This window comes from Trifolium pratense, linkage group LG3 (genome assembly GCF_020283565.1).
Source record: "Trifolium pratense cultivar HEN17-A07 linkage group LG3, ARS_RC_1.1, whole genome shotgun sequence".
In the NCBI taxonomy this organism is placed as follows: Eukaryota; Viridiplantae; Streptophyta; class Magnoliopsida; order Fabales; family Fabaceae; genus Trifolium; species Trifolium pratense.
Genome location: NC_060061.1, coordinates 5,565,020 through 5,692,983, shown reverse-complemented (window position 1 = coordinate 5,692,983; position 127,964 = coordinate 5,565,020). Strand labels below are relative to the sequence as shown.

Genomic DNA, 127,964 nt, shown 5'->3' with positions numbered 1-127,964 from the left:
GAGAGCGGTGATTTTGTTTACATCTGTGGAATCTAAGGTTTGAGAGTAAAGTTAAATAGGCCAGGTAAAGAGGCAAATAAAATTCCTTTTGCTAAAATTCTACCTGAAAATATATTTAGAACCTTTCTTTATTATTGGATACAAATACATATAATATTTATGTGACTATATAGAACAAGAATATTGACAATGAGTACCATTGTGTAGCTTTATAAAAAATTTGAAGTGGCTCTAGTTGCTTGAAGATTAATTTTGATTCGATTACCTACTACAATAAACATCTTACTCTTCTAATTTTAAAACATAAAGGTTAGAGAACAAAGGAGTCGAGTTTAATTATTTCTATACTATATATATAAGGAAAATGCTAAACAATACCCCCGGGGCACCGTTTAAGGAACCAAATATAGTAATATCATATTGAAGTTTGTGCAGTCAACGCCTCGAAAGTCTAAAAAGTGTTATTTTCAATTTTAAAATTTCATTTTTTGGTTTCCTTAACCATTGCCCCGGGGGCACCGGTTAGCATGACCCTATATATAAAAAGATGATACATGAGTTTTGATGTAAACTATTCATAATACAAACAATATCCTTGATTTTTTTAGTAGCAACAAAAATCTTTTATTAACAAACTCACTATAATTTAAGGTATGTCTTTTTTTTAAGAACAAATTTTTTTTATTAACAAACTGACCATAATATAAGACATTTTTTTTTACATAAGTTAGACACAGGTAGGCACGGAACGCACTTGCCTGACCCACTAGTAAAAATAACTAAAATTCAAACCATAAAAAAAAACTAAAAGTGATTGATTGACATTGCGTTTTTTATTTTATTTTTAATACTCCCTCCGGTCCTTTTTATAAGAAACACTTTGGAATTTTTATTTGGTCCTTTTTATAAGAAACACTTTGACACAATTCCATTTGTACCCTTATTAAATACAATCAAATAATTCATTATAATGTTAGTGCATTAATTAGAGAGACCTATTTCCCATACTAGTCAAATGTTAGTTTTGGAATATAACATAAAATGTTAGAATCATTAATGAGAAAATTTACCTTCCTTGATCTGTGTGATTTTGTCAAAATGTTTCTTATAATAAGGACCGGAGGGAGTAATTGACATCGCGACTTCAACAAAATTAAAACTCGAAATCTCAAATATTTGATCATCATTATAGAATGTGTTTGATTACGCAACATTCAAGCCATGGAGATTCACGTCTTTTACTTTCAAAATCATATTAATTAGGGCGAATTAAATCATATATAAAAAAATTGATTTGCGTGTTTCACATATTTACTGACCATTAATATTAGCCCACTAAATTAGGATCGAAATTTCATATTTAAAATATGATAAAAATATATAAAAATATTTTTTAAAAAATAAAATAATGATAGTAACCTATAATATACTTTTTGTGTTAATATCTCTAAACAAATGGAGGCTAGCTCCAAACTCTTTTCCGAAATGGAATCTCAACTCGATGGATTGATTGCAATTAATAGTCCCTACACTCAATGTAATTGGATAGAGACCAATTGTGTTCATACGGTGACTTTGACAAGTACAAAATTTAAATTCTCTATAGTCAACTTTTTGATCAATGGATTGGAACTTGGAAGATTGTTCATGGCCGCTACTATTTAGTTACCATTAGATAACTCTAGGGACTACGCACCGTTCTACCAAGGATATTGAATTGGAACTTGAGTGTATGCTCCTATTTAATATTTCATGTTCAATTATATCTAATATTAATTTGGATGGACTAATATTACTTAATAAAAAAAAACTAATATGGAGGTTGAAAAAGTATAATTTTTTTGCCAAACAGTAGTATAGTAGTTAAAAATTTAAATAAATAAATACAAAATTTTGAATTTAAATTTAGACTATGCATATATAATACTATCTTCGATATTTTTAGTGTCCAACTCACTTGTGAAGTTATTCTTGAGCCCAATGTGAATGATCCTTACGCTGACCCTCATGACGATGTACAATGCTTTAGGCCAAGCCATAAGGCCTTATTCCACGAAGCCATTACCACTTCAAATTCCATTTGGTTCATATATGCCTAGCTAAATCGTAACACGTCCAAACTATATGATTTCGACATTGCTTATAAAAAAAATAATAATATGATTTCGACATTTATGAACATTGTTTGTAACGGTCTTCTCATCAATGTCCAACGTTTCCTTGCTAGCGCCTATATAAACAACATTATGAAAAATGTAATCTATTGTCTTAGAATTGAGTGTTTGACCTAACTCATCCTTACAAAACCGGTTTGTAAGGTGATGATTGTCACTTGCTTATAAACACTTATCAATGTCGTCTCACAACCGATGTGAGACTTCTTAACATATTGAAAAGTTTGCAAGGTCATGATGGGGATTTAGCTCCTTAAGAAAATTGGAAACCATATTTAGGATTCAACATTCATTATTCTTCCTTTTACCTATTACAGTATAAGAAGCAGCAAGAAAACAAGTTTGGATGATGATTAATTACAAGCAAGCTCCACTCAAAGAAAGCTGTTCTTATCTACTTCCATTTTTTAGGTTTGCGATTTGAACAAGGTAACAAACATACTCAGCTTGGAGACAAGCTCCACTCCATAAATAAAAGGAATAATTGGGTTCCCACGATGTGGATAAGACACCTAAACATGAAATAAGTCAAGACAGCACTACTACACTCACTATAAGTCATTTTCACAAATAAAAGTAGATCGAGTTAAAATTCAAAATTTAGAGAATTGAAATTACTTACCTTACACCTAACAATAATACTCAAAGTATTAAGTGTCGTGCGTGACAAGCACCGCAGGGACATAAGTACAAACTTCGCTATATCTTCAACATTTAGTGTGCGGTGTGCCTCTAAAAATAGGCGGTATTATAGGGGGAAAAAAACTTAATATAAATGAATGATATCAAATTTTGTCTATAAATATCGGTAATCAACTAAACTATAGTAAGTTTAAAAATATTTACCGATTGTTACTTAGTTCAGTGGTGATTGACGCCGAACTTAGTAGGGATGATCACGGTTCTATTGCCTGTAATAGCAATCGAGAGGAGGCTGGAACACATGATATCAGAACTGACTCTCGAACCAGATTAGGCGTCCAGTTGACTGATGGGTGACAAAAAAAAATTGAAAGAAGGTTACAAATGAAAGTGGATAATGGGAAGATAAAAATAGTATTTAGTGAAAGGAATAATTTCCTAAGCTTGTTTTCTATGTTGCTATCATATGTCTAAGGAAGAAGAATGTTGAAGTATTCTTTCTCATAATTATTATAAAAAGAAAATAAAAAACACAAAAATAAATGAAGCTTTTAATTGTACTTTTGAATATTTTTATAAATATGTTCTCAGTGGTGTTTGTAGTTCGGTTTCAATTGATTTTGAGGCAAAAACTCGTCCGATTTAAAGATAAAATTATTTGCAGTTTGGTTTAATTTTTTATATCTAAATTATAAGGTAATTTTGTTTATGAAATATTATTATAATAAAGATACGGTACAATAATATGTTGATGTAAAATAAAACATATAATATACTATAAATTAATATTTTAGAATAATAATTATTGATTATATTTGAAAAATATGGACACTACAAGAAAACATCAATTTACCATCGGATTCAATTAATATTTATTGGCGGTTAAAGCCTCCTGTAAATTTCTGGCGGCCTAAGCCTCCAATAAGTGGAACAAACCGTCAAAAACTTAAAAAATAATAATTAAGGGGCCGTCTCTAAACTTAGTGGCGGCTTAAGCCGCCAGTAATATTGAAAAAAGCATTCTTTGATTTAATCACGGCAAAAGCCGCCAGTAAAAGTGTGTGAGCAATATTAATTTTTGAGGGCTGCTATTTATAGCGAGAAACAATCTCACGAAGTGTTCACGAATTATTTTAAGCCCTTGGATCCTCCATATTTATTACAATACATGGGTGGTCAATATAAAGAGATGGAGCAGGGTATAGTAAAAATAGCTTCGTGATTAATTCGTGATACACTTTTGTCGCTATGACTATCATTTCCCTTAATTTTTTATGCTCTGCCTAACATATACACATACACGTTTATCTCTCATTTATTTGTGCAATGTTACTCAGCATGTGCAGCAGAACACCTCTCACTCTCTCTCTCTCTCTCTCTGCAATGTTACTTAGTGCAGCAGAACAAGGGAGAAAGAAAAAAAAGAAGCAAAAATGGGTTTTCGTTCTTGAACCAAAACTTCTATCATCAATTTCTTCTTGCCATCAATCTTGCCAGTTTTTATGCTTCTTCTTGCTTCTTTCTTTTGATACCATGTGATGAGTTGATTTGGAAAGAAATTGTGGATGGTAAATCTTGAAGAGTGTAAGAAGTTCATGGTTGGTCCAGTTGGAATCAGTGAACGAAGGTGGTGGAGTTTGGATCTGGAAGTTAGAATTAAAGGTGGTGGGTGTTATTGTTATATTGTTGTGTAGAATAATTTGGAACTGAAAGTTTTAAAGTTCATAGTTATCTCTTCATTTCCATTTTCCACCAACAATGGTGTGGAAATTGCAAACGTCTAAGCCTCTCTCATCAAATAATAATAATAGTAATAATAATTACTGGCGGTTTTGGGCAGATAAAGAGCATATTTTTATTTTACAGCAGAAAGAGGAACAAATAATGGATCATGCTAACATGTGCCCTTGAGCACATGTTAAAGTTACTTTAAATAGTAATTTTGTCTTGAAAAAATAAATCTTTGACTTCTAAAATTATAAAAAATAAAAATACATAAGTTTCAATATAAATTTTCTTCAACTAGTACACTAACAAATGCCTTAGGGCACATGTTAGCTTTTCTCAAAAATAATTATCAACAATGAATTGGTTCAAGTGGAAAGAGTCTTGGTCTTCTTAAGCATGTGGTTAGAGGTCCGACTCGAGCTTCAACCCCTTACATATATAATGTAATGTCCTACCAACTGAGTTAAGCTCATGGAACATTTATATATGTTATGTTTTCTCATGTGAAATGAAATAAATTATTTATTGTAAAACCGATCAAACAAAAGTTAAAAAAGCCACTAGAGATAAACAGATGAAATAATAGAGAGTAAAAAAGTCAATAGAGAGGGGCTCGGTAGATTGACCATTCCACGATTTGATTTTTAATTGATTCTGTGTTGCTTTAACAAGATTTGATTTGTCAGAGGCCGATAGAGATGATTCATTTTGTCGGGTCTATTTCAATATTCGTATCATTCCTTGATTTCAGATAATTTAGCTTAAAAAAACCAACATCACTTGCTGCTTTTTGTAGGGAGTAGTGGGCACGTGGACCGTTCTGTGTTGATAGCCGGTTCATTCGCCTTGAGTTTTCGAGACTTCTATTTTGACTTTGGATTAACTAGAAGTTGGTTTGTTTGATTGTTTAGATATTTTTCACCTCATAAAAGAAATCAATAGAGATACGGTAAAAAGATGAAATAAATTTGTCAAAAATAAAATAAAAAGTAAAAAAAGCCTCTGTTCCTTTGTAAACAAAAAAAGAAAGAAATAAAAAGTAAAACAATATGAGAAAAATATTGAAAGAATCCCGCTCACACACTATATAAACAACTAAATAAACTAAACGAATCTATATACATCACAACTAACGCGGTTGGGTCTGTCAGCGATTCTGAAGGCTGAATAATCGTTAAGCACACAAAGTGAAAGTACCCTTTTTCTTTCCATTATTATATTATATTATTATCATCAAATTTTGATTCGATCTCCCTTCTGTTCTGTGTGCCTAAATTCTTTCCATGGCAAATCCATCCAACAAAGAGATCAATCTCCTCAACGATGACGACGCCGGAGCTGCTTTCGTCCTCCAATCCAAAGGCATGCAATCTTACTCCATTAATAATTACTTCCAACTTTTTTTTTTTAATCTTTAATTAATTAATTAATTAATTGCAAATCTTACTACTTTAATGACTATGATATGAATATGATATATATAGGTGAATGGTGGCACGCTGGGTTTCACTTAACAACGGCAATAGTGGGTCCCACAATACTAACGCTACCATATGCATTCAGAGGTTTAGGATGGGGGATTGGGATGTTATGCCTAACAGTTATGGGTGTTGTAACTTTCTACTCTTATGGCCTTATGTCTAAAGTTCTTGATCATTGCGAAAGATCTGGTCGTCGCCACATCCGTTTCCGGGAACTTGCCGCCGATGTCTTAGGTAATGTCATCATTACTACTACTTTGTTGCATTGCTAGCTTGTTCTCAATCAAAAAGTTGTTAAGGCATGTTTGCTTAAATTGCTTGCAATTTGTGTTTATAAAGTTTTCTTTATTTAGGATATGCCAATTTGTGTTTTGAAAATGGATACGCCAATTTCAAACATTAATAACTAAGTACCTAATTAGAAATATTGTAAAGAATAATGCTAGCAACATACTCTTTATCAAACACACTCCAACACACACTCTTTTATTGGATGAAATTCACATGGGTCCCATAAAAAAATGTGGACCCATATAACTTTTATGGGACCCATGTGAATTTCAACCAATAAAAGAGTGTGTTGGAGTGTGTTTGTTAAAGAGTGTGTTGCTAGCACTCCTCTTATTCATTATACTTTTTCTTTTTAAAAAATAATTTCTACATTTACTTCTTTAACATACTCCCTCATGTCTTTAAGTATAAGCAAAAATCAAAACGTATTTATTCTAAATTTGAGTCAAATACATTTTGACTTTTGATTATATTTAAGATCAGATGGAGTATTCTCTGAAGTCGCATGTTAAGATTCTCTTTTAATTATAAACATACATTTTGATTAATATCACGTGCATCACTTTAAACTTATCATTGTCAACTTTGTATTTATGACAACGAGAATTAATCAAATAATTAAGGAAGTTAATTTGGTAAAATTATTAGTCCTATTTTTTTCTTCATTTGCAACTTTCTACTTAATGTGTGAAATCACCAAACAATTGTTGTGAAATCACTAGTAATTAATTGAGTAATAAGTTAACAAGGACCGGTCATGCAGAACCGCATATCTAGGTTTGTAAGCTATTATGTGAATTATCTTAATTTTGTTGGTTTCATTGATGACAGGATCTGGATGGATGTTCTATTTTGTAATCTTTATCCAAACGGCAATCAATACTGGAGTTGGCGTAGGGGCAATCTTGCTTGCTGCTGAATGCCTTCAGGTTTACTCCTCCCTCAAGTACTTTATTAGAAAGAAAATACTAACCAGTGTCTCGGGAAGTCTACACACGTTTTAATGTAGTTTTACTATGTTGGATTTCTTTAACAAGTGTCACTTCCGTAAAAATAAAATAAAAAATAGTGTCACGGAAGCATTAGTTGACATACCCTTATTAAAAATTGAGAAAAAAAAGTGTAAATGGAATTGTAAAATCGAGGCAATCCTTTGTCTTTTTCAATAATTTGACATTTATTTTATATAATGTCATTCTCAAATCAAGAGATAGTAAACAAGAAAAATACGTTTTACCAACAAAAATAAATACTTCACATGATAGTGACATGAATAAAAGGAGCCCTTTTTTTTTTTTTTTCTTTCGTAGTCACGTATTTTACTCATTCAACATAGACGGGACCCAAAATATTATTGATCTATATCATATACTATGTCAGTTTGGGTATTTACCACACAAGCTAAAAATTTATTATTCAATGGCTGACAAACTGAAAACGGGTGAGGGTTGTCGATGTGAAAGGGACAAGTTAAATTTCATTCACATTCAATATATATAACAGGTGATTTCTAAGGTAGGGAAGGAACTTTTAAAAATTGGTCCCCAAATTTAATCTATTAATGGCTCTCAAATATTGCACATTATAACCCACTTGTTAGCTTGTCCAATGTCCATGCTATCAAGATAATCAGATAATTAAATTTTTTGGTAACAATAATAAATTTAATAGCAATTTGTATAGTTTATATTTCATGAAAGAGCCGTATCAGTGTTAGATTATTATAGAAAAAGTTATACAATATAGAGTTAATTTATTAAAAAAATTCTGAAAGGGTCTATATTTGAGAACAGAGGTAGCAAACCAAACATTTGTGCTTGTAAATATCCTATAAAAAAATATTTACACATTTTTTTTTAATATTTCAATTGTTATTTTGCGCTCAAAAAATTTCAATTTGTTATTTTGGTAATTTTTTGATTTTCCTTTATCTTATACATGGAAGATCGTCTACTCCAATGTTGTACCTCATGGATCACTGAAATTGTACGAGTTCATAGCAATGGTGACAGTGGTAATGATAGTTTTGTCTCAGCTTCCCACTTTCCATTCCCTAAGACACATCAACTTGTGTTCACTTTTTCTCAGCTTGGGCTACACCTTCCTAGTAGTTGGTGCTTGTATTCATGCAGGTATGGACTGACTAGTACTGTATTAGTACAAAATTATTAACACTTAATTACATTAATATGTCTATGTTCAAATAGCATTAAAACATAATTTGGAAATGTTTCAATGATTTGATAGGGCACTGATTATTTTGCAGGTACATCGAAAAATGCCCCTCAACGGGACTATTCCTTAGAACCCAAGAAATCGTCAAGGGCCTTCAGTGCCTTTACTGCCATTTCCATAATTGCAGCAATATTTGGGAATGGAATATTACCTGAGATACAAGTAACATTATTGTGTCCTCTTTCTGATTGACAAAAATTGATGATTCTTGAACTTAGATTAACCATGTCTTTATGAATTAATTTATGTAGGCAACTCTAGCACCTCCTGCAGCTGGAAAGATGATAAAAGGCCTTACTATGTGTTATGCTGTAATTTTTGTTACATTCTACTCTGCTGCCGTTTCTGGATATTGGGTATTTGGAAACAAGGCCAATTCAAACATTTTGAAGAGTTTGTTGCCAGATGATGGACCTTCTTTGGCTCCAACTTGGGTTCTTGGACTTGCTGTCATCTTTGTTCTACTTCAGCTCTTCGCAATCGGTCTGGTAAGCTCACAAATATAGGGGGATTGAATATGTTCCTACTTAGCAAAGATTGTAAATCGCAATTTTGGTTATATTTGCAATTATAATGAAATCTTTATATTGCAGAAATGGGGCCGCAATGTCCTGTAAGTACAACTCATAATGTATGCTGCAGGGACATTTGATATGCAGGGGTGTGGGTTTGAACCCGAAATTCCCCATTTTTTTTATCACAGTGTGTGAGTGAGTTTCGCCACTAGACTCTTCAGGACCAAAAGAAAAATCCATCCACGGTTACAGTTGCTATCGGTTGCGGAGGTTTCTAAAACCTTTACATTGTGGCAGCCTTTGCAGATTGCAATTTAGAACTATGCTACTTAGCAATAAGCAATAATAATGTTAGTATCATCATATTTACAGGTTTATTCTCAAGTTGCTTATGAAATAATGGAGAAGAAATCGGCTGACGTGAAGCAAGGGATATTTTCCAAAAGAAATCTTCTTCCACGCCTAATTCTTCGGACAATTTACATGATTTTCTGTGGATTTCTGGCCGCCATGTTGCCATTTTTTGGAGACATAAACGGTGTAGTTGGTGCTGTTGGCTTCATTCCTCTGGATTTTGTTCTGCCTATGATTCTATATAATAAAACACACAAGCCTCCAAAATCATCATTGACTTATTGGATCAACCTCTCGATCATGATCGTGTTCACTGGTGCAGGAATCATGGGTGCATTCGCTTCTATTAGGAAATTGGTTCTTGATGCCAACCAATTTAAGCTGTTTGGCAGTGATGTTGTAGATTGAGAAAATGTATGCAGAAACCATGAATTGGAAGCATATAGTACAACTTATATATACGTATAGTGTTAATATGAAAAACCACACACAGTTATTTCAGTTTCTAAAATGAGAGATAAGGAATAGTCAAATACTCCTATGTTTGGTACTTTGGTTAAAGATTTGCAAGACCCTCTAAAATTTGAGCCCAAAGAATTATTTAGGTTCCTCCAAAGAAATTTTGAGCATTTATCTTATTGGTCACGTTCTTCCTTGATAGTTTTGTCAAAATCAAATGAAGTAGTTATGAAATCAAAGTTATGTGAATTTCCATGTTAAGCTGAATGTTAATCAAATAAGTAATAACATTGTTTGAGAGAATATGATGAAGAATAAAGAGTTCAGCTATTGTGTTCATTTCCTAAGGTTAGATCCAAGAATCAATTGAAATGGTTTTTTATTTGAAATTATGTGATGTATGTTTGAAATGGTTTATTCCAAAATAAAAACAAATTTTCCACTTTAATTTTTGTATCCATAATCTTTTGTCTCATTACCATAATTTAAATCATCACCTCCTAAAAACTAAAAAACAAAGACATTCACCACAATTCTCCACTTTAAATCGGTGGTGATGTCCAACATTTTCCTCATTAACCACTTTGCTACTCTCTCTAATGCTGAAATCACTCTTCAGAAAATTTGATCAAGTTCAAACAATGCTTCAAATTTGATCTAAGCATAGACCTCCAATTGCATTTCAATGCCCTTTATTCCTTTTAGGTAGCCCCACAATTTTTCAAAAAACAAAGGGTATTGAAATTCATCGACCTCCACTTCCATAAGTGCATTTTTGACCCCAAAAAAATCAATAAGTGCATTAAAGATATACAATATTACGCTCTGATAAGTCAGTTAGCGGAAATAATTATATGGTATGACTAAGCAATATCTAATTGTCTTCATGGAGAAGCACTCAATCACTTGCACAACAACAATATGGACATGCAAATAATTTATTTTTTTTGGTAATGACATGCAAATATTTTAATCTATCAATGCTGTATATTTTATTATTAGAAAAACCATCACATGGTCCATATCGACGTATAATTCCTAATTTGATTTGAAAATCAGGGGGTTAAATTAATCATGTTTTAATTAAATTAATCATGGGATTCATACTGAATTTCGTAAATGGATGATCTTAAGTACAGTATAATTTAGAGTAAATATATCTTTGCATCATTATGCCTTATTATCGTTAACAATGATATTTCTGTCAAAAAAAATCGTTAAAAATGATATTAGGACATCAAAAAATTTATATCAAATACAATGTCTTTTGATTTTTATATTATATTTTTAAAATACATACAAATCGTAGAAAAATAAAAAGTAAGGAAAAACATAAATATAAACATATGTGATAGTGTTTTAGTATTCAAATAACACACAAAAATTTAACACGAATCCTTTTTGTATACTTTGTGATAGATACTTAGGCACGACTCAATGGACCACTTTTATTACACGGCCCACCTTTTCCCATTGCTCATGCACCTTATCTATATTTTTAATTGTTGTCAACATCCTCATTTCCTTTAAAAACTATTTGTCTTGTAATTTCAATTCAATTGCTAGTTATAAGAATGTAAATGTAAATATTTTTTGTAAATATTTCTTTTCAATTCGATTACTTATCTTGATTGAAGCACAGTCTTTTATTTAAATTTTTTGTCAGATAAAAGAAGTAGCAATTTTCCTATTAAACTGCAGTTTATTTAACATATGAGATATTGTTTTGGATTGGGACTGAGGCCCAATACACAAGGAACTCGCTCGTTTAAACGTTGAACTCGGCCCATTACATTAGAGGCCCAAGGTCACACTTCATGTCTAACAGTCAGTCTTCTGTAATGGTCGACATCAGAATGATTGACATTTACTGTCAATCATGGCTTTTCAGCAGTTATTCCGACAGTCATTGATTGCGAGGACGTCGCATTGTCCTCACATTAACAGTATTGACTTCTCGCTCGGACTATATAGCCTTCTCATGTAAAAGGCTTAAATACTTTTTACTTACTCTTTAAAACATATACTTCACGCATAAACTGACTTGAGCGTAGTATATGCAGGTACAATCTCAACCCCGCTTTCACCACAACCGTACTGAAGAGAAGAACCACCGACCACGACGATTGTGATCAAATAAGAAGTATTAATTTATTTTCCAAAATTTGATTATTGAAGCTTATCTGTAGAGCAATGAATATACGTATTTAACCAGTATGGGGTTTACAGGTAGTGTAGAATCATCCATCCTAAATGCAACGCTGGCACATCAATTAAAAAAATGAAAAGCTCCCACACGGATTTAATGCTTAAATGTAGTAATAGTCAATCCCTTGAGGACGTGTGTGAAACTCTCATAAGCCAAACTACACTTTTTATATTTCTAAGTCACAAGTGCACATTATACATTACATTATATTATACTACCGCGTTATTATAATTTCCATCTTCAACTCTCTTCTTCTTCTAAAAAATAATCTCTTAGAAGCATTTTAACAAACATGTCAAAGGCAAAGTGGGATTGTGGTAGCACGCTATATGATTCATATGAACTCAACTCATTCAAACGCCAAATTGATTCTGCTATTGCTAATTCACCAAGAACACATTCCATGCCTCATTTAACCGAACGTAAAATTCATCTTCAACTTCAACCTCAACCTCAATTACACTCCTCTGACGTCGCGATCAACAACAAATCGACTTTCAAGTTCTCGCGAACGTTCCAGAAACTTCTTCGATTTGTTTTCAAATCCGGTAATAATAAATCCAACAAGATTTCTAGCAGTTCATGCAACAGCCGTAGCAATAGCTTCCGATCGTATCAGAAAGAAGAAGAACGTTTATGTGTGGTTTATGATAAGTTTGAGTCTGAGCCTGTTCTTCTTTCGACAATTCCTGAACTACCTGATTTTGAGATCGCCGGAGTTTCGCCGGATATCAGTAACTTTGTTAGGAAGACAACTTCGGAGCGGTTTACGGCCAACGCTACTATTGGTATTTCGTGTGCTTAATGCAACAGTAATTTAGATGATGATCATATTAATATTAATATATCAATAATGCTAGCGATAAGCTAGCTATAGTTAATTAGTATTAGTATTAATTAGAAGTCAAAAACTTAGCAATTACTGCTAACTAACATGTGTATAGCAAGTATTATTTCTGTTTTTATTTTATATATATATATATATATATATATATATATATATATATATATATATATATATATATATATATATATATATATATATATATAGTGTGTAATGATTCACGATCAATGTTTTAAAATATTTTAGATAGCGTTGAATTTTGGATCATATACATATCTTGCAATTTGGCTATGTGACTTGTATTAATTGTTTTCTTTTACACTAAGTCTATTACCATATTGGATATGTTTTCATCAGCATATTGAGAGAGAACACAGAGAAGAAGAATTTCTAATCTATAATATGTAATAAGCCAGACTTATTTCCCTTTCTCTCTCCTCTCCTCATTCAACCTCATTCCTCACATTTAATGTTGATATACATATATTTATAATAAAATGGAATATGCCTTATATTCTTTTTTTTTAAAAACAGTAATATTCTAATATGCCTTATTTCAAAAAGGAATGAAATATGCCTTATATTAAATTGCCTACTTAAAAAGGAAATAATTCATAATGAAATAATTCTAATTAATTAAAATATTCGATTTAAAAATAATAATAAAAATATTTCATTTATTATTATTTCAACTTCAAATATTTTATTTTTTGACTAACTTCAAATAATTTTTAAAACCAATTTTTATTTATTTATTTATTTTTGTGGATGAAATGATTTAAACAAAATGAAAAAACGTGAAAATAATATTTTATATTTTTTTAAAATGAATCATGGCTTGACCAAAAAAAAAAAAGAATCATGGAATTTTCTTTTTTGAAAAAGATGTGATAATATATGAATGTTTTTGATTGTTGATGAATCATGTAATTTATTATTTTGACTAATTGGTCATATTTGTTATTAATGATTTTAATTTCATATTAAAGACAAAATTATTCATATCTCCATTTTTCTCTATATATATATATATATATGATCTTTGTGTGAATACTACAACTCACAATTTTTCAAATCTTTTCTTTTAGTTATTTCTCTTAGTTATTTTCATTGTTATTTATTTACTTGAATTACTTGAATTTTTAATTTATTCTCTCTTTTATGAATCATATTTGTTGTCTTTATAATTTTCTTCAACTTTTTCTTCTTTATTCTATAATTTTGTTGATCATTCTCTCTTTTTCTATTTTTCAGGAATGTGATCATAAAGAAATATATGGAACACGAGAAACAAAGTTGTTTTCATGGGAGAATGCAAGAATATTGAGAACATTTTGTTATTAATAAAATAATAGTGAATTATTGACAAAATAAATAGTAATTTTTTTTATATTGTAATTATTATTATTTTATAATAAAATGGAATATGCCTTATATTCTTTTTTTTTAAACAGTAATATTCTAATATGCCTTATTTCAAAAAGGAATGAAATATGCCTTATATTAAATTGCCTACTTAAAAAGGAAATAATTCATAATGAAATAATTCTAATTAATTAAAATATTCGATTTAAAAATAATAATAAAAATATTTCATTTATTATTATTTCAACTTCAAATATTTTATTTTTTGACTAACTTCAAATAATTTTAAAAACCAATTTTTATTTATTTATTTTTGTGGATGAAATGATTTAAACAAAATGAAAAAACGTGAAAATAATATTTTATATTTTTTTAAAATGAATCATGGCTTGACCAAAAAAAAAAAAGAATCACGGAATTTTCTTTTTTGAAAAAGATGTGATAATATATGAATGTTTTTGATTGTTGATGAATCATGTAATTTATTATTTTGACTAATTGGTCATATTTGTTATTAATGATTTTAATTTCATATTAAAGACAAAATTATTCATATCTCCATTTTTCTCTCTCTATATATATATATATGATCTTTGTGTGAATACTACAACTCAAGATTTTTCAAATCTTTTCTTTTAGTTATTTCTCTTAGTTATTTTCATTTTTATTTATTTACTTGAATTTTTAATTTATTCTCTCTTTTATGAATCATATTTGTTGTCTTTATAATTTTCTTCAATTTTTTCTTCTTTATTCTATAATTTTGTTGATCATTCTCTCTTTTTCTATTTTTCAGGAATGTGATCATAAAGAAAGATATGGAACACGAGAAACAAAGTTGTTTTCATGGGAGAATGCAAGAATATTGAGAATATTTTGTTATTAATAAAATAATAGTGAATTATTGACAAAATAAATAGTAATTTTTTTTATATTGTAATTATTATTATTTTATAATAAAATGGAATATGCCTTATATTCTTTTTTTAAAACAGTAATATTATAATATGCCTTATTTCAAAAAGGAATGAAATATGCCTTATATTAAATTGCCTACTTAAAAAGGAAATAATTCATAATGAAATAATTCTAATTAATTAAAATATTCGATTTAAAAATAATAATAAAAATATTTCATTTATTATTATTTCAACTTCAAATATTTTATTTTTTGACTAACTTCAAATAATTTTTAAAACCAATTTTTATTTATTTATTTATTTTTGTGGATGAAATGATTTAAACAAAATGAAAAAACGTGAAAATAATATTTTATATTTTTTTAAAATGAATCATGGCTTGACCAAAAAAAAAAAAAGAATCATGAAATTTTCTTTTTTGAAAAAGATGTGATAATATATGAATGTTTTTGATTGTTGATGAATCATGTAATTTATTTTTTTGACTAATTGGTCATATTTGTTATTAATGATTTTAATTTCATATTAAAGACAAAATTATTCATATCTCCATTTTTTTCTCTCTATATATAGAACATTTTTCAATGATTTTTCTCTCCATTTTAAAATGATTTTAATATGATCTTTGTGTAAATACTACAACTCACAATTTTTCAAATCTTTTCTTTTAGTTATTTCTTTTAGTCATTTTCATTGTTATTTATTTACTTGAATTTTTAATTTATTCTCTCTTTTATGAATCATATTTGTTGTCTTTATAATTTTCTTCAACTTTTTCTTCTTTATTCTATAATTTTGTTGATCATTCTCTCTTCTTCTATTTTTCAGGAATGTGATCATAAAGAAAGATATGGAACACGAGAAACAACGTTGTTTTCATGGGAGAATGCAAGAATATTAAGAACATTTTGTGGGGCCTCAAATTAACTTCTTAATTTGGATGCTAATAGTGTTTATTCTTTTGCTTGATAGTGTAATAATCATATTAGTTGTCTTCATTGTTAATCATTTGTTGTAATGGGTTGAAGTACCTCTTCCTGCATCTTATTTTGATTTTGTCTATAAAAAAAAATAAAAAAAAACTAAACCACATTTGTTGTCAAATATTAATTAATAAAATTATTTATGTATACATCGATCAATTTCTGGCGTTTTTTTTCTTCTTTGGTGCCTTAAAAAAAGGTTTCCTCTTTAATATTTGATTGAAAGTTTTCTCTTTACATTCAACTACTCACTCCGTCCCATATTATAAGGAAAAAAAATTACTTTTTTATGTCCAAAATTATAAGCAAAAAAAACTAACTTTTATCATTTTCAAGATTTACTTTTATTTATTCTCATAAAATTAAATGCAAATTGCATTTAATTTACTCTCTCTCTTCTTTCATCAATAATAAATAACCAATAAAAATTCTTTTTACATCTTCCCATGAAACTTATTTCAAGAAAAACACAAAAAATCATACTTTAAATCATCATATTCCACTTTTCTTAATAAGTGTGAAATTTTTTTTTTGCTTATATTATGGGATGGAGGGAGTATGATAGAAATTTGCATTTATATTTTTTTACAAAAATTTGCATATATATCAAGTTTTTTTTGCTAAAAAAATAAGTTTATTTTTCGGTACCAAAATATTATCACATATAACAAGCTAATTATTACTGACCACCATCATCTACGCGACATTTAATAGACCGGACAAATATATTTCCCTAAATAAAAAATTCTTATAGTTTTTTTGGTACAAAAAAATCTTATACTTTTTTCAGTCAAAAAAATCTTATACTTAATACCGTAAAATAATCTTTTATAAACAAAATAAAAATTTGAAAGTCACAAGATAATGCATCATCTCCATTGATTTTGGTGTAATGAAAACCCCTTTAAATTAATTTGAATTGCTGGTAATTCTGTCGATTCAATGCACCAAAAAAATCAAAAGTTATCAATACTTAGGTATATGAACAATGGTGACTGTGTAATTGAAATCGGCGAGGAGAAGATATATTTTCAAACTTTGCTACGTTATATATTGAACAAGGAAACCAGAGAATTCAGTTTTTGAATTATTGAAATTGAAATCAATAGGATTGATCGAGTGAAAAGGATACACCGTAATTAAATAGAATTGTGTTAATTTAGAAACTATTATGAGCCTTAGATTAAATAAAATATACGGTTGAGATTTGGTGTCAAACTATTATGAGCCTTAGATTAAATAAAATATACGGTGCTTATAAAAAAAATATACGGTTGAGATTTGGTATCAAACTAAACTTTGGCACCTGCTGTCGACGAATCCTTACTCATTTTATAATATTATTGACTTTCTTCAAAAGATTATGCAAAATTAAATTGAAATAATAAAAAAATTACTTAATATTTCGGCACTAGCATTTTCGGCATTTCTGCAAGTTGAGTTAGGATTTGTGGACTGAGAGCTCATATTTTTACTCATATATATTAATACATAGACCTATTTTTTGTATTTTTTATGGGGTCTATATATGTTTTTTATTTTATTTTTTATTTATACGAGATCTATTTTTTTAATTTATACATGGACTATATTTATATTAATATATTAATACGCGGTCTATTTTTATTTTATAATTTATATCGGGCCGGTATTTTTACTCATGTATTTATATGAGTACTATATTTTTATTCAAATATTAATACATAGACCTATTATTTTAAAACTTTATACAATATACAAGGTTCTATATTTATTTTTGTTCATGCATTTATTTTAGGGAGTATATATTTAGCTTATCTAGAGATAATTCTAGGTCTCAGGATGAGAATAGATGAGTATATATAGAAAGTGACGATTCTTTAGAAATGTAGAGTGGCCTATATAGGCCTAGGAATAACAACTTGGGGCGAGATATCCTCACCACGATGTGAAGATGACCGTTCCACCTATTTAGGGACATATATCTCACATGGACTATAATTTTGGTCCTCAATCTCCTGAGGTTTGACGGAGTTCATGCTTACCCCTTCTTCCATTTAGGGAAATATCTTCACCAGACCCTCTATCCCGACGGGCCTTTCATCATTTTTAGGCGAACAACCCACTTAGGCGAGTTAGGTCTTAGGCGATGATGCCCCGATATTTTGTCCAGTACAATTTTATTTTGAGGGTATTGATGTGGAAATTAACTAATATAAGATAATTTTTTTAGGTTATTTTTGTTTCATATTTATTTTACTATAGATATTATGAGATTAATTTAACTCTTTTTTTTTGTTTGCTTAGAGACCTTCAAGAGTATATATTTTACTCATATATTAAGGACATGCGTTATTTTTCTATAATTTATATGAGGGTCTACTTTTTTATTTACTTACATGGGGTTATATTTATATTCATATATTAATACGGGGCCTATTTTTATTTTGTAATTTATGTAGATTTTTTTTGTAATTTATATGAGACTTATATTTTTACTCATATTATCAGGAGTCGGGATGACAATTTGACACATCCCCAATGGGCACCCACAAAAAAACCCACGACGGATAGGGTAAAAACCCGTATGTTGGGTACGGGTACGAGTATAGGTAATTACCCATAAAAATGAGCGGGTATTGGTGCGGGTACGGGTACCTTAGCACCCACCTCGCGCCATACCCACAAAATATTTATTTTTTTTATTTTATTTATATTATTATATAATAATATATATGTATATCAATTTTAAAAAATTATACTCTTATACATTTTTAATAAAAATGTTTATTTATAAGATTATGCAAATCCAATGTGAATATGTCAACAAATATATGAATTTTAACTTGAGGTTAGTAATGATTTTGTTTATAATTTTCTATTAAAATGATATGATTTTTTATAATTGATCAATTTATTTTTCGCAAAAATGCGGGTAACGGGTACGGGTATGGGTACTTAGGTGCCCATAGGGTATGGGCACAGGTACAAAGGTTGTTACCCATGCAGGGTTTGGGGACGAGTATATGTATTTTTTTCAAACTGCGGGTATGGGGATGAGTACTATAGTACCCTACTCATACTCTACCAATTGTCATGCCTAATCAAGAGGACATTGACATGTACAATTAAATGATATAAGTTATACATGGTTCTATATTTATTTAATATTTTGTTTCATATTTATTTTACTAATGATATTATGAGGAATTTTTTTGTAATTTATATGAGGCTTATTTTTTTTACACATATATTAATATAAGGCTTATATTTTTACTCATATAATAATACAAGGGACATTTTTTTTTTGTTAATTAATATGGGGACTACTATTCGGTTCAAACTTTAAAAAGTAAATTTTCACTTGAAGTGTTGTCTACTTAAACTTTGGTTAGTCTCTTCTACTTCAAATTCTATTGTGTAATATTTTTTGAGTTTAATGAAGATGCACTGACAGTGTAAAATTATTTTACACAATCATGTAATAAAAAAATTTCAATTTGACATGTCATATCAACAAAATGGGGTGAAGTGACGGAAAACATGGTTGTTATTGGTTGACAATATAAAATTATTTTACACCATTAGTGCATACTCATTTTTCTCATATTTTTGATGTCGTTTTCGTTTTCTTTTAAATTATGATTTTTTTTTCCAGTTTTCTTATGAACTTAAATCAAGCGAGTTTTGAAATCGGACTAAACCGGTTGGTCCGATCAGTTGAACGGTGTCTATGTCTGATCCATATCGGGTTGAAAACTGATATACTACAAAATTTTAAAATTGGAAAAATCGAAGAAAAAAATCGCCGTTTCGGTTTACGTCCCTTAGTTTTAATCTATTTCTTTTTGTCTTAATAAAATTTTAGCATAAAATTAAACAAAAAAAAAATAGCATAAAAAAAATTAATTTCAAAATAAAGAATAATAATATATAAATCACACGATAATTGTTAAATTTGTAAAAATCAATTAGGCCTTTCTAGCCCGTGCTTGGGAGTAATTACCGATAGAAAATCAAGTTTTTGGCCAATGTAAGACCTCTATAAACAACATAAAGTTTCGCAAGCATCATGTCAGACGACTCACGAATGAAGCCAGAAAAGTCTGGTAAGTAAAAATATAAATTGTATCTGATAAGACCCTCATAACTAGCTCTAATCGGGGAACCTAAACAACTACCGTCAACGTTGAGGACCACCAAGAGAAGTTTTCATTGTTCCATTTGATGAACCTGTACCAACGTGATTAGAAGAGAAAAAAGACGTGAAAATCTCGACCAAGCTCTGGATGTTGAAGGATAGCTGATTTAAGGACAAGATTCATTGTTTAAATAAATTAAATTATGATATCTCCATACACCAAACACCAGCCGAGAAGGAATTAGCTTGGGGACACATGGAGCCAACCTTGAGCCAATCATGTGCGTCAATTATAGAGAAGAAAGTTCAGTCATTGAATTCAATGTGGTGCCAAAGGTTTCTAGAGAATGTATAGTCCTGAACACAATGAAGGAAAGTCGTTTCCTGGAGGCCACATCGAGTAAAAATAGAGGAAGTGTCCAACTTCCGATGATTGAGTAAGGATAAAGCAGGAACCGAATTATGTCAGGCTAACCGTAAGAAAAATATGATATTCGCATGTAACTAATTTACTTTAAATAAAATGCAGAAAGTCAAAAGTTTAGAAATAAAAAGATGATCTTCGAATGTAACTACTCTACTTTATTTTATGTGCGCAACAAATTTGAATTGTGTTAAATTGTTTTTGTAATAAAAATAAATTTAAATGTATATTGGTCTTCATATTTTCATAAAAGTAAAATTTAGATCCCTTATTAAAAAAAAATGATTTTTTGGGCTTATTTGTTTTTTCCAAAATTTTAGTCATTATTTAATTATTGGCATTTTAATTTTTGAAGTAGCAAAATTTGTTACACATATTTTTAAAGACAAAAAAATTTGGTGACTTATTAAACATATATATATTAGTGTAATTTATCATTTTTTGTGTTAGATAATTATGAAATTTGAAATATTAAAATCTTAATTTTTATAGTCACTTTTTAACCCGTGCTTGGCACGGGTCCGGATACTAGTTTCTTAATATACAACTGTGTATTTCATCATTAAATCAATCAAATTTCAGAGAAGAAAGAATGATTAAAATACTAATTAATGGAGATGAAGGGAAAGGGAAATTAAACAATTTTTATTCTTTTTAGTCTCATTAATATTTTAGCTCATAAATATATACAATGAATGGTTAAACACTTTTTATTTTTTCTTCATTAGTATTTTGGCTTATGATAATGAATATATGGTTACCAAATTTTTAGCTTATTTTGCTCATATGCCTTGTATTAATCATTTTCCAAGATTGCATGAGATATTAGATATAAAGTTTAAAATAAAATAAGATTTATTCGTTCACCTCATTGATCCATCATCCATGTATCAGCTGATATTCACACCTCTTATGATTTTTAGTTTTTAAACAACCTTGTTAAAAAATAAGAACTTCACAAAAAGTTCTTTGCAAGCCTTAACTCAAATTAATAAACACTTTTATATAGGTTCGAACCCGAAACTTTACTGTGAGTATAGATTTTAGATGGTATTTACTATTTCACCGCGAAAATATTTAACAAAAAAAAAACAGATATTACATTCCCCTTCTTGTACGAGAGGTGTGACACTTTGACCGACCACGTGTATCCGTCGTGAACCCACTTAAATAAAATAATGTCAATTTAAGTTTTTGGATATTGAAGCATCAAAAGTGAGAAAGTCTTCACATTTTTTTTTAATTGGATATCTTTTGCATATCAAACGGATGGTATTGTGTGAGAATATTTCTCTTTCCACCCCTCGTTTTTTCATTTTTGCCCTGAATAAATATTTCGGAACGTGTTTTTCGAATTTTTTTTGCCTTGGAAAAAATCCTCGGAATTTGTTTTCCGAATTATTTTTTTAATTTGAACTAGAAAAACTTCAGAAAACGCGTTCCAAAATTTTCATACAAATGCAAAAATGAAAAAACAGAGGGTAGAAAAGAAACACGGCGGGTGGAAGAGAAAATTTCATTGCGTGGTTGTGTTAAAACCACACTAGCCCAATGAGACTAGTCTTGTTGTTGTTAATTTGGGCTGTTGTGGCCCATCCCGTTTGACAAACAGAATGAGAAATTGAGCGGTTGCAAATCTTGCATCAACACAAGAGATAAGAACACTGCAACAAATAAATTCGCAGAAGAATGGCTTATGCTATCAACTTACCCGTTCCATCACTCCGCAAATCTCCCAAATCTATCATCAATCCTTCAACGAGCTTTTTTCAACGTGATTTTCATGTAAGCAGTTTCACAACAATCAGTAAATCAAAAAGCTACAGAAAAAGAACAGTGATCGTGTGTGTGCTTCCACTGGGAGTTGATCCATGGGCACCTTCCATTGATTCACAGAGTATCGCTTCACAGTTATTCGCGTTTTCATTGTTTCCTTACATTGGTTTTTTGTACTTCATTACCAAATCCAAAACTTCTCCTAACCTCACTTTATTTGGATTCTACTTTTTGCTTGCGTTTGTTGGTGCCACAAGTTAGTTTTTCTTTTCTTTCTTAATTTCTCTTACTATATGCTTTTTAATTAATTTCTTGCTTTAAATAAAATACTAACTTTTATTATTCAATTTATTTTCAACAGTTCCAGCTGGAATTTATGGTGAGTGATGTTCATTCATTTGCTGAAAATAAAGTTCAATTAAGTTAGACATAAACAATGTTTTAAAAGTCGAACCGGTCATTAAACTGTCGGGACCTTTAAAATGATTGAAACTGGACTGTGTCGAATCATGATTCAATCGCTTGAACTGTCTGATTCGGTTTTTAAAACATTGGGCACGATCCAAATTTGGAATGATTATATTACTTATGCTTAGTTGTGTGACTTGGCAGCTAAGGTGCATTATGGAACTTCTTTGTCCAATGTGGATTGGTTACATGGTGGGGCTGAGTCTCTTCTCACTCTCACCAACTTGTTCATTGTGTTGGGTTTAAGAGAGGGCATCAGAAAAGCTGGAAATTCGGAGAAAAACACGGGATTGGATGAGGAGAAGTAAACCGGGGACGAAGGTCTGATATTTTGATCCATTGTTCTTACTATTATTGCCAGTTTTGTAGTAATTTGTTCCATTGACTCGGATGTGCCTCCAAATTTTGTGTGTGATGTATGATATTTGTCTTAAATTGCCATCCTCTGGATTTTTTGTAAATAATTTGGATATAAATTCTGTATTTCTGTAATTTATCATTAATTGGAATGAAATATTGAATTTTGGTGTGCAATTATCGGTCTGTTCTCTTTTATGCATCATGAATGAATGGATGATGCTGTTATGTGCCTTAGCTTGCTTTGGTTAATAGCTCTCATTATTATGATTGTGATTCTTGTACTAAAGATTTGAGACATATAGATTGTACCAATGCAAATTTGGAGCAACTAATTTGAAAATAATTGCTACTAAAAAGTGCTGAAATTGTATTTCCAATATTAACTACAAGGACACTTACAAAATCCTAGCTACCATTGCTGAATCTTTATTCTACAATTCCGTTGCTATCTGAAGCTGCCCTATTTTAGTATGATTTTATATTGAAACATAATTTACACTAGGACATTATGACGTTATTTGATTGTCTTACAATTCAAACATAAGCTGCCTTAGTGAAAAAATACTTCAGTAGATTTTGTTTATACTCGTGGTATTCCATATATTCTCAAGTACAGTTAGGAGAAAAAGCCTGGAGTATTGAAAGGGAAATTTGGATCGATTTCCACTGAATCGAGTGGAAAATGAAAATTGGGAATCGGAGAATTTGTGACTGATGTGTTGGTGGAAATGATCTCTGTAATGTCGGATTCTGAACGAGGATTGTTATAGAACCCATCAAACTCACTCATCTGGAAAGTTGGAGATGAGAAATAGTTTGATTCTGGTGTTACTGGAGATAATAAGTGTGTTTGGAAAAGGCCGCTCAAGAAGGAATCGTTTTCTAAGCCTGAAGGAACCCAGCTATGGTTTTCTTGTGTTGTGTATCCAAATGAAGTGGAAGGGAAGGGACTCTGTTCGTTTCCCAGATTATCCGTTTTGACAGTCAAGATGTTGCTGAAGTTTGTAAAGCTTTCTTGTGATGGGTGTGCATGTTGAATATCATTATTATTATGACTGTGTAGTTTCTCTTGTTTTTCTTGTGACTTATATGGTTCAATTGCATTCTTTCCCTGAGAACAGGTATGCTTTCCTCTATAAGTTATGTCGAATATTGTCGGATCTTCATCTGATCTCTGCACTTGCTTTGTGGCCCAGCAGTTCTGTGTGTTGCGGAAGGTGCACCTATAGTAACTTCTGCAAATGTCACAATTAGCTGTTAATGAGATGCCAACATAGAAAGGTAAGTGTAATTTTTAAATGTTTTAGGAATTATTTTCTGACCTTGGATGTTTGGCACTGAGGATATCTTTCTGACCATATTTTCTCCAGTTATAGCCATCTTCATGTGGTCCTTCAAGGCCACTTTCACAGCTAACTTTTATCTGATCCATCAATTTGGGCATAACCTTTCTGAAACCAATTTAAGAAAAAACATTGTTAGGATCTTTTCAGCATACAGTATATAACCAAGCAAACATAGTTGGTTTCTGTGGCAGAAAACTGTCACCAAGCAACTGTGTCTAATAAATTTACCTTTTCTTTGATTTGTTTTTAACCTCCCGGTGTTCTTGGATGGCCCCGTCAAAGTCCTCGCTCAGCGGACTACCATTGGTAGACGCAGGGGACTCCGGTAACGAAGTTGTTAATGGAGTTATAGTCTGCGACTTAGAAGTCGATTCATTACATCTTAGAATTCGTAGAGCCTTTTCGTAAGAAGATAATATCATCTGCACCTGCAAATCCCTTGTGTCAAGAGAATACGGTGTCCTCAACTCTTCCTTCAATCTCTTTGCTACATCCATTCCTTGAATTAGCTCATTAATGAGTGTGTTGTGCTCCCAGTTACATTCATTCTCCATTTTGTATTGTTTATCGCCTTAATAAATGATTCAGTATGTTTGTGCTGTTGGAGAGCAATACTTCTACTCTGAAAGTTCACTCTTTTTCTAGAACCAATAGTTTCTTGCTTGAAAGCTGAGTTGGAAACTGAAGAAATTTAAGAAATTGTTTGAATTGTATTGCATAGTAATATGAAGTAGATTTGAAATTTTGAATGGAAGTTATTTTGTTAGAGTGAGGCTTTAGGAGCAAATGTTATTTTGAGCTGATTTTTTTCTGCTGAATGAAGGAAATGAAAGACTTGTATTTATAGTGGATACCCTTTGGGGGATTTTAGTTGAAGTCTAAGTTTGACTGAGAAACCGAGTTTTTCAGCTAAAGACTGCATAGTGTGGTCAGTGATCAGTGACCAATAGAATGCTGACTTAGTCCACTTCACCTTAATAAGTTACTATTGGTTAATGATAGGGCCATATTCTCTCACAAGTCATCATTTTATTGAAGATTATTAATAATGTCTAGAACTATAATTAAGACAAAAGGGTCAGAGAGAGAGAATATTCAAATTTCATTCCGCGTGGACGCTTTAGTCCCTCTATAATTACTTACACAGAACTACTTAACGTGGATTATGGTTGTTGCCATCTACCCTTTTCTTTTCTTCTTTGGTTCAAACGCCTTTTATCACTCAGGTCCAGATAAAATATAAACATAGAGGGATACATTAATATACCGCGGGAGTACTATGTTATAGTTAGTACTCATAGTGGATATAAATTAAATTCTAAAATATAGAATGTTTTATTTTAAAATATATACTATAAAAATATATAATACTTTGTTCTCCATTTTATATTCTTCATGATTGAGGAAAGTTGTTCTCATGGTTTTATAATTCTAGAATGTGCAAGTATTTATATGAAGTATAAAATTGAATTCAAAAGATAATTTATAAATTAATTTGATTAATAATTATTATTTTAATTGTAATTAAATAAATTAAAAATACATTTTGATTATTAATGATTTTTTAAAAAAATAAATAAATAAAATTTGCATACAAAAATTAATACGAAGATGATATGTTATTTCTTGAGAATGAGTGTGCTAGTGTGGTATGAATGAGTTGATAATTGAAGATAATTTTAAGTGAGTTCATATTTAATATACAAACTTTGTTTTTGTTTTAGTCCCTTTAATATATATTTGGTTACCCTTGTTCCAAATATTCTTTGGCCGTTAAACTTGTCAAAATCACTTCTAGATGAGTGTTTTTTTTCTTCTTCCAGAAAAACGATATAATGAATTTTGTTTTGATAGATACTTCCACAGTGTTTTGGTTACATATGGAAAATTATGCGTTTTTCATAAACTTACTATTTTCTTAGCAATACCTTATGTCCTTTTTGTTACTTAATTACTTATAAAGTCAACATATGGAAATGGAAGCTTCCTTACTATTTTCTTCGAATAAAAGGAGCTTTGATGTTTTAGGCTACCAAACTTGGCATTCCCACCTTGGCTCTAGTACAGAGGAGACTCAGTCAAATGTGTATACAGAGTGTATTAGTAGTACTCCTTCAGTCTTTAATTATAACACACTCTTTAAAGAAAAGCTTTTTCTTTAAACATAAGCTTCATATGCATTATTAGGAGTATCTCTTATTAACACTAGTTTATCTTGAAAGATGAAAAATTAAAGTTAGACACATTAAATTGTCAAAAAAAAAAATGTTAGACTCATTGATATATAAATGGAATTTTAGGATGCAAATTTAGTACTTACTGTACTTTTTTAATTTGGCTTGAATGTACTTTTAGTTCATTTTTATAAAAAAAAAATAATAATAGTAATTTTGATAATAAAAAAAAAATACAATGTTTCTCCAAATCTTATCCTAAAAACATATAACAAAAATAAGACTAACTCCAAGTGAAAGTTATTAAATGATAATCACATAATCCACCATTTCCATCGTCCAAACTTAAACGAGCAAATCAAGTTCATAAGTATTGAAACCAGTAAAATAAAAAGGGTTTGAGTTGTCTAAAACTAATAGTATGAGATAATAGGATTCAAGCCACTAGGTTTGGTATAGTGGTGAGGGGTTTGGGACTTGGGTAGTATGTTATAGGTCATGGATTCAATTCTCACTCATTGTAAACCAAAATAAAAAAAAAAAAAAAAAAAGATAATAGGATTCGCTTAAGCAATTCGAGGCGAGTTGCACAATTGGAAGTTCTCTCATAACATTCTCATAAACACTTAATCATTGGAGTGAAAATTTGCCAATTTTGTTAAACTTCAACCTAAATAAAGTAGCATAATAAGATGTTATCAAAAAGAAAAGCAGAATGGAAGCAGAATAAAAATTAACTTAATCAACTTTTAGTAGCATAAGCAATAAAGTTTGTTCGGATATATTAGATATATTAAGTGTGAGTTAAAGTTGCACATTGATTGGAAGAGTTGAAATTAAACAACATATCTATTAGATGACTCATAAATCTAATGTCTTAAGGTGAAAGTGTGGTGTCAAAAGTGACTTGTGTGGTTGCTCTTAGATCAATATGTCGATTCAACCTAGTGAAACTTCCCTTCACGGCTAAACATTTATTTGCCTCACTTTTTTTTTTTAAAAAAAAATACATTGTTCACGTATGTGAACATAGTATACAGAGGGTAAGCTGCTATATGGAGCAACACAAGAGAAGCTCCAAGAATGCTCTAAAGAGATCAAAGTAAAATACAATATTTGCCCTAGAATCTATCTCTGAAATGAGTATAAGTGTCTTCTTTTATAGTCTAACATTCCTTGACCTAATGGGCCTTTCTTGAGTTGAGCTGTTCAGGCCCAATAAGTATGACATTGAGATCCATAATCAGCTCATCCGTACAGGGTGTGTGGAGTTAGAGCACATGTGGCTCACGTCACTTGTCCGTGCAAATCACGTGAGGGTGAAGCTCGTGATGTAGTTGGGCTAGCGTGAATATGGAGCTCATTGTGGAGATGAGCTAGTGTGAAGATGAAGCTCATGGTGGAGATGAGCTAGCGTGAAGATGGAGCTCATGGTGGAGATGAGTTGTGCATGCTAAAGGTGGAGCTCTTGGTTGAGTTGAGCTAGGCATGCTGAGGTGGAGCTCATGGTGACATGGATGGTCAAAGTATAATATAATTCATATGGTATGGTCTCCATATCAGTCATACATGATTGTAGAAATGTAATTCGAACAAGAAAATAACTGTCCAAAAATACATTTCGACACAAAAATTGTGTTTTTCTTTTAAGGATAATGCTAACTAGTTCCCAAAGACATTAGTTAAAGAAATCAAATAAAGTAATGCTACTGAAACTTGTATAGTATTTTAAAATATAAATATAAATATTTTCAATGAAATTTTTCTTTTTATTTTTTAACTAGTACTTTGGAGACACTGATTAGTATGATTTTTTTAACGTGTAATTCCAAAATGGTTGAGTGATGAGAATAGAAGCTGTTCTCATAGTAGCACCACCTGAAATGGACCAGTTAGGGACTCCTAATTAATTGACCATTACCAGTTAGGGCTCCATATATATGATTCTCATTTCTGCCAAATTATTAAAAGTTTATGAACGATATTAATTTGGTATATATTCAGTAGGCAAAAATGATAAAAAGGTGATTGACACTAAAATAAAATACCATAATATGCCATATTATTCAAACCACAAAAAAAGGAGACAGATTCCAAATTTGTTTATTGATTGAAAATGTAACATTTAATCAATCAATTCCTTACCAGTTCCTTATAAATAGGGAGCACATTCTATAAACTTCAAAGCATAAGCAGCAAGCATAAGTCATAACAAAACCAAGCAACACACCAAACACACCCTTTGTTGCAATGGCCTCTGCTCAGTGCTACAAAACTTGTGAACAAAGCTGCCAACAGCAAAACCACCACCACCATCAGCAGCAGCAACATAGCTCAATCGGACAGAAGATAACTGGCTTGTTCGGGCACCACAATGAAGGAACACAAACCAAAACTCAGTGCCATAGCCAAACAGAGGTGATTTATCAACCAGGGCATGTTGCTAAAAATCAAACTAGCCAATGCAACCAAACCAGCGCCAATCATGTGCACGCCGCTAATGGCACCACCACCACTGCCGCAAATTGCCAGGGGAAAAATAGGAGGGTTAGGGAGCACAAGAGAAACATGTTCCAGAGGATCAAGGACGGCGTATCAGGTCACAGTAGCGACAGTGGTAGTAGCAGTGATGAGTCTGACAGCGACAATGAAAATCGTCGCAACAGGAAGGCAAGTATATACATACATTATTGATGCAAAAAAAAAAAAAAATTGTCACTAATTTTCAATAATCTGAAATTTTATTGTGCTCATTTAATGGAACTTTGTTGTATTGTGTATGCAGCATTGCAATTGAGGAGAAACTGTACTGCTAATAATAAATTTGAGTTTGCTATACTCAAAGTCCAATATAATGTGTGCGGTGATCGTTGGCAAGTATGAATAAATTAGCTACATTTGAAGTATAAAATTGTAGCTAAGAAAATTAATTAAGAAAAGTATCTTAAAAATAACAATGAATGTAATTTTATATGTGAAAATAAGCCAATGTACTATGTTTGGTTATGGTGCAAGTATGAGTTTAAGACCTACTGAAAACTGATTATGGTTTGATAAGAGAATGAGCTGCATTATGGTTTGATAACTCAATAAGAGGAGGCAAAAATATGAAAATAATAAAAAGTGATTTTACCAATTGTGCTTTATTTCACAAATGCTCAAGGACTTGGTCAAATATTATTTGTTGAAAATAAATATGTGTAAGTAGCATTGAAGTTGAGAGAAATGAGAGTGTGTTTGATTTGTCAAAAGGGGTTGAATAGAAAAATTCTAGTTGTATTATATTTGATTTTAAAATTGCTATTCGAACTCGATAAATTGGAGGCATGACTGTTAAGAGTCTCACATCGAATGTGAGATAACCTAAATTTGAGTTTATAAATAGAGGTGATTTCTTATAAGTTGGTTTTGTATGGTTGAATTAGACTCGATCCAAATTTTAAGAAAGTGATTAGACAAAAACTGAATTTTTTATAACCATAAATAATTTTGTCTCAAGTATAAATTATTTAAAATATTAAAATAATTTTTTATCGACCAAAATATCTTATAAAACAAAAAGTTGTTAAATACCTTACAAATCTATTATGTATTATTTTATACGGTATACATTTTGTAAATCAAAAGTTTAAGTTTATTTTATTGAATATGAATTGAATGAATGATTTACGGTTGCCTACACCTTAAAAGAGAGTGAGTGTACTAACTAACTGAAATAAAACTGAAAGCTATAACAACACCTTAACTAACTTGGTTAGAATTAGAGAATCGGCTTTATAAAAAATATTTTTAAGGGACTTTGAGACCCCGTTAGATTGACTTATTTTTTAACTTATAAAAAATAGTTTATACAAATAAATAAATTTTTATCTTAATTTATAAATTCTCACTAACGAAAATTGTATTTTTATAAACTGTTTTTTCATAAACTATTTCAAAGTCAAAGTTGAAATGTCTTGGCACTTGTTTAGATGCTTTAAATTAACAACCGAAATTATTAGAGTATCTTTAATGGTGATACTATTTTGAGTTTCATATATTACTAATAAATATAGAGGTGGAGCCCCTCATGGGTTGGGCAGAGCCACGCTCTAATTTTTTTATTTTTTTTTATATACATGCCATTTAGCGTCTGTTTTAAACCTGCGTTAAATAGCATGTGTAGTTTGTCTTCATCCAATTTTGTTTAACTGCTTTCCAATTTGCGGGGGTTATAAACCCCCTCTATTTGGAAGTTGACATTTTAATTTTTTTATTTTTATTTTTTTACGAAAAGTTGACATTTTAATTTAGAGGGTTAACCTCCCTTTAATAGTTCTGAAAAAAAAATCTCTATTATTAATAAGTCAAATATCCTTTCTAATTTCCTTTTTGAATGATTCCTTCAAATGTTTTATTGTTTGATAATTTATAGATGTTTTTAAAATGTGTAATTTATTTTGTAGTACTAAAAAAATTATTTAAAATAGAATTTTAGTGTATAAAAATTCATGTTTCATCAATCTTTGTTAAAAAAATTTAATTTTTTTTAAAGAGATTCGTATAATACTATAAACATAAATACAAAAACTAATTAAAAAGAATCAAGTTTACACATGAATTGACATAAAATATTTTTAGATATTCAAATTAGATACACCCTCGATATGATTTTTTTTTAAGAATTTTTTTTGGGTATTCAATTTATATTTATAGCTGTCCGCCCCCATTTTTTGGGCTAGCTCCGACAATCTTTACAATGTCATGTACTCCAATACTTAGGCAACGCTTAAGCAACTCATACTAAATAAACTAATATTATGCAACTCTTAAAGAACCTCATACTTGTTGGCTTGTTCGAAAAAAAAAACCTTATACTTGAACTATTTTTTTTATACTCACTCTTGACTCATGATTGTTCCAATGAGAAAAAAATAAAAATAAAGAACGGATCATTAGTCTGTAAAACCTAGTTAAATATCCTTATCGGAGATTCTCCAGTATCCTACCTAGTACCTATACAATTACAAAGCAATAAATTTTGTCATTTTTAAACTATAAATTTAACTAGTTAAAATTACAGAGTTTATGATTGTCTTATGTGAGATAAAACTAGATATCAACAATTTTCACGATATAGTATAATTGACTGATCAGGAAGAAAGAAAAAAAAAAACTTATATTAGTACGAGTTGTTAACCAAAAGCAAAAATGGCATATTAGCTTTTATTTTCTACAAAAGCAATTTTTGGTCTACAAATTGCGTGGGAACTTATTCATGATGTCTTCATGATCGATTATGCTAATTCCATAAAATTATTGGGTTCTTTCACATAATTTATTTGCTGATACGTTCTGAAATGACGCAGAGAATAAGTTCTCTTTTTTATTTTGCTGATAAAATGATAAGATTACTTTTATTGAGGCCATATTTCGAATAGCATAATTGAATGTTATTTTATTTCTCCACTATGGGAGGAGACTATGAGCCCCAACTCACTCTTGGTGGCCCAATAAAAGGCCCTTAATATGCAATTACCCTGCAACTTCAAACAAATCAATCAGAGTGAGCAATCAACATAAACTGTTGTAATGGCTTCAACTCAATCTGTGAAACCCTCTACTGCCATCGAAGCTTGCCAACCGAAAACCCAACACAGCTCGTTCGGCCAAAAAATATCTGATATAACTAACAAGGCTTTCAAAGGACACCATGCCCGCCATGGCAGTACCCAGAATCAAGTCCAAATCTATAGCTCCCAAAGTCAGGTTGAATCAAATGGCCAAAGTGGCACCAAAACAGAAACTCGCCACTATGGTCAGACTCAGACCCAACACGACAAGAAGCACGGTATCACCAAAACTCATATCACAGTTTGTGTAGTTCAGGCAGAAATCACTGAAATCAAAGAGGATCCTACTCCTTATGGTGCAACTACAACATGCTTTGGGGCTCCTAAGAAAAACAGAGAGCTCAACAATAAGAAGGATGGGAATTTGTTCCAGAGGATTAAGAATGGAATGTCCCGCAATAATGGTGAGGGAAACAGCAGCAGCAGTGACAGCGAAAGTGACAATGATAAGAAATCTCCAAAGACAAAGGCAAAGGCAAAGGTAGATGCACTTAAATACACAAGAGATCTCAACTCTCAAGCTCATCTCCATAATTAAATTTAATGCATGCACGTTGGACTAGACCAAATTTTAAGTTATTTTATTGATAGGTCTATTGATTTCTCTGTTTTTTGTGTGTCTGCAGAATTGATGAATGGAACTAGAAGCTGCACAAGGGATGCAACTGAGCAAAGTTTGTTTAATTAAAAAACATCTTTATAAATAAGCAGTGCCTTTATACTTTGATTATGTCATTCTTGTCCCAAAAATAATTGTGGCAAATAAATGCCCATATTTTACTTGTTTGCATGTACTTTGTGATGAATAATAGATAATAGATATTGAACTTTGTTGTAACCAAAAAAAAAAAAAAATATTGAACTTTGCCTATTTTCACTGATCTGTTCCGCAGTAGGATCTTACATGACTTTGTTGTTACTAAGTATCATGAATATGTTAAACTGTGTTAAGTTAAAAAAAAAAACCGTCCCCACCAAGTAGATTTCTAATACTGTCAGTAACAAATTCATATGTCTACTCTGTTAGCAAGGAAAAAAAACTTGACCAAACCACCCAAAACATAATTAAACAGCCCACTTGCAAGAACAAGGCTTAGACTACCGCCAAGCTAGATACAAGAAAGTGTATATACAAACCTTGGTAGTGGTACACTACAGAATCCACAAAAGAAGGGAGCATCATCATCTTTCAAGAGATTTAGAAATGAAAGCGGCAATGGCCTCCACAGCAGCAACTTCGGCTTCATCCTGAGTGGAACCATTTGCTTGCAGATGCTTCTTACCAATCTTAAAAGAGTGATCACCCCCATCGACGACATGCAGCTCGTTGAGCGCTTTCATCTTCTTCCGAGTTGTCTCTAACTTCTCAAGTGGACAGAGACTATCCTTGCTTCCCTGCTCAAGACACACGTAAGACTAATGTTAGGAGAAACATCAGCATACACCAAAAACTTATGTGTGCAATAAAGAATACCATACTGATAGAAATTGAAATTAGAGTCACGGTTCACCCAAAAGTTTAACAGTGTATGAAACATGAGAGCTATGACTACAGTACAGGACTATACCATACTGCAATGACAAATTCGAAAAAGAGAGCTACCTGTACAAACATTGTAGGAACTGTTAACTGTAACAGTGTTTCATCTCTAACCGCACCATTGATTCCCTGGAACAGTAGCAACAAAATTGATGTAATTCTTAGTTATATTATTTTTAAAAAACCGACCTTCAATAGTAATGACAATCTCTGTTTTCCCAAAACACCCTAAGAAAACTAATGCACCACCCATAGTTTCTCGTGTGTAGCAAGCCAACAATTTCTCAACAGAAAACTAAAGTACCCAAGTGCAAATGATGGTGCAAGCCATGAAGAAATGAAAAGGAAAGTATTCAAAGAAGTAGCTTAGTATAGATTTTAGAGATCCACACACATGCTCCTAGGAAACTAGGATGATAACTTCATCATTTGAGTTAACAAATTATGTCTAGCATAAAGCCAAACTGACGTATGAAGTGAAATTCTAGAGAAAAGCTAGACAATACAAAAAAAAATAGAGATTAAAGAGTAAAATTTTATCATCAACAAAGGGATAAAGTCAATGTTGAAATCCAATGGGTGTGGCTCAGTTGGCAACACACACTGGGCTTGTAAATGAGAGGATCAAGGTTCGATTTTCACATAAAACACTCTTGAGAAGGGGCAACAAGCTTCATGTGTGACTAAGTTCCAAACCCAGGATTGTTTAATGGCTGATCCAAAAGGTCGAAGCAGTGAGGTACCGAGGGTGCTACTGAAAAGTGAAAACCAAAGGCCCTAATTACATTAGTTTAAGAAGAATTAAAAACAAAGTGCATGTTTGAAATCACGGTGAGTTTGACAAAATCATGGCAGAAATGTGATTTTATTGAATCTCCAAAGTGTAGTTTTTGCCAAAATCACCGTCAATCCAAACATGAATAAAATAGACTTAGAATTTTCAACAAAATCACAAATGGGGCAAGGCGTACACCAAAGAGTATAAACAAATAGTTAGAAATTTTATTCTGTACTCCCACCCCCAAAGTAAAAGAGGCTAACCAATCATTCAAATTCAATCAGTTACTTTGTAGCACAAAGATTAGCATAAAACTATCAGAAATAAGAACAAACCTTTAATGGGTAGCCCAAGCATAGTACAGCAGAAACGTTGATGTCTTCCATGTTAGCCACCATGCATCCAACTCTACAATAAATTAAAAAAAGAAATACAAGATAAATATGTCATAAATATCTTACTGCTAATAATATTTATTAGGACTTCATCATGCTAACATATATGTCCAAATCAAAATTTAAAAATAAATAAATAAATATAACAATGCACCTTGAACCCATTGATTTGCCAGCCAGTATGAGAGGATGACCAGGGTATTTAGTTGCAGTTTCCTTCACAATATTTGAATGAAACTCCACTAATTTTTCTGCCTTAGGAGGAGCCCTCTTTTTCCCACCAGACATGTCTAATGAATGGCGAAACCATTAGATTCGGTTAGGAGTTAAAACTTAAAAATATATATACATCAAAATCAAACAAATACAATCATCTCAAGGTTCACTAAACTATAAATCTATAAAGCACGGACACTACTCAAATCAGGCATATCTCGGTGGTGTCCGACACGCGTTGGTGTCTGACACCGACACTTATTATTATCAGTGTCAACATGTGTCTGATGTCCGCGTCCATGCTTCATAGGAAATCATGCTATTTTACTAAAATAAATACAAAATCTAGATAATTAAAGCAACTAAATTTTAAGTATAAGCATTGTTGAATGTTGAATCAATGAAATGAAATCAATTTAATTGAATTGGAAAGAAACTCACAAGGGTAGTCAAAAGTGACAACATCAGCAGCGTTTAGGGTTTCCTTCAACATACTCTTCCATCTATCACAAAAATAGAGTGAGATCAAACTTTCACCAACAAAAAGAAAAACCCTAAAAAAATAAGATTCAAGGCATTTTATTTATTTATTTATAAAGAAAAGGGAAAATGGGACCTTAGCATCCAATCAGAAGATGAAGGAGCACCGGCGCCGTGAGCGAAGATAACCACCGGTGACATTTGTTTTGGCAGCGGTGCTGATGCTTCAGTCTCGTTGTCTTTGCTGTGACGACGTCGCTTTGAAGCAGGTGTTGAATCCATCACTTGGTTTCGTTTTGGAAAAGGGAAAATCCCCAAAATGAAAATAACTTCCTTGCTATTGATTTTCGCGCCAAATATAAGCAAGGAGAAATTTTCATTGATGGATTTAATTGAAATGCACCGACGGTGTAAAATAATTTTACATTGTCAATTAATATCAATCATGTTTTCCGCATATTTATAGATTTAATTTTCTTAGTTAGTGTTTCAGGCATGTTAATTAGCATTTTTCATATTTATTTTATGGAGAATGTTAACTTGTGCCCTTAAGGCACATGTTAAGGAAGTAAAAATAGAAATTATTAAATGCTAATTTGTGCATTTTAACTTTTGAAGCATTAAATTTCTTGTATTATTAAATGATGAATTTCTATTTTGGTATATCTTAACATGTGCTCTAAGGGCACATGTTAACAAGACCCTTATTTTATTAATATACTGCATTTATGCTACAACCTAATATATTTTTGGTAAATAAACTATCTTTATAATATTATTCTCATTACAAATTGTTCTGAATTGCGCCAAGATCCATCTGAAACTATCTTTATAATATTATTCTTATTTATTGTTATTTTAAAAAGCAAATAGAATTCGAACTAATTTTTTTTATAAGGGTCTAAAAATTGTGTTTTTTTTTCAAACGCTAATTTAAGTTTTGTATTTTTTGTGAAGACTTGAACTTTGAGCGATGATTGAAAAGTTTGTTTGAAACTCTAAGACAAAATTATAGTAGTTTATCTTATTCATTTGTAATTTTTTCGTCCTTTTTCATTTTTCTTTCTAGTTTAGGTCATTTATCTCTTAAAAGGTGCAAAAGTTTGTCATTTTTCCATTTTATATTTAAAAATATTAATGTGTTAATGACTTAGCAGTAATATCATCATCTTTTTTTAATTATTTTGTCCACGTAATCATTTTAAAAAAAGTAAGAACCTAACAATATTCATATTTTTCCCTCTTCATCCTCAACCGAAAAAATTATACCCACACCCCTCAAATCCATAAATCAAAAATCGTAAAAATCAATTGCAGAAAAACAAATGTATAATCAACAATTTCTTCTATTCACCTTCAGAGTTCAAACAATGGATAACAAACAATTTCCTCTAATCATTTTTATCTTGACGAAAACTGGTTTCGCGAAATTCCACGAAGTGGTGGGACCCACTTCTGATTTTTTTTGTTTTTTTGCGTTTATAGAGTAGACCCACCTTTTTGGTAGTATTAAAATCAGAAGGAAAAAAATTCTATTTTTTCATATGTGAAGGTGTGATAGCAGAGGGAAAAAACTCCATTGTTTGTTGTGATTGAAACAGAGCATAAAACTACATGACTCAAAGAACACTAAGAACAAATTCAACGGAAAAATTTGCCAAGTAAATCCACTTCCATGAATTAGCACAATCACTCATCACTCATTTCTCAACAACAACCTTTGTGCAATTAGTTAATGCTATTACTATCTTAATACCTTGCATGCTGAAATTGGAATGAAATTAATTGTGATTTTGTACTTTATTGAAACAATGCACTTTTCGGACCAAGAAAGAGGAACTGCTTGACGTTGCATATTAGAACTCATTAAAGCTCGATTCGCATCATTATGCTCGATAAAAGGAATGAGGGAAGCTCCAATAGAAAAATATTGAAAGAGAAAAATACTTCGAAGATGAACTTGTTCCCAAGAGGAACAACAATGACAAAGGATCAATGGAACAAAAAAAAAGGGTGAGGGGGGCAATGAATAGAGTTAAGAGGAACAACACTGTGGGATTTGCTTGGGTAAAAGGATAAAATTCAATTGAGAGAAAACACAAGGAAAGAGACAGTACAAACCAACCAAAAATTTGACAGAGAAGGATGAAAGAAGAGAGAAGGGGGTGTTGTTGTTTTGGTAGCGGTGGATGACGAAGGAGGTAAGAGAAAAACCAAAATTAATTAATTCCATAAAATAGTGCAAGTGGGGTGTGTCAGTCTGCCAGATCATTCGTAGTTATTCGTGAGAGAAATTTCGCTATAACTAGCATTTCTCTTTTATCTTATTCCCTGGGTGGACAAAAACCGTAAGTCCAGCCCAAACTGCTAAAAATCGCTTCCAAAAACCGAAATGGGTCGGGTTCAAGTGCAAAAAACGGATTCACGGGCCCAATAAGCGGATTCACATGACTTGAGATGGGCGGGTCCAATATGGTTTTGTCAACCATGGGTAACCGACCCGGCCCGTGTTCACTACCATTTTTATTTTTTATTATTACTAATAATAACTATAACGACGTCGTACAGTAACTTTGGCCAATTCATTTTGTTTGCTCTCCCCCACTCATACTTTGTTATTTTTCCAAACCTAGCAGCAGAGTGAAAAACTCAATCGCCGCCGTCAACTCGCTCCTTCTCCTCCGTTTCTCAACTCGTCCTCTCTTGCTCCTAAATCCTAATTCAAACTTTACTCTGCAAAATCAAATCTTTCATCATTTTTTTTATTTTATTTTATTCATCTTCTTCTTCTTTCTTTGTGTTCACAAATCTTTTAAAAAAATGATGTTTTTATTTCAAGTTTTTTGTTTTTTTTTTAGCTTGATGTCTATAGATCTGTGTTGGTTGATGATATTTCATACTGATTTTTCGATTCTGGTACTCCAGATTTCATACTAATTTCATACTGAAGAACAATTTTTCTTACTGAGAATTTTTCTTACGGTTTTGGTACTAAAGTATGTTGCTCCAAAAATTTTCTTCTTCGGTATGAAATCAGTATGAAATTGTTCTTCTCCATATTTCATACTGAGCTGGATCTAATTTTTCTTCTTTCCACTCCAACTTTGTTTTGAAATTGTTGTTCTCAGTTTGAGATTTAACCCATATAAATCCTTTGTACTAGATCAGTTTTAATATTAAAGGGTGTTTCTAAGATAATTTTTCATATAATTGTATGTTGCTCCATAATTTTTTGGATTTTTTCTTTACTGAAACCGTTGGAATCCATTCGTTGAACCCGAAACCCGTTTAACCCGAACCCGTATGAACCGAACCCCCAAAATGGTTCGATATGGGCATGTATTCCTCACCCGTGGATTGTGTCGAATGAAACTTTTGGGCCCATATCGACCCAACCCGACCCGTTGTCCACCCCTAATTCCCTCTAACGTGTTTTTCTCTCTCGTTTCTAATTTCCATTCCATGTTTCTAATTTCCATGACTTCTAATTTTCATTATCTGATTTCAAATTTCCATGAATTCTCTCACTTCACAGCGCAACAACTCCACTAAATCCAAAACAGTCATATCTATTACACCAAACCTCAAATCCGAAAACAAACCTCAACTCTCAAAAATTGTGTCAAGACTTCATTGATTCGTTTCTTATGAAATATATTTCAATAAAATTAATTGAATTTGAGAATCATTAATTTCTTAATGTTCATATTGTAATTCATTATTAAAGTTAAAATTCGAAAATCTAGGGAAGAAGACGACCTTATTATAATAAAAATATTTTAAAAATTTTATAATATTACATGGCTTTGCCATTTCAGTGTTTTTTTTAACAATATATATATATATATATATAAGGGATAACATTGTGCACATTTTAAGAGATAAAAAATCTAAACAGAAAAATAAAATAAAAATTGAAGTGTTGCAAATAAATGACATAATTCTATTAAATTCTAATTATATTTGGTGCCACCCTTAATATATTAAGGTTAAATATGGCTTTTTGGCCCCTCATTTTTTTTTTAAAACGAAGTTTTGACTCCCCTATTTCAAAAATTATTTTGGTCCCCCCACACACACGCTATCACGCGCACGCGCACAATTTTATTTATTTTAGTTTTGGTTCCCTGCAACATTTTAGAGACAATTTCGCCGCTAATCACATGGTAACACTTAGGTGGACAAATTTATTATGCATGTTATTAAATAATATTTTTAAATTGATCATTCTCGTTGATCATCTTTTTCATTGTTTATTGTTCATTATCTTCATCAAGATGTTCATTTTATAAATCGATATTGTCGCGGTGATTTTTGGATATCGAGTTATTAATTAACTTCGAATCGCAATTTGATATACCACCACCGATCTTTAATTTTATCCGAGGGAAAGGGAAAAAGTTCGAAAAAACCCTATTTATTTTAGAGAACAAGGTTCGGGGGTTAGTTATACGAAGGGAAGGTACTAGCACCCTAAGTATCTATAGTACTCTATAGGAACCTCTTGTTTTTATTCTATCTACGCGCTTTATTTTAATTGCTTTTGAAAAATGTATAAGAATTAAAGTGATGTTAGAAAATGTTTAAAGAATGAAAAAGAAGAAAAATGTTTTTGTTGATTTTATTTGATTGGAGAGACAAGTCTCATGCCTACGTACCCGAGGGATCAAACCACCGTAGTTCGGGGTAAAAAGTCGATTTGTTTGTTGGTTTGTTTTTATGGTTTTTGAAAAAGGTTTTAAAGATGAAAAAGCCAAAGTGGCATAAAATGTGAGGTTGGTTAATTTTAGTTTTGGTGAAAGAAAGTCTAAATGATTAGGATTGATTGATGTTTGATTTAGAAAAGAGGCGCGCAACTTTGGTTTGAAATCCAAGTGCTTTTGTGTTGAAAATGTTTGAATGATAAAAAGTCTCTTGGTTTGAAGTCCAAGGTTTTTTGAGAAAAGGTTTAAGTGATAAAAAGTCTCTTGGTTTGAAGTCCAAGGTTTTTTAAGAAAAGGTTGTAATGAAATCACTTGGTTTAAAATCCAAGAGTTTGAAAAAAAAGAAGTTTTGATTGATTGAGTTTTATTTAGAAAAAAAGAGACGCGAACACTTGGTTTGAAGTCCAAGGTTTTTTGTGAAAAGGTTTAAGTGATAAAAAGTCTCTTGGTTTGAAGTCCAAGGTTTTTTAAGAAAAAAATGTAATGAAATCACTTGGTTTAAAATCCAAGAGTTTGAAAAAAAAGAAGTTTTGATTGATTGAGTTTTATTTAGAAAAAAAGAGACGCGAACACTTGGTTTGAAGTCCAAGGTTTTTTGTGAAAAGGTTTAAGTGATAAAAAATCTCTTGGTTTAAAGTCCAAGGTTTTTTAAGAAAAGAGTGTAATGAAATCACTTGGTTTAAAATCCAAGAGTTTGAAAAAAAAGAAGTTTTGATTGATTGAATTTGAAAAATGCAACTTTGGTTTAAAATCCAAGTGCTTTTGTATTGAAAATATTTTTGTTTTGTGTTTTGTTTTTGGAAAAGGGTTTTGAAAGAGTAAATGACTTTTTTTTGAGATTTTTGATGTTTTGGAAAAATGTTTTCTTTGATTTGATTTTTTTGAAGAGGTTTTGACCTCAATTTTGAAGGAAAAAATAAGCAAAAAGTTTTGCGCGTTGAAAAAAGAGATTTTGACCTCAAATTTTAAAAAAAAGCGCGATCAATTAATTTTATTTGAGAAAAAGAGTAGAAGATTTCTTTTTGAAAAGATTTTGATTTTTTTGAATGTTTTTGAGTTTTTTGCAATAAACTAAACTAAACGCGAGGGATTGAAGCGACGTTGGATCGCAAGCACGGCATAAAGCGTAATAAATAAAATGCATGCAATGCAATTACATTATAAATCCTAATTACATTCTAAACTTCAATAAATAAATATGAATGAATGCAACCATACATATGCAATGCAAATTTTATTTATAATTACAAATTTCCTAATCACATTCTAACAGGAGTGTAAATAGCAGGAATGGGGTGCAAAGAATGAACAGAACAATAAGGCCCAGTCCAGAATAGGCCTCTTTACCAAACAAAAAAACAAGAAAAAACGCAGGATCAATCACGACCGTCTGATGGATCAGACGGCTCTGATCTAAAAGTAAAAAGACAAGATCTAAGCCAAGTGATGAAATCAAAGGCTGAGAAGAGAAGGTGTATGGTGTGCTGCAATGGACATGCGCACACCGGATCGGGTTGGGGTATAAATACCCTCAAACCCTAAAAAAAATTCATAAAACTCTCTTCCTTCTCTTCTATTCTCTGCTAGGGTTCAACCTCTCCGATGAAGATTCATCGGTAGCCGCCGTGAGCCACCGCGTCGGAGCGATTCCGGCGGCGGCTCTGGCGGCCTAACCCCTCTAAAATCACCAAAAAAATAACCCACAGTTTCGATTCAACATCCTAAACCCAAACACCCTTTCCAAAAACCTAAATCTAAACCAAACGTCCTAGATCGGAAAAAGAAAGAAAAAAAAACAGTTCCGGCGCTTAAAAGAGAAAGAAGTTCAACCTTTTTCTTTGATCTTGTTCTGGATTCGTGACCTTGGTGGTATTTGGTCTTGATTCTGAGTTATTTTAGTTCCGGTTGGATTTGATGTTTTGATGGTTCTGGGTTTTTGATTGTTGTTGGAATGATTTAGGTTGGTTCCGTTTTGGTTTGAATGAATGATGAATGATTTGCTTCTGGATTTCGGATTTGGGTTTGATGGAGGATTTTGGTTTCGGGTTGATGATGATGTTGTTACTGTAATGATACGGTTATGGTGATGTTGTTGATACTGTGATGATATGGTTATGGTTGATGAGAACAGATTGTGTTGATGATGATATTATTCTGTATATTTTTTGATTTTTTTTGTATTTCTTTTGCTTTGATTCTGGAAAAAATTGTTGTTGTTGGTGCGGCGCTGACGATTCCTCCTTCGGGAACAGTGCAATAAATGCACTATTTAAAGGTGTCAGAAATTAGGGTTAGCTGATGAATTTTCCATTTGGACAAAAATGCCCTTTTGGGCCTGGACCAGGATAAAAACAAAAAATATTTGGACCTCTTAAGAAAAAATTGGCAAAAAAAAATGCCACAAATAAAAAAGTTAAAATAATAATATATAATAATAAAAATAATAAAAAACGAAAATAAAATAAAAATATAAACAAAAATTAAAAATAATATATATAATAATAATAATAAAAAAACGAAAATAAAAATAAAAAAAATAAGAATAAAGAAATAACAAAAATAATAATAAAAAGAAAATAAAATGAAACCACATAAATGAGGTATTTTAAAATACCTCTCTGCCGAGATTTCGTCAGAAACGAACAAAGAAAAACTCGTCTAAAAAACGTAAAAAAAAAAACAGTCGGTCAAAAAATGGGGTATGACAGATGCCCCTATTTAAGTTTCTTCCATCGGAGATGAAAAGAAAAAGATGATTTTTTGATGATGTTTTTGTTTTGATTTGACGATGGAAGAGACTTAAATACAGAGTACACCATTTTTTGACCAGATTGAACTAAAAAATGCTATGATGTAATGTTATGAATGTTATGCTTGTGAATTTTTGACCATGAGATTATCTGATTGTGGACGAAACAAGTCTGCTGGAAAATACGAGTAGTGAAGACAGAAAGCGGTAAAGTCCTGTATGCGGACAGAATTAAAGACAGAAAGCGATAAAGTCCTGTGAACGGACATAAGCAGTAAAGTCCTGTGAACGGACATAAGCAGTAAAGTCCTGTGAACGGACAGAATTAAAGACAGAAAGCGATAAAGTCCTGTGAACGGACATAAGCAGTAAAGTCCTGGATACAGACATAAGTAAATGGAAAGCAATAAAGTCCTGTGAACGGACAGAAGCAGTAAAGTCCTGGATACGGACAGAAGTAAATGAAAAGCAATAAAGTCCTGTGAGCGGACAGAAGTAAAGACAGTGTCCACCAACATTGTGGGATGGTAAGGACAAGACGAGGAAGTAAATTGTCTGCTATCATTGTGGGAGAGCAAGACATGACAAGGATATGTATTTGTCTGGATCAGACACACTTGAGGTGACTCTTTTTGGGGAAATTAACCACAAGTTTGCAGTTGATTGTTTGCAAAACCTACTACTTGGAATATGAATGACGGGGACATCTCTGGACCAGACTCACTGGGGATGACTCTTTTTATGATGTATGAAGTAAGACACATGATGGTCAATGTAGTATGTATGAATGATTTTCTGTGCATGTTGCATATGAATATGAATGTATGTATGGACATGTGAATAATTGTATGTATGAGTATGTGTGAACAATTGTATGTATGTATTAATGTATACTATGAAGTTTGTATTTGTATGATTGAACGATATTTGTACATGACTGGATGAGATAAAAGATTTGATCAGGTAAGATGAGTATTGGGCCGACGTATCCGTACAACCACTCAGTAATTTTTCGCTGGGGACAACGTTGTTACAGGTGAAATGAATCAGATCCTCGGGGTAAAACCCGGCATAATATGTCAGTCCATGATAAGAATGATTGCTTCTAGGGGTAAAGCCCATCGGTCAGAAGTTTGGTAGAAGTTGCCATTTCGTACACTGAAACTGAATATTTTCTCAAGGTCTTGTTTCAACAGTCATGCTTTTTGCTTTTTTTTTTTAAATCCCTAACTTTTGCCTGGATCGCCCTTTCGGGTTTTCAATCCACCGGGAATATATATTTTTTTGTTTTTTGCCCCTTATTTTTGCCTGGACCGCCCTTTCGGGTTTTCAATCCACCGGGACGCTCATTTTTGCCTAAGCCGCCCTTTCGGGTTTTTCAACTTAGCGAGCTTTTTTTTTTTTTTTTTTTTAGACAAAGTATTTCTTGACTGCATCGGCATTTACAGGACGAGGGAGCTCATCACCATCCATGGTTGCGAGAATCATAGCACCACCAGAAAAAGTTCTTTTGACAACATACGGGCCTTCATAATTAGGCGTCCACTTGCCCCTAGAATCTGGCTGAAAGGACAAGATCTTTTTGAGTACAAGGTCACCTTCACGAAACTCACGGGGTCGAACCTTCCTGTCAAAAGCCTGTTTCATTCTTCTTTGATACAACTGTCCATGACACAAAGCCGCCATGCGTTTCTCCTCAATTAGATTCAATTGGTCATATCTATTTTGGCACCATTCGGCCTCGGCCAACTCAGTTTCCATCAAGACTCTCATTGATGGGATCTCAACCTCTACGGGGAGTACCGCTTCCATGCCATATACTAAAGAGAAAGGAGTTGCCCCTGTCGAAGTACGAACTGAAGTACGGTATCCGTGTAAAGCAAAAGGTAACATTTCGTGCCAATCTTTGTAAGTGACCACCATCTTCTGCACGATCTTCTTGATGTTCTTATTTGCAGCTTCTACTGCACCATTCATTTGAGGCCGATAAGGAGACGAATTATGATGCTCAATCTTGAACTCGTCACACAGATCTTTCATCATTTTGTTATTCAAATTTGTCCCATTATCTGTAATAATCTTGTTAGGAACACCATAACGGCATATAATATGGTTCTTGATAAAACGTACGACCACCTGCTTGGTCACATTAGCATAAGACGCTGCCTCAACCCACTTGGTGAAGTAATCAATGGCCACTAAGATGAAACGGTGTCCATTGGAAGCTTTCGGTTCAATCCGACCAATCATATCAATACCCCACATGGAGAACGGCCACGGAGAAGAGAGAACATTTAGAGAAGTTGGTGGTAGATGCATCTTGTCCGCATAAATCTGACATTTATGGCATTTCCTGGCATGTTTATAACAATCAGACTCCATTGTCAACCAATAATAGCCGGCTCTTAACATTTTCTTGGCCATTGTGTGTCCATTAGGATGGGTTTCGAATGAACCTTCATGTACTTCATGCATCAATAAATCAGCCTCATGTTTGTCTACACACCGCAGCAGGACCATATCAAAATTTCTTTTATACAACACCTCACCATTTAGGAAGAAGCTGCTAGATAACCTCCTCAGAGTCTTTCTGTCTTTGTTAGATGCCCCAGAGGGATATTCTTGCTTCTGAAGGAACATCTTGATATCATGGAACCAAGGCTTGTTATCAACTACTTCTTCGGTTGCAAACACATATGCAGGTCTCTCAAGGCACCGAATACTAATGGTTGGTGTCTCGTTCCGGCGATTAACTCGGTACATTGAAGATAGAGTGGCTAAAGCATCGGCCATTTGATTCTCGTCACGAGGAATGTGGTGTAGCTCAACTTTATTGAAGAAAGTCAACAGCCGTCTTGCATAATCTCTATAAGGAATCAAACCAGCATGGCGAGTCTCCCATTCTCCTTTGATCTGATTAATCACAAGAGCTGAGTCTCCATAAATGTCAATGTTTTTGATCCTTAAGTCAATAGCCTCTTCAATGCCCATGATGCAAGCTTCATACTCGGCGATATTGTTAGTACATTCAAACTGTAATCTCGCTGTGAAAGGAATGTGAGCACCCTTTGGGGTAACAATGATTGCCCCAATCTTGATTTCTTTCTTCTCCTCTTCACTACCCAGATTGATCAATTCTAAAACCTCTTTGTGGGGCTGGAAAGTACTTTTCTCTTGATCTAATAACCGTCTGATCTCATCAGGAATCTCTTTGTCCTCCTCCTCTACAGCCTCGTAGACAGGGAACTCAAAGTTGGGAGAGGGCCTAGGATCATTGTGTTCAACGGGTTTATTGATGCTTAGTCCGCATATGATTTATGATTGATTTCAATAAACAAATGTGAATGCAAACTTCTGAAATTGATTAAAGCTAAGAAAAAGGTGAAATTAGTAAAAAATATGTACATATTTTGGTTTTTTGTGTTACCATTTTTCATAAGAATATAAATGAAATAAAGTGCCACGATAGGGAAAATGACAACATAAATATATATTTTTTTAAAATACTTGAAGCTTAAACAAAGCCCTTTTTTGAATTTCACTTTTGCCTGGGGCAGAGCAAAAGGATTTTTTTGAAAAAAACAAAAATAGACAAACATATTACTTAGATAAAGGAGTGATAGAAGGGACATCAACAGTGACCCAATTGCAGCAAATTCTTCCTGGAGTCACGAAACTAGGTGGCTTTTCCTCAAAATTACTCATCTTATTTCTCAACCTGAACCGAGTATTGTAGACACGAGTTGGTTTGTACCGAATACGCCGAGCCACCTTAACTGAGACGGAGAGAAAAGAAAGGACGTGAGACTCTGTTTTGAAAACTTATGTATGTAGTATGATGCATGATATATGTTATGCTAAAATATGCAAAGTTGTTTTTTTTTTTTTTTTTTCGAAGGGCTTTAAGACAATAATTTTGTAAACATTTCCTTGAAAGTATACTTCTTAGTGTTCCTTTTCTTTAGGTCCATAATCTGTAATGTTTACAAAATAACTCTCTTAGGTCCTTCGAAAAAAGATTTTCTTATGATGAAATGAATGCATGGATGCATGATTATGTTACAATGATTCAATGCACAAATGGAAGGTTGGGATACATAATGATGGAGTTTAAGGGTAAAAGCCCTCCCATATGGTAAGTACTAGGGTTTACTTGTACCTGCATCACGGGTTCTACAAAGTTCCCAAAGTCATTGACCGTCTTATGGACATTACCGAGTTACGGGACTACTCTCGTTCCGATAACATCCACGGGATAATCTCGTTTGAGTGTAGTTTCGCGTGACGACTAATCTCAAGACTACTCTTGATTTAGCCACCGCACTACGTCCTAGAAAAGGCCAAGATGGGTTAAAGGTGATTCTAAAGGTTCTCGGCTTCTCCGGACACTCACATTGAAAATAATACCATCATCATGACTTTTCATGACAACGAGTACTACCGTCATGAGGCCTCCACCAAGTGGGATCATATCACATGTGCTTCATAATCCAGACTACTCTGGACATGTCACTATGATTTCACCCCGTCCTATCTTATTGTGTCGCTCAAGCCCGGGTTAGGACTTATCTCACCACTCAGAGCAAACCCAAGTATATATACAAATATTTACAATCAAAAGAATAAAAGCGCGAAAATAGTAATTTAAAACAAGTTAGGTTCAACCCGCTTGGTTGTCCCCAGTGAAGTCGCCATTTCTGTCGCGGTGATTTTTGGATATCGAGTTATTAATTAACTTCGAATCGCAATTTGATATACCACCACCGATCTTTAATTTTATCCGAGGGAAAGGGAAAAAGTTCGAAAAAACCCTATTTATTTTAGAGAACAAGGTTCGGGGGTTAGTTATACGAAGGGAAGGTACTAGCACCCTAAGTATCTATAGTACTCTATAGGAACCTCTTGTTTTTATTCTATCTACGCGCTTTATTTTAATTGCTTTTGAAAAATGTATAAGAATTAAAGTGATGTTAGAAAATGTTTAAAGAATGAAAAAGAAGAAAAATGTTTTTGTTGATTTTATTTGATTGGAGAGACAAGTCTCATGCCTACGTACCCGAGGGATCAAACCACCGTAGTTCGGGGTAAAAAGTCGATTTGTTTGTTGGTTTGTTTTTATGGTTTTTGAAAAAGGTTTTAAAGATGAAAAAGCCAAAGTGGCATAAAATGTGAGGTTGGTTAATTTTAGTTTTGGTGAAAGAAAGTCTAAATGATTAGGATTGATTGATGTTTGATTTAGAAAAGAGGCGCGCAACTTTGGTTTGAAATCCAAGTGCTTTTGTGTTGAAAATGTTTGAATGATAAAAAGTCTCTTGGTTTGAAGTCCAAGGTTTTTTGAGAAAAGGTTTAAGTGATAAAAAGTCTCTTGGTTTGAAGTCCAAGGTTTTTTAAGAAAAGGTTGTAATGAAATCACTTGGTTTAAAATCCAAGAGTTTGAAAAAAAAGAAGTTTTGATTGATTGAGTTTTATTTAGAAAAAAAGAGACGCGAACACTTGGTTTGAAGTCCAAGGTTTTTTGTGAAAAGGTTTAAGTGATAAAAAGTCTCTTGGTTTGAAGTCCAAGGTTTTTTAAGAAAAGAATGTAATGAAATCACTTGGTTTAAAATCCAAGAGTTTGAAAAAAAAGAAGTTTTGATTGATTGAGTTTTATTTAGAAAAAAAGAGACGCGAACACTTGGTTTGAAGTCCAAGGTTTTTTGTGAAAAGGTTTAAGTGATAAAAAATCTCTTGGTTTAAAGTCCAAGGTTTTTTAAGAAAAGAGTGTAATGAAATCACTTGGTTTAAAATCCAAGAGTTTGAAAAAAAAGAAGTTTTGATTGATTGAATTTGAAAAATGCAACTTTGGTTTAAAATCCAAGTGCTTTTGTATTGAAAATATTTTTGTTTTGTGTTTTGTTTTTGGAAAAGGGTTTTGAAAGAGTAAATGACTTTTTTTTGAGATTTTTGATGTTTTGGAAAAATGTTTTCTTTGATTTGATTTTTTTGAAGAGGTTTTGACCTCAATTTTGAAGGAAAAAATAAGCAAAAAGTTTTGCGCGTTGAAAAAAGAGATTTTGACCTCAAATTTTAAAAAAAAGCGCGATCAATTAATTTTATTTGAGAAAAAGAGTAGAAGATTTCTTTTTGAAAAGATTTTGATTTTTTTGAATGTTTTTGAGTTTTTTGCAATAAACTAAACTAAACGCGAGGGATTGAAGCGACATTGGATCGCAAGCACGGCATAAAGCGTAATAAATAAAATGCATGCAATGCAATTACATTATAAATCCTAATTACATTCTAAACTTCAATAAATAAATATGAATGAATGCAACCATACATATGCAATGCAAATTTTATTTATAATTACAAATTTCCTAATCACATTCTAACAGGAGTGTAAATAGCAGGAATGGGGTGCAAAGAATGAACAGAACAATAAGGCCCAGTCCAGAATAGGCCTCTTTACCAAACAAAAAAACAAGAAAAAACGCAGGATCAATCACGACCGTCTGATGGATCAGACGGCTCTGATCTAAAAGTAAAAAGACAAGATCTAAGCCAAGTGATGAAATCAAAGGCTGAGAAGAGAAGGTGTATGGTGTGCTGCAATGGACATGCGCACACCGGATCGGGTTGGGGTATAAATACCCTCAAACCCTAAAAAAAATTCATAAAACTCTCTTCCTTCTCTTCTATTCTCTGCTAGGGTTCAACCTCTCCGATGAAGATTCATCGGTAGCCGCCGTGAGCCACCGCGTCGGAGCGATTCCGGCGGCGGCTCTGGCGGCCTAACCCCTCTAAAATCACCAAAAAAATAACCCACAGTTTCGATTCAACATCCTAAACCCAAACACCCTTTCCAAAAACCTAAATCTAAACCAAACGTCCTAGATCGGAAAAAGAAAGAAAAAAAAACAGTTCCGGCGCTTAAAAGAGAAAGAAGTTCAACCTTTTTCTTTGATCTTGTTCTGGATTCGTGACCTTGGTGGTATTTGGTCTTGATTCTGAGTTATTTTAGTTCCGGTTGGATTTGATGTTTTGATGGTTCTGGGTTTTTGATTGTTGTTGGAATGATTTAGGTTGGTTCCGTTTTGGTTTGAATGAATGATGAATGATTTGCTTCTGGATTTCGGATTTGGGTTTGATGGAGGATTTTGGTTTCGGGTTGATGATGATGTTGTTACTGTAATGATACGGTTATGGTGATGTTGTTGATACTGTGATGATATGGTTATGGTTGATGAGAACAGATTGTGTTGATGATGATATTATTCTGTATATTTTTTGATTTTTTTTGTATTTCTTTTGCTTTGATTCTGGAAAAAATTGTTGTTGTTGGTGCGGCGCTGACGATTCCTCCTTCGGGAACAGTGCAATAAATGCACTATTTAAAGGTGTCAGAAATTAGGGTTAGCTGATGAATTTTCCATTTGGACAAAAATGCCCTTTTGGGCCTGGACCAGGATAAAAACAAAAAATATTTGGACCTCTTAAGAAAAAATTGGCAAAAAAAAATGCCACAAATAAAAAAGTTAAAATAATAATATATAATAATAAAAATAATAAAAAACGAAAATAAAATAAAAATATAAACAAAAATTAAAAATAATATATATAATAATAATAATAAAAAAACGAAAATAAAAATAAAAAAAATAAGAATAAAGAAATAACAAAAATAATAATAAAAAGAAAATAAAATGAAACCACATAAATGAGGTATTTTAAAATACCTCTCTGCCGAAATTTCGTCAGAAACGAACAAAGAAAAACTCGTCTAAAAAACGTAAAAAAAAAAACAGTCGGTCAAAAAATGGGGTATGACAGATATACACAAACAAAATAAAATCTCTAAATTCTCAATATTTATGGTATATTTAAAATTTGGAGGTTCTAATTTGTTTGAGTTTATTGATTTATAGAATGAACATGTTGATGGAGATAATGAACAATAAGCAATGAAAAAGATGACCAACGAAAATGTTGAATTTAAAAATATTATTAAATGACATGTATAATAAACTTGTCCATCTAAACGTTGCCACATCATTAGTGACAAAGACATGTCAACAAAATTGACTCTAAAATAATGTGGGTGACCAAAACTGAAAAAAAAAAAAAAAAAACCAAAATTTGGAGACCAAAATACTCATTTTAAAAATAAAGGAACCAAAATTTCAATTTTTTTTTTAAATGGGAGACCACAAATACATTTAACAACTTTATCATTTTAGAGTCAATTTCACTGACGTGGTTTTGTCGCTAATTACATGGCAACACTTAGGTGGACAAATTTATTATGCATGTTATTAAATAATATTTTTAAATTGATCATTCTCGTTGATCATCTTTTTCATTGTTTATTGTTCATTATCTTCATCAAGATGTTCATTTTATAAATCGATATACACAAACAAAATAAAATCTCTAAATTCTCAATATTTATGGTATATTTAAAATTTGGAGGTTCTAATTTGTTTGAGTTTATTGATTTATAGAATGAACATGTTGATGGAGATAATGAACAATAAGCAATGAAAAAGATGACCAACGAAAATGTTGAATTTAAAAATATTATTAAATGACATATATAATAAACTTGTCCATCTAAACGTTGCCACATCATTAGTGACAAAGACATGTCAACAAAATTGACTCTAAAATAATGTGGGTGACCAAAACTGAAAAAAAAAAAAACCAAAATTTGGAGACCAAAATACTCATTTTAAAAATAAAGGAACCAAAATTTCAATTTTTTTTTTAAATGGGAGACCACAAATACATTTAACAACTTTATCATTTTAGAGTCAATTTCACTGACGTGGTTTCGTCGCTAATTACATGGCAACACTTAGGTGGACAAATTTATTATGCATGTTATTAAATAATATTTTTAAATTGATCATTCTCGTTGATCATCTTTTTCATTGTTTATTGTTCATTATCTTCATCAAGATGTTCATTTTATAAATCGATATACACAAACAAAATAAAATCTCTAAATTCTCAATATTTATGGTATATTTAAAATTTGGAGGTTCTAATTTGTTTGAGTTTATTGATTTATAGAATGAACATGTTGATGGAGATAATGAACAATAAGCAATGAAAAAGATGACCAACGAAAATGTTGAATTTAAAAATATTATTAAATGACATGTATAATAAACTTGTCCATCTAAACGTTGCCACATCATTAGTGACAAAGACATGTCAACAAAATTGACTCTAAAATAATGTGGGTGACCAAAACTGAAAAAAAAAAAAAAAAACCAAAATTTGGAGACCAAAATACTCATTTTAAAAATAAAGGAACCAAAATTTCATTTTTTTTTTTAAATGGGAGACCACAAATACATTTAACAACTTTATCATTTTAGAGTCAATTTCACTGACGTGGTTTCGTCGCTAATTACATGGCAACACTTAGGTGGACAAATTTATTATGCATGTTATTAAATAATATTTTTAAATTGATCATTCTCGTTGATCATCTTTTTCATTGTTTATTGTTCATTATCTTCATCAAGATGTTCATTTTATAAATCGATATACACAAACAAAATAAAATCTCTAAATTCTCAATATTTATGGTATATTTAAAATTTGGAGGTTCTAATTTGTTTGAGTTTATTGATTTATAGAATGAACATGTCGATGGAGATAATGAACAATAAGCAATGAAAAAGATGACCAACGAAAATGTTGAATTTAAAAATATTATGAAATGACATGTATAATAAACTTGTCCATCTAAATGTTACCACATCATTAATGACAAAGACATGTCAACAAAATTGACTCTAAAATAATGTGGGTGACCAAAACTGGAAAAAAAAAAAACCAAAATTTGGAGACCAAAATACTCATTTTAAAAATAAAGGAACCAAAATTTCATTTTTTTTTTTTAAATGGGAGACCACAAATACATTTAACAACTTTATCATTTTAGAGTCAATTTCGCTTACGTGGTTTCGTCGCTAATTACATGGCAACACTTAGGTGGACAAATTTATCATACATTTTATTAAATAATATTTTTAAATTCAACATTCTCATTTGTCATCTTTTTTATTGCTCATTGTTCATTATCTTCATCAACATCACCATTTCATAAATCGATATACCCAAACAAATTAAAATCTCAAAATTCTCAATATTTATGGTATATTGTGAATTTGGAGGTTCTAATTTGGTTGAGTTTATTGATTTATAGAATGATCATGTTGATGAAGATAATGAACAATGAGCGATAAAAAAAATGACAAACGAAAATATTGAATTTAAAAATACAAAAAATGCTAATTACCAAACTCCTCTTTGTCATTCTACCAAAAACAGGTAATTTAATTTTAAAATAAAACACACATTGATCGACGCAAATCTACCTTAACAACAAATTTAAAATATAAACCTTAACAGCTAAGAAGTTGGCAATTAAACAAAGCCATTTGATTTTTCTCTTCAAAACACAATGATCTTGAATTCAAGAACTAAGCAATTTCTTCATATTTGTCCACAATTCTCACTCCTTTTGCAGATCTGAGCACATTGGCCTGTTTCAAAGTATACCAATTTAATTAAGACAAGAAAAAAAAATCAAATAATAGACCACATATATGTGCAAATATCATATAATAAAATATCATAGGAAAAAAAAAAAACTAAACATTACTTGTTCCTCTGTGATTTCCACTATAAACCCATCAACAATAGCAAAAGAAGTTGTTTTTTTGTAGCTTCCTGCCTCAAGAGTGCTTGCTAAGAGCTCATCATGCTTTCTACTAATGTACAAATCAAGCTCATATTCTCCACTCTTAGTTCTAATTAAAAGTAACACAACATAAATATTCAAATTAATAACAAATTAAATACTAGTATCTAACATAATGTTCATTAATAAAATTAAAAAAAAATTCAAAACATTGTTACAAATAATAAAACATATAGGAGACATTAGGACATACCGATTAGAACGAAGTCGTTCATATTCTTGATCATAGTTCATAAAGACAAAGTATGATTCACTCTTTGTGCTCCCCATTGAGAATGTATATTTTTTTTTTCTTTCTTGTTAATTTGATTGAAGAAAGATATTTGCAATGAATATATCTTCTGCACCACTAGCTACCTATTTATACAAAAAATATATAATGTTCAATGACTTTTCCAAACAGCAACAATAATAGAGAATGAGAGGCCCACATTATTTTTCACTTTTTTTTTTACTACTACGTACTAACTATGGTTAGACTAATTTTTCCATATATTAGACCCTCTTTTCAATTTATCAAAATTTTAACAAAATTGCTTATATTTATGTGTCTTTTTAAAATTTTAAAGTTTTATCAATTGTTTTGTTGTTAATTATACTTACCTTATTGAAAATGAGGTCAGTAAAAAAGAAAAAGTACTATGGTTAAAATTTATTTACTAATCATTTTTTTTTATGCGTAAAAAATCAGCTTGAAAACTATGTACTCCTTTTATATAAAAACATAATGAGTAAAATATAAATGATCCAGACTCTGATTTCAGTTGTGCCTCTAAAGAGAATGGCAATATAAATTTAATACATTCACACATGGGTCATAAATTTGTACTACATGGAGAGAGTACGAGTACTAGCAAAAATTCAAATTTAAAAAACATATTTCTCTTTTTTTTTTTTTTTTTTTTTTGTCAAGTCTATATTTTTATGATCAATTATCTATTTTATTATTATTGCACTGGTAAATATAAATAATTATCTATTTTATTTTTACTGCACCGGTAAATATCAAAATCAAAATCTTTTAAGGGTAGAAATATAAGTAAAAGTTATTAATTGAATTATTTCTCGTTTTAAATATAATTAAAAAAATAAAATTGGTCAAAAAATTGTTCTATAATCTGGAAATTTTATTAACCCGTAAACAAAAAAACAAATTGTTGACTACTTTCGCTTATAAAATTTAAGATTGAAGATAATAATTAATTTAAGATATTTTTTAATTAATTATCTATTTTATTGTTATTGAACCGGTAAATATCATAATCAACTTATTCTAAGGGTAGAAACATAAATAAAAGTTATTAATTGAATTACTCTCTCGTTTTAAAAGTATAAAATAAAATAAAATTGGTCAAAAAAATGTTATATAATTCGAAACTTTTTGTTGATCCGTAAAAAATAATTTGTTGACCACTTTCGCTTATACAATTTAAGATTGGAGATAGTAATTTATTAGTAGTTTTTTACTTTAGAGCTTTTTACGCCTTTTTAACGTTGTAGTAATGCCTTGCAAAAAAATTATTTGACCGGCCTTTTTAGATTGTAATAATGACTTTCATATATAGTAAGGATTTGATTCGAATCTCTCATTTCATCCTCTCCTTGTGTAAGAAGGAGATAAAATCAACGAGAGAGATAGAAACAAATAGAAAGAAAGAGATGATATAATTTCAACCTACTTTCATATAAAAGAGAGAAAATGGCTTTCATATATAAGAGATGCTATAATTTCAAATGGCTTTCATATAAAAGAGAGATTTTTTTTTTTTTTGACAAAATATAAAAGAGAGATGACATTCATAATGGAGATTCATATTTGAGCCTAAAATAGTAAGTGTTTGATTGTTTCAAAATAGTTGGCCATAACATTGATATAGTAATAACACAAATACACAATCCTATGATTAGTTTTTCATTGCTCACTATTGGTCAATTATTTATATCTATCACTTGAGTATATATAAATTATTGACCTCATGAAAACACTGATTTCCATTTACATAGTCAAAATTAAAACAAATTTGTGGATGGCTTAGCTTGGGTTCCAAGTTCAGTAAAAAAAAACTTGAGCTTCATATAACATTTTTAAAAAAAATAGAAATTGAATAAGGGGTATAGATTTAGGCAAAAACAAACCACAATCATGTAACCCAACATGAAAATGAAGAAGGGGTATAGATTTAGGTTACATTTAAGCAAAAAAAAAAATTGAAACGTTAAAAAGAGAAAACTAACCACAGTCATGTAAACCCAAATTGATCAGATTCCTTTCTATAACCCCCAATCTTTTGTCAATAACGCAAACAATAAAAGCCCAAAGCTCCAAACAATATGAAATAAGAATTTACGCTAAAAAAATTCGGAAAACGATTTCCAAATTTTTCTACGTGTTTTGGGGTAGAAAAGAAACATGAGGTTGTGAGAGAAACTGTCAAACAATAAAATAGTAAGTGCTCTCATCCTGTTCAATTAGACAAAATACATTACCAGAAGATATTCAGGGTGAAATTGAGACGGATTCTAAGCGATTAAGGGGGGGAATTTTTCTCTTCCCACCCCACATGTTTCTTTTCTATCCTCTGGGTTTCCATTTTTGTCCTTGGATAAATATTTCGGAACGCGTTTTCTGAATTTTTTTTGCCTTGGAAGAAACTTCAGAATGTGTTTTCCGAATTTGAACTAGAAAAACTTCGAAAAACATGTTCCGAAGTTTTTATACAAGGGCAAAAATGAAAAATCATAGGGTAGAAAAGAAACACAGGAGGTGGAAAGAGAAAAAATCTTAGGAAGGAGGGGGGAAAGAGCACTTGTCCAGTAGACTTAACTTGCAAGTATGGCATTTGGCCCAGCCCTGTTTACTCCTCACTCTCTATTGGTGGACATTGCAACTAAAATCATAACAAGAGTTTTTCTTCTCGCATCTCCCGACCTTCCAATCCTACCCCTCGCAACATAGGAAAAAACATTTTGCATCCTAGAATACGAACCCAACTCGCATTATAGAATGCAAATATTATAAAATCTAATATATTTGTATCTCCGCACCCTATTTTATAAGGTTCACATTCTATAACGCGAACTGTATTCACATTCTAGTATGTGAACGGTTTTTTCCTAAGTTTTGCGCTCCTTGAATTCGCTACTTAAGTAGCGCGGAGAGTATATTTAAAATTTCCGACTAATGAGCACTTCCAGAGTGTGCGAGAGGTAAATCTCTCGTAACAAACATTTGATCTTTTGGCTTATACAACCTATGGACAGGTAAATAAATTGTCATTTGATCTTAAGAACAATCATTCCATTGATATCCCTTTCATGCCATAGCAATAATAATTATCAAACAAATATGGTGACTACTTCTCTACCCTCACATAAATTGAGGGTAGTTGCCCTATGCTGATGTGGCACCAATGAAATTCATCCACGTGTATTTAAGTCAAACATAATTAATTTCTTACCATAAATTATTTTGACTACTTTTATTTTCAATTAATTATATTTTATGTTACTAGTTTTCTTTAATTATATTTTAGACTATGTGTAAATATAATTAGAATTAATTTGATCATTGAATGCTTGTTTCTAAATGTTATATATTGATTCTAAAATACCAATGTTATTAGTAGAAAAAAAAATCAATGTTATAGATTCGAAAAAATAAATATATATCAATGTTAGTTTAAATAAAAATAATAAGAGAACAAAAACAACAAAGAAAAAAAAAACTAATATCTCTAATTTAAATATACAATTCCACTTGTACATTTATTAAATGAAATCAAATAATGCTTCAAAAAAAATCAAATCAAATAATTCATGCTATTCCGGTGTAAATACTCCCTCCGTTTCATATTACTTGTCGTTTTAGAAAAAAAAATTGTTAGCTATTTAAGTCACTCATGTAAATTCCAAATATTTAGGAGTAGTTGAAACCGTAAAAGATTATATATTTGGAAAATTAAAGTTTGTTTTTTTAAGTTTTCAAAAAAAAAATGTTTGTTTTTTAAAAAAATTGGTACATAACATATTAAATTTATTGGAAAGATAAAATGCGTGGAAAAAAACAAAATAAGCTTATTGGTGAATTAAAATAAGGGTATAATAGGAAATTAAGTGCAAAAATACACTTTCTTAAATTTTTTTCCTTCTAAAACGACAAGTAATTTGACACAGAGGGAGTATATAGTATTTATTTTTTCAATCTCTTTAAATCATTGCATAGATTAACGTTGGTCGATATGATGTCGATCTTAGAAAAAAGAGGGGAAAAAATTAGGTTAAGTAATTAGGTTTAGGTTTGCGACAATGGTCCGACCTTTCTTTTAGTTCAGATGAACTATTTATATTTTTACTTGTGATCAATAGTTAAACCCTAAACAAGTTCAAGAGTTAGTTCGTCTTCTTATAATAGTCGAACCTTTTCATTTTGATCGGATAAATTTCAGGTAGACCGCACTTGTGATCGATCAAGCTTCTGTGTGATTGTTTTGCGACAATGGTCTGACCTTTCTTTTAGTTCAGATGAACTATTTAAATTTTTACTTATGATCAATAGTTAAACCCTAAACCCTAAACAAGTTCAAGAGTTAGTTCGTCTTCCTAAAATAGTCGAACCTTTTCATTTTGATCGGATAAATTTTAGGTAGACCGCACTTGTGATCGATCAAGCTTCCGTGTGATTGTTTTCTGACAATGGTCTCTATTTCCTTGATATAGTGCAAGTTTAAGAGTATGTTACTTGATATACCTAGTCTCTATTTCCTTTTATGGAAAGGCAAAACAAATCATTTTTATTTATTACTAGATCATTCCTTACAAAACCCGTGTCTATTGCATATTGTAAGTTGTAACCCGAGTAAACTGTGAAATACCCCCTGAAATTTTAAAATTCGTCAAATACCCCCTGAAATTTGGAAATTGACAAATACCCCCCTGAAATTTTAAAAAGTCAACCAAATTGCCTTCTGGCGTGGACTCTGACTGGTAGTGCAAGGGGGCAATTTGATTGACTTTTTAAAATTTCAGGGAGTATTTGCCTATTTCCAAATTTCATAGGGTATTTGACGAATTTTAAAATTTTAAGAGGGTATTTGACGGTTTACTCATTGTAACCCATTACTTGGTGCAATTAATTCGATTCATTTGAGTTTTGAATTTTCAATAATATGGTAATAAATATTGAATTATATTCCTTATTAGTCAACAATCATAAATCAAATTCTTCTTAACTCAGTGGCCAATCAATTGGATCAATTTTCTTGATTACATTCTCCTAATTTCATTTTGTCTTCTCTAAACTATTTTGTTTTCAATTTTTTCCCGATATGGACAACCAAAGAAAACAAAAACAAAATGACGATGAAAAAATAAGTAAAAAAAAAAACAGGAAAAAATACGCTAAAAAACATAACATCTAAGAAATTGAAAATCACAAGTTTTAGAATCTTGAAGAAATCTGATAGATCGGTGGCGAAGACTGTAGTAAAGATTGACATCGGATAACACAAAAGCGGAGGAGCCGTAGAATGCTAACATGACGGTGGTGGAGGCTGCAGCAGAGATTGAAAGCATTAAGAAGAAGAAGAAGAAAGTTTTTTGACAATAAGAAGAAAGTTTTTTTTTTACGCGAAGAAGAAAGTTGTTTGAGACGTAATACAATTTGAAGAAGAAGCAAACAAATCAGAAGTAATTAGGTCCAAAATATAAATTCATAGAATATAATACATAAAATATAATTAAATGAAAATAAAAATAGTCTAAATTACTTTATGGTAAAAAATTAATTATGTTTGACTTAAATAAATGTGGATAAATTTCATTGGTGTCACATCATCATAAGGCACCTACCCTCAATTTATGCGAGGGTTAATTAGAAAAAAACCAACAAATATTGTCAATAACAACTCAAAAATAGGAAACCAGCAATAAATATTTAGGCAAAAATTTGGGCCAAACCCAACTTTTGATGCATTGGTCTTCATTTATTTACTGAGATTTTCTTTTACTAATTGAAGATGAATTTACAAGTGAACAAATTATCGCAAGTAGTAAAATAAGTCGATCAACAAGGATTGTTGTAAATCAATGAAAACTAATCGGACTAATTATTACATGTAAAAGTAAACAAAGGGGGGTTTGCATTGCAAGTTTTATATGAATCTTTCTTGAGAAATACTTTGGGATTAAAATGAAATGGAAAAGGTGATTGGACCTTTTGTTTCATCTAATTACACATATCTTGGTAATCTCTGGCATCTCAACCAATTATTCAATTGAGTTCATGATTAGATTAACAAAAATGATATGTCCAATGTCTTGGGATCACAATTCTCTTCCTTAATCATGAATTTAAAATCTCTTAAACAACTCATGATTAAGTGAAGGTTTTAGGTACTTTAATCCTTCAATCACAATTAACAAGCCCAAAATCTCTAAAGCGAATGTTAATTGCACAAATATTCCTAGATCCATGAATTCTCACTCACATGATAAAATCACTCATCAACATGCTTACACAATTAGCTAGATCATGCAAAGCATTACACAAGAAGAATAATTGTATGAAAACAACTTCATGCAAAGCATTCCACACTTTTTTTTTTTTGATAAGCAAAGCATTCCACACTTGATTCCTTGCTTCGATCCACCTTTTTTATGCTTCAACTTAGCTCTAATGAACCAATTTCGCTCCAAATTTGCCTCCTCTTCAAAACTGAGTTGAATTTGCTTATATAGTAGTAGAACAAGGGCTAAGCAGCTGCGTGGCACGCCCATATTTTCTCACGTAAAACGCAGGTGGCAGGATCATGTCATGGCCAAAAGAAGCAGCAAGTGAAATAGCCAAATGATAGCTTATTGCATCCACTTCCACAATAGCCTACATGCCACTTAAATACTATGTCTCAAAACATCAAAAATTTCACCTCTTCTTTGTGGAACAAGCTCTCTTCTACCTCATATAATATCCTCTTCTTTTAAGGGCTTAAAAACATCCTCTAAAATCTCTCGAATTATGTCACTTTTAGTATGTAATAACAAAGTTATCACAACCTCAAACTTATCTCATTCCGTGTCCTCAAGAAATATCTTGGTCTCTATGAAAACAAACCATTATCTTAACAAATTTAGCCAAGGACCTCAAACACCATAAAGTTAACATAATCACACAACACTTCAAAGATTAATTCTATCATGGTTCATATGTACATAATTGCAACTTAAGAAAACAAAGAGCTACCACGATGGATGTTTTTTATAAGCAATCTATTGGGAACTAGTGTTTAAAATTATTAAAAATTCCAACGACTTTCGATAATATTTTTTAAGAAAAAAAATCATGATTCTTCTAGTCTTTATGATTAAAACAATGATACGATTGAATAATAAATATGATTTCACATATTAGTTTGTTTTGTTTTTCGGTCTTCGTACAGTGTATTTTGTTATCCCGTCTTTGTGTAGTGTTCATTTGTTTCAAGTTGAGGGAGTATTTCCGATCTAGTCCACATACAATTAATGTCGACTTTCATTTTATCAACACTACAAATCCAGATACATGGATATATACCGGACAGGCGGACACATCAATATATATTTGCACATTCAGTTGGCCACTCAGGAGGGTAATTGAAGGAATAATATAGACATTAGGGGTGGAAATTAAAAAAAAATTACAAAGTGTAAAACAAAACTTAACTACTCTGTAGGGGTAAACACCTATACCCAGTTAAATATATCTTTGGTTCACAAGGGAATAAGAAGTATTTTAAAACTAATTTACTTTTTTACTCGTCAAATTTTATAACACTCATATTTTTGGTTTTCATCACTAGTTTAATTTGGTTCGAGTGTCAGTTATGACATCAAGTGGTTCCAGCCCCTTCCTGGTCGTAGTTGTGAGGGATCAAACTGTGGTCCTCCCTACCAAGTTCAACATCAATCACCACTGAACCAACTAACGATTTGTCACACTCGTATTTTAAAAATTAATATCTCTTTATCATGTAAATTGTTTTTACAACTTGTTATTCCACATTTGACACTCGTGTAGCTCGTAAACCCGCTCTTTCTTTTTAACGTATCACATATAGCCTTAAAAAAGTTTTTCTTTTATTTTTTACATAGCCTTAAAAAAGTTTGAGGGCTCATTCTCAATTGATTTAGAATTAATTAAAATCATTGTTATAAAAAGTTAGAATTAATTCTTTTTTGGTATAATCATAATTATTTTTGGTATAATCATAATTACTACTTACATCTTTTGTGAAGAGATTCTTTGTAAATTTATAATATACTGTTAAAGGATTTTTTTAAAATATACTTTTAAAAGATTCTTTGAAAATTTATAATATACTTTTAAAAATTACATTTATACTACTCATATATACAGTTACAAAATAAAAAGCTATAAATAAAGGGAATAAAAAAGAAAAACAAAGTGTACCCTACTGTTTAGCCAAGAAAAGACAAACAGGTAAGAACAATCATTCTTTCTAATGTAATTTCCTCCCTTCTTTTAAGCAAAGTATAATCGCACTCTTTGATTTTAGAACATTACATTCTGTTATATAGATTTCCATAAAGATTTACGAGCTTCATAATCGGTCGCAGTACAAGGGGTGTGTGAGAGCAATTTATAAGTGAGAGTAATTTTACCTTAAAAACCGGTTTTGTAAAATTGAGTTAAATTATACTCTCAATTATAAGACATAGCTATATAATGGTTTTCTTTTTTTTTTTGCATGTTTAATTCTCTTTCAACTAACATGATTGTTTTCTATGATGTAGATCGAAACCCGCACGATGTTTTTTAACTTTGATTCTGTGCTGCTACAAGTCAATCACTTGATAATAACATTTGAGTAATGTTACACCGCTCAATAACGCTTTAACAACGCTTTAACGAATACAAATTTTACAAAATTCACCATTGGATTGAAAGCTTATATCGTATAGATCATCTATGTTAAATTTTATAAAAATCTAAAATCGTTTGATATGTTTTTAAAATATATCAAGATTAACGGTATTCAATAAAAACGCATAAACCATTAATCTTTGTAACATATCAAACAATTAGAGCATATTTTAACTCAGACAATTTTTTATTTTAAAACAAATAAAAATTTGTTGATCTTGATCAAACAGTCGAGTAAGAGTCGAATGTACGAATGCAGTCATTTGTTGAGAATTGAGAGTAGTGAATCTGATTAGGGTTTTGCTAACTAGTGTCCTGAGACACCCGTGACACTAATTAAGGAATACAAATAAAACATTTTCCATCTGATTATTTCCTCATGCAGAAAGGAAGTATTAGAAAACTTAAATAGAATAAGAGTGAAGTAAAAAACCATAAAAACCAAAGAATCAAGAGTGAAGTACTAGTAGAATATGGTTGGTACGTGTCACACGCAGAAACATTAGAGCATGGGATGAGAAGCACGTGCATGGGGTTGAGGGAAATAAAGCATCACGTGGTAGGACCCAGTGTAGATTGGGAAGGTCGCACGAGCACTCACATGGAGATGTGGTAAATGGCTGTATATGATAGGGCCACGATTTTTGTGTCCCCTGAAATTTCGGCCATCAAATTACAATTGATCGCGATCAGACACTTGTCTATGTCAAACTTCGGGACCCACAGCTCTCTAACGTTGATTGCGGATAAACAAACGGCTAGGATTCACAACCATGAAACTTACTCCGTTCCAATGACTTATTTTGACCAAGTTCACTATTCATACTCTTTCGTTACAAAATAATTGTCACATTTTACTACTGCATACTTGTCAATGCACAATATTGATCATTAATATTTTTAGTTGTGTATTATCTATAACAATATATAAAGGGGATAAGGGAGTTTGGGCTGGATTTTTTTTGGTCCATTTTGCCCTTAACTTCCTTTATGGTTTTTTAATTATTCCTTAATTGTCCTTAACTTCCTCTCTTTTTTTTTTTATGGTTTTTTCATCTATATCTATTCTATACTATAATATATAAAAAGAATACATGAGTTTTGGGGTAGAATTTTCATAATATCAACATTACCCTTGCTTTTTTTTAGTAGCAACAAAAATCTTTTATTAACAAACTCACCATAACATAAGGCGTATCTTTTTTTTTTGGGTACATAAGTTAGACACAGGCAGGTGCGGAACGCGCCTGCCTGGCCCGCTAGTTAAAAATTATGAAAATTTGATTTTTTGTTAGTTCTCATCGAGACAAGTCTAAAAAGATCTCATATGCTATTTTTTTTTGCATTAGTAAAAAAAAATATGGTCAAAGTAACTTGTATGAATGTGCACAAAGTTAAATTGTGACAATAATTAAAAATTGGTCAAAGTTTCTTATAAAAATGACCAAATTTTTTGCCCTAAGTGTTCCTTATAAAAAAGACTGGAAAGAGTAGTATATAAATGTAAATATCAGCGTACAAATTTTGTTTGGTTTTTTTCAATGCGAAATTTTATAATTTTTGATATAGTAATAAATAATTAAATATATTAATGATTAAATTTTTATGTATTAAAGTGCTCGAAGTGGTTATCTAGGTAATTTATTTTAAAATGAGAAGTAATATTATGTTATGTGACATTAATTCTTTTCCTATTTTTCGCTTCTGCTTATTTGGTCGTATTTTATGTGACTATTGTACTAAACCTTGCCACATATACGTACAATAATGTTAATCAGGGACGGATCCAGGAATCTATAAAACGGGGGGCCGGAATAATTAAATAATAAATATTAAATAAATCATAATCATAATTATAATAGTACTTAAATATATTCAATAAAAAATACATTACATTGTTTATCTAAATTGTACACGATATTGCTCTATATCATAAAATTCATCAACAACTGAATCTGTATTAATTAGTTTGAAATTCATTTTCTATCTTGTTTCTCAACCTAATTTTCACAATCTTCATAGCAGAAAATAATTTCTCACTTATAGCAAACAATCAGAACCAACTTAATCGAATTTCGACTTTAATAGTGTCTAATACATATTATCAAAATATTTTAAAGTAGTAAATTGTTACAATTACTATGTTGTGGGTGCATGATTTGCGTCAATCAGTCGTTAATAATCTTTTAACACATCTCTCAAATATTAATTTATGTGTACATATATATCAGGAACAAGTATATGAAAGAAAAAAAATATGACAAGAGGGGGGGGCCTCAACCCCTACTTGCCCCCCCTTATGTCCGTCCCTGATGTTAATCGATTGTTATTTGTCAAAATGGGGAGGGATTCTCTCGTATGAGAATTCATCTAGTAAAATTTGGACCTTACAATATCATAATTAAGAAATATAAATTATTTATTTAAATGGTTATTGATCTTACATATGATTAGGGAAGGTTGATGGTCAGCAAATTGTCGTCGAGTAAGCAATCTATCGGAGAATGGGTTTGTACCTGTACGCGCTCCGATGCTTAAGTAAGTAATAACACAAGTACAAGTTTAAGCGTAAGGTTTCGAATGAGAATTAAGTATGTGACCCTCCACACTCTTCTGGAGGAGGGTATTTATAGTGCCCTAGAGGTTTGACGGATTGAATGTTTATTAGATATAATTATTAAAAAATTATAAATGAATGATATGTACACATAAGACTTAATTAAATACCTAAAATGGAATTTTTCCACCGTAAACCCACTTATTATAAATTAACATTGGTAGTAAACAAGGTTATTTTATTTTGGACAGTGGTAGTAAACAAGTTCTTTTTTTTAAAAAAAATTAAGTGCGTGGTACTAATAAACAAGTTTTTTTGTTTTTGACTTGAGTGGTACTAGTAAACAAGTTTGTTTGTGGTAAAAATTGTTTTTTTCATAAGCATATAACTTAATTGTCAAAAACATCATATTATATATAAAAAAAACTCGATCTTCAAATTCAAAACTCTTTATTTATTCATTTAAAGGGTGAATTTTTAACTTGCAAAAAATATTATTGTTTTTATGATCCGCAAACATAATTCAACCCATTAATGACCTCATTAGTTTGTTTTTTGTTTTTTTGGGTACAACGATTTGGTTTAATTTTAGTGATAAAATTATACCAGTTCAACATTCAACCTAATTAAATTATATCTAAGAGAAAAAAAAAATCACAACAGTAATATAATCCATCAACCACTAACAACCATGTATATCAGACCGCATTATTTTAATTCACCTCACTTTCTTAATATAATACGAAAGATATTACATTACATATATAATTCTTATTAAATGTCGGTATAAAATTAATTTATACGGGTCGCACATACTCTTTAATCTTTTCATCTAATATTATTGTCAGGAGTCCCACATCGAATATATCAAAGTGTTTAATGTGGTATTTAAGTCATGAACCGCTTACACACATTGGATTAGTCTTTTGTATAAGATGGATTAACGTGTTCCACCGAGTGCTGATAGATGAGTGAAACCACCAAAAAGGAAATGGCTATCATCGGGTCAGAGTCCAACCCAAAAAACTAGTCCAATAAGTGAGAGAGTCTCATGGCTTAAATACCACACCAAACACTTTGATATACTCGATGTGAGACTCCTAACAACTACAACCTGTTAGAATATATTCTAATATTTTGTGGGCTGCAATCAATTGTGAGTTTTGATTTTAATAAAAACGGGTTGATGTTGTTGTGATTCATTTGATGATGCTTAAACCCGATAATTGTGATCAGTAATAATGAGCTTGAACACTAATTCTGATTTGTGTAGAAACAAAGTGTAGGCCCAACCTCTAGTGTACATGATGAGTAGTATGACTAGGGTTGTTATCTTATAAATAGATAGACTAGGTCCCCTTTGCCATCACGTTATCACAGCCGCCACGCTGAGAGAATAAGCTTGTCTGAGGTTAGCTCATTGATAACCCCAGAAACTGTAGCATGTGATCAAGCAGAGGAAGACCTTGTCTAACATATCGATGTTTTCGATAATGGTGCGCTTCTGGTAACGATATTTTGTGATTATGATTATCAAGTCAGTGTGTTCTAATTTCATATAATACATCAATCTCTAATTGTTAATTCTTTAATCCCGCAAACACTCTAAACACCATTTTGTTTTGTTTGTTTTTTTACCGGACATAACGGCAATCTTTAGGAAAATGTCAACCATTACTATCAACACTCCGCAGACAAAAGAAAAATGATAAGTACTATAATCCAATACACACACTAAAGTACATATAAGTGCAGGAAATCCGGTGCGAAGTTTCTCAGCTTGATTGCAAAAAATAGGGAGCTTACGGTTATTAGTGGGGACATATTAGGACGTTAGGATTTTGGTTTCAGTTTTCCAGATTCAGTTTCAGTTTCATCAGTTGCATTTGTAGTTAGTAGTTACAACTAACAAGTTACCCACTTAACAGATTTATTCCAGCTTATTTCAAATTTAGTATCATCTAAAATCCTATCAAATCTTCTTTTCCATTATTAACTTATTTGTTTATCATGCATGCGTCTGCAATTTTGTTATTGTAGTTTTAATGATTAATTATGCAAGCCCACTAGTAAAGCAAAGCACTGATAAACAAAATTTTTTTGGCTCTATTTTAATTTCTTATCAATTCGGTTAGAGGATGATGATGGAAGATTCCATTTTTCATATATAAATTACTTTTCAATGCAAGCAGTTGGTACTGTAGGTCCGTATAGCAGGCCAAAATATGAATCATGTCAACATTTTGTTTATAGATTTGAATTCTTCTGGATTGATTGGTCAACACATCAAAATCGTTTCAGTAAAATTTCACAAGGAAAGTATTTTTATTTTTTTGTTACACATTCTTATATTTGAACTAATTGACTTGTGAGTTGTGACAATTGAACTCTTAACTTATTGATGAATGAAATAATATGATTTACGTTTTGTCAAAATATAAGTTGAGGTTCATTTTTCTTTTTCTAAAATCTGCATGTCGTAAACTTTCAAACAAAGCCTCGGATAATGATATACTAGTGTTCAACTTCCGAACACCCTCATCTACTTATCATATAAAATACATTCAATACAAGTGTGTGCAACCCAAGTTGAGAGAAAATAACGAAAGCGAAAAATGATATAAAAAGGAATACATTATTTTCAATTTTTCATATATGCATGGTGTGATGTCTGTATCAATATTTGTGGTTACACTGCTTATTTATATGCTACTAGATCATTCACTATATGGATGGAACGGAGTGGGAGTATTGAACTCTGGATCACTCATTATAAGACAGAAGAAAAATTAAGTTCTAGAAGAACGTTTTGAAAACCTCTCTTATATATATATATATATGTGTGTGTGTCTGTGTGTTTTGATATTTTGGATGTTGATTATTTGTATATATGTTTATAAATGATTCTTTTTTGGGTATGAAAGGGACTAAGGTCTAAGAAAATAACTAGAAACACGTAAAAAAACCAGGTACAAGTAGAGCATGTGACATACTAATAAATATAAAAAAATTTCAAAAATACTCTTCAACCTAATGTTATAACATAATATTAATTACCTATATAAATTTAATATTAATTTCCTAAACATCTCTAAGGAAAATTAGAGAGAAAAACAAATGTTATTACGTTGTTTGGAAGGTGAGGTTATAAATTAAGGATCCTTTGTCCCCATTCAAGTTCTCCAACTTCTATCATTATAGCCTAGATATGGTTATGTGATCTACTTGGGCCTTGCCTCTTTACATGATTTTAATATATCTTTAGTAGGCCCAAAGGATTTGGATATTTCTTTTAAAAAAATAAAATAAATATATATTTAAATGCAGTTTTAATTTTCTATCTAAGTTTTTTGAATTTTTTTACCTGATACAAAATTCTTTAAATTAAATCAAGTAATTTAGTTCAAATGGTTAATGATTCCATCGTAAAATAAATTGTTAGGGAAAACCTAAATTCAATTTATGACGAAAATAATTTTTTACGAGAGTTTACTTGCTTTACGGTCGAACTCCATATAACTCCTTCAGTAGGAACCGGATGGTTAATAGTACCATGAATCAACCCAATATTAAAAATATATTATTAATAAATATTCATTTATATTTCTCTATAAATACACCCTCTATAAAATATGAAATACTTTCCTTTTTTTTTCCCCCTCTAAATTCCCAAACAGATTCATAGAGTTTGTTTTAGTTTGTTAATTGTTATTTACCCACTTAGACGGTTACTCTCATCACATCTAGTTGATTTATAAAATGCAATTATGATAAACAGTTCTTTTAGTTGCACGATCCGTACGACTTAAGAACTTTTAGTTAATGTTGCATTGCATAAAGTAAAACGATACTAAGCACATAATCAATGTTGCAAGGAAATACAGTATACTTTATTTGGCTAGCTTCCACATACAAGTCCATAGTACATACATCAACCATAAGCCGATAACCATCTCATTCGTTCTATAACAAACAAATTCAACAAATTGCAAGTTAACTAACACTTGTTGGAGTTTAAATGCATTTCTTTGAAGAGTTCAATTCATATATGATGATGTTTGGCAACCAATTTACAAAATCAAATTTCACTTTGAAAATAGCTTGGAGTATTATTTGCAATTGATCTATCTACCAAGTAGTGCAAGTAGGTCTTTTCCCTCTATGATCATTATGTAAGCAAATTTGAATTGTTAAGGAGTTATAATTTGTGTATATAAGCGCCAAAATTGAAGTGAGTGTGAAGCAATTTGGGTACGTGGACGGCACCTATACATTAAAAATTAAGATGTTGCGGACATGGTGGTAGTGCAAAGTCAGGGTTAGTGCCACAATTTCCAAAAGGTGACCTAACGCACTCAATCAAGGGAGAAGAAATAAAAGCGTATCAAGACTTTAATCTTAAAATAAAATTGTAAACTGCTCTTGAGAATGCAATCCATGAGATGCATTAAAATAGTAAAGGAATTTTAGTCAAAAATAAAAAAAAAACCTAGTCAAAGAGTTGTGTGAGATATAGAAAAAAAAAACTCTCGCAACATGCCAACAATTGTATCGAGCTACATGCCCTTCTCATAAGATGTTGTAAGCTACGGGCCATAAAATGTCCGACGAAGCCAACAAGCCCTAGGCGAGGTCCCCTTTCTTCAAAGGTGGGTCTTTCAACCGCCTACTCTTTCGTGGATGTTTTAAAAATGTCCATCATATCTAGGAGCCAAATCACGACTATGATACCACTTGTTGAGAAGTCTAAGGGAGCTAGGATTACAAGAGAATGAGACACCACATCTCCATCCAAAAACTTAAGATATTAGGTTAACGAGTCACATTTCTTATAAATCCAATATTCTTATCATACATAGTCGATGTGAGAATTGAATACTCACACTTAAAACCTAACAAATACATCAAATTTCGCTGATCAATCTTTGCTTATATTTTAAGATGAAGAGAGTATTGGTTTTCATATTTTAAAATTAAAATAAAATAAAATTGTAGTACTTGAACACCAAAATGAACACCCTCTCATGGGTGGCACATTTTGAATTGCAGAACATTAGACAAAGGATACTCAAGTGTGGGAAATGTCGCTGGTGAGCGTCACACAACCGGAGCCACTCAGTCAATCCGGAAATTTGCCTCCTTGACTTTTATACGACGTGTCCATTTCATTTTCTATTCACTTTTTTTAAGGTTATAACTACTACAAATACAATGGCAACTTTATTAAAAGCAAAAAAATGCATTCAAAAAGTGAATGAGAGAATAGAATAGTTATAGAAGGAGTGTTTGTGTGAAAGAAAGATTTTATCTTAATTTCGGTGGAGGCCGTTGATTGCGGTTGGGAATAAAGCGTTCTGACAATTGGGACTGTCGTTTTGTGTTCAGTTTTGACTTTTGACCACATATTCCTTTCCCATTCTTTCTTAAACATTTAAAAATACTTACTTATCATGCTGTAACTTTATTGTGTTAATCATCCGTTAATTCAATTGGATTATTTTAATGATTTTAACATGCTCAAGGTCTTACTTCTGAGTGTTATGTGATTCAAATTCAAGTAAAACTGTAGTGATAAACAAAGTTAAACTAGTCTCCATCAAAAAAGTAGTAGTAGTAGTATGAAATTGAATTGGACTCTATTGAGAGAAATAGTAGATGTTCTTTTATTAATTTTAAGTTGTGATCTTAAACATGAGTGTGATCGCGTTCGACGTTGCTCTATTTAAGCCCCAGTGAACTGAAGGGGTTGTGTATATGCACGTGCTCCGACGCTCAAATCAGTGAGAGTGAAACAAATGTTTTCTATCGTGAGTGAATACGTACCTTGTGAGGATCGTGAAGGTTGAATATATAGCCTCCAGCGCTGGGTCAAGACCCTTGATGGCGTTAATAGCCATCAAGTGGCTGCCAGAAAACGACTGGAGAACCATGATAAGCAGTTAATGATCATTATTCCGGTGGTCACGGGCTGCTCCTTATTGGATCTTGCTCGACGGGCCAGTTAGCAATTTCTCAGCTATTGAGCTGCTAGGCCCAATCTCGAATAAGTTGAATAAGTAGAAGTATCGGAGTTCAAATCACGAAACTTCCTTTTTCTACCTGTACTATTATACTGGGAATAGACCATACTCAAAATGTAAGAGCACGACATATTTATGAATTATTAGTGAGAGTGTAAGTAAAGTATTATTCTCATACTGCTAATAATTTTGATTTGAGGTAGTATTGTTTTCACTTGGGATACTGTCGGTGCCAATAGAGAATTGGTTTCAGACGTCAATTTAATAGCCATGAGTGTCTATTGTCGGGTTGTCGGGTTCGGATTGTCTGCAATGATGTCCAGGATGTACAGTACCACAATAACTTGAGATCAAGCCGCACCGCTTTCACTTTCTATCTTTGTTAGAGTACTAGCTGCTACAGTTAGGTTTAGGTGTGTGTACAATTAAGGTTGTTTTGTTTTGCAGTTGGAGAAATCTTTGTTGTTATTGCAGTGGTTGCGCATAACAAAAGAGTTGCTCATAAAATAGAACATATAAAAAATGACTTGGTCGGTGAGAGTTTTCTTTTTCTTCTCTTTGGCTTAATAAATTCTTAGCTAATTTGTTCACAAATTCTAGCTCAATTGACAGAAATATCAAAATTACTAGTTTCGGATGTCAGGATCGGGGTTCGAACCCCGGTCACTTCACTTTGTGTGTGTAAGTTTTCAATGACTTTAGCATTTCGTCCATCAACAAAAAAAAAAATTATGTGCAGTAAATATTTTGTTGTATATACATTCGATATTTTTTTATGGCATTTGGCGAGGGTGGTGCATAATTGGATTACATGTAGTCGAACTGCATTCACGGTCAATTATTCTGAACCTGATTAAGATCAGATGTTTAAGACAATTTTTTTTTTGATGAATTTTTTTAAAACATCTGGACCATCCGATTAAGTTTGGACGGTTTAAAATTTGCTTGCTGCATGCACCATACTCCTATTTTGTTACTGTGTGTTTAGTTAATGATGTGACTAATGACTGCGACATGCATGTTAGCTAACATGGGGTTTTCCAGGATTAAAAAGGTCACGAGGCCGTTACTCTCATTTTCAGTTAATTCACACTCAAATGTTTTAATTTAAAATTGTATTATTTTGAGATTTTCAGTCAAAGTCAGCTACATCTTTTTTTTTTTTTTTTTTTTTGAAGAAGCCAAAATGATATATATTAACACAAAACAGCCTCCCCTGCACAAGACGTACCGAGGAAGACTAAATAATTACAAGAGAGTCAGAGAGATACAATTAAAATAAAATCATACAAGGCCCAAACACAACAATGGACTAGACCACCAACTATGGTAGTTTAAAGCTAACGTGATGTTCGTCGTCTTCAACCACCGAAAAGAGAAAAGTTTGATCTTGTCCAATAAAATATGAGGTGTGCCCGTTGAACCTTTGAACAACCGATGATTTCTCTCTGTCCATAACACCCAAACACAAGCGAGCCAAACTAGCTGCAAAAAGGACCGTCGCGCTCGAGATACACCTAATGAAGCCGTAAACTGAACAAAATGGTCACGCAGAGACGTGAAATCCACCAAAGAAATGCCAATCCATGCACGAACTAAATCCCAAAGCGATCCAGCAATACTGCAGGAGAGAAATAAATGATGGGCCGACTCAGCCGCTCCACATCCAAAAACACAAGTGGCAACCGTAGAAGACAAAACGCCACGAGTAACCAGATTTGCTCTCGTGGGCAACCTGTCCCGCAACAAACGCCACGCAAAGATGGAGACCTTCAAGGGAACCTGAGAGTGCCATATAAGGTTGTCCGCATCCTCCAAAGTGACGGACTCCTGAGACGTCAGAAGCTGATAAACTCCCCCGACCGTATAACCTGAATCTGGGTCAATCCTCCAATGCCATCTGTCAATAGCCTGATCCTGCAAAGAAATGTCAAGAAGTAAAGACTGACACTCCCCCAACATCTCCTCCTCCCACGCCCACAACCGCCTCCGCCACTCCCACGCCCCCCCTTCTGCCCCCCAACCTAAAGCAAACATCTCTGCAACCGAAAGAGATTTGGTCACAGCCAACTCAAAAAGGCGCCCAAACCGCTCCCTCAACGAAATCCCATCCAACCAAGGGTCGGTCCAAAAAAGAGTATCCGTCCCATCCCCCACCCTCCTCGAAACTTGCTCCCTAAACCAACTGCCTCCTATCTCACCATCACCCTCCCGGATACGCACTAACTCCCTCCACCACACCGATCCTCTCTGACCTCCCGCTCGAAGACTACCTCCCTCAAGCCCATACCTAGCTACCAGCACTCTAAACCACAGTCCCTCTCTGTCCACCAGCATCCTCCAGCACCACTTGCCCAACAACGCTATGTTGAACTCACGCAACTGTCTAACCCCCAAACCTCCATACTCCTTACGCAAACAAACAGATTTCCAACTAACCCAAGAGATTTTTCTAGACTCCTCACAACCCCCCCAAAAAAATTTAACAAAAAGAGATTCAATAGAGGAAATTATACCTGAGGGAGCTTTGAAGAAAGAAAGAGCGTAGACAGGTAAAGAGGTCAAGACAGATTTTAACAGAACCAGACGACCACCAAAAGACAAAAAGCGACTCTTCCATCCAGACAATCTATTCTTTAAACGAGTCAATATCTGATCCCAAAACACCAAACGACGCGGATCACCCCCGATCTGAAGACCCAGATAAAGGAAAGGGATCTTTCCCACTTTACAACACAGAGTAGACGCAGCTTCGCATAACCAGGACTCAGGGATATTCACGCCAACCAACATACTTTTATTAAAATTAACCTTCAATCCAGACATAGTCTCAAAAAGCACTAAAACAGCCCTCAAAGCCCGGACATTTGCCCAACTTTTTGTCCCCATCAAGAGAGTATCATCAGCAAATTGAAGATGCGACACTGACACTGACCCCTGTCCACCAATACTATAACCCGTAAACAAATTACGAGCCACCATAGCCTCCATAAGCACATTAAGGCCCTCAGCCGCCAGAAGAAAAAGGAAAGGAGAAAGCGGATCACCCTGCCTAAGCCCCCGCCTAAGAGGGAATTCATCAGTCGGACTGCCATTAACTAGAACCGAAGCCGTAGCCGTACAAACACACTCTCGAATCCACTTCCTCCACAAATTCGGAAATGCCATTCTCCCCATAACGGCATCAAGATATCCCCAATCTACCGAATCATAAGCTTTCTCAAAATCCACCTTGAATAACAAAAGATCCTTTTTAAATTTCCGCGCCTCATCCACCACCTCATTAGCAATGAGAATACCATCAAGAATTTGCCTGTTCTTCACGAACGCAGTCTGGGACTCAGAAATAACACTACCAATCACTTGACGCAACCTATTAGCTAAAACCTTCGCCAAGATTTTATAGAGGCTTCCGACAAGCGAAATAGGGCGAAAATCACTCAGCCTCTGAGGACTATCCGTTTTGGGGATCAGAGCAATGAAAGTCGAGTTGATACCTTTCGTCAACCTACCATTCCGATGGAAATCAGAAATAAAGCGCATCACATCGCCTCGAAGCTCAGCCCAGAAATCTTTAATAAAGCCAAAATTAATGCCATCAGGGCCTGGGCTTTTATAACTATCGCAATCCCACACAGCTAACTTCACCTCAGCCTCCGAAAAAGGTTTGGTTAAGCCACCAATCTCCACCGGATTTAACCTCTTGAACTGAAGGTCGTCAACCCCGGGTCTTTCCACATTAGGAGCCTGAAAATGAGACTCAAAATGCGAAAACACCGCCTGCCTAATAGGATTAACGCCCTCCAACATAACCCCATCTACCTGAATGACTGACAAAGAATTCCTTCGACGACGACTCGCCAAAACTGAATGGAAATACTTAGAATTGGCATCCCCTTCCTTGAGCCACATCGAGCGAGATTGTTGCCAACTAATACTAGCATGCAACCTAGATAGCGAATGAATGTCATTTGAAACCCCATGAAGCTCAACAAGATCCTCCTCAGAAAGATCATCTTCCCCCCCCTTCTCATCAAGAGCTGAAAGCCTGATCTTCAAATTATCTATACGACTAGGAAGATTTTGAGCATGAGTCTTGTGCCAATCTTTTAAAGCCACCTTAATCATCTTAAGTTTTTCCTTTATAACGTAACCACCCCAACCATCGACTTGGAACGAATTCCACTTATCTCTGACAAACAATGTGTACCCAGGTATATCCTTCCAACACTTAAGCATCCGCGATGGTCTTGGCCCCCAATCTTCCTCATTCGCAGACAAGACCAGAGGACAATGATCAGACAACCCTCTCATTTTGGCCAGTTGCTTACAGTTAGGCCAATTCAAACACCACTCCTCGGAAAGAAGAAACCTATCAAGACGGCTCATCGAGTGACCATCCCCTTTGAACCATGTAAACTTACGTCCAATTAGGGGAAGATCAATCAACATGTTATCTTCAATAAACTGATTAAAAGGGATATGATCCGAGGAACGATGCCCACCCCTAACCGATCGTCTTTCATCAATGTGTTTGACCGCGTTAAAGTCCCCACACACACACACCCTCTTCCCCGCCAGCAAGAGGAGCCGAGCCGAAAGAGATTCCCACAATCCTTGCTTAGCCCCATCATCACAGGGCGCATAAACATTTGCCACATAAAATTCTTCTCCTGTCTTAGAGAACCGACCATGACACCACAACACATGCTCCCGGCTCTCCGTCGACCACACCTCCACCTCAGAAGAATCCCACAAAGTTATAAGCCCTCCAGAGGCCCCAACCGATGGTCGATAAGAAAAACCGTGCGAGGAGCTACCCCAAAGAGTCGAGCTAAGAAAAGTATCACAATTTTGCAACTTCGTTTCTTGAATACACAGAATGAAAGGTTTCAACTCCCCCACCATCTGACGCACTTCCTTCCGCTTCTCAGGGCCTCCTAGCCCTCTAATATTCCAAGAAATAATCTTCATTAAAACTCTCCCCCCCCCCCCCTTTCCAACAAGAAAAGACACACCACTAGCACCCGTTATCCTTCCTTGACCCCCCCGCTTCGGCCTTTATCCCTGAAACCGCCCTCTTGCCCTTACTCGCCCTCGAAAGAATATTGAACATATTCACATTGTCTCCCTTGAACTTGACCCCGATAGCTTTCCCAATCCCCCACACATCATCCACCGCCATCTGGTCATTACCATGAACAGCCACCCAATTTGTCCAATCATTGTTTACAGAACCCGACGAAACTGTATCTCCAGAGGGAACATGACAACTCATAGAACAGGAGCGATTAAGCCCATCTCCGCCCCTGCGCCGACGAACCTTCTTCTTTAAAGCCTTTAACACCTCACAGCGCTCCTTACTTGGCAGCCTAGCCACTTTTTTGAGGCTATGGACTGGATGACGAAGCACACCTCCTGCTTTCCGCCTCCTCGGATCTTGATCCACTTTTCGCTTGAGGCTCGATCCGTGAGGACTCTCCTTTCTATTTTTCTTACTTGCTGAAAAAATGACTCCCGCATCCCCAAAATTCTGATCCTGTAACCACTCCAAACTCCAAGGCCCAGATAATACGGATCGCCTCACCTCCGGAGGACAAGAATTAGTGCGCTTACTAAGAAGGGGCCGACAAAAAGGATGATCCGAAGCTTTCCCCGAAGAGGAATACACCTCTGCCTGACCAGCTTGAGTTCCTAACACTTCCTGAGGATCCATCCTTAAACCTGAATTTGTCCCAACTCCCTTGGAACCTGGAATAGCTTCAATCTTATCTGAAGACTCTTCCCCCTGCTTACCTTGAACAACATTAAGATCCTCCTCCGCAAGTCGTTCCTTAAATTGGTTAACTAGTTCGTCAACATTGCGAAGGACCTCCGGATCCTCTTGACCTTCACCACAAGATGATTCTGCCTCACTCTCATCTTCAAAGAGGCAAGCATCCTCTCCCATAGCATACCCCCACTCCTCCACAATCTTGATCTCTACTTGAGTACCATCAACCAAGACTGTCACACTTCTTTTGATTATGTCCAGTTCGGGTGTAGCGATCAGAACCCGCGCGAAGTCAAGTCGATTCTTTTCAGCGGAACAAGAATCCGTGCGAAGAAACCCTCCACATTCAAAAACACACAACTGAAAAAATTGCTCGTTCCAAGCATGAAGGGGAACACCATACAAACGCACCCAGGCCCCTCTCCGATAGGGTGAAGTCTCCTTATCCCATGTTGTCCAACTCGAAAAAACAAGTTTGAAAAAATTCTTAGCATTATTGATCATGGACTTAGCGTCGATATTATCTGAGCTACGAACAAAAACCTTATCGGCACCCATAGGAATGAGAACCAGATCACTAAAGCCCGCATCCATAATCCTGTTCTGGACCACATGAATCGCCTCTCCGTTGGAAATTGTAGCCACTACCCCATTGATAGCCCACTTAGAATCGTCAGGTTTAGAATGATAACTTCGCATCAAGACTTGACGCTTCTTTACAACATCAACTGGCTGTTCTAACTTGTACGAAGTCCTCGCTACCACCTTTGTTGTATCAGCCTTTTGGACTAAATCCTCCTTCCTAGCCCCTAACTTGATAACTATGTCCCCCACCTGCATACCTTCCGGGGGATCAATACCTTCCTTTTCCGCCCTTGAAACTACAGCTCCAGCACAGTTAGAATTTTGTCTCGGCGTCTTCAAGCCGTTTACGCTTCCTTTGGGTGCAGCATGCCTCAACGAGCTTTGCTTCCCTGCTTTCGGCTGCTGCACCTTATCGCCTTTTTCCAGACCATCCTTATGCTTCTCCTAATTCCTTCCCAATTCCGAAGCATTGCGATCAAACAAGGCTACACTAGCTTTGACGCGAAAGTAACCAAACCAGACATTGTTGAGGGCATTCATCAATTTTGATACATTTTTAACATTGGAAAATTTGACAAATCCATAAGGTTGACCATATCTATTTCTTTTTTTCGCGACAAACACATCCTCCAGCACACCACATACTTCGAAGCCCTTTCTCAGATAAAAATTCGACATTTGTGCTGGGAAATTTGTAAAGTAAAAAGAGACGTACCGTTTAAGAGCGGATCCCGAAAAACCACCGCCATTGTTATCCGCATCACGCACTACAGGCTCTGCATCTCCTTCCTTTTGATAAAAATCCATTTTCACATCACCTCCATTAATCATCACCTTATTCCTTCCATGAGCAATCCGAGCCTCTTCCTTCCCAATTCCTCCACTGCAATTCACATCTCCTTCCTTCAAAACTCCTCCAAGCCTCACCGTGTTCCCTCCCTGAGCAATCCGACTTGCACCATAACCAGAGCTTGAACGATGAAACTCTCGTCCTTCTCCCTCCAGCCAGCCGTTTCTGCCATCCTCTCTAGCCATCGCAATCGTTCCTTCTTCCTCCATCCAGCCGTCTCTGCCATTCTCTCTAGCCACCGCAACCACTCGGTTGTCGTTCAAGGCCTGCCGTACGTTCAAATCAAGCCGTCGACGTGCGTTTCTGGAAACAGAGCATGAACGGTGAAGGTTGGAAGATGATCGCGCGAAATTCCGTTTGCCTGATCGGTGAATTGCGCTCGACCCTCTATTGCAACGTGATCTGCTTCTTCCTAATCGGATGTGATCGTTCGCAAGGGAATTGGGATTGTGACATCGATCGATTGAGAACTCCCGTCCAGATTTTGAATGCAATAAGTTTTTGCGGTCTCTGTTCTGTCTATGTCTGTCTAAATCCTCTTCGTCGTGTCGCAGCGCTTTCCTACGTCGCCGTCTCACCTCGGTCCATTCTCCACTATCCGCTGAAACCCCACCCCTTTTCTGCCTCGCTTTCGGTGAAGGCGGTGACCGTGACGGCCGCCCTAGGCTTGCCCTAGGTGCAGCGATGTTCTTTCTCTCTCTACCTCTCTCTCTCTCTCTCATTTTTTTAATCCAATGTCTTTCAAATCCTGATTTTTGTGTGGGGATGTCAGCTACATCTTTTTAGTGATTCAATAGTGTAAGACCATCCACAATGGAGCACTCCAACTTTGAGTACTTAAATGGGTCCCACATTGACATATCACTAATTTATTATTTTTTAATAATAGTACCTAATAGGTACTCAACCCCTCCAATGGAGCACTTCTTAAAAAGTTCTAAAATGGGTCCTATCAATAATTCCACATCATTACAATAACTTATTATTTAATTATATATTTTATAATATAAATTGATTGAATGATAAAATTACAAAATTAGTATGTACTATTTTTTTTATAATTCGAAAAATAATTAAAATTCAAAATTTAATTTAAAATAATATTGCCAAATTTTAAGAATTAGATAATTAAAAAATAATTTAAAATAACATTACATAATTTTAAAAACAATTAATTTTGTTGATCATCATGCCCAAAACGTTGCCAAATATGCTCGACAAGATCATGTTGAAGTTGAAGATGAGTTCGCCTATCTTGAATTTGTGCTATTCTTGACAAGTGTAGCCCATTATGGATAAATACCATCGGCTAAATAATACCCCATATTATATTACGTTCTATTTACCGAATATTGCACCAACGTCTATATGGTTGGCATTAAATTTTTTTAGAGGCATGCCAATTAAAAAATTATGCTTTTGTGATGTACAAAAATAAAATTGTGTTTTTGTACCATTAATTCAAATTGAATATAGAAAATAAAGTGGGCTCATGAAAATAATATTTTAATGAAAAATAAGGTGGGTCCAAGAGGAGAGAGGGTTCTTATTTTAGAAGTAGTACCTAATAGGTACTCAAATGGGTGGTACTCCAATGGTAGTACCTAATAAGTACCATAAGTACTTAATAGGTACTACACCATTGAAGATGGTCTAACCGTAAGTGCATAGAAATTTAAAATGGTGTAGTCATTTTTAGTGGCAAAGAGGTATTTACGTGGGAAATGGGTGTCATCATCTCATAGTTTGAGTTGTGTGAGAAAAAGTATTCACAATTTTCCTTTGTTACTATCACGCCGACGATTAGGGGGAAAAAGACCAAATCTTTAGTAGTGGCTTCGTTTGATATTTGATATCAATATGGGTCTTGGCGCGGGTCTATGGGGACCGCAATAGATGCTACTACTAATTGTTGTAAAATTTGGTTTATATATTTTTAATCAAAATCATAATGCCATAAAAATATATAATAAATATTTCTTTCAATTCTTTCACATTACTATAATGCAATAATACCACAAACAGACCAATCAAATTTGTTTTTACAGTGAGAAATTGACTCAAACAATGTGTCTGCTAATTGAACTTTAAAGCATGTTCTAACTTTGGTGAATATGCATGAAACCTAAACATTTTACCAAAGGCACAAAAAATCACACATTCTTGTTCAAACTCCATTCCATAAGTCAAACAATTTTGATTTACTAATTTAACCATAAGCAGTAGTAATTCCAATTCTGCCAAATAATTTAAAACCTCACCGACTGCTTGCTGTAAGGCCACATGACATTGTTCCTTCCTTACTCATCACAGACGTTTATAGCCACTTCAAAATCCAAATAAACAAAATAATAATAATAATAATAATAATAATAGAAACAAATTATTTACTACTATTAACTTATTTAATAATACTATAATGTAATAATAATATTATTTTAATAAATTCACTGCCAAAGTGTCAACTTCTGTGTTCTTGATACCTTCCCTTTTCCACTCCTTCCCTTAATATATAGAGCCTCGAGCTCCTCAGTTTCCAATCCCTGTACTCTTCTTCTTCTTCTCTCTCTCTGAAACTTCTCTGTTTCCGCAAGGATTCTCTCCTTATTTAACGGGAATATCCGAAGTTTCAGCTTCTCTAAACTCATCTGCATTGCCATATTTTTCCAACTCACTGCATTCAACAAACAAACACACACATTTACAGCATGGAAAGGCTAACACAACTCATTTCAATGCTTCCCCTGTTTTTCCTTCTTCTTCCATCTTTATCCTTTGCTGGTCATGACTATGGCCAAGCACTTAGCAAAAGCATTATGTTCTTTGAAGCTCAAAGATCTGGTGTTCTTCCTCATAACCAGAGAGTTTCATGGAGATCTCATTCTGGTCTTCAAGATGGTAAAGCAAGTGGGGTAAGTTTCTTTTTCATTTCATGGTTTCTTTTCCTTTTCAGTTTTACATTTTGTTGATTTTTTCAAAAATTTGCAGGTAGATCTAGTGGGTGGATACTATGATGCAGGTGATAATGTAAAATTTGGATTACCAATGGCGTTTACTGTTACAATGATGTCATGGAGCATTATTGAATATGGTAAACAAATGGCTTCTAGTGGTGAACTTGGTCATGCCATGGAAGCTGTGAAATGGGGTACTGATTATTTCATCAAAGCTCATCCTGAACCTAATGTTCTCTATGGAGAGGTACTACCTTTTCACTTCAAACTTCTCTCACTCTGTTTTCCCCTGTTTTTTTTATTTTTTATTTTTTGACTTTTCCTTTCCCAAAATGAATTAATATCATATTAATATTTATATATTATAGTTTTCATGGAATCATGGGTTAGTGTCTTTTTATTTTCCATAGAGTTAAAGTTGAATTTGGATGTTTCTAATGACTAATAATGTTATTATTAATTAATTAATTAATTGGGGTATTATTTATTTATTATTATTATTATGTGAATAATGAATGATGTTGATTTGGGCATTTTGACAAATAGGTAGGAGATGGGAACACTGACCATAAGTGTTGGCAAAGGCCGGAGGATATGACCACTGACCGTCATGCTTACAAGGTTGATCCAAGTAATCCCGGGTCGGATCTTGCCGGAGAAACCGCCGCCGCTATGGCTGCTGCTTCCATTGTATTCCGCCGTTCTAATCCTGCTTATTCACATGAACTCCTCCGTCATGCCTATGAGGTTTACTTTCACACAAGTCAACTTTGTTCACTTCATTTATTTTTATTTAATTATTTTAGCAAAGAAGTAGTACTAACTTTTTATGTGAAAATGAAATGTGAACACTAAAAAACAGTAAAATTGACAAAAAAAATTTACTTTCTATTTAACTCGTGAGATTAATCTCTGAAGAGTTGCGCTGTAATACTACCTGATTCATAAAAAGAGAGGACATTATTATAAACATTTGAAGCATGGTAAAGTAAGTATGAATGAGTTGTTTCTTGTTACTGATAGTGGCAAATAAATATTGGTGTGAAACGGTTGAACAATGTAACTAATAGGCAGTTACTGGCAGTACACTTTTATTTATGAGTCTTTTGTCAGAGACGTTATTGCTACCAAATTGGGCCGCATGGGTCGGTAGAAGGACATTAATTGATTCAATAAACATAAAGTCTCCAAAGATAAAAAATTAAAGTTAAATAAATAAAACCTTATCTTTTTTGAGTTTTTTTAGATGGGATATAAGTGATCCAAACATTTCCTTTGATTTTTAATATTAAACTAAATTTAATAAAAACAAGTAGTAGTAGTAGTATATATATTTTTTATATTAATTAAAGTAATAAATATTAAAATCTCCTCAACTATACTGTACCTAATATTTGGAAAAGGCAGGAAGGTGGAAATAATATTTTTAGGGACCCCATAAAAATACGATTTGTACACTTGTGGAATTTTGTTTCCCACTTTTTCTTTAGTCTTCTTCAACAGTCCTACTTGTACTTAATAAAGCAAGAGTTCACTCAATTTAGGTTTTTTCTTAAAACAACTAACAAAGTGTGAAAGAGCTGAATCCTTATTTAACCATTTCTTTTTTGTGTGGGTTATATTAGAGAATAAAGTGAAAGATAAATAAGAAGTTTGATTCTCATCTTCAACAAAAAATATTAATAATATTAATTATTAACCTTCGCCGTTAAATTTATCCTTTTTATTTTTCAATCTTAACAATAATATAAAAATACTAACTTTAAAAAAACAAACAAATATATATATATATATATATATATATATATATATATATATATATAGTTGACTAGAAAAATATGAATTTAATTCATTAGTATATGAAATTTTTTTTACACCATTTGATCGTTAAATTTTTGAACTTTTATCGTATCTAATTTAAAAGTCATAAATATTTTTTTTTTATTCATTATTGATTTACGATTGTAAACATATTTTAAGTGTATGGAAATTATTTTCATAAAAAAATGAATAATAGAGAGGTGAAAGACCTCTTTTTAATGTCTAGTGAAAGAGCCACTTTTTCTTTTAAACTTTTGTCACACATTTGACCGTACATTTTGATATTTGTGTGGAATTTGATCCTAACCTTCCTATTGAAGAGATTCACATAGCACAAAAAAACGAAACTTCGTTTTAATATTACCATAAATTTTCGTCATTTCACGTGGAGTGTGGACACACACACTGTCGGTGCTAATCTTTTTTGCCCTTTTGGTTTGAAATTATACTCATCACATTTTTTTTAGTATGCAACCAAACCAAACATGAATGTGTATCGGGTTATTTTTGGTATACTACTACTTTCACATCAACATTGGACCTATTTTCCCGCTGTCATGTGCCTCTATTATAATCTTTTAAGTGTACAATGTACACTAGTAATAGCTATGTGTTTCTGTCACTGTTTATTTAGGTGAAGACACATGTTGCATTTAATTATACATTTATTATAGTTAGATGAGTAATGAACAAATCAAAGAAATATCATAGATGTTTCTGAAATTCTATTTTACTGTCAATCTAGATCTGGAACAGATTTATTACTATCATAAGGTTTCAGGTATTTTAGTTGCAACCTAATAAATGAGGATACCAAATACTCCTACTAGTAGGTTTGAACTTAAACTAAATTGACTCCATTCAACTGGTTTGAGGTCAATAGCTCAACTGGTTTGATCTACGAGTGAAAGGAGTTAGAGGAGTAAAGATTAAGGGTTTAATTCCTGGTGAGGTGAAAAAAAAACTAACATCATATTAAAATAATGAGTCAGGATCCGTTGACACCAACTAGTTTGACACCAAATGTTACACCTCTCAATAACGTTTTAACCGATATAAATTTTATAAAATCCACCGTTGGATTGAAAGTTTACATCATATAGATCATTTGTGTAAAATTTCAGACAAATCCAAAATCATTTGATATGCTATTGAGACACATAAAGATTAACGGCATTTAAAAAAATACAAAAACCGTTAATTTTGATGTATCTCAATAACATATCAAATGATTTTGGATTTATTTGAAATTTTACACAAATGATCTATATGATGTAAACTTTCAATCCAACGGTGGATTTTATAAAATTTATATCGGTTAAAACGTTATTGAGAGGTGTAACATTTGGTGTCAAACTAGTTGGTGTCAACGGATCCTGACTCTAAAATAATAATCCAAAAATAAGCGTTGTTCTTAACGTAATATTAACACTATATATACATTACTGGCAACGTGAGCATTTCTGCCTGGAGCCACTACTAAACTGAATGTGTCTGGGTTTGATAAATTGCAGTTGTTTGATTTTGCGGATAAATACAGAGGCAAATATGACAGCAGCATCACAGTTGCACAGAAGTACTACAGATCCATCAGTGGATACAATGTAAGTTTTTCTTGTACAATTGTGGATTAATCAATACAAAAATAATAATTCCAATTGGAAACAAACAGTGTAAACATTCAATTATTGCTTGAATATTAATAATTGAATTGAATGTCGGTAATTGTACGAACAACAGGATGAATTGCTTTGGGCTGCTGCATGGTTGTATCAAGCATCTAACAACCAATATTACTTGGATTACCTTGGTAGAAATGGTGACTCCATGGGTGGAACTGGTTGGCAAATGACTGAATTCAGTTGGGATGTTAAGTATCCCGGAGTTCAAACTTTAGTTGCGAAGGTAAGATCAATTTTTCTTTTTAAATAATAATCTTATTGAGTACCTATTAAGTAATGAATTTGATGATTAGATGTTCTTACATATATGCATTCGATCATATTCAATCATTTGTGGCTAAACTGTTTTGTACTGTTTCTTGATGTGTAGTTCCTGTTGCAAGGAAAAGCTGGAGCTCATGCACCAGTGTTTGAAAAATATCTGCAAAAGTCCGAGTATTTCATGTGTTCATGCCTTGGAAAAGGTTCTCACAATGTTCAGAAGACACCTGGTGGACTCATATACCGCCAAAGATGGAACAACTTGCAGTTTGTCACAAGTGCTTCCTTTTTAGCCACTGTCTATTCTGACTACCTTGTTTCTTCTGGTAGAAACTTGAGATGTGATTCCGGCAATGTCCCTTCTTCCGAGCTTCTCTCATTCGCAAAGTCTCAGGTAATACACTACATCTCATTTAATTGTACTTTCTTGTTTCAATCATTAAATTATTTGACATGTCTCGGACACCAGAGACACCTTTAATCTGAAGTGTCGGTGCTAAATATTTCAAGGGCGCTGATCATTTTTTGTTTTTAAAAATAATGTTCAGGTGGACTACATTCTTGGAGACAACCCAAGAGCTACAAGTTACATGGTGGGATATGGAAACAATTTCCCTCAAAGGATTCACCACAGAGGTTCCTCCATTGTTTCAATCAAGGCTAATCCTTCATTTGTCAGCTGCTTTGGAGGTTACAATACTTGGTTTAGTAGCAAAAGGAGCAACACTAATCAACTTACTGGTGCTATTGTTGGTGGACCTGATGCATATGATGACTTTGCTGATGAAAGAAAGAACTATGAACAAACAGAACCAGCAACCTACAACAATGCTCCTCTTTTAGGTGTTCTTGCACGACTCAGTGGCGGTCATGGTGGCTACAACCAGCTCCTTCCAGGTATTGTCATCATTATTCTCAAATTTCTGCCCCTCCTGCTATAAATAAATCTTTTGGTGATAGTATAAGTAATCGCGGTATAATTTCTTCCTTACAGTTGTTGTTCCAGCTCCTACTAGGCCTGTTGTTGTTCCAGCTCCTAGACCCGTTGTTACCAAGCCACATTTATCTCCCAAACCAAGGATAACTCCATCCCCAGGTACATTTTAGTACTATATAATAGTATATAATTTTTTAAATTATCTGAGAAATACTTGCTTCAGTTAGAAACTAAAATGAAGAATTTCTCTTTGACAGCGTCAAAGTCAGGCCCAATTTCCGTTGAACAGAAAATGACCAAATCTTGGGTTGCCGGTGGCAGAACATACTATAGATATTCAACAATTGTGACTAACAAATCAACCAAGAATCTCAAGTCTCTCAATCTTTCGATATCCAAGCTTTATGGTCCACTTTGGGGACTCACAAAGTCTGGTGATTCATACACATTCCCAGCATGGATTAATGCTTTATCAGCAGGTAAAAGCCTCGAATTTGTCTACATCCATTCTACCACTCCCGCAGATGTCTCAGTCGCAAACTACTTGTTGGCCTGAGAATGATCGATTTGGTTTAAAACGTCGGGCAGCTACAGTTTAATGCTTTCTTGTGTAATACGAAATGTGCAGTGAGGAGAGATTCTTAAGATTCTCCTTTTTCATTTTCATTTTGGTGTCAAATCTTCTACTCTTGTGTATTTTGCATTTCAATTAGGATAGATGAAAATAGATAGATTATATATAAGATGGAAGGAGCGGATCAGAAAGGAGTGAAGAGACAAGAAAGGAGTGCTCATCCTCTTTCGTATCCGCTTTACAACTTATATACAGTGAGTGATACAAGACAGACAGACAGCGAAAAAGAGTGATAGTTGAGAAGTTCAGAATTTAAATGAACTTCTTAACATGTTAGAGAAGAGTCATCACTTGTATTTTTTCTAAAGCTTTGGATGTCTTTTCTGTGTGTGATGTTGCAAGCTTTGCAGCAATTGTACTTCATATATAACAGTTTGTGGAATAGTATTATGTTTATGTGCTGTGCAATGCTTGTTTTGTTATTTTATTTCAAACTAATGATTGCTAATTCAGTTCTTAAATACGCGACGGGTATTATAAGTGGTAGAGTGGTCTTACTGCCACAATCCACTGAGATTCAAAACTTCTCGCTTCCATTGAAAAAAAAATAAAAATAAAAGCAAATTATGAACTTGAGAACATAGACATAACTGAGAACTAACTTTCATCAATATGGCATAGCACACAAACATACAAAAATGAATTGATAACAATCTTATCCTGCACATTTGCTCCTTACTGAATGGACAATATTTTATTATCACTAGTGGTGGTGGGCTTCAACATTGAAACGATTTCAGGTAAAAAAAATTGTGTGGTGTTATAAGAAACCTGAATAAAACTAGTTATTTATATAAGAAAAATGTTTATTGAGATACTGTTGGAGTTATCAGGTGACAAGGATTGGTCGATAGACATATTGTTCAAATCAATATTAAGAAAATCATGCCACGACAAGTAATGCATAATTTTAATCTTGAAAAATATTGAAAGTGATCTCTAAACTTTTTTGACATGTTACATTTCTTTGTTCTCATATTCTGACAAATTGATAATTATTTTTTAGTTTTTCCCTGTCAATTTAAATATAAGGAGATAAATTTAAATATAGGCTTGGTACAAAATAAATAACATAATTTATTTTGCCACAAATAAGAGAGGTAAATTAATTTTTCTGATTACAATGTTATTAGGTACGAAATTTCCGTCAGTGTTTAATGGTCACTAATTTCTGTCGAATAGTCTGTTCGGCACACAAAGTGTTCCTTATTTGAAACAGTGAATATTCATATTTGAATTTAAGACTCTTGATTAACTTTACATAGACACATACTACTATCTTATTCAAAAAGCTTTGGTCATTAAGCACATCATTTGAGTATTTTTTTTTTTGGTGAGTAGAGTATTTTTTTATTTATTAAAGGTTCGATAAAATTTTAGATAAATATATTTTTCATATAATAAAATTGATTACTATCAAATTTACTAATTTATCCCGTCATAGTGAGCATAATTTTTTTTGACTAACGTGGCCCTGTCTAAGGCCCAATTGGCATGACGAGGCCCATGTTGAGATGTTTCTCTTTTCACGGAGAGAAGAAGAAGAAGAAGAAGAAGAAGAATTGAATGAAATAATCTCGATCTCATTCCAACACCGAATCAAACTCAAGTCAAACTTTCCAATTTCATTTCAGAGAAAGAAAGAGAGAAAATGAACAGAGAAACCGAATTGGTTGAACTTTGCATAAACGCAGCTTGTAAAAACAGAGAAACCGTTGAAAAATGGCGGTTACAGAAACGATCTCTCGATCGCTTACCTTCTCATCTCGCCGACGCTCTCCTCCGCCGTCTCATCACTCGCCGTCTCCTCCACCCCTCTCTCCTCGAGTAATTCAGTTCGTTTATTTTCACAATTCAGTTTGGTTTCTTAAACTATTATAATGATATTAATAACTTTTCTTGTTGTGGTTAGGGTTTTCAAACACAGTGCGGAAGAGGTTGATGTAAAAGGTGATAACTCTGTGGTTTTCAAACACAGTGAATATTCATATTTGAATTTAAGACTCTTGATTAACTTTACATAGACACATACTACTATCTTATTCAAAAAGCTTTGGTCATTAAGCACATCATTTGAGTATTTTTTTTTTTGGTGAGTAGAGTATTTTTTTATTTATTAAAGGTTCGATAAAATTTTAGATAAATATATTTTTCATATAATAAAATTGATTACTATCAAATTTACTAATTTATCCCGTCATAGTGAGCATAATTTTTTTTGACTAACGTGGCCCTGTCTAAGGCCCAATTGGCATGACGAGGCCCATGTTGAGATGTTTCTCTTTTCACGGAGAGAAGAAGAAGAAGAAGAAGAAGAATTGAATGAAATAATCTCGATCTCATTCCAACACCGAATCAAACTCAAGTCAAACTTTCCAATTTCATTTCAGAGAAAGAAAGAGAGAAAATGAACAGAGAAACCGAATTGGTTGAACTTTGCATAAACGCAGCTTGTAAAAACAGAGAAACCGTTGAAAAATGGCGGTTACAGAAACGATCTCTCGATCGCTTACCTTCTCATCTCGCCGACGCTCTCCTCCGCCGTCTCATCACTCGCCGTCTCCTCCACCCCTCTCTCCTCGAGTAATTCAGTTCGTTTATTTTCACAATTCAGTTTGGTTTCTTAAACTATTATAATGATATTAATAACTTTTCTTGTTGTGGTTAGGGTTTTCAAACACAGTGCGGAAGAGGTTGATGTAAAAGGTGATAACTCTGTGGATGCAGAATGGATGGCATATTTGGGAGGATTTCGCCATTTGCGTTATTTGAACATTGCTGAATGTCATCGAATCAATTCTTCAGCTCTTTGGCCTCTCACAGGTAGTACATAACATACATTCCCCTCTTTTTTCTGATTCTGATTTAAGTGATTATATATAAGGCTACTGCTATAACAATATATAGGATGTAGTCAAACTGTTTATATAAGTTATTCTGAAAATAAGCTGAAAACAGTGGTGTCATAAGCGGTCTCATGAGTGTTTATACTAGTAGATAAGCTCAAATAAGGCGATTCGTGCATGGCTACAATAACTCATTGTTAACCTATTCTTGCTGTATGTTTTGCCATTTCACTCATTTGATTTGTCTGTGTGGTGATGAGATGAATGCTTAATTGGTTATAGGAATGAATAGCCTTAAAGAGTTGGATCTATCTAGATGCTCCAAAGTTAATGATGCTGGAATTAATCATATACTTTCTGTTCCTAATTTGGAGAAGTTGCACATTTCGAAAACTAGCGTCACTGCCAAAGGAGTCAAGCTTCTAGCCTCTCTTAAAAACTTGTCTCTTCTTGACTTGGGCGGTTTGCCTGTCGATGATGCGTCTTTAGCTTCATTACAGGTATTTCATTTTCTTTTTGGGTTGACATTTGTGTTTGTGCTGTTCTGGGTTATACCATTACCAACTAATCACTTCACCTCTACCAATTTTTGGTTCAAATTATACTATTTTAGTATGTTTTTAAATGAAAATACATCCATATCCACTTGATTTGTAAAGGTATAAGTTTTTTCCAAATTTGTCATGCAATATGAACAATTCAAAAGTTAGATTGGATAAATTCAATTTCTGCATAACGTCACTAATTAGATGGTGTAATTTTGTTATCTTTCATTTCAGTGTAAATGGATATATTCCCTTTTTTAAAATTGTTTTATGATTTACATTTATAATCAGGCGTTATTCACTGTACCGTTAATTTTTATAGCGATGGATTTATCATTTATGTGCACATTGTGCTCTGCATTTAAACTCAATAGAATGCTTTTGGCAAAATCATTGTTTATTGTTTTATTCTTTCCCTGGTCAGTTATCGTCGGATACTCAATTGGGTTTGAGACAAACATTTCTTGAATTACTGGATTCTCTGTTAGACTTCACTGATTGTTTGTTAGTTGGCTACTGTGTCGTGTTTTTAGAGCGTGTCTTTGTTGTTGATTGCATGGTGGGTTTTTCCCCATACAAGTCTGTAATGCCAGTTCTCAAGATGTAGTAATGTTGACATCTTGTCCTTTTGTCCTTTGAAAATACCTGTTCTAGGTACTGAAAAATCTACAACACATTGAACTCTGGGGTAGTAAAATATCAAACAACGGTGCTGCAGTTCTTAACACATTCCCCAAGTTAACCCATCTAAATCTTGAATGGACCAGCGTCACAAAATTGCCTAATTTATCATCTCTTGAATGCCTCAACATGAGTAATTGTACTATTGACTCTATACTTGAAAATGATAAAGCTCCTTTGACAAAGCTTATATTCTCTGGGTCTACATTCCTGAATGAAGCTGGAACCTTATTATATGCAAATACAAATAACCTGTCCTTTCTGGACTTGGCCCATACCGGCCTTGACAAATTCTTCTTCTTAAGTAAAATGAAAGTAATAGAACATCTCAATCTCAGCTCGTGTATGATGGATGATAATTCAGTTGAGATGGTTGCATGTATTGGTGGAAAGTTGAAAAGTTTGAATCTGAGTGGTACTTGGGTTAGCTCTGCTGGAGTAGGGATTTTAGCTGGACATGTTCCCAATCTTGAAATTCTATCACTATCTCAGACATCAGTGGAAGATACTGCCCTCGCATTTATCAGCTTGATGCCTTCATTGAAGGTTGTTGATCTGAGCAATACGAACATTAAAGGTATTTGATTACTTGGTATAGTTGTTGTTGTTACTGTTGCAAGGCTAAACAGTACTATTTCTGCGACAAATATATGAGTTTTTCTTTACCACCGAATAACTCCTCACTAGGAAACTTTTGTGCTAGGCTGCTTTAAACCTGTTTGTATTTGACGTTTTTTCCTTTTTGCATCTTTGCTGATGATTATTCTCATGAGTCTAAAGATTCCTCGTTCTTCTGTTATATATATATGTTTTAATTTAACATTCATTGGCACGGAGATCTAGTAGTTTATTTTGTACCCTACTTAATTTTCTTAAATAGTGAATATTATCTTCAATTAGATCAGCTATTTATCTTTTTCTGTATGTCCTGCATCAACATGTCAGGAAATAACTCATTTGCCTATGTTTGTGCCTTGTATTCGAGTTACCTTGTGAAATCAAATGACCTTTGTTGCATGTTTGCACAATAGATTTAAGTAACTTCTTATAATCCTAGAAATCAATAATTACAGATGAATAAGTGACAGTCACACTAACAAACATGTATTCCATATTAAGAAATCTTAACATTTGATGTATATTAGGATAGTATTGCTAAGGCATGTAATACCCGTATTAGATCTATAACATTGAGTACGGTGCTGTTAACTTTAGCAAGAAAATAATTACTATCTATATAAGATCTATCTTATAATCATTCCACACGAAAATAATTACTATCTTTATAAGATCTATCTTATTTGGTCACTTTGTTTCCAACTGTCAATCCAGATTTGACTGATCAAGCATTTAAATTAATTATAGTGATTGGTCTCAATTAAACAAATTCTTGTCTTGTATGTGTTGTTCAAAATGTCTAAATACTGATTTCTTCAACTTCATCTCTCTCTCTCAGTTTTGTCTGGTTTATCTTCATTTGTTACCTGTAGTGTAGTTTAATACTCTGTCTTTAACCTTCCTATCTATACTTTGACTCAGGGTTTTTGCACCAAGGAGGGACTGACTTGGACTCACTCTCTCTAACGGCCCTACAAAATCTGAAACAATTAGAAAGGCTGAATTTGGAGCACACTCAAGTCACCGATGAAGCTTTATTCCCTTTATCAAGCTTCCAAGAGCTGAGATATTTATCTCTTAAAAGTCCTTCACTCTCAGACATCTCACTTTACCATCTATCATCAGTTCCTAAGTTGACAAAGCTTGGTATCTGTGATGCGGTATTGACAAATTGTTCTCTTGATAAGGTTAAGGCTCCTGAAAATCTGAAACTGATGGACCTCAGAGGTTGTTGGCTCTTAACCAAAGATGCTATCTTATCATTCAGTAGAAATCATCCACAAATTGAAGTCAGACATGAACTTGTTACGGTACTTCCTTTTGAAGAAAATGGACGTCAGCATTCATCTCCATCTCGATTAACTTCAAGGACTATGCAAGCAGCTAGGAAGAAAGAACAAACGTCCTTATCTCCATATTTCGTAGGTAATTCCCATTACGTTTATATTATTCTGGTTCCTATTTTTAATGATTTATCTTAATTATAATTTTTCATGTATTTTGACATAGATCAAAGGATGAAATATAGCAGAGATGAGTTACTTGCATTGCAGTTTATGTCTCTGCCTCTTGCATCAAATAGTGAGAGAGACAACTCAACACTTGAGAAGCAATTGGATTCAATGTAGCAATCTGTTTCCGTATTTCTATCTGATCTCATTGCATTGGCAAAATTTTGTATTCATTGTATACTCCAATTTATCTCACTTGCATTCAGTGTAGTTCAATGTATCTTACTTTTTTCACCAACATTTAGGTGCAACTCATGTGCATGAGGTGAAAGCTGAATAATGCCAACTAAGTCGTATAGAGCTTTGGCTCAAACCTAACCTTGTATTTTGTACATGTGAATTAAGAGATGAATGTTTTTCTGTTGAGTGTAATAATTGACACATGAGGATGTAATAGATTGCTTCTTCCTAGTTTCTGCAAATTTCTAAATTTACAAGATTTTAATCAACAGGGAGGATGGTCTTGCATAAAGGAATGATTCCTGTCGTTGCGAAATCCCACATTTTAGGCAGATGAGAATCATAGAGCGGCTGATTAACATCATACGGCTGATTGTGCAATTCAATTATTCAAGAGCAATTTTGATCCAAACTACCCAAACAATATGAATGGGTAAAAATCATTTTGTATCCAAACATAAATCAATTTACCACTTTTAACTAAAATCAATTATGTCAAATTCAATTCTAATCATCGCAGAACCAAACACACACTAAAAGGATGCGTATCTCTTGCTTCATAGGAGATAATTTTTTTTGGATGGGTTTCATACCTCATAGAATTTCATTTTTCTTATAATCTTATATTTCTCAATGGTAAAATTCCTTAATTTTCTCTTGTTTCCCCCGGTTCCTTAATTCTCTTGTCTGCATATTTCTTCATTTTTCATATCTGTTCATACAAGCAGAGAGCTATGGCTCACTGTTTTTACGTCGTAGGGATTACTCATGGGATAGTTTAAGATGAATGATGTCTCTTTATTATCCAATATAAAATGTTGATTGGATCAAATTTTCAGATCTTAATTCAATATTAAAATTGTGAACAACTAACCATATACAAATATATTTTATTTTATGTAAATTTACAATAAGTAATAGTTTTTTTTTTTAAATTACTTAAAAAAGTTTTTCTCACTGCCCAAACGTTATCGCAGGGTATGGTAGGAAGTGATCAAGGAGAAAATGCAACAAAATGGTCGACATTTTCAAGCCTTGCACCAAAATCATGGAACTCACAAAGAACCAGCAAGTAAATGAAAGTTGCAGATAAACTGATAAGGTGTTTGGAACTGCGGCAGACAGGTATCCTCTCTAATTGTGCTGTAGAAAATGAAACACACATTGAGATGTACTAAAATGACCCAACATGGAAATTCTCAATATTCCATTGAAAATCTTCTCAATATTGTACGACAGTTATAGGGATTATTTGTCTTGAAGAGAAAAGAATTAAATATTTTGACAGTATTATGTTACCTACCAAAGTATTTTTATACCTTCACGGTTGAGCAGCTATCCGTGGCAATGTAAATATTAATTGCCATATATAAAAAATAATCTATACAGTCAACAAAAGAAATTATGTAAGCACTAAGCTCCATGACATGAATAAAATAAATTGTCTCCCAAAGCATATCTCAGGCACTGGGTTTATTTGTCGCCTTGTACATCTCGTCGATGATATTCTGTGCACAAAAAATATTGTAATCAGTACTGAAACAATATGAGCTTGAGTTTGTAGTTGTACAATAAATAAATAAATAAGTGTATCAGAAAGATGTTTATGTGGCGACTTTGTATGTATATGTCCTTGAATTTGCATTTCAGCTGTGAATTCTAACATTTCAGAGTACTTAGAATTCAATTAGCGTGTCAAATGTCCAATTATCACAGTGATTAGTCAACTTATTGACACTTATATAGGTTTTTCCACTTCACTATCATTGTGAAGGTGATCCACCGTAGCATTAGCTATGAAACATAACAAAATTCATCAGAGTTTTTGACAACTTATACCTGGTAGTGTTTAAGCAACTGGGGTCTCTTCTTCTTAAATGTTGGTGTAATAAGATCACGTTCCATGTCAAATGGAACTGGATCAATATGAACAGCTTTAATAAATTCAAAACCTTTCAACTGCAAAAAGAACATTAATCAGTATAAAACATAGATATTTAGGGTATGTACCTATACATACCTGGAATGCAGACACTTTTATTTGCTACAATGTTAATTATGAATATATTATGGCGGTGTATACATGATTCATATGGAAAATTTCAATCCTACATGTGAGGAATTCTTAAATTCAAGAAGTTAAAAACACATTGTATACAGTATAACAAATTAGAGAAATATTATGAGACTTAAAACTAAATAGAACCTTTTTTTCTTTCGCAATCTTTACGAGCTCTTCAAGGATGTAACTTTTCGTCCTAGAATCTTCACAGAGAGAATCAAACTCCATTTTCATGTCATTTTTTCCTGCCCAAGCTTCAAGTGCTTGCTTGTTTGGGTTAATAACAGCCACAAGGAAGAACTCAAAACTGTTTCCATAGACCCATATCTGAAACAAAGGAGGATAAAACTCAATATAAACATGTCACAAAACATTGTCTGCTCATGAAAAGAAGCTTAAACTAATTCCTTTATTAAAAGGCTCTAGAAGACTTACTGATTCAATAACAGAAACTTGAACATAAATATTCTCCAGGTTTTCAACAGCAACATATTCTCCTTGTGAAAGCTTAAATATATTCTTCTTCCGATCGATAATTTTCATGCTTCCATTAGGTTGCCACTCTCCAATATCTCCTGTTTAATAAATTATGCATTAAGAAAATGGTATACTATATACTGCAACAATATATATACATCATCACAACTTCAACTGAAAGAACCTGTATGGAACCATCCATCGATCATAACCTCTTTGGTGAGGTCTTCACGTTTGTGGTACCCTGAAAAAACTGTACTTCCCTTAATACAGATTTCTCCTCTTGGTGTGGTTGCTAGTGCATCATATCCCATTTCAGGTACAGATTCCAGACATGCATCCACATATGGTAGAGGAGGGCCAACCGTACCGAGCATATTTATTTCGTTTGGTATTGCCACGAAGGATCCAGCGCATGTTTCAGTCAGACCTACAACAGCCAAAATAGAATCCAAATTCTAAAACCAACTTATGGTGTTTTTATACATCAATAATCACACACATAAAGGTAACATAAGTTCATGATAGTTCAAATGTTGTGAAAGAATATACCATATCCTTGTAGAATATGAGAACAAGTCACCACACGCAGGAAACTTTCAACATGTTTAGATAGAGGCGCTGCTCCGGACAAAACAATACGTACATTACCCCCTAAAGCGTCTTTTACCTGATCATGTTGCAAAAACATTACTATTAGTAGTACAGTGCAATTTTGTTATGGTTATTGTTTGTTCGAACCAAGACAGCAGTGAATTAAAATATATGAAACTATAATCACCTTACTAAATACAACTTTGTCCATTAATGGAGACGCCGAATTATGTTTTTGCCCTCTTTTCATGTTATGCAACTTGCTGCAACATATTTCATAGTATATAACTATATATTATCAAAACATTGCAATGCATCATCATCTTCTAAATGAGATTTTCTGTGCTTTGATTTATATAGGAGCACTCATACAGTAAATGAGTCAGATTTCCATCATATAACTCAATTAATGTAAAAACAACAGTACTTACTATGTGTAGGCTAAATTGAACATCGTATTTTTCACCGTGCCCCCCGTATTAATCTTTTGTTGTAAACCTGTATAATAAATGAAGATTGAGATTTTCATTGCATTATTATTTTGATTATAGCTGTTATTATTTGGTGAGAGGAAAATTTGTTCAAAGAGATGGATATGAGAATAGGAATTCAGGAAAAATACCACTTCAATAACTAAGAACTAACTTAAATAGTATAGTTTTGTTCTTCATGAATTCATAATTTTATCATAAACAATCACATAGTGTAGGAAAGATCACTAAACTGTAAACAAAGACCAAAAACTTACCTGTGTAGACTCTATCAAGCACACGGGGAACAGCACAAAAAATAGTTGGTTTTAACTCGGCTATGTCTTCCATCAACAATTTGACATCCTGCAGCCAAATTGAATAAGTAGTTCTATATTATTATCAAATACAAAATTTGACTTTACTCGAGATCAAATTAAAAAATTAAAAAATCCAATATACTATAATCACATCAAGCCTTCATTAAGTAATAAGTAACGAAAGATTTAGCATATACTCACCCCACGCCAGAAACCTATTGAAGCACCGGTCCAAATCATTGCTTCTTCAACAACCCTGTCAAAGATGTGTGCAAGTGGAAGGTATGATAGGTATCTATCTTTCTCAACTAACTGCAGGCAGGAACAAAAAAATGCGGGATATTAGGAATGTTAAAGATAGGATGGCAGAACATTCATTATCCAAAAAACAAAAATAGCATTTTAAGAGCAATTTAGTTTTGTTAAATAGCAGCTATAGGGGTATGGCGTAGAGGAATTTAAACAAGTTTCTACTGCTCAGCAATAAGTTATTTAGTACAAAGTGATGCCAAACAAAAGCTATAACATTGCCGTGTAGCAGAATTTGATGAACTGCTATTTTTTGCGATACACATTTGACGACACTAAGGTGCATTCATTTTAGAAGACCAAGATGTTTGCTTAAATGAAAAGATGTAGGCCTTTTAGGAGTCCCTTGTATGTTCAAACAAATGCAAGAAAAAGAAGTGATAAAACAAAACTACTTACTGATTCATTGCAACAGTCTAGTAGTTTCGTTATGCCAGCTAAGAGTGTAATAATGCTCTCATTGGATATCAATACTCCTTTGGGATCACCAGTAGTTCCACTTGTGTACATTATAGTACATATGTCACTTTTCTTTTTCACAGGAAGATCAAAACTTTTATCCTGACCCTGTGATATATATCGAAAACTAGAATGAGCAATCAAAACACATTACTTCCTTTTATCAATTCTAGGCTCAGAGTAAGAAACATAAATTGCAATGCTAGTGTATCTAATATTTTGCGTTAGAGTAATTGCAGATACGGCCAAGTAATATAGAAGTAGTTTCTTTCATGACAAATTTACAACAGATAGGAGGAAAGAGAGTAATAATACGAAAAATTGATAACTCACCACTTCTAAAAATTCATCCCATGAATATATTATCAACTCAAACTTCTCAAATTCTTGCTTTTGTTCTGGAGTAACCTTTCCAAAGCTCACAATGGCTACACAAAAATAGATAAATAAATTAAGGCGGCTGCTTCTTTCGTTTTAGAAAAGGAATTGAGAAAATCAATGGAATTTACTCTTGAGATGCTTTGCTGCATTTGGAAATGTCTTCAATAGCTGAAAAGTTTAAGAAACAAATATATGGATAAGACTGGAAAATTGCAGAACATACTTTCTAATCCTTCCTAATAATACACTGCTAGTGCTAATATATCACACAGATTATTTCAATAGGTGAACCTCAGGTATCTTCTTTTCTTCAACAAATGCAAGCGAGACTTCTGCATGGGATATAATGAATTCCACAGCACCGGCACCTGAATTAACATTTTGAAAATAAATATTAAAATGATTTGTGTCAAATCCCATTATACTTGGCGATTAATTTTGATATAATGTCCGTGCAGAACTTTTTACATTGTCAATCATTCACAAGTCACCCTTTTTATGACTTTTTATGATCTAACTATCATACTGATTGACAAACGGTGTAAAAAATCTTTATATTTTCGGGTCATACGAGTAAAATCCTTATACCTACTGTTTGAAAATATTAAAATAATTCATATTCTCTTCTTTCTTTCTTTTCTTTTACAAGGGGTGACACTTCATATGCCTCCACATAATGAACCTTGTGTGTCCACAACACGATTTAGGTAGATAAATGCCAAAGAAGGTGGGATCATACCTAAGGTATCATATAAAGGAACACAATAAAGTCCATGAGCATTGCAGGCCTGCAATCATGTTAAAATATGTAAAGAACTTTTTGAGTTGAAAGGATAATAGAAGCTAGTTTAGCAATTGATCATCACTATAGATGAAAAATGTCCAACAGAGAACCAAATATTTAATAGATAAAACAAAGTTTCAATTTAAACAAGCTTTCCATGTTCAAAATGGATCATAAAAACACTAAAACAATCACATTATTATATGAACATAAAAAATTATATTATTTGTTCAAAAAAAAATAAAATTACATTATAAATATATAACACAAAGATCAACATATAGCTAGCTAAAACTGAAACCTCCAAAGAACAGAGTAGAAAGAAAAATATATATGCAAATAAGACAGCATAAAATGATACCTCCATGCTCATAATCCATTCCGGGCTATTGACACCATAAATGCCACATTTTACTCCCTGAAAACAATAAACATATTAAGCTTGCTTTCACACAATGCAAGAAAAGATGCTGATATGAAGCAAAAGATATCATAGTCCGTCATGACCAAGCTATTCATGAAGATCTCAATGTTTAATACCAAGAACATATCGTCAAAGAGAAATAGATGAAGATGATTTTTAATGTCTTTGGTATGTGAAACAATGCACCTCATGTTGATCACAAACTATGAAACATTGATACATACATGTACTCCAGACACGACACTCACACATCAACCCCATGGATGAAATGGACAATGCATAATGTAATGAGAATCCAAAAATTGGCGTAAAACAATCAAAGAAGATGAAAATAATAAAACAAGTGAAAGCAATTGTCAAGAGTAACACATGTGACTACTTACTTCCCCATAACCACAAGCACGGATGGAATTTCCAACTTTGATCACCTTGTCATAAATTTCTTTGTAAGTTTGCCACTTGAATTTGCCAGGCTACAAAGATTGTGACAAAATTAAAAAAAAAGTAACAACACATTTGCATATAATGAGACATAAATCACAGAAAGGGGAAATGAGTGTTTACCTTCCCATCCACTATTTCACGGACGCCAAGCATTGGATTTGTTGGATTCTTCTCAACAGACATCCTGTATAACCACAAAAACATCGCTCATTTGATGTGTCCTTGTGTGTGTGTGTGTGTGTGAGCGCGCGCATCCTGTCTAACCGTTAGTATTTATTACCTTCCGACACATTGCTTTGACGCATTAGTCATTAGAACTTTTTTAATTCTTGTTATAATACATAAATGACAATATATTGTTATCTTTACACTCACTCACTCAAGAGATTTATTTATTTTTCAAAGGAGATCCAATCATAGATCTTCAATAACTTTCGAACTTACGGAATTTAAAACATTCTAATTCGGTTATAAGATTACAAATTCATAATTAATTTCATTAAATCGAGCGAAATTAATTAACAACACGAACACACGATGAAAGAACAATGTGATCTATGAATATATGATTAAGTAATATGAAATTAGAGACCTGAAAACATCCCAACATGAATCAAGACCTTGAATGGGAGGAGGAGAGGAATCATTAGAGAAAGTGGTACGATAGACAGGTCCCATGGATGGTCTGTCATCTTTGGCTTCCCTAGCTTTTTCAACCTCGACGATGAATGATTTGTTCTCTTCAGCCATTAATTAATGAATGCTTGTTCTGTAAATGAATTAGGAATTTGAATGGAACAGTAAATGATGCAATGAAGAAGCTACACGGAAGGAAGAAGAAGAAGAAGAAGAAGAAAGAATATGTGAACTGAATCACTAACTTACCGCTGCATGTGTTACGTTCTTACTTGTTATTACACTACAGACGGTTACGATTGCTCAACAATTTTTTATTTTTATTTTATTTTATTTTGAGAAAACAATTTTACATCATTATTCTTTATAAACCAAATTTTTTTATTTAATTAAAAAATTAACGACCTTTGTGTGAATGAATGGTTTATTTATATGGAATGTTTAAAGAGTGTACCTGGAACACTCCATGTTTATATACGGGTCCAGTATCTATTACTAATATATTAAAATCGATTATAATCAAAGTTATTAATTAATTCTTATTACGTTTAACCACGTTGCAAGTTTTATACCCTTCATCGTAATTTCACTAAAAAAAATATTAAAAAAAATATATAGAAAGAATATATGATAAATACAATGAAAAATGCTTAAAAATAGGAATCAAATTTCTAATTTTTTTATTAAAAAATATACACGGGACCGTTATTTGTGATTGATAATTTATTCATTTAATAAGTTTTACGAGAAATAACACAACACAATAGTTTTACTTATATTTTAACAATATTATATAATAAATTTTTAAATATTTTATTCTAAATAAATTTTTACCTTAATATAATAACAAACTTAAATATCGAATAAAAATAATAGACTCGTCGCACGGGTCTTTTAACTAGTTCTACTTTAAAAAAATATCCTTTCATAAAAAGAAGTTTGATTTCATTTTTTTTATGAGAGAAGTTTCATTTCATTTCATTGTCTTTTTTTTTTTTGTTACAAATTTCATTGTCTAAGAGTGCTAATTTCCAAAATATTTTTTAAAAATGTTTAGTGTTTATTTCTCTCTATCTCATTATACGTGCTTCAAAAGAATAGTATTTTTTAAGAAAATAATTAGGTACATTGATTTTAATGGTTAAATAATGTATGTAATTTATCTTAGAGTGTTTGAAAGTGTAGTGAAATAATTAGAGTGTTTTTCATCATTTGTTCAAATAAGTATATCACATCTCATTTGATCCACCGATAACATTTATTGATCTAATTATAGAAAACTAACTTGTGCACCATAGAATTGGCCTCGCATAATAGTGAAACAGTGAAAAAATTTGCCGTATGGAACATGTTTTTTTTTTTTTATAAAAAAAATGATTTTGCATCTTGATAAATTTTATACAAAATTATTAAAATTTTATTGTAAGAAGCCTAGAAGCATTCATATTCATATTCAATATTGCTACCTGCTGGGAATAGCAGCAGCATAAGCTAGATCACAAACATAAGTGTACTGTACAATGAAAGGTAACTGAATAAAAAGTATACTACGTTCGAATGAAGGTAAAGATGTTCCATACATCAAAAATACAGCTAGCCTGCTAGGAATGGAAATCACAGAATCAACCAAGAATTTGAGATGCAGCAGAGCAGGCCAAGCATACTACTATACTGAAACTGACACCATGAAATTATCAATTGTTATGTCGACCTCTTCCCCATTGAGGCCTCCGGTTACCAGCTCCATTGTGCTGCACAGCATTGTTCTGCCTTGAGAAAGCTTTCATTCTTTGCTCCTTCATGTTTGCAAACAGTGAATCCATTGTATTAGACCTTTGGTTTGGCTTTATGTTGTCATTCTGGTGCTGATGCTGATGTTGCTGCTGAGGGGGAGTCAGTGGCTGTTACAAAATACAAAAAATCACATCAATGAAGCCTGCTCCTTACAACCATTTCTTTTCTAGTTTTTTATGTTATTAAGTTCGACCTAATCACAAAAAGTTAATACTAATCCTTCAAATCACTCAAGTTTAGTCTCTAAAAATTTATTTATTTGTAGTCCCCACAAGGACTAAAGGCGCCCAGTTTTTATAAAGGTGGGGAGTGGAAACTAAAAATGAATAATTTTTATAGGAACTGAACTTGAAACATCGTGTTTTCATAGAGGTTAAAAACATTCAACCCCAAAAAATTTAATAACAAAATTCAACATACAAAACAAGAACAAAGCACAGGACCAGAAAAGAAACTTGCCGCACCTTAGCAACAAAACCTCCACTGGCAGCCCTTCTCTGATTCACAGGGACATGGAACCTGCAGCCAGAAAGAAAATAGAATAATTGAACGGCAGAAACATGATATATATTCCAGATATTCCTCAAGAGCATCGGCTAGCATCTGACATGCTCAATACCAATGATAGCTTGTAGTAGAAAAGTATAAACACTGCTCACTAACATATCACTTGTTAAAATGCTGATGATCTTATTCTATATATATCATCTAAAAAGTAAGAATAAATAATTTGAAGACGAAGGTCACATATTTGATGATCAACTCGGGGATCAACTTTCAAATTTCCCCAGAAATCTCCCGCCCACAACATGAGTGCCCAACAATTTGTATGACTCTTGGTCCTAACCATATCTATTTACTACCACGGAGATTGTCAAGTATTTGTACTAGCAGTGCCCAATGACTTGTATGAAGCTCACTATAGAGACCATATTAGGTTTTGCTACCATGGAGGTTGTCATCCAAGTAGACCAACTGAAAAGACACCTTAAGGCTTCCTGGATGACTTCTTCATAAAAATCATACTTGCTATGATGTAGCAACAAATATCTGGCTTGGTAACTAGGGTACCATTTCCCCACCAGCAAGCACCATATGCACTTCAGTTTAGTTCTAAAAAGATCTTGCATAGAAACAAATGTTTGGAGCATCATCTTTCCATCGCAATGCTTACAATACACAGAAAGACATCACCTTAGATGCTTGATTGCTAATCACAAGCATCGTCCACGGGTAAATCCACAACAATGCTAGAAATTATCTTATCACATAATGAATAGGTATTGTTTCTATTAGTGGTTGCAAAAAGTAACAAGAAACAGACAACAGGAAATATTAAAGTAGTAGGTTCACCATCCAAAACTTCCTGCAGCATTTACTCAGCTAATTAAAACAAACCCCTAAACAACTGTAGAGCTGTTTCTCGAAATAGACCAACCCCTAAATAAGAGTAACGATATTGCCCTGCCTTCTGTGCATGTCTAATGGTACCAAACTACCAAGGGCGGAGCTAGGGGCAAAATAGTGACATGGCCCCCCCAAGGTTTTAAACTTCACTTGATAATGTAGTATAAAATTATTGTGCCCCCTCCAGGTTCTAGTACTACATTTTTGTCATACTAAAGTTTGTGTCGGAATTATTTTTATAAAGTCTGATAGGTGATGCTGTCTTGGGCCCCTGTCAGATTTATGGTCGTCCTTGAATGGTAACAGCCCCCCTCATGACGAGAAACATACATTATGAAGAACAATCTTAAGTTATAACTCCTAGTGACATGCTTCTGGCAAAACAGGTTTCTTCTAACTAGTATTTTCCCTTCACATCACCGGTCTGCTCAAACATAACTCCATTTATGCAGAATATAATTACTACGATATAATGCAAGCATTTCAGAATTCCATAACATGTGACTTGCTCTCAATTCATTCATAATATCAGACCAAGTCCTTTAGCAGAGAAAAAAAAAATCTTATAAATGGGAGGCACATTTATGATGACATCAATGTCACCGAAGGCCATGGATTACCTGCAATGATGCACCAATTTACAAATATAATTTAGCCACAACTATCAACCACATCATTCAAACTTAAAACATTCAGTTCAGCTCGAACTTTCTCTCATGTTCTGGTACTTAACACGGGTGCATATAACAATCAATGAAAAACATAATACCTTGGTTTATTCCAGTTAGCCATCTTGTTTCGATTATTAACTCCATAGTGCAGAGGAGCAGCAACAGCTTTTCTTGCAACTTCGGTTGCAAGGGGAAACTGGTTTCCCTGGAAATTCGATCTTCTTTTTGCAAGTTCTCCCTGATCACCGCATTCAAACATGTTAATATTGGAAATATGTAGACACAAAAACATAATAAAAGCTTAAAAAGACTCTGCTTCATATAAACCTACTTGTCTAAGAGAAGACCTCGACTCCATATAACGCTGCGCCTTCAAAGACTTATCTTGTGCAATAGTGTTCGAAAACTTTCTGCTCTTATTCTGTATAGACATCCATAAGAATGAAGCAAATTAATAACTATTAAGTAGCATGAAAAACCACGCCACAACACACACAAATTAGCAAAATAATCTTCAAAAGCGAAAATCTTACCGAAACCCTAATTCCCTTAATAGGTTTGGGGTTTTTAGACATCTTGATTATATCATCTGTAAACACCAACATAAAATACATCAGAATTTCATCAAATCAAATAAAAAAAATACATAAGAATTTCTATAGTAAAAAAAAACAAACAAACCTAGTGTCATGTCCATCTTCTTCTCGGTAAGAGCAATGATCGCTGGGGTAAGTGGTTTAGTAGCCATCTGACATAAAAGCATAAACAAGTTAATTACAAGTTATATAGAATTATAAAATCAAAATCAGCAACGAAAATCAGTAGAATTTAAAGGTGAATTAGAAAATTGAAGAAAGAAATTGCGGCGCATGAAGCATCTATTCTATTCTAGAATGAGAGATGGAAACAACACATAGAAAAGAAGCACATAGAATGAGAGAGAGAGAGAGAGAGAGAGAGAGAGAGAGAGACACTTACGATCGGAAAATCAGAAGAAGTTGGTACTGAGAAAGGGTTTTGTACTTTAGTTTGATGTTATTTGGGGGAAGAAGAAGGAAGTTTTATATAGATTAGTGAGTAACGGTGCAAGTACGTAAGCTTTATATTGACGCAATCTTTCTTGGGGAAGATTTTTTTCAAAAAAAAAAATAAAGTAGGATTAAATCTTTTTTTAAAAAATATTAGTATCTTTTTTTAAGATACTAATTTTTTTTTTGACAAAGATACTAATTTTTTTTAAAAAAAAGATTTAATCCTACTTTATTTTTTTGAAATATTAGTATTTTTTGTATGAAAATATATGCGAGAATTTTTTGTTCACATTTTTTTTTAAAACAATTTTTGGTTCACATGACACTATCAAAGGTGGTACTGTCCCGGTAAAATAAAGTGATAATATCTTGTTATTATTTTTTGTATTTAATATTTAATTATTTTAAAGTAATATTTTATTACAAAAACAATGTTGAGAACACTTTTACAATCATACAAGGTTAAAAAAAAAATATGAATTGAAGTTGTGCATGGATTACCACCATTAGTAAAAAATGGTGACCCAACAATTGCACACCACCACCAGCACAGGCATAACCATTAGTAAAAAGAGTTTCTCGGTTTTGGGATGAAGAAGAAAATAAATCGGTGGGTTTTAGGTTTTTGAAAAGAAGAATTTATGGGTTTGAGATGATTTCGGGGTTGGATTTCAAGGTTTAGGATGAATTTGAGATGATTTTTTTAGAGATTATTGTTCGACGAAGTCAAAAAATTTACTGGTGTCTCTTTCTTCATAGAAATTCCCACACGTCTAAAAATATCAAAAAACACATCTCTGACTTGGTCATGCCTGTATTTGAAGCCTGAAAGCTCATTCAATATACTCCCCAAAAGTGTCGAGGCATGCTTTACGATAAATAAGACAAACCTCATCCTAAGAATGGTAGGATACTCAACCGGAGACATGTGTTAGCCTAACCCATCAATGAGATAGCGAAGAGAAAAATAAAATAAATTGACTCATAAAATTGCAAACATATAATCAAATTTGTTTGTCGATCTCAATCTCTTTTTAATGTATCTTTTGCATTATTCATTATGTTTCAAGACGAGTGCTATGCACAAGTCACTTAAGTTTTTTTTTACCAACACAAGTCACTTAAGTTGTGCACAACACACCATTTTTACACCTTAGACATATGAGGTCTCACTAGATATACTGTGAAATGTGAACCCACTTTACCAGATATTTCTCTTCATAAATTGCCAAAAAAAATGCATCTCTATGAATCATGGGAGAACCAATAAATCAGGTGAAAATATTTTGGAGAGTTAGTGAAGCTTTGCGGTGGTTCTGTTGCGAAGGTAAGGAAATATATGTCCAACACAAACAACTTCAGCGCCGATCTGGACCAATAAGCAGTCACAGTGCAGTGACGTCAGTGGCGGTCAGAGCAGTCACCTCCGATAAGAACAAACATCCATAAAAAATAGTAGTGTAGTTGTTCGAATCTCTGTCATGAAAGTATGATCTAATACTTTCCTTCATAAAAAATAATACTGAATTATTAATAATGTTCATAATTGGGATAGACCGAGGTATGATCAGACGGTCTAATTGTTCACAAGAAGATTGGGGACAGACCATTCATAATGCTCAAATTTTGAAGGTGTTTGAAGGATATATCCCTTTGTTAAACAACAATGGAGATCATTTACAGTGTTGTTGATTTTGCAATTTTTCGTTTTAATCTTTTACCGAATTCTTGTACTAATATTTTGTATGTCTTTGGTTGTCTTAGCACATCTTGTGCATAGATAATTTTTTAATGCATTTGTAGCTTTTACAAAAATATAAATGGTGGTCATTTTCTGTTGAGGGGTGGGGGTGATATGAGACATAAAATGATTAAAGTGAACATGAAGTCATGAAGGAATAACATAGGCAACATTGTAAGAACCTGGGGTCGATAATTAAAGATATCAAGGAAAGTTCAATAGTTTGAACTTTGAATATCAAAGGGGACGATCGAGTTTGAATGAGGCGGACATTCGTGAAATGAGAGGGTTCGACCTATGAGAGTTAGCATTATCCCTTCACTAGGATAACCAAATGATCATCATCCCTTCACTTAAAAAAAGTTATCATCATTCCTTTTTCAAAAAAATATTGCTGACCTGTTTTGACTTATTGGTAACATCAAACAAATACATTGTCACAAATTGTCTTCACCAGACTGAAGAAGGAAGATAATGAAATAATACAAATCCTATGATAAAAACTATATGCTACTGCTAACATTATGATACTCAACCTCTCTTATTGGTGGCTTGTAGAGTTCAGTGTTGCCGTAACTGACAAATACTTTATTCCAAAAACTCAATCATCTAGAAGGGAGTACAAAAACACAATCAGCTTAGTTGTCACCATAAATCCATTTCTCTGAATTGCTTGTGAAACTAACCAATTCTTCTGGCTTAAACCACAACTTAATCTCATCCTTAGCCGTCTCTGGACCATCGCTCCCATGGATGATATTTCTGCAATAATAACATTGTGATGATCAAATAAAGAGAGATAAAGAAGTAGCACGTTTCTTTGCGAAATAATCTTTTAAAAATCAGATTTGAAAACAAAAACCGGTGACTGAACATGGTAACAAACAAAAAAATTTAAAAAGTAAAAAATAAATAAAATCAGGTGGAACCAACAGCTGTACAACTTGTTTCAACTTGTTCAACCCGGTTCAAATCCAATTCAACTAGACTGCATTACAATCAGGATCAAACCAACTGATGAACTGACATGCTCTCAGTTTGGTTGGATTTTTAAAACATTGCTACTATGTTTGGTATATTTGCTTGTTTGGATTACCTATTACTACTTTATAATATCAACTACAGTATTAACTATTAACTATATTTCTTCAATAAAATCATTGTTTATTTGCATTTCAACAAACTTTATACCAAGCTGTCTATTTAACTACACTCCACTATTACAAAATTAATTTCAACCACCCAAGGAATATTAATAGTAAAGAGCATTTTAGACTTTTAGTCAAAGGAGGAACATTTCATCATGACAGATAATTAATCAAAATAATAGAGAGGAAGTATTACCTTCCAACAACAACAGCCAGATCACCCCTAATGGTTCCAGGCTCTGATTTCTGTGGATCTGTGGCTCCAATTAGTTTACGGCCGTAGGTAATAACTCCCTGTCCTTCCCACACCTATTACATCATTTTTTGGGGAAAAAACAACACAGATTAGAAACATAAACACCAACTTGTTTGGTTGATTCATAAGGCCATAGATTGAATCATTTCTAACCATTGCAATAACAGGGCCAGAGCTCAAGAAGTCACACAACCCATCAAAGAAGGGTCTTTCTTTCAGGTCGTGATAATGCTGTTTGGCAAATTCCTTTGTAGGATGAGTTACTTTAATTCCCACAAGCTTGTATCCTTTCCTCTCAAACCGAGATATAATCTCTGAAATCTGTAAAAGAAACTTCTCAGAATCTAAAATTTCTTTTTAGGCGAGCAGACAAAGTTGCATCGTACTATGTAGCATTGACACTTCAAACACTGACACATGTGATTACATTCAATCGCTTTCACTTTCTTAAATTATTATTGGTGTATGTGTTAGTGGCGTGTCTGGTGTCTGTGTGTCAATGCTCCATAGCATTGCATGTACCACACTTTTTCAGAAAAAGGTACACGAAGTGTAAGAAACACATAGTAGTAGTAGTTTTCACGTTACCAGCCCTCTCTGCACTCCATCAGGCTTAATGGCAATGAAAGTGCGCTCCAGCTGCATAGGAAAAAGTAAACACATGATTTCCACATGTTACTCATACTAAGAAACAAAGAAACAAAACAAGCAATGATAGAAATTAAAATAGATACGCAGATGCAGAAAAAGACATTTTATGCATACCTCAGCGGCTTGCACCTCCTGATCTTGGACCATGTAAGCTACATGACAAAGATTAAATAGAATTATTAGTTGAATATCCGGTTAAAGGCTGAACATACAGTGTCGTTTTTCTATTTTGTAAAACAAATTGACCCTTTTCAATTGCACGCATCTCACTTCAATTATATAATTATTAAAGGGAATGTCATTTAAATATAACTAAGAGGAAGTGTTCAATTTACTCAAAAAATAAGGATGATTAAGATTTATATAAAAATAACAATATAATAGAAGGGTGTATGCTATTTTAAAGCAAATTTTAGAAGAGATGAGCGCAATAACCCTTTTTATAATGTGCAACATCGAGAAGCTACTAACAAATTCAAAGCATGAAGTAATAAAGTAAACCGTTGAGACTATGTTCAAACTTTGCATACATTAATGCAAGTTGAAGAATTTATTCAAAAAGAAAATTAATACAAACTTGTAGGAGGATAGAAATCCATGATGAAAGTTGAAGAATATATTCAAAAAAGAAAATTACCAACAGGAACGGGTAAAAAGTTGAAAGAACGATATTGGATTTGATTAATTTAGAGGCCTGATTAAAGATTTAAAACGGGTTCATGTAATGATGTAGGGGGTATGAATTGGAAGTAATAAAGTCTATATGCTACATCCAAAACTTTAATTTTATTCCCCTGTGCTGGAGTAAAGTGCAGTTTATGTGGAAGAGGTCTCGGAAGCTACAATGCTACTATCAAGCAAGGTACAAGGCTCCTCTTCCATTTCTAAAAGACACACATCACTCGTGTTTTCTTGAAACCAGAATCGGCAAATTATTTTATTTTAAAAAAAGTTCACAGATTTGGATCGCAATCATAAACCCACACATTCAGTACATCAATGACCATTAAATCGCGATCAGACAGTGCAGAAAGCCATTTTTTAAAATCTTTTTTAACTCTAAAATACCAAGTTTGAAATCTGAAATGTCCGATCTTGATTCAATGGTCACCGATGTACTGATTGCCTGGATTTGTGACTGCATGTAATCCAAATCAGTATTCCACAAAATGGTACTTTCTCCAGCCACAAAATTCACTTTTTAGATTCATTAAATAACTTATGAATTTGGTCTATAATATAGGCCAAATACATCGGTCATTCAATGAATCTAAAAAACACATGATAAGATCTGATGTCATATCATAGCAAAATATAATTATGTACTATTAACAACAGTAAGCAAAAATGAAATTGTCACAAGAGATATAATATAATATAATTGATCCGAACCGAACCGAACCTGCAGCAGGAAGAGCAAGTGCTCCTGCAATCCATGAGGTAGATCCATTTCCAGAAGAACCGGTTCTCCCATAATTTGAAGCAAAAACCGGCACTTTTGTGATAGATGAAACAGCTGCAGCCGCCGCAACGGCACGTCCTTCTGCAAAAATTAAGATATCATTTCATCAACATATCAATCTCAGATTCAGATAAACAGAATCTAATTATATTTCAAAGCTCGAAAACAAAACAAAACAAAACAAATGAAAGTTCTCTGTCTAATCTAATCTGAATAATCAGAATAAAATCCAATAATGAATCAAAATCAAGATTCAAATTCATCAGTAAAATGAGAAGACATTATGAATAATCAAATATAAAACAGAGAGAATGAATGAGGAGTTAGAGCTTACGAGAGTGAAAAGAAGCGGAGAGAAGAGACCTGGCGGCTCTGGAAGCGGATTTGCAAAGGTGTGAGGCCATTGTTTATCGGTTACAGATTTGTTGAGAGAATCGCTCACACGCAGTTGAACAAAGGATCAGAAGATGTGTGTGAGTGAGTGAGCGATGTGTGATGTTAAGCTATGTTTGGTATTTATTGGTATTTCATTTTGCAATTCCCTCCTTTATTTTCTCTACATTTTCGATTTTTGCCATCTCATATTTAAATATTTGCAAACTCAGATATCACTCGGATATTTACATGAGTGGGACATTTAATTATTTTAATAAAAAAATGTGATCATCAACAATCTTAATCATATCATAATCATATTATTAAAACGTGTTCAAGTAAAAGCAAATGAAGATTGACTATAGGAAAAAGAGCTAGTGTTTCACAACATAATTTTTTACTAACTTTAATTCTTTCGTTATCTTTTACATCTACATGTGTCTTCATTTTTTTTTAAGTAATTTAGTGGCTAAATTTTTTTATCTTAAAGGTGAATAAGCGGAGTATCGGAATTCGAATCCCAACTCCTGCACGTATAATGTGATGTCTCAACCAACTGAGTTAAACTCACGGAAACACCCGTGTCTTTTTTTGTTAGCGTTAATATGGATAATATTGTAGGTTAATAAGAACTTAAATTTTACCTCCTAGAGCACATTAAAATATTTTCCCTATAAAAAAGAGAGTATATATTAACCTACTAATAATAGTATTAGTAGGTGAAATTGAAGAGATCTAATATTAGGCGAAAAGGTCTTTATGATTTATTTATGGAAACAAATATGTAGGCAATGATTCCACCACTAAAAGAAAAAGCAAGGGATCAAGCTCAAAGTCACTTTACACATAATTACAAGTAATGATCCTGTGAAGCTCTCGATATCAATGTTAACTGAATGAATTAACTGCTAATTAACATTTTTCAATTGTCTCCATAAGCAGATCTAAAAGAGGAAAGCACAAGCTTGAACGTGAAACACAAGCTACAAAGATGCTATATACATTGCTTGTTATGGTAGTTAAAAAAGAGTTATATTTTCTGGTCGTCAATTATTGTGGTCCCAAAATATCACACGTGTTTTAAAAACTTTTTAACACATTTTCACTTCAAGTTGAAGCAAGCAAGAGTTCAGTTTGTGTTTTTGAGTTTGTCCATATTTTGACTCCACATATTTGTATTTTTATACTTTTTGTTAGTTCTATTTCAATTTAAAATATTAATTCGTATATACATTACTTTTATGTAAGGATCGCTTGAACAAATTTGCAAAGCTCAAAACAAGCTTTGGAAAGATCCAAAATTGACAAGTAAAGCATTTGTCTTCATTCAATTCCTGAAAACATTTTGAGACATTAGTGTCATATTTACAATGTGGTTTAGATTCCAAGCCACTTAAACTCGTCAACTGTGTTGCATCTCAATCGAACCATTAGGAACTGGTTTATCAGATTCTAGTTTGCTGTAACTTTGTAAAGCTGTTAACCAAGAGTCCACCTGAAAATGTCATGGAAGACATATTATACTCAGAAGTTTTCAAAATTAAAATGACCATGTAAGTCACTTAAAATCTGTTCATATTGCAAGTTAAAATATCTTAACTTGGACACACCTGTATCATAGAACTGCTTGAGCACTCATAGCGATATCCATGACGAGTTAAAATATAAAAGGCATGTTGAATTTCATCATTTTCACGCTTAAAACACGGCAATCTCCCTACTTCAAGAATATCCGATAGAAGGGTTGAGTCCTGAGGACTTATATCTGCAATTTTTCCATTTTATCAGTAAACAAGTATTGATGCCTTGTAAACGGGCAACATTTGATTGAGCTAACATGTACAATTTTTTTTCAAAGATGTTAACAAAAAAAAACTTTGGTTTTGGCTAAATAACTTAAGCATTTGGAGAGTTAGTTCATAGCAAAGATATGAGGGCCTCTTTGACCAAGCTTTCAAGAGTATATTCCCAGCCGCTACTACTCTTCTAACTAGGTTTTGTTTGGCTTATCCCGCCTTTGGCATAAACATTAAAGTTAAAGACACTGATACAAAGAACTCTTGAGCCTAGTTCTGATAGCTTAAGCTTATGAGAATATTCGTTTTGAGTTAGACAATTTGGAGTTCAAATGAACATGTTAGACATCCTTAAAAATATGGTGAGTGGTGACTAAGTTTCAGTCAATAGAGAGAAAGAATGTTTCAATATTATGTTCAAAAAAATGCAAAAAAGAAACTGCACAAATATGGTGATTAAGAAACTTCCACTTCTCATTCACCCACATAGAAAAAACACAGCTAATTGCCTTACCTGTAGACAAGAAATATAAGAATATACATGCTCCATGAAGAACGACAAAGCGAGGAAGCCAATCATCTACTTCAGTATCGTCTATAGGTGGGGGTTCTCCCGGAAGTGCTGTCCATCTCTATAAATAAAGAACAAATGCACATCAATGCCAACTTGTTTCATAAAATAAAATACTTAAGCAGAAATCAATGAAAAACATATTAAATCGGGGCTGGAAAGGCAGTACAGTTCTAATTTGTAAATAGCCAGAGAGACGAGCTGATCGCAGAACTTCATCTATATGTTGCAACCTGTGTAAAAATACAAACAGTAAATTCCCCTTGTTTCTCAATATAGAAATTTCAACTTTAAAGAACACTAATACATAGTTGTCTAACACATGTCTATGCTCAAATATGATGCTAGCATCTAACTCCTAACTTTGCTTCTTTAATCACCGAATTCAGTACACAAGAGACTAGATAGATACAAACACAAAGAAGGATATTAACCAAAAGAAAACTGCTCATAACAAATCCCTATGAAGTTCAAAACTGTGGATCACTCACTGAGCTTTTAAGTGAGCTTCCTTTTCCTCTAAATCAGCAAGCTCCGATCGAAGTGACTCTAATTCTGCAGCTGTTAGCTCAACCTACAGAATATAAGTTTGTATGAGTACGATATAACAAAACCTTCGTCAATGACAAATGATCCGAAGCGCAAAAGTGACTAGAATCAAACCTTTTCCTGACCTCCAGTATCAGACCCCCATGAAAGTTTTCGCAGAGTAAACAAGTTCAACATGAAAGTTGTCCTAAATTTTCTTCGAGTCCACAGCTGGAGTGAGGGCCTAAACTAAGCTAAATTGAGTAACTTATTTCAAATAAACTTAGATTCTATGAATAACTTCTTGATTATTTCATTTTTCTATTCCTTTTTTAAGCAAACAATACCTTAAAGATTGATCAATTCTAGGTTCTTCAGTAGTAGATAATTCTCTGCTCTCAGAAGATTCTACTCTTGATGTTGGAATTTGAAAGTGGTCGGGGATGATTTTTAATTTTGCAGGACAATCATCCATGACATTGAGCTTCTTTGGAGAGGAAGGGAGGGCCTATACTTGATAATGTAACCAATGATAACTGTGGAGAATGGTTTTATCCTGAAACAGTAACAATACCGTCAAGTTAGAACAGAATCATTAGTCTCGGTTCCCATAATTGAGTCATCAGTTGCTAACCAGTTTTGCTTTAAACGATACCAGAACAATATTGTCAATTTAAATCTCACCATTATTTGGTTATATATTACTCCATGAAACCATCGAAGACTTACAGTGTGTTTGGATTTTTGTTTGCAAGGTTCGAACCCTGAGGAAATCTACCAAAAGAGATTGATCAACTCAAACGGTAGATTAGCTCAAAGCCTCAAAAATACATTTGAGACCTTCCAAATTGAAATCCAAACGCACTATAAAAAGACTCAGATGCTTTTTTTTCTCAAAATTCATTCAGATACTCATTCTGATACTCCATTTGATCAAAACCAATCCCCCCTCACTCATCATCTCAAACAATGGAACTAAATTAAAATAGGGATAACGAGGGAATGGTTTCAATTCCAACCTCCGACATAATACTAATTATTATGCTAACATTTGTCATTAAAAAAAAAAAAAACTGCTAAAGATAGAGATAACAGAAATATCTGAAGCTGTAAAAACAAAACAGAAACATCTGAAACTAAAAAACCTAAAACCTAAAACACAGAAATCCAACAAAAACAGGTGAGAATAACAATTAGTATTAATTATGAAACTAGATCAAATTCAACCCAATTTTTGTGTAATTTACCAACCAAGCAACCAACCAACCAACGTCAATCAAATCTCTAGAAGATAAAATCATATTAAAAGTTGATCTATGAAGAGGTAACTAATAATAAGAAGAAAAGTATTGATGAATTATTAAATTGAGCATGTATAGTACAAAAGACAGCTTGCAAAAGTGGCAACAAATAAGTGAAAATTGAATAATAATAATAATAATAATAATAATAATAACAGAGAGAATGAAGAAAGATACATACTGTGGGGGAGAAGGAGAAGAAGGTAAAGGTTATGTTTATGTATGCGCGGAAATAGAAAGTGGCTCCAAGCACAAGACGGTACGTACTATATCAGCGATTTGTTTTTATTTTTGCTGTTGCGGTTATCGTACAAAGACTATTTTACCCTTCAATCACCGCCTACTATCATAAGGCCGCAACCTACATTCATGCGTTGACTTACTCCAATAGTTTCTTGTTGTCGTTTTTAACCCAAAACAAACAAAAAACAAAAAAAAAAAGAAACAGAACAAAGTACAATGTCAAATACAAACAAAAATTGTCACTGCTTTAAAACCAACTAGACAATATAAAAAATTTATTATTATTTTTATAAATAATAACTCTTTTTATGATGAAAATGTAGGGTTAAGGGGATAAACGCCTCAATCCAAAGATAAAGAAGACTTATGAATCTTTATAATATTTACTTCACTCCAAGTCACTTGCAAAGTTATTTAATATTTATTTTTATTTTTCGAAAGGGATAATATATATTATTTAAAAAGAAATAATATAAAGTTCGATATGTTGGTAGTATATACAAATGTTGATGTTAAGTAAAAAAAAAAATTACAAAAGTAGATATATTATATTTTAAAAACTTTTTGAAAAAATTGTTGTCTTTAACATTTCAATTTCTAAGAAAATAGGGTTCTGATAAATTGGAATTCAATTGAAAGATTACTAAAATATGACCAAAACTTTTATAGTTGAAATTTAAACTTAGATTCCTAAACTATTCATTTTTAATTGAAGTTTATTAATCAATTGAGTTTACTCAATTAAGCTCAAAGGAGAATGTATTCACCAGGGTTATTCATAAGGATAAGGCTGGAGATACTACTCAAAACCAAGAGCCTGAAACTGGGCAAGACAAGGTTTCAGTTTGCTTCGATTGGTCAGGCGATTCAAAGGATGTGCCTGAGACGCAAGTGGTACAATCCGCAAGCAAATATCCTACCGTTATACTCGAAACAATACAAAATATTGTGGTATTGCCGGATGAGGATTTTGATGAGGTGGTCCAGCATGTTTCATTGTCGTGATGAGGAAATTACGTATTTATAGAAAGAAAGATTGTCTCAATATCAAGGCAAGCAAGTAAATCAAGTTTAGCGCAGCTCAATCCCGAGTTCCCAAAAATACCATGTCTTTCTTGGTTGGTAAACCCAACCGGCGATACCAAAATTCCCCCTTAATATTCGTCTAGAGATTCGACTAGCTTAACCAGTTGAGCTACCCATCCCACCCCACCAAAATTCTCCCTTAATTTTATCGAATTATTTTTACTAAAATATTTTTATCAAATTTAAAAAGGTCCTGTCACTAAATTCGTCTTAGGCCTCCTATTGGGTTGGACCGCTCGTGAAGACCTTTAATGGAAAGAAATAAAAAAAAGGTTATCTCTCATATGAATAGGAACTTTGAGAGGGAGGGGAAGGAAAATGAAGGGTTAAAAATAAAAACCACTCCATTCTACATTGTTTGCCTCCAATATTAACTAAGAATTTGAAAGAGAAAAAAAAAATGACCTAAAATTTGTAAGCTGCACCAACTAAAATTTGTTTGCCTTGTTTGAGATAGATACCTTGATCTAAATTAATACCTCTTTGGTTGGGGATAGGTCAGTACTCAGTACATAGCTGTTTTGTATAGTTAGGACTAAGTAGAGAATAGAGATGTTACAAGAGACTAAACTAAAGCACCTTCTGTCTTAGGTAAATTGGTTAGTCAGAAAAATAATAACATAGTATAGTTTTCAATTTCAATCCTGATTGGATTGCATTGCATTATTGACACATTGAATCGATAAAAAATTTAAACATAACACTCATACAACAAAAAGAAACTGTCGTCTCTAGACTTTGATGAATCAGAGCAACAAAAACGTTCATGCAGTTTTTGTTTTCAGAACAAGAGATTAGAAGCAGCCACCCAACTGTCAAAAGTCCAGAAGTTTCAATTAGTAATAGAAATAAAAATAAAGACAGCCAAGATCAGTTTTTGTGATGCAATATGAATTAATTGCATGCCTCCGTTATCACAAACATGGTTATCAAATCGAAATTCAATCATCAATCAGAGGACATTTTTTTGAACCGTGAGTTGAATCTTATTATCAATAGTAACATATAATGACAATAACAATATGCCATTTTTCAGCAAAGAAACAAGTGAGATAACAAAATTATAAGCTGATATACCATATTTGAACCTAAAAATAATCAATATCCAATTCAGGTCATATATCAAATGACAACAGAAAATTGGTTGGTCATACACAGTGGACAAAACAAAAGCAGTTGTCTAGACTAAGTTTAGGTAGTTACTCATTCAAATAAATCGGGATTCAAGATGGAATTCGTTAGGAGTCTCACATCGAGTATTTCAAAGTGCTCAATGTGGTATTTAAGTCATGAGGCTCTCCCTCCTATTGGACTAGTCTTTTGGGTTGGGCTCTCCTCATGTGCTTAAATCCTAACAAGTGGTGCTTTCATTGAGAGTCGGGCCACGGAAAGGGCTACCTATAGGCTGGATTAAGGTGCTCTACCGGCAATGTTAGGAGTCCCACATCGAGTATTTCAAAGTGCTCAATGTGGTATTTAAGTCATGATGCTCTCCCACCTATTGGACTAGTCTTTTGGGTTGGGCTCTCCTCATGTGCTTAAATCCTAACAGAATTCATGTCCAAATAGATACACACCGGAGATTTGTATTGATTGGGTTCAATTTAGTATTGAATTGAGATACGACTCACATGTGTCGTAAGATACTACTAGCTCCAATCACAAAATCCAGCAGTGATCAAATTAAATGAGTAACAAGCCAAAGTAAAGACAGGAGATTTTTATTTTTACAAAAAGAAGTAGCCAAGAGAAAAGAAACATGAAACCCAAGAAAATGCATGTATACACCAGGAGAAAAGTATTGTTCTTTCTCCATTCGAATATTCATTTATGGATTGCATCGTAGAAGCCTAACTAGTAGCTGATTTGAATAGTAACTCATGCAATTGGCATGATAAGTATGATCCTTACCTTTTGTCGGTCCATAAATTTGAGCATAATTAACAAGTGTAATCATGAAATGTGAAAGACCTAAAAGTGAGAAGGATGATGTTTTACATACCAAAACTGCCTCAATCTCCTCGTTGGTGACCGGAGTTCTTTTTGGCTGAAGAGAGGCCTTTCCTCCTAATGTTGTTGAAGCATTCGAACCTGAAAAGAATGATAAACCTCCATCGTTTTTGGAAGACACAGCATGAGTCTCAGAAGCAGAAACTGCAATGAAAATTTAAGATTTGGAAATTTAGGAAACAGTATCTCAAAGAATCAACTATATCAATCATCACAAATAACAATGACAGATACAAAACATCTATTGAAATTGACAACACTACACTAGATACTTCTTAATAATGAATCACAACATGATGAAACAAAAAGCCTAGCTAGATTGAACAAAATCGAAAGAAAAAAAAAATGACAGATTAATCCTTCCTAACACCGCAAAGCTTGTTTAGAATTGAATCAGCATATAGCAACATAACATGGAAAATATCGCTGTAATACGGTGAAACAATTGATTTTGACGGAAAATAAAAGGGAAATTGATGAGAGAGAGAGAGAGAGAGAGAGAGAGGAACCAGATGGTTTTTGGTGTCTGTTGGGGAACTTGATGCGAGGGATTCTCTTCAAAGCATGATGAGCTCCACCACCCATTGTTGAAACGAAAACGAAAAAAAAAAAAAAAAAACCTCCGATTTCAGAAATCAACACCTCTCTGGTCCGTCGTTTATTCACGCTACCCTTGGAATAGTCAATCACCTTCCATCATTACACTCGTTTATTTATTTTTTTAATAAAATATCTAATAATGTATATTTAAATGCCTTATAAATTATTTTTTATTATATTTTTCCACATGCATATTTTTCTTGTAATAGTTCTCAAATAAGTACATTCTCTCTCATCTCATCTTAATATATTTTTGTGGGATCTACTTATAAAGTTGTAGAATTATTGATAGATATAGAATTATTGAACTTTTTAAGATATGCTTGAGTTGGGGTGATTGAGTGCTGGTTAAGTACTATTATTAAAAAATTATAAATTAATGATATGTACACATGTGACTCAGTTAAGTACTCAAAATTAGAATGTTCCATTATGAATTTTCTATAGACACATGTTAAAGGTGCATTACATAAGCTAAGATTTCATTTAATTTATTTTAAAAGAGACAATAGTCAACTTTAATAATTAAAGCTATCGTCCTAGTGTCCGTTTGGATTAGCTTATTTTTAATCTTACGCAAATAGCTTATATAACATAAATTAAGTTTTAAACTATTTTATAAGTTCACACTAGTGAAAATTTAAAATTGTATGTAATTTATAGTTTAATCTTTCTTTCCAGCTTAAAAAAAAAGTTACTAATTTTTTTGTTTTACCTTAACATGAAGGATGTCCACTTTCTGTAAAACAGTTACAATATTCTATCATCTATGAGTTTTTTAAGTTTCGTGTTTGTAAGAGTCAAGTTTCTTTAAAATTTTATAGGTAACAATTAGACCTTTAAGTTTTAGAAAATGTTAAACAGTGCCTTCGAAACACTAGTTAAGCATACTAATATGAAAGTTTTGCCTCAAAACTTGTGTATTTAACACATTAAAAACATAAAAAGTCATCTTTTGGAGTTGAGATCCTCTCAATTTCCAATTATTTTCATTTCTTCAATTACCAAAGTTTTAAATATTTTGGAGTACATAAAAGTAATTTTACTTCATTTAATGTCACCCTTTTGTATTTATATTTCCAAAACTATATAGTAAAAAAAAAAATGAAAATAATTGGAAATGGAGAGGATCCAAATACATATGGTGAAAAGAATTAAAAACATTCAAGGAAATCTATTTCATGAATTTGGATCCCCCGGGCATCGTCCAAACAATTCTTTTTTATCTTAATAATCCAATTAGTTATAACAACCTAAATCACTAAGTATTGCCAATAAAAAGAAATGGAGTGGACAACATTACAACTTATATTAGACACATGGAAGTTGGATATCTTGATATGGAAGATATCTTGATAAATCTATGTAGATGAGTTGGTAAAGATGACACATCTAATAACTGGATTTTAATCTACATGACCTTTCAAAACAACGAAAGCTTAATAGGAAAAAGACATTCTTAGTTGTAGTAGTAGTTGTTGTAAGATTATTAATTGTTATTGTTATTACTTATTACCACATTGCACAGTAAGGAACTTCTAACGGCTATTGATGTGTGACTGAGTGCAGCAGTTAGGCAGGATATGCTACTGCATCAACATCAAAGATGGCAAGAACAGGGAAATTTGTTGATGGGACTTGTTAGTCCAAATTTCTATATTGAACAAAACAAAAAGGCCTCACTACGATTATTCAACTCAAATTCAAGAGAAGAAAAGAACTTGTAACTCAGCTCATGATACCGGAAAATCCAAATTATACACACACATTCATGTTTGTACGACAAAAGAATCAATTCACAGGAAAATAAGCCAATAATATGTCAAATCATGACTATACCTAACTGACAAAGCTGCATTACAAAGAAAAGAGCTAACACAATCAACAGTTGCTGCCAGACTTTGATGGGATTTCCGTGAGATCAACAATCTTCAAGCTGAGCTTCCTAATGGCCTCCATGTTTTTGCATTCGATCTCTAACTTCTCAACCTTCTCGTTTAGAGTTAATTTGTGTTCCTCTTTACCCCGCAGCTCCTCCAACAAAAGCTTATTATCATTCTGTAACTTCTCCTTTTCACTATTCACCTCACTGACATGTTCTTTTACATCCTGAAGCTCACGAGAGATGTTTGCAATGGATTTCTCAAGGTCAAAATTATTGCAGTCATCAGAAAACTTCTTGCTCACAGTATCTATCCCAATTTTCACACTGTCGACACACACTTCAGTAGCATTCCTATCTTCAAGTTCTCTCTGAACTTGCTGAAGCTTTTCTTCCGCCTTTCTAAAGACCTCTTCCTTTTCACTTAGCAATTGTTCAGTGTCCCGGAGCTTTTGGTTTGACAGGCGAAGATTTTCCTCATGATTCCTGACATTCTCAAGCAAAGTTCTGGTCTCATCCCTTTTCTCTCCCAGGTCTCTTTTCAGGTCTTCAACTTGATGTTCCAAATCAGTTACAATCTGATCTTTTGATGCAATGCTTTCACGAAGCTCTTCTTCCTTTTCTTCAATCTTTCTGTTTGCAACTTCAAGGTTGACCTTGCATTCATTAAACTTACTGTCAACTTGTTTATATTCTTCATTCAACTTCTGATGTGCATCTTCCTGTTCTTTCAATGTTCTCTGAAGATCCACTATTTCGCTGGCTAATTCATTATTTTCATCCTCAAAAAATTTGAGGGTTTGTGCATGTTCTTTTATGAGTTTCTGACGTTCTTCTCCGAGTTTTTCACAGTTGAGCTCCAATTCTTCTTTTGTTGTCTTCAAGGAAAGCAAGTCCTTTTCCAGATTTTCAACTTTGGCTTTGTCTCCTGAAGCATCTTTCTCTGCCGTATTAAGCTTACGTTGGAGTGCAGAGCATTTTTTTGTTCTCGCTGTTAATTCTTTCTTCAACTTACCTAATTCTTCTTCTTGCACCAAATTCTTCTGTGCCAGTTGACTGATCTCATTCTCCAGTTTCTTCACAAATTCAGCAAATTTTAACCAATTCTTCTGTGCCAGTTTCTCTTCACAAATTTTAACCAATTCAGCAAGCGGTTCCCTCTTCAAAATTTCTTCCGGTGTGCCATCCATATCAAGTTCGCCATCTTTGATAAGTTTCAATATCGCTTTTACTTTGTCTTCCATTTCTGTAAGAAAAGTAGAAAAAGTCCAAATCATCTGTTTGAAAACCATAAATCATAGCATATCTTGCTTGCATCACAATCTTTCATCATAAAGATTATACCTGTTTCAGGAACAATGTCAATTTCCGCCATCTTCTCCAATTTCTTAGCTACTACAAAGTCAAAGATAATTTGTTCACAATGTATCTTCCAAAAATAAGTGAAGAGCTGAAAATTTTAAACACAATTACTACTAATTTCTACATGTTTACTGTAATTTTGAAGAATTTAGTTTATTCCTAATCTGTTTTCAAGAAATTTCTTAATATGCCTCTTTAACTTAATATCAGAAATTTTGCTACTTTTGCACAATTAATTTTTCAAGAATAGGTGAAGAGCTGAAAATTTGAAACACAATTATTACTAATTTCTACATGTTTACTGTAATTTTGAAGAAACTTGGTTTTTCCTAATCTGTTTTCAAGAAATTTCTTAATATGACTCTTTAACTTAATAACACAAATTTTGCTACTTTTGAACAGTTAATTTTTCAAGAATCGTCAAAGATCTTCATCTTTTACAAGATTAATTGCACAATAAATTAACTTCAAATAAAAACCATGAACAAATATAGAGAATTAAATTGAAGCTTACGTGGGTAATTTGAGTTTGAAAGCAGATTAAGATGATCTGATCGAATCCAAAATGTGACACCAAATAGCTTCTTCAAGGCTTCAACTATAATAAGAGTATACAAAATTGAATTCAATATGCAACGAAACGCAAAGAAGAAGGAAATGAAAATCCGGAATTCACTGTTACCTGTGAGAGTTGAAAAGAAGATGATGAAAATTGAAGCAGAGGAACAAAACTTCAATTATGAGAGAGGATCAAGAAGATGATGATGAAGATTGAAGAAGAGGATCAAGAACTGAATTTAACTTGAAATGAAATGCCAGAAGAAGGAAACTGAAATATATAATGTGAAAAAAGGGGAATTAACGGTTCCGCCAAAATCATGGCGAAGTTTGTTTTAACTTTTTTTTTTCTAAAAAAAAATTATAGTTATTACTTATTATTTATTAAAAAAAATCTTAATAATTTTTTTTAAAAAAAATAACTTCAAAAATAAGCTCATTAAAAAACATTACTAGTGTCAAACGCCATGACCGGCGTTCGAACCCCGGTCCTCCACTTTGTGTGTGCGAATTTTCAATGGCTTGTCATTTCGTCTATCTACATAAAAGAAAAACATTTTAGAGTCCGTCTTTATAGATTAAAAAAAATTGATTAATCCAAATTTATAAAAGTTATTTATGTTGGGCGTGAGGAAAGGTCTTATCACTTATATGTTGTTCAACCGCAAAGTTGAGACTTTCCATGTATGTTTGGCATCGTGGGACTGGGAGAGTAGTCCTAGGTATTTTGGCCAAACTCTAAATTAATTACTAGGTGTTGGGGAGAAACATAACAACATATTCCTTCCTAGTCGATGCTCCTCCTGGCGCTTTGCAATACCATCTTGGTTTATGAGGCCTTGAACAATTACACAAGTGATTTGAACACCATACTTTTACCTAAAACCTTAAAACATTAAATTTATGGGTCCTCTCACTTATAAAGTCTTCATCATCTACATTTTCATTCAATATGAAACTCAACTCTCACATACCAACGGATTATGACCAAAATTTTTTTTTAGTATGTATAATAACACAAATCTCAGATTTTAAATTCTTTGCATTGATGTCTAGAAAAATAATTTGGTAACGTGAGGATGTCAATTATAGGATCTAAACAATGAGCATACGATGGATAAATATTTAAGCTAAAATGGACAGATATATAATTACGCATTGATAAAAATGGAATGATCCCGTAAGGACATAATTCAAAATTCAAATTCAACGAGTGATATTTTCTATTGAATTTTTGGATTTTATAATTTTTACTTCAAAATCGATTCAAATCGAACTACATCAATATATGTAGATGCTAGTTGCTACCAACTTTGTATAAGTGTTTGATTCCAATATTCTACATGAATCCGATTGGTTTCTTCCTTCTTCTGACATCTCTAATGTTCAGTTACCCATTTGTGCTCATTGTTCAAAATCCCTCAACGACCTTCTGTAACAGGAATTAAGTAGTATAGTTTAATCACTAATAAGTTATAAGCAATGAATGAATGAATGAATTTATATATGTTATGTATCTATTCTATGATATCAGGTGTTGAGGTTCATATAGATTGCAGATTTAGAGCAAGCTCATCAAGAAAATAAGCTTCTCAGTGAATAAAACAATAGACAGAGAGGGAGATTATTAATCTATTGATGTGTGACTGAGTGCAGCAGTTAGGCAGGATATGCTACTGCATCAACATCAAAGATGGTGGGACTTGTTAGTCCAAATTTCTATATTGAACAAAATAAAAAGACCTCACTACAATTATTCAACTCAAATTCAAGAGAAGAAAAGAACTTGTAACTCAGCTCATGATGATACCGGAAAAATCAAATTATACACACACATTCATGTTTGTAAGACAAAAGAATCAATTCACAGGAAAATAAGCCAATAATATGTCAAATCATGACTATACCTAACTGACAAAGCTGCATTACAAAAAAAAAAGAGCTAACACAATCAACAGTTGCTGCCAGACTTTGATGGGATTTCCGTGAGATCAACAATCTTCAAGCTGAGCTCCCTAATGGCCTCCATGTTTTTGCGTTCGATCTCTAACTTCTCAACCTTCTCGTTTAGAGTTAATCCGTGTTCCTCTTTACCCCGCAGCTCCTCCAACAAAAGCTTATTATCATTCTGTAACTTCTCCTTTTCACTATTCACCTCACTGACATGTTCTTTTACATCCTGAAGCTCACGAGAGATGTTTGCAATGGATTTCTCAATGTCAAAATTATTGCAGTCATCAGAAAACTTCTTGCTCACAGTATCTATCCCAATTTTCACACTGTCGACACACACTTCAGTAGCATTCCTATCTTCAAGTTCTCTCTGAACTTGCTGAAGCTCTTCTTCCGCCTTTCTAAAGATCTCTTCCTTTTCACTTAGCAATTGTTCAGTTTCCCGGAGCTTTTGGTTTGACAGGCGAAGATTTTCCTCATGATTCCTGACATTCTCAAACAAAGTTCTGGTCTCATCCCTTTTCTCTCCCAGGTCTCTTTTCAGGTCTTCAACTTGATGTTCCAAATCAGTTACAATCTGATCTTTTGATGCAATGCTTTCACGAAGCTCTTCTTCCTTTTCTTCAATCTTTCTGATTGCAACTTCAAGGTTGGCCTTGCATTCATTAAACTTACTGTCAACTTGTTTATATTCTTCATTCAACTTCTGATATGCATCTTCCTGTTCTTTCAATGTTCTCTGAAGATCCATTATTTTGCTGGCTAATTCATTCTTTTCATTGTCACCAATAATTGCAAGGGTTTGTGCATGTTCTTTTTTGAGTTTTTCAACTTCGGTTGTGAAGCCATTTATTTTTCGTGAAGCATCTTTCTCTGCCGTATTAAGCTTACGTTGGAGTGCAGAGCAGTTTTTTGTTCTCGCTGTTAATTCTTTCTTCAACTTACCTAATTCGTCTTCTTGCTCCAAATTCTTCCCTGCCAGTTGACTGATCTCATTCTCCATTTTCAGTTTCTCTTCACAAATTTTAACCAAATCAAGTTCGCCATCTTTAATAAGTTTCAATATCGCTTTTACTTTGTCTTCAATTTCTGTAAGAAAAGTAGAAAAAATCCAAATCATCTGTTTGAAAACCATAAATCATAGCATATCTTACTTGCATCACAATCTTTCATCATAAAGATTATACCTGTTTTAGGATCAATGTCAATTTCCGCCATCTTCTCCAATTTCTTCACAATGTATCTCCCAAAAATAAGTGAAGAGCTGAAAATTTTAAACACAATTACTACTAATTTCTACATGTTTACTGTAATTTTGAAGAATTTAGTTTATTCCTAATCTGTTTTCAAGAAATTTCTTAATATGCCTCTTTAACTTAACATCAGAAATTTTGCTACTTTTGCACAATTAATTTTTCAAGAATAAGTGAAGAACTGAAAATTTGAAACACAATTATTACTAATTTCTACATGTTTACTGTAATTTTGAAGAATCTAGTTTTATACCTAATCTGTTTTAAAGAAATTTCTTAATATGTTTCTTTAACTTAACATCACAAATTTTGCTAATTTTAAACACAATTACTACTAATTTTGAAGAATCTAGTTTATTCCTAATCTGTTTTCTAAATTTCTTAATATGACTCTTTAACTTAATAACACAAATTTTGCTACTTTTGAACAGTTAATTTTTCATCAAGAATCGTCAAAGATCTTCATCTTTTACAAGATTAATTGCACAATAAATTAACTTCAAATAAAAACCATGAACAAATGTAGAGAATTAAATTGAAGCTTACGTGAGTGATTTGAATTTGAAAGCAGATTAAGATGATCTGAATGAATCCAAATAGCTTCTTCAAAGCTTCAACTGTGATAAATAAGAGTATAAAAAATTGAATTCAATTTGAAACGAAACAGAAAGAAGAAGGAATTGAAAAATCGGAATTGAGTGTTAGTTACCTGTGAGAGTTGAAAAGAAGATGATTGAAGATTGAAGAAGATGAACGAAACTTGAAGAAGATTGAATTCAACTTGAAAAGAAGATGATTGAAGATTGAAGAAGAGGATCAAGAACTGAATTCAACTTGAAAATGAAATGCCAGAAGAAGGAAACTGAAATATATATATAATGTGAAAAAAGGGGAATTAACGGTTCCCGCCAAAATCAAAGCAAAGTTTGTTTTAACTTCTTTTTTTTTTTTTCTAAAAAAAAAATTATAGTTATTACTTATTATTTATTAAAAAAATCTTAATAATTTTTTTTAAAAAAAAAAACTTCAAAAATGAGCTCATTAAAAAACATTACTAGTGTCAAATGCCATGACCGGAGTTCAAATCTCGGTCATCCACTTTGTGTGTGCGAGTTTTCAATGGCTTGTCATTTCGTCTATCTACAAAAAAGAAAAACATTTTAGAGTCTGTCTTTATAGATTAAAAAAATTTGATTAATCCAAATTTATAAAAGTTATTTATGTTGGGTGTGAGGAAAAGTCTTATCACTTATATGTTGTTCACCCGCAAAGTTGAGACTTTTCATATATGTTTGGCATCGTGAGAGAGTAGTCCTAGATATTTTGGTCAAACTCTAAATTACTAGGTGTTGGGGAGCAACATAACAACATATTCCTTCCTTTGCAATACCATCTTGGTTTATGAGGCCTTGAACAACTACACAAGTAATTTGAACACCATACTTTTACATAAACA

The 127,964-nt window shown here is 32.8% G+C and overlaps 16 protein-coding genes and 3 long non-coding RNA genes across 25 annotated transcripts; 6 read left to right on the top strand and 13 right to left on the bottom strand.

Moving 5' to 3' along the window:
* Window positions 1-5,612: 5,612 nt before the first annotated feature.
* On the top strand, window positions 5,613-9,981 carry LOC123915737 (probable GABA transporter 2). The gene is made up of 7 exons (XM_045966952.1): window positions 5,613-5,906; window positions 6,029-6,259; window positions 7,148-7,245; window positions 8,262-8,448; window positions 8,583-8,713; window positions 8,803-9,039; window positions 9,439-9,981. Exons 1-7 carry the CDS (start codon window positions 5,828-5,830, stop codon window positions 9,826-9,828), a joined length of 1,353 nt encoding a protein of 450 aa, XP_045822908.1. The 5' UTR covers window positions 5,613-5,827; the 3' UTR covers window positions 9,829-9,981.
* Window positions 9,982-12,232: 2,251 nt separating this feature from the next.
* LOC123916399 lies at window positions 12,233-13,060 on the top strand. Its single transcript, XM_045967849.1, has one exon. The coding sequence runs from the start codon at window positions 12,381-12,383 to the stop codon at window positions 12,891-12,893; it is 513 nt and encodes a 170-aa protein (XP_045823805.1). The 5' UTR covers window positions 12,233-12,380; the 3' UTR covers window positions 12,894-13,060.
* A 9,315-nt stretch (window positions 13,061-22,375) lies between these two features.
* Window positions 22,376-23,522, top strand: LOC123913764. The gene is made up of 3 exons (XM_045964612.1): window positions 22,376-22,776; window positions 22,882-22,899; window positions 23,133-23,522. The coding sequence occupies exons 1-3, from the start codon at window positions 22,434-22,436 to the stop codon at window positions 23,294-23,296; spliced, it is 525 nt and encodes a 174-aa protein (XP_045820568.1). The 5' UTR covers window positions 22,376-22,433; the 3' UTR covers window positions 23,297-23,522.
* A 183-nt stretch (window positions 23,523-23,705) lies between these two features.
* LOC123913763 (probable WRKY transcription factor 41) lies at window positions 23,706-25,528 on the bottom strand. The gene is made up of 3 exons (XM_045964611.1): window positions 24,923-25,528; window positions 24,671-24,799; window positions 23,706-24,583 (listed from the first exon to the last, which is right to left on the bottom strand). Exons 1-3 carry the CDS (start codon window positions 25,246-25,248, stop codon window positions 23,965-23,967), a joined length of 1,074 nt encoding a protein of 357 aa, XP_045820567.1. The 5' UTR covers window positions 25,249-25,528; the 3' UTR covers window positions 23,706-23,964.
* A 3,512-nt stretch (window positions 25,529-29,040) lies between these two features.
* Window positions 29,041-33,310, top strand: LOC123916640. 2 transcript variants are annotated; one of them, XM_045968148.1, is made up of 3 exons: window positions 29,041-29,182; window positions 32,465-32,961; window positions 33,107-33,310. In XM_045968148.1, the coding sequence occupies exons 1-3, from the start codon at window positions 29,119-29,121 to the stop codon at window positions 33,110-33,112; spliced, it is 567 nt and encodes a 188-aa protein (XP_045824104.1). In that variant the 5' UTR covers window positions 29,041-29,118; the 3' UTR covers window positions 33,113-33,310. The 2 variants fall into 2 exon arrangements, with proteins under 2 accessions (XP_045824104.1, XP_045824103.1); XM_045968147.1 differs by lacking the exon at window positions 29,041-29,182 and having other exon boundaries at window positions 32,283-32,955.
* Window positions 33,311-33,335: 25 nt separating this feature from the next.
* LOC123916639 (KAT8 regulatory NSL complex subunit 3) lies at window positions 33,336-36,232 on the bottom strand. The gene is made up of 6 exons (XM_045968146.1): window positions 36,026-36,232; window positions 35,851-35,912; window positions 35,348-35,483; window positions 35,134-35,206; window positions 34,084-34,149; window positions 33,336-33,875 (listed from the first exon to the last, which is right to left on the bottom strand). Exons 1-6 carry the CDS (start codon window positions 36,169-36,171, stop codon window positions 33,663-33,665), a joined length of 696 nt encoding a protein of 231 aa, XP_045824102.1. The 5' UTR covers window positions 36,172-36,232; the 3' UTR covers window positions 33,336-33,662.
* A 5,450-nt stretch (window positions 36,233-41,682) lies between these two features.
* On the bottom strand, window positions 41,683-42,654 carry LOC123916451. Its single transcript, XR_006812145.1, has 2 exons — window positions 42,341-42,654; window positions 41,683-42,270 (listed from the first exon to the last, which is right to left on the bottom strand). It is a non-coding gene; the product is annotated as an uncharacterized LOC123916451 (long non-coding RNA).
* A 6,987-nt stretch (window positions 42,655-49,641) lies between these two features.
* LOC123916496 lies at window positions 49,642-50,504 on the bottom strand. Its single transcript, XR_006812159.1, has 2 exons — window positions 50,191-50,504; window positions 49,642-50,120 (listed from the first exon to the last, which is right to left on the bottom strand). It is a non-coding gene; the product is annotated as an uncharacterized LOC123916496 (long non-coding RNA).
* Window positions 50,505-53,642: 3,138 nt separating this feature from the next.
* LOC123916677 (subtilisin-like protease SBT2.5) lies at window positions 53,643-54,448 on the bottom strand. Its single transcript, XM_045968192.1, has 3 exons — window positions 54,291-54,448; window positions 53,999-54,146; window positions 53,643-53,879 (listed from the first exon to the last, which is right to left on the bottom strand). The coding sequence occupies exons 1-3, from the start codon at window positions 54,365-54,367 to the stop codon at window positions 53,817-53,819; spliced, it is 288 nt and encodes a 95-aa protein (XP_045824148.1). The 5' UTR covers window positions 54,368-54,448; the 3' UTR covers window positions 53,643-53,816.
* Window positions 54,449-72,777: 18,329 nt separating this feature from the next.
* Window positions 72,778-78,984, bottom strand: LOC123914512. The gene is made up of 7 exons (XM_045965715.1): window positions 78,502-78,984; window positions 76,619-78,393; window positions 76,104-76,539; window positions 75,575-76,010; window positions 74,741-75,502; window positions 74,175-74,680; window positions 72,778-74,051 (listed from the first exon to the last, which is right to left on the bottom strand). Exons 1-7 carry the CDS (start codon window positions 78,982-78,984, stop codon window positions 72,876-72,878), a joined length of 5,574 nt encoding a protein of 1,857 aa, XP_045821671.1. The 3' UTR covers window positions 72,778-72,875.
* Window positions 78,985-80,931: 1,947 nt separating this feature from the next.
* On the bottom strand, window positions 80,932-81,418 carry LOC123915650. Its single transcript, XR_006811945.1, has 2 exons — window positions 81,283-81,418; window positions 80,932-81,125 (listed from the first exon to the last, which is right to left on the bottom strand). It is a non-coding gene; the product is annotated as an uncharacterized LOC123915650 (long non-coding RNA).
* On the top strand, window positions 81,245-87,496 carry LOC123915649 (endoglucanase 6). Of its 2 annotated transcripts, none has more exons than XM_045966843.1 (9): window positions 81,245-81,711; window positions 81,788-82,000; window positions 82,300-82,500; window positions 85,089-85,178; window positions 85,315-85,479; window positions 85,627-85,911; window positions 86,066-86,414; window positions 86,512-86,613; window positions 86,712-87,496. In XM_045966843.1, the coding sequence occupies exons 1-9, from the start codon at window positions 81,508-81,510 to the stop codon at window positions 87,008-87,010; spliced, it is 1,908 nt and encodes a 635-aa protein (XP_045822799.1). In that variant the 5' UTR covers window positions 81,245-81,507; the 3' UTR covers window positions 87,011-87,496. The 2 variants fall into 2 exon arrangements, with proteins under 2 accessions (XP_045822799.1, XP_045822800.1); XM_045966844.1 differs by having other exon boundaries at window positions 81,346-81,711; window positions 86,539-86,613.
* Window positions 87,497-88,635: 1,139 nt separating this feature from the next.
* On the top strand, window positions 88,636-93,711 carry LOC123915648 (internalin I). 3 transcript variants are annotated; one of them, XM_045966842.1, is made up of 7 exons: window positions 88,774-88,915; window positions 89,001-89,671; window positions 89,757-89,911; window positions 90,217-90,434; window positions 91,134-91,737; window positions 92,700-93,199; window positions 93,288-93,711. In XM_045966842.1, the coding sequence occupies exons 2-7, from the start codon at window positions 89,496-89,498 to the stop codon at window positions 93,297-93,299; spliced, it is 1,665 nt and encodes a 554-aa protein (XP_045822798.1). In that variant the 5' UTR covers window positions 88,774-88,915; window positions 89,001-89,495; the 3' UTR covers window positions 93,300-93,711. The 3 variants fall into 3 exon arrangements, with proteins under 3 accessions (XP_045822797.1, XP_045822798.1, XP_045822796.1); XM_045966840.1 differs by having other exon boundaries at window positions 92,700-93,203; XM_045966841.1 differs by lacking the exon at window positions 89,001-89,671 and having other exon boundaries at window positions 88,636-88,915; window positions 92,700-93,203.
* A 922-nt stretch (window positions 93,712-94,633) lies between these two features.
* On the bottom strand, window positions 94,634-101,152 carry LOC123915647 (long chain acyl-CoA synthetase 4-like). Its single transcript, XM_045966839.1, has 20 exons — window positions 101,079-101,152; window positions 100,786-100,962; window positions 100,314-100,377; window positions 100,133-100,222; window positions 99,687-99,743; window positions 99,281-99,329; window positions 98,833-98,909; window positions 98,670-98,709; window positions 98,494-98,588; window positions 98,101-98,268; window positions 97,594-97,704; window positions 97,351-97,438; window positions 97,034-97,100; window positions 96,790-96,865; window positions 96,561-96,678; window positions 96,193-96,438; window positions 95,967-96,106; window positions 95,676-95,858; window positions 95,309-95,428; window positions 94,634-94,977 (listed from the first exon to the last, which is right to left on the bottom strand). The coding sequence occupies exons 2-20, from the start codon at window positions 100,941-100,943 to the stop codon at window positions 94,930-94,932; spliced, it is 1,995 nt and encodes a 664-aa protein (XP_045822795.1). The 5' UTR covers window positions 100,944-100,962; window positions 101,079-101,152; the 3' UTR covers window positions 94,634-94,929.
* A 1,092-nt stretch (window positions 101,153-102,244) lies between these two features.
* LOC123915646 lies at window positions 102,245-105,797 on the bottom strand. The gene is made up of 7 exons (XM_045966838.1): window positions 105,680-105,797; window positions 105,383-105,449; window positions 105,235-105,290; window positions 105,033-105,122; window positions 104,800-104,939; window positions 103,088-103,142; window positions 102,245-102,730 (listed from the first exon to the last, which is right to left on the bottom strand). Exons 2-7 carry the CDS (start codon window positions 105,447-105,449, stop codon window positions 102,524-102,526), a joined length of 615 nt encoding a protein of 204 aa, XP_045822794.1. The 5' UTR covers window positions 105,680-105,797; the 3' UTR covers window positions 102,245-102,523.
* Window positions 105,798-107,777: 1,980 nt separating this feature from the next.
* On the bottom strand, window positions 107,778-111,494 carry LOC123915645 (nucleoside diphosphate kinase III, chloroplastic/mitochondrial-like). Its single transcript, XM_045966837.1, has 7 exons — window positions 111,325-111,494; window positions 110,931-111,071; window positions 109,643-109,680; window positions 109,466-109,516; window positions 109,031-109,198; window positions 108,818-108,930; window positions 107,778-108,235 (listed from the first exon to the last, which is right to left on the bottom strand). Exons 1-7 carry the CDS (start codon window positions 111,392-111,394, stop codon window positions 108,112-108,114), a joined length of 705 nt encoding a protein of 234 aa, XP_045822793.1. The 5' UTR covers window positions 111,395-111,494; the 3' UTR covers window positions 107,778-108,111.
* A 1,193-nt stretch (window positions 111,495-112,687) lies between these two features.
* Window positions 112,688-115,899, bottom strand: LOC123915644. 3 transcript variants are annotated; one of them, XM_045966833.1, is made up of 8 exons: window positions 115,743-115,899; window positions 114,608-114,816; window positions 114,396-114,504; window positions 114,224-114,306; window positions 113,902-113,965; window positions 113,676-113,793; window positions 112,976-113,130; window positions 112,688-112,860 (listed from the first exon to the last, which is right to left on the bottom strand). In XM_045966833.1, exons 2-8 carry the CDS (start codon window positions 114,733-114,735, stop codon window positions 112,768-112,770), a joined length of 750 nt encoding a protein of 249 aa, XP_045822789.1. In that variant the 5' UTR covers window positions 114,736-114,816; window positions 115,743-115,899; the 3' UTR covers window positions 112,688-112,767. The 3 variants fall into 3 exon arrangements, with proteins under 3 accessions (XP_045822789.1, XP_045822790.1, XP_045822791.1); XM_045966834.1 differs by lacking the exon at window positions 115,743-115,899 and adding an exon at window positions 115,508-115,588; XM_045966835.1 differs by lacking the exon at window positions 115,743-115,899 and having other exon boundaries at window positions 114,396-114,514; window positions 114,608-114,747.
* Window positions 115,900-117,456: 1,557 nt separating this feature from the next.
* LOC123915643 lies at window positions 117,457-119,610 on the bottom strand. Its single transcript, XM_045966832.1, has 3 exons — window positions 119,410-119,610; window positions 118,893-119,044; window positions 117,457-117,702 (listed from the first exon to the last, which is right to left on the bottom strand). The coding sequence occupies exons 1-3, from the start codon at window positions 119,483-119,485 to the stop codon at window positions 117,685-117,687; spliced, it is 246 nt and encodes an 81-aa protein (XP_045822788.1). The 5' UTR covers window positions 119,486-119,610; the 3' UTR covers window positions 117,457-117,684.
* Window positions 119,611-121,202: 1,592 nt separating this feature from the next.
* Window positions 121,203-127,236, bottom strand: LOC123915641 (COP1-interactive protein 1-like). Its single transcript, XM_045966831.1, has 4 exons — window positions 127,218-127,236; window positions 123,259-123,342; window positions 122,727-122,777; window positions 121,203-122,628 (listed from the first exon to the last, which is right to left on the bottom strand). Exons 3-4 carry the CDS (start codon window positions 122,755-122,757, stop codon window positions 121,382-121,384), a joined length of 1,278 nt encoding a protein of 425 aa, XP_045822787.1. The 5' UTR covers window positions 122,758-122,777; window positions 123,259-123,342; window positions 127,218-127,236; the 3' UTR covers window positions 121,203-121,381.
* Window positions 127,237-127,964: the final 728 nt, after the last annotated feature.

Bases quoted from the DNA above. Each gene is read 5' to 3' on its own strand.
- LOC123915737 (XM_045966952.1), top strand. From the start codon at position 5,828: ATGGCAAATCCATCCAACAAAGAGATCAATCTCCTCAACGATGACGAC. The intron at 6,260-7,147 runs GTAATGTCATCA...CATTGATGACAG, and splicing joins ACTTGCCGCCGATGTCTTAG to GATCTGGATGGATGTTCTAT. The intron at 8,714-8,802 runs GTAACATTATTG...TAATTTATGTAG, and splicing joins GAATATTACCTGAGATACAA to GCAACTCTAGCACCTCCTGC.
- LOC123916399 (XM_045967849.1), top strand. From the start codon at position 12,381: ATGTCAAAGGCAAAGTGGGATTGTGGTAGCACGCTATATGATTCATAT.
- LOC123913764 (XM_045964612.1), top strand. From the start codon at position 22,434: ATGGCTTATGCTATCAACTTACCCGTTCCATCACTCCGCAAATCTCCC.
- LOC123913763 (XM_045964611.1), bottom strand. From the start codon at position 25,248: ATGGAGAATGAATGTAACTGGGAGCACAACACACTCATTAATGAGCTA. The intron at 24,800-24,922 runs GTAAATTTATTA...AATTGGTTTCAG, and splicing joins AAAAACAAATCAAAGAAAAG to AAAGGTTATGCCCAAATTGA. The intron at 24,584-24,670 runs GTCAGAAAATAA...TGACATTTGCAG, and splicing joins CTCAGTGCCAAACATCCAAG to AAGTTACTATAGGTGCACCT.
- LOC123916640 (XM_045968148.1), top strand. From the start codon at position 29,119: ATGGCCTCTGCTCAGTGCTACAAAACTTGTGAACAAAGCTGCCAACAG. The intron at 29,183-32,464 runs ATCAGCAGCAGC...AATCTGTGAAAC, and splicing joins ACAGCAAAACCACCACCACC to CCTCTACTGCCATCGAAGCT.
- LOC123916639 (XM_045968146.1), bottom strand. From the start codon at position 36,171: ATGGATTCAACACCTGCTTCAAAGCGACGTCGTCACAGCAAAGACAAC. The intron at 35,207-35,347 runs GTGCATTGTTAT...AATTTATTGTAG, and splicing joins GGCAAATCAATGGGTTCAAG to AGTTGGATGCATGGTGGCTA. The intron at 33,876-34,083 runs GTAGCTCTCTTT...TGTCTTGAGCAG, and splicing joins TTCCTACAATGTTTGTACAG to GGAAGCAAGGATAGTCTCTG.
- LOC123916677 (XM_045968192.1), bottom strand. From the start codon at position 54,367: ATGGGGAGCACAAAGAGTGAATCATACTTTGTCTTTATGAACTATGAT. The intron at 54,147-54,290 runs GTATGTCCTAAT...ACTTTTAATTAG, and splicing joins GAACGACTTCGTTCTAATCG to AACTAAGAGTGGAGAATATG. The intron at 53,880-53,998 runs GTAATGTTTAGT...ACTTTGAAACAG, and splicing joins TGGAAATCACAGAGGAACAA to GCCAATGTGCTCAGATCTGC.
- LOC123914512 (XM_045965715.1), bottom strand. From the start codon at position 78,984: ATGGCTAGAGAGGATGGCAGAAACGGCTGGCTGGAGGGAGAAGGACGA. The intron at 78,394-78,501 runs GTATCAAAATTG...GGAAGGAATTAG, and splicing joins AATTTTCCAATGTTAAAAAT to GAGAAGCATAAGGATGGTCT. The intron at 75,503-75,574 runs ATGGGGTTTCAA...AATCTCGCTCGA, and splicing joins GGAGGATCTTGTTGAGCTTC to TGTGGCTCAAGGAAGGGGAT.
- LOC123915649 (XM_045966843.1), top strand. From the start codon at position 81,508: ATGGAAAGGCTAACACAACTCATTTCAATGCTTCCCCTGTTTTTCCTT. The intron at 81,712-81,787 runs GTAAGTTTCTTT...AAAAATTTGCAG, and splicing joins AAGATGGTAAAGCAAGTGGG to GTAGATCTAGTGGGTGGATA. The intron at 82,001-82,299 runs GTACTACCTTTT...TTTGACAAATAG, and splicing joins CTAATGTTCTCTATGGAGAG to GTAGGAGATGGGAACACTGA.
- LOC123915648 (XM_045966841.1), top strand. From the start codon at position 88,740: ATGAACAGAGAAACCGAATTGGTTGAACTTTGCATAAACGCAGCTTGT. The intron at 91,738-92,699 runs GTATTTGATTAC...ACTTTGACTCAG, and splicing joins GAGCAATACGAACATTAAAG to GGTTTTTGCACCAAGGAGGG. The intron at 93,204-93,287 runs GTAATTCCCATT...ATTTTGACATAG, and splicing joins CTTATCTCCATATTTCGTAG to ATCAAAGGATGAAATATAGC.
- LOC123915647 (XM_045966839.1), bottom strand. From the start codon at position 100,943: ATGGCTGAAGAGAACAAATCATTCATCGTCGAGGTTGAAAAAGCTAGG. The intron at 97,705-98,100 runs GTAAGTAGTTTT...TCCTGCCTGCAG, and splicing joins TAGACTGTTGCAATGAATCA to TTAGTTGAGAAAGATAGATA. The intron at 97,439-97,593 runs GTGAGTATATGC...ATTTGGCTGCAG, and splicing joins CAATAGGTTTCTGGCGTGGG to GATGTCAAATTGTTGATGGA.
- LOC123915646 (XM_045966838.1), bottom strand. From the start codon at position 105,449: ATGGCTACTAAACCACTTACCCCAGCGATCATTGCTCTTACCGAGAAG. The intron at 105,291-105,382 runs GTTTGTTTGTTT...TGGTGTTTACAG, and splicing joins GAAGATGGACATGACACTAG to ATGATATAATCAAGATGTCT. The intron at 103,143-104,799 runs GTATTATGTTTT...TTCTGGCTGCAG, and splicing joins GCTAACTGGAATAAACCAAG to GTTCCATGTCCCTGTGAATC.
- LOC123915645 (XM_045966837.1), bottom strand. From the start codon at position 111,394: ATGGCCTCACACCTTTGCAAATCCGCTTCCAGAGCCGCCAGGTCTCTT. The intron at 109,681-110,930 runs GTTCGGTTCGGT...TTTGTCATGTAG, and splicing joins ACTTGCTCTTCCTGCTGCAG to CTTACATGGTCCAAGATCAG. The intron at 109,517-109,642 runs GTATGCATAAAA...TTTCCTATGCAG, and splicing joins AGGAGGTGCAAGCCGCTGAG to CTGGAGCGCACTTTCATTGC.
- LOC123915644 (XM_045966833.1), bottom strand. From the start codon at position 114,735: ATGGATGATTGTCCTGCAAAATTAAAAATCATCCCCGACCACTTTCAA. The intron at 114,307-114,395 runs GTTTGATTCTAG...TATATTCTGTAG, and splicing joins ATACTGGAGGTCAGGAAAAG to GTTGAGCTAACAGCTGCAGA. The intron at 113,966-114,223 runs GTGAGTGATCCA...ATTTTTACACAG, and splicing joins GAAGCTCACTTAAAAGCTCA to GTTGCAACATATAGATGAAG.
- LOC123915643 (XM_045966832.1), bottom strand. From the start codon at position 119,485: ATGGGTGGTGGAGCTCATCATGCTTTGAAGAGAATCCCTCGCATCAAG. The intron at 119,045-119,409 runs GTTCCTCTCTCT...TTTTCATTGCAG, and splicing joins CAGACACCAAAAACCATCTG to TTTCTGCTTCTGAGACTCAT.
- LOC123915641 (XM_045966831.1), bottom strand. From the start codon at position 122,757: ATGGCGGAAATTGACATTGTTCCTGAAACAG. The intron at 122,629-122,726 runs GTATAATCTTTA...CTTTTCTTACAG, and splicing joins TGACATTGTTCCTGAAACAG to AAATGGAAGACAAAGTAAAA.